At 40.1% G+C, this 144,179-nt stretch overlaps 1 protein-coding gene across 1 annotated transcript; it reads left to right on the top strand.

Annotated features, from left to right (window-relative positions):
- The first annotated feature begins 43,115 nt into the window (after positions 1-43,115).
- On the top strand, positions 43,116-139,094 carry C5H1orf87 (chromosome 5 C1orf87 homolog). The gene is given in 13 exon segments (XM_004663201.2): positions 43,116-43,231; positions 55,484-55,635; positions 55,638-55,717; positions 78,168-78,308; positions 78,871-79,134; positions 81,456-81,577; positions 86,072-86,237; positions 92,925-93,022; positions 102,226-102,287; positions 115,943-116,016; positions 121,507-121,643; positions 121,645-121,709; positions 138,934-139,094. Coding segments are annotated over 13 exon segments (1,629 nt in total). The 5' UTR covers positions 43,116-43,124.
- The last annotated feature ends 5,085 nt before the right edge of the window (positions 139,095-144,179 follow it).

The following is a 144,179-nucleotide window of genomic DNA, read 5'->3' as shown; positions in this document are numbered from 1 at the left end:
CTAGAAATTTTTTATGAAAACAAAACTTATACATTTAGAAGAAAAAAAGCAGAAAATGTAGCTAAGCATTTCACAGAAGCAGATACTGAAAGGACCAAGTAGCATATAAAACAATACTCAACTTCAAGAGGTATTAGAGAATTTCAGATTAAAATAACAACAGCAATGCCCACACAAGACCCTCATAATACGAGAAAAAGATGATGACATCAAATTAAAAAAGAAACTAGTGGACAGAGGGAGGGGATATGATGGAGAGCAGAGTTATGAAGGAGAAAGTGGTGGGGGGAAATACCATGGTTTGTTGACTGTAAGTGGGTATAGAAGTTGTCAATAAAAGTACATATATTTTAAAAAGAAACAAAAAAATAATAACAGCAATACCATACACAGCCTTCAGAATCAGTATAAGTGAAGATTCTGAAAATACCAATTCATGGTGAGATGTAGAGACACCAAATTCTTCATTTTTGCTGGTGAGAGTAAATTTTTTTTAACTACTCTGAAGAAACTGTCTGGTAGTAGCTATTGAAGCTGAGTATACCATACTCTGTGACAGGCAATTCTGTTCTGAGAACCACAGCCAGTAAACATGTTCTGGGGCTTTACCTTACTATCAAAACACAAGCTCAAGAATCCCTAACAAGCCCAGATGGAAAACAAACCCAGTGCCCTTAAACAGCAGAATGCCTCACAGCAATGAAAAACAAAGGGCTGCTATGTGAACCATCATGTAGAGATCTCACATACATGACTAAATGAAAGAAACCACACACAAAATTTGTATGATTCTATTAAATGAAGTTCAAAACAGCCCAAACCAGCCACACATAGTAATGCATGCCTGTAATCCCAGTACTTAGAAGGCTGAGGCAGAAGGATCAGGAGTTCAAAGCCAGCCTTGGCTTATAAAATTTGAGGCCAGTCTGAGCTACATGAGTCCCTGTGTCAAAAAAGAAAGTAAAATAATAAAATAAAAACATAAACAGTCAAAAAAATGAATGAAATCCAAACTGTTGGAACCTTGATACCATTGACTTTTTCATACCAGGAGTCAGTAGAGGAATGCAAGAGATGCTCAATAAACAAACATTTAAATATTTAATTGTTCAATTATGGGAACAGAATAGAAATTCAAAATAGATTTGATAAAGACAAAGGATGGAAGAAAGGAAGGGAAAGAGGGAGGAAAGGTGGAAGGAAGGGAGGATACAAGATACACTGCAATACAAAAATAAAAGGAGAAAGGGGCCTGGAGAGATGGCTTAGCAGTTAAGGTGCATGCTTGTGAAGCCTAAGGACCAAGGTTTGATTCTCCAGGTCCCACGTAAGCCAGATGCATAAGGTAGTGCATGTGTCTTGAGTTTGTTTGCAGTGGCTGGAGGCCCTGGCACCCCCATTCTCTCTCTCTCTCTGTGTGTGTGTGTGTGTGTGTGTGTGTGTGCGCGCGTGCATGCGCATGTGCACGCGCTCACATGCACCAATACAGACAAAAGGCAGACATGGCTAATACAGCCAGGGCTGGACACACCTTGTACAAACTGCCCTTGTGTTATATGATTCATCTCCATAACCTTACACAAAACATACACATCTACAGTAATGCAATGGCTCTGAAGTGTCAGCTTCATGGATTTTTCTTCAGTTTTGCCAGGTAGTTTATACCTATTATGTAGATGAATATAATGAGTTTTAGTCATGTTTGATAACTTCATGCAAAAATCATAAAATTAGAACAAACTGAAGCCGGGATTTGAATGTTTCTGTAACTTTCAGGCAATACTCTTCCCTATTGCCACTACTGTCTATCAAATAGGCTACAGTTATTCATTAAGATAGATTTTTGAAGACTAAATAAAAAACAATGCCAAAGGATCTCACATTTTCCAAACTTTTTCCTTCACTTATCTTTTCTCTGATGAAAAATGAAGATGTCACTTGACAAAGAAAAATAAAGAAATAAAACATAGCATCAACTTGATTTTCCCTCAGGCTATCTGCAGGTGGGTTCCCTGGAAGTGTTCAGAGTTTGTAAGTTTGTACTTGTAGGTACAAACACTGGGCTCTAAAATCCTATTGCTATGCAGTAAGGAGAAGTATTCCTCCTGCTTTCAATGCAGGTCATATTTCTTTCCAATATACAAGGGCTAGCGATGTAACTCAGATGTCTGAGTGCTTGCCTAGTTAGTATGCATGAGGGCCTGGGTTCAATATCCTCATTACCACAAGAAAAGAAGGAGGGAAAGAGGGAGAAAAAAAGGAGAGTAGGAGGGTGGAAGGGGGTGGGAAGATGCAAGATAAGAAAGAAAGAAGGAAAAAAATGAATCCATTAATAAGTAAAACTTTCTTATTCCCAATCTGGCATTGTCTAGCCTCAGGAAGTGCTAGTTTACATAGTACCAAAAACACAGAGAAAATCCTTCTGAGTAATGTCCTTATTTTTTTTTTTTCATATATGTTTCATACAGTTTTTACTCAGCTCCTTTTTCATACTTGACATTTTTCCTACTCCTCTGAAAATTATTTTAAGCATGCTCTTTATTTACCTACTGAATGATCTCATAGCCTTATCTCAATGACTAATCGTCACACACTCATGGGATGGATAATTTATTGAACTGAAAAATAATTTTTTGATCCAGGCATAGTGGCACACACCTTTAATCCTAGCACTCAGGAGGCAGAGGTAAGAGGACCACCATGAATTCAAAGCCACCCTAAGAACACACAGTGAATTCCAGGTCAGCCTGAACTAGAATGAAAGCCTATCTCGAAAAACCAAAATAATAATAATAATTTTAAGAAAAAAAGGAATTTATTGAAATAGATAAGCCACACCGCTCAGCACAATTCAGGAACTCCAGCTCTGCACACTTTAGGTTGAAATCTCAAACTCACCACACCTAAGATTTGCCCAGTGACACTGCCTCAGCCAGGTGTCTACAGATGCAAACTACAAACTAATAAAACACTGAATATACTGGGGGCATATATTCAAATGACCACAGATACCAAGCAGTACTTTCAATGTTTCTTCTAGGGGACACTCAGCAGTAAAATGGCTATGTATCTAGCACAGTGGGTTTGGTGAAAAACATCCCCAAAATGAAATGGCAGTACTCAGAACAGAAATCATTCTGCAGCCTTATGACCATGAGCCCCAGACATACTCACACACACATTCATTTAAAGTGCACTTTGTATATAGACTCTAGACAACCATTTCCCTTTCACATATTCATTCACTCATTTACTCAGAAGCTATGCATTCCCATCTTAAATAGAAACTTAAGATTTTATTTACAACTTCAGAGACTAAAATAAAAGCTTGTTACCAGGCAGGGTGTCAGGAGAGGCTGAGAAAGCTGGAGGAGCTGTTGATGGAAGGTCCTCTATGATGTCCAGATCAAAAGCAGAGGGTAAGAACGAGTGTGGGGGAGGGGTTGAGTGGAAGCACGTTCTTGACGCCTTGTGTAGAATGACCTGGTGAGAAGAGCAGGTAAAGCAGAGAGAAGGCCATGCATGCAGAGGGAAAAATGGGGTATTTCAGACCATTTGCCTGTACGTTAGCAGAAGGGTTGTTTTTTTTTTCTTAATCAGTGAGAATTTGGAAATCAAAAGTACTATTTTCAGGCCATATGGACCCATTGTCCAGCTTATATTATTACCATGCAGAGTTAAAGTGAAAGATAAGATGTTGTCCAAGAGTCCTAGAGGTTTTTATTCTTATGGAGACAGGGAAAGAGTAAAACAAGGATGAAAGAAAAATAAATCAGGGCTTAAGCTGGGTTTACACAGAACACCAATATGACCCCCTGACCTGTTAGGGTGAATGGGACCTGTGCCTCCCACATGGGCAGAGGCTGTACAGGTCACAACTGTCAGCTTTTTAGCCTGTTAGTGGGCAAGGAGGGCAACTGTGCTCCCAATGGTGAAAGCAGTTGGCTGTGGAAGATGAAAGTGGTTGGCAGTGGAAGATGAGAGCTCAGGAGGAAGAGGGAGAGGAGGGAGGGAAAGGGGGTGTCCCAAGATGTCAACAGAACCAAAAGGCCTTCCTTAGGGTATGGTAGAGCAGAGAGTAAGACCCAAGGTGTCAAGAGGGTGTCTTTCTCAAGACCTAGGGTTGGGGCCTAATAGCGGAGGGGTGTAGCCTGGAGTGCCAGCACAGCTTCCACAAGGAGGGTTGAAACCTGAGAGCAGACCAACCTGAGAGGGATGGAGAAGGAGGAAGGAGACAGAGAAGGGAAGAACAGTGAGGCTGAACAGTGGTGGGTGTGAGAGCCTGTATGAGGCAGAGATGGTCCAAAGCCTTCAGAAGGTCAGATGGTAGCTTGGTAGTCTGGTCAGGGGAAAAGGAGTTCTGGCCACTCAAGAGGGCAACAAGGATCCTCCTCCGAGTCATGAGCACCAGATGTAAGGTTTGAGAGTGACCAAGACCACTGAGACCACTCTTAGGCAAAGATGGAAGCCCTTATTTGTAAAAAAAAAAAAAAAAAAAAAAAAAAAGAACTGCCAGGACTGACTCTCAAGAATGGAGCACAGCCAACTTTGAGATTACAGATAGTATGCTATCTGTATGCTATATAGATCTCTTCAGTAGGGGGAAAGTGAAGAAGGGAAGGAACTCCTTTGCTCTTTACATTAGCCATAGGGTGTGAGGCCAGAAATGACCAGGTGGGAGATAAGGGGCAGGGAACCTAGACCTGGGGCATTGTTAGGCAAGGAAGAGATAACAACTGGGAAGTTTCTTGAGGAATGTGGATGACCCACTTCCTTGTGTTTGTTGCCATCCTGCTGTCTTTGGTGACTCCATTTTGTCCTGACTTAACACCAAGTTGTTGGTATAAGCAAAGACTGGGGAGTCACAGCACCTAGAATCAATGTCAAGGGCTTTGCTAGGTTTTCTAGTTGTAAACAAACATTCATAAAATTTTTGAGTCCAATGTTACTGAGAACATTTTGGATATCATATATAAAAACATACATTATATATATATGTGTGTGTGTTCATGTACCAAATCTCTGACTCAAATAAGCTTTGAAAATAATTATTGACTCCAGTGACTTGGAAGAGTGGGTTAGGCCTAGCCTATGAGCTACTGGCCTAGAAGGACACCATGGGATTGCTTCTTACCCTTGCCTTGGCTATTTTGTTGGCTTTACTTTTCATTCCTGTAAAACAGCATGGCAGCCACCCTGTAAACAGAGAAAGTGCTCCCAGTTTTGTGCAATGATTCTCATGGTGAAGCTTTTACCTCGACCTACCTTAGCATCAATTAACAGCATCAACTAGAATGAAAGACTTACTGTGTATGGTTAGGTCTGGCCACATTCATACTCTGGGGTCACATGAAGGTACACAGTCTTTGCAGCTTTATGAAACACTGCCTTATGTTCTGGGGAAGGGGTGACTTTTGAAAGTAGGAGGAACAGAGAAATGCATACTGGAGAGATGAAACATATAACTATAGAATGCACTACACTTGCTATGCCTAAAGCTAAGATTTGTGGATTTCTATAGGCTCCTCACTGAATCTAGCTATGTGATTTGACCTAAATATTCTTCTGTTCTGTGCCTTGTTTACCTCATGTATGAAATAAAGTACTGTGCAGGACCATTGTAAACATTAGGTGGATAAATATTCAACGTGTTTTGCAACTGGACTTAGACTTGCTCTTCAGGGAGTCTTTATTAGTTGCATTAATCTATGTCGCAAAGACTGGAGATCAGAGGCCCAGACAGGTTGTGACTAGCCCTTGGCCACATCTGTGAACTTCCCAAATGGAGTGATTACAACAAGTAGCAGAGCCTGAAGCCCTGAATGCTCCCTTACACTCTGGGAGCTATACAGATGACCCACGGAGGAAGACAGCCAGTCCTTAGAGACATATAAGCTCACTCTTATTTGTGTTTAGGGACAATCATAGAATAATTATATCTTGTGCTACATGGTACTTTATTTTTCAAAGTGTCTCCCATCAATTGCGTCATTTTATTTTTCAATATCCCTATGAGTCAGGGAAGACATTATCACCATTAGTTGTTGTTCTTATTATTGATTTTCTTAAATGTTCTTATTATGAGAAAATACAGTCATTCCAATTTGTAAACTCTCAAATATATTTTTTCATTGAATTCTAGTGCTTAGGTTTTTCTGACATGAACTGTTTTCTTCAAATTGAAAATGGCAAATTTACTTGACAAATGCAAAGCAAGATGGCTTCAGCAGAGATTCACTAAAGAGCTGGAAAATGTTGTTTTACGTGCAAACAAATGAAGCCCACATTTCAAAATCCTAGTCTTATGTAGCAGTTCAAGTCAGGAGGGTGAAGTGATCTGTAAACTACATGCTGGCATCTGTTCACATGGATGCCAGGAAGTTGCCAACCAAAAGTACTTCTCAGTATAAACATTACCAGTGGAAAATCTGGGCCTCATGAAATCTTTGAATCAGCCACAAGACTCCAGATGCATGAAAATGAATTCTTATACCCTTTTCTCATTATACAGAGTAGAATATGTGATGCTGAGTGAGAACCTTCATCTAGGTAATAATTACAAGTCCTAGTCTTACCACTGAGCTCTTCCCTGAACTCAGAGCTGGCAAGAAGGCTCAGTGGTTAAATGAGCTATCCTCTGTCTGAGGGGGACTGAGACTTGCCAAGTTAGAACCTCCAGAGCCTGAAGAAACAGCTGAGCATGGCCACAGACTCCTGTAACCCAGTCCTATGGAGAGCAGAGAATTGCTGGTGCTTGCAAACAGCAAGTTCTAGAACCAATAAGATACTCCATGCCATGCACTACATCAATACATACACATGTGCAAACCACAAACACAGTACATCACAAAGAAGAAAAGCAACTCACTTCTGTGAGTCTTTTGCTCTGGAGAATCAAAAGATCAGATCTGGATCTAAACTATTATACACAATTAAAATACATGCATACATATAAGTATATTGGGATATTTCTTAAAAATAAATACACTTGATGTTAATATACAAAATGAATTAGACTTTTATATTATATATTACTTAGATTTCTTAAATGAATATTGCCTCTTCAAAATGAGAATCACTGTGTAAAAGGAAGAGGGATAACTACTCTTCCTTCTCACACAGTTATCAAAGTTCTCTTGTGTGCCAAACAGTAACAGAGTCCAAGTGATCTCTGCCTGGAAATGCAGTGGAAGTTGACCTGCTCCACCCTGGAGAAAGTGCCCAGAGAGGATTTTTGAGAAACACAGAAGACCCACTCAACAGCTACACCAAGAGAAAGCAGGAATCCAAGGGTTGTGGGCGAAAGACAAAGCAGAGGAGCAGCAGACCTGCTGAATGTGAAGGACATTGCTTGCATCTGAGTTTTGAAGACTGGTAAGAAAAAAGCCATCAATGTTATAACTTAGGCAGCTACTGTATGATGAAGGAAGACCTTTCTCAGGAGCTCTCTCCTTGTGCATGTCTGCAAGGATAGTACAAGAAGCTCATCACACGCAGGGTTTCAAATGCTCTGGAGTGAATGGACATGAGCTGATCCGGCAGCCCATCACTGCCTGATTGGGAAGTCTGGCTGCACCATCTGCCGATGCCACCCACCAGTCACATGTCTTTGGACAAGTTACTTAATACCTGGGTCTCAGTTTTCCCAATGGCAAATGATGGCACTCACCAACCAGATCAGTCCTTTCTTTTACTTTTACTTTTTTTTTTTTTTTTTTTTGGGGGGGGGGAGCAGTTTGCCAGGTAGGATCTCACTCTAGGCCAAGCTGACTTGGGATTCACTATGTACTCTCTAAGGTTGGCCTGGAACTTACAACAATCCTCCTACCTCTGCCTACCAAGTGCTGGGATTAAAGGCATGCACCACCTTGACCAAGTCTTTTCTTTTTCTTTCTTTATTTTATTGACACCTTCCATACTTAGAAACAATAAATCATAATAATTCCATCCCCTCCCCCACATTTTCCTTCACAAATCCACTCTCCATCTTATCGTCTCCCTCCCTCCATTAGTCTTTCTTTTATTTTGATGTCATTATCTTTTCCTCCTATTATGAGGGTCTTGCAACGGTAGTACTATAGGCACTACAAGGTCATGGATATTGAGGCCAGTTTCTGTCTGGACAGTTTCATTTTAAGCAGTCTTACCCCTCCTTTGGCTCTTAAATTCTTTCTACCATCTCTACCACGAACCCTGTGCCTTAGAAGGCATGATAGCAATGTTTCAGTGCTGAACACTCCACTGTCACTTCTTCTCAGCACTTTGGTGCCTTTTGGGTCATCCCAGTTGTCACTGCCATCTGAAAAGAGAAGCTTCTCTTAATCAAAAGTAAGGGTAGCATTAATATATGGGTATGAACATTAGGTAAAGAGCTTATAGGGCAGTTTGGTGAGCACACTGTATTCATTTAGCCACATAAGAGCAGGTGTTACACTCCTAGGGCTCACAATATCTACCATCATATATGCTTTTGATTAGGTTTTCAGTACCAAGCATGTATTCCCTCCCATATAGTGGGCCTCTAGTCCAATTAGAGATCAGTTGGTTTCCCCTATAATGGACATGCCACTTATTGCAGCCATTTGGTGTTTAAGCCTGGCTGGCCAAACTTGAGGATTGCAGTGTCCACTGTTTTCACTGCTGATGACCTCTGTCTCCCATAGGGCTGTATGCAATGCAGTTTTTTTCCAGCTCTCTGTCAGCTAGTCTACATGAGGAGGTTTTCAGCTCAGCTTCAGATTGATATCTCAGTGACTTTGCTACCCAGGAATGGGGAGTCTTTAGCAATAGAATCTTACCATCTATTTCTGGTGGGAAACCAAGGGTGTTGGCAAAAGCCTATAATGTGTTGGGGGAGTCAGGGACCTCACTGGCCAACAACTCAATGGAAGGTATACCAACCCTCGCACTGAGATTTTTCTAGTAACAGATTTTGGCTTCTGGGTGTGCCATTATCCAAAAAAGTAAGTGTTCATATGGCTTATTCACAATATCTTGAGTTTTGATTAACCTTCCCATCACCCTTCTTTTACCCAATCTCTTGCCCTGAACTCTCTTAGGCCTTTCCATCCCCAGTAATCTGTTCATCTACTGACATATATACAATACCATCCCCCTAAGTCCTCCCCTCCCCAACCTTCCTTATATCCCCTTTCTAGCTTACTGGCCTCTGCTATAATTTTTGTTCCAACTCACACACAAGTCTAAATATTTGTAGCTAAAAATAGATTTACCATGTGATCCAGCTATGGCACTCCTAGGCATATATCCTAAGGACTTGTCTCACTACTTTAGAGATACTTGCTCAACCATGTTTATTGCTGCTCTGTTCACAATAGCTAGGAAATATAACCAACCTAGATATCCTTCAGCTGATGAGTGTATAGTGAAGATGTGGTATATTTACACAATGGAGTTCTATTCAGCAGCAAAGAAAAATGAAATTATGTAATTTGCATGGAAATGAATGGATCTGGCAAAGATTATACTTAGTGAAGTAACCTAGGCCCAAAAAGCCAAACATCACTCTTTCATATGTGGATCCTAGCTACAAATGTTTGGACTTCTGAGTGAGTTTGCATAAAACTCAGTAACAAAGGCAAGTAAACTAAAAGGAGGATATAAAGGCAATAGGAAGTGAGGGTGCAGGAGGGACTTAAGACAATGCTATTGTATGTAAGTAGAAGAACAGATTACTAAGGGTTGATAGGCCTAAGTGAGGTCAAGAAAAAAGATTGAGTTCAGGAAAGTTGTGGGGAGGGCTAGTCAAAATTTAAGAGGGTATGAATATTTCATATGGAAACCTACATTTTTGGACAGTGGCACAACTAGAAGGCAAAGATTGTTACTAGAAAATTTTCAGTGCCAGTGATGGGATAACTTCTAGTGAGTTGTTGGCCAGGGAGGTCCCTGATGCCCCCCAAAACACTACAGGCCATTTCCAAGGCTCTTGGTTCCCACTATAAATAGATGGCAACACCCTATTTCTGAAGATGGCACATACTTGGGCTACAAAGTCATTGAGAAATCCTAGTGGAACTGAGCTGAAAACATCCTCCATCTAGACCAACTGACAGAAAGCTGGAAAAAGCTATGCTGCATGTAGTTCCATGGGAGAGAGAGAAATCACCAGTGGAGATAAACAGCAGTGGACACTGAAAGCCTTAAATTTGGCCAGCCAGGACAAATTACCCAACAGGCACAATAGTTGCCTGTTACAGAGGAAACCAACCACCCTCTAATTGGACAAGAGGTCCACACCATGGGAGGGAATACATGCCTGATAATGAAAACTTATGATAGGAAAATTCATGAGCCCCAGGGGTATAATATCTGCTGGTGTCTGGCTAAATGTATATACTGTGCTCACCAAACTGCCTGGTAGGCACTTCTCTTAATGTTCATATCCATATACTAACACTACCCTCACTTTTGGTTAGAGAATCTTCTCTTTTCATATGGCAGTGGCCTTGGGATGGCTTAGAAGTTCACCATAGAGCTGAGAAGAAGTAACAGATGAGTGCTCAGCACTGAAATATCTCTATCACACCTTTGAAGGCTCAGGGTCCACTGCAGAAGAGGTGGTAGAAAGAATGTAAGAGCCAAAGTAATGGTAGAACTCCTTACAATGTGTTCTTCCAGACACAAAATGGCCTGGATAAACATGACCTCACAGTGCCTGATACTACACAAGATCATCATAATAAGGGAAAAAGATGATGACATCTAAATAAACAAGAGACTGAAGCCAGGCATGGTGGCACACACCTTTAATCCCAGCACTTGAGAAGCAGAGAGAGGTAAGAGGATCACTGTGAGTTTGAGGCCACCCTGAGGCTACATAGTGAATTCCAGGTCAGCCTGGGCCAGAATAAGACCCTACCTCAAACCCCCCCACCAAAAAAGAGAGAGAGAGAGACTAATTCAGAGGGTGTAGGGTTATGATGTAGAGTAGAGTTGCAAAGGGGAAAGTAGGGGGGGAGGGAATTACCATGCTTTATTATCTTATTGTCTATAATTATGGAACTTTTCAATTAAAAAGTAATTTTTTTAAAAAAAGCTTGGATGCTCTTGAGGCTTTTGGTGGTGGGCCTCTTCCTCTTTTCTGGCTCAGCATCTGAGGTTTTTGCCACAGGCAAGTTTTCTGCCTTCCTATCCTGGCAACTTGACTGTTGCCAAGGTGGGAAAGGATTTACATGGGCTCTTAGATGATGTGGATGATTGCACTCCTTACCCTTTGGTTCTAAGAGTCACCTCCCCTGCCACCCCCACCCCCACCCCTTTGATCTACAGACTCTCACTCACCCTTCCTGACCTTGTAAAATAAACATAGTAATTCAAAAAATTAAAAAGTAAAATAAGGAGTTATTATTGAAAGGTATGTATTTATTTTCACCATTCTTCTTGTTTTGTAGTGCTTCCTATTTTCCCTTTACTCTGTTGTATTAACTATTATTTTAGTATTGTTTTTTTTTCCCTGTTTCCTCATGTGCATGCTTTCCTTTCTCTTCAGCATTGAGGATCCCTTCAAGCACTTTCTGTAGAGTTGGCTTAGTTGTCATATAGTCCTTCAGCCTGTTTTTGTTGTGGAATGTCCTTATTTCTCCATCAATTTTCAGGGATAGCTTTGCTGGATAAAGTATTATTGGTTGACAATTGTTGTCTTTCAGAACTTGGAATACATCATTCCAAGCCCTTCTGGCTTTTCAAATTTGTGTTGAGTCATCTGCTGTTATCCTGATGGGTTTGCCTTTATAAGTAACTTGCTTTTTCTCTCTAATTGCTTTCATTATATTTTCTTTAGTTTTTGTCTTTGGTAATTTAACTATATTATGGCAAGGAGAGGCTCTTTTCAGGTTCTGTCTATTTGGTGTTCTAAAATCTTGTATCTACACTGTCATCTCTTTCCCAATTTGGGGGAAATTTTCTTCTATGATTTTTGAAAATGCCTACTAAGCCTTTGGAGTGAAATTCTTCTTCTACTATACCCTGAATTCTTGTTTGATCTTGTCATAGTGTCCCAAATATCTTGAAATTCCCATTTATGCCTTCCTAACAGCTTGTCTTTCTCTTTGATGAATTGTATTAGATCTGCCACTTGGTCTTCTAGTTTAGATATTTGTTCTCTCCTTCATCCATTCTATTGGTGAAGCTTTCTACAGAGTTTTTTATTTGACTTACTGTGTTTTCCATTGCTAGTATTTCTGATTTTTTTTCAGTCTTTCTATTTCCTTTCTCATGTCTTGTATTGTATTGCATTTATTTCATTAAATTGGTTTCCTGTGTTTTCTTTGATTCTTTTAAGCATAGTGATTCTTTCAAAATCTTTCTCAAGCATTTCATCTAAATCTGTCTCTCTGGAAGTCATTTCTGATGGATTCATAATTTTTGGTGGAATTAAATTGTCTTGACTTTTTGTGTTTCTTGTATTATAATGTAGAGATTATATTATGGCATCTTGGATTAATGTGATACTTGGGCTTTCTAGTTATCTGCAGTATTCTTAGATGTATAAATCTGATGTTATATATCTTCCAGGTAGGAGCTTAAGATGCTAGGTGTGGGTATTAAAAGACTCTCAAAGTAACAGCAAAAATGACCCTAGGTATTAGGTTTGCTTTATATGTGAGTATTCTACTTGCTAGGTGGAACAGAATACAGGCAAATTCAAAAATTCAACTAAAAAGTATACACATTCAATCAAAACCAGTGTAGAGTATTTATTACAAGAGTGGGGCTTAAAACAAACAGATCCTCTAAAAAGTGAAAGTCTCTAAGGATGTGTGTTAATCCTGTCAACTGGGAGGCTGAGATTTCTGTTACATAAAGGGTTCCAAGGTCAGCTTGTAGCCAAGTTGGACCCTGCCCCCACGAATGACAGAAAAGACAAAGACACTATAAATCAGGAAGCAACAAATGACAACCCCAAAATATAGTTTATTTAAGAATGGCAAGTCCAACCATCCGTCAGATTTAATATATAATCTACCCTGGTATGGAAGGTGCAATTAGCACTTCCAATGCCATTCCATACACCAGACTTGGTAGCAGATACTGGCTTAGTGTAAGTCCGTCCTATTTCCTTTTGGGATGGCTTTGGTCTCAGCTATGCTGTGTTTTGGTTAGGTCCCTCTATGCTGCACTGTGGGCTCAGGTAAGGTTGCTGGGTCAGCGGGTTACTGTTCTGATAGCCTGAGCTGGGTGCTGTGGAGGTAAACTCCCTTCCCCAGGCCTCTGGTGATTGCTGCCACTTATGCTAGTAGTTGGGAGAGGGGAGGTTGTGGAAAGTGCCTAAAATTGTACTACTAGTTCCCCTCAATCCTCTTCCTCACCAGCTGCTGTCTTCCCCTTCAGGTTTCCTGAGCTTGCAAGGAGGCTGTTATAAGTGGAAAATCCCTTCACCTGGCTTTTCCTGTTGCTCAGGCACAGCCTGGCAGCCCCAGATGCACAAACCTGTGCCACTGCTGGAGCTTCTTCTGCTGGCTTCTGTTGTCTCTATAAACTCTGAATCTCTCCCACTTCTCTGCTGAGGTTGATAATTTCTTACACACCTTCACTTTTCAGGAGAAAACTATATTTTGCTGTTTTATTTTGTTTGTTTGTTTTTGCTTATTTTCCCCCTATGCTGCTTTGGAGTGGCTCCTATGCCACCATATTACCTGGAAGTCTCTCCCTTTTGCTTTTGTAATTTGTGTACAAAATAATTGGTTTCATGATGATGTTGTCATAAAGGTTATGTACTTTGCTCTTGCCCCCACTCATTACTGTTCCTTTTCTACTGGTACTCTTCCTTTCCCCATGTAGTTTCCCTTTTTCTTTCATGCCACCTTTTCTTTTCTTATTTTTAATACTTTATTTATTTAAGTTATTTAGAGAGGGGGGGCATGATAGGGCCTCCAGCCACTGTAAATAGACTTCAGATGCATGTGCCACCTTGTACAGCTGGCTTACCTAGGTATTGGGGAATCAAACCTGGGTGTTTAGATTTCACAGGCAAGTGCCTTAACCACTAAGCAATACCTCTAGACTAGCCCTTTTTCTTAAATCTAGATTCTGTGTATGAGAGAAAATGTGACATATGTTTTTTTCTGCATCAGACTTATTTCCCTTAATATGACCCAGAGATGATATAATTTCTTTCTTCTTTATGGTTGAATAAAATTCTACTGTGTATATTGCTACATTTTTCTTATATTTAAATTTCTCACATTTTTCTTAGTTTTTCTTTCAAGTTAGGAACAAATGATTAATATTTTGAATAAAGGCATGCTGGATGACCCTGTCTGCCCTATGATTTCATATGTTTATCAACAAGCCCGATTTTATCATCAACCAATAACAGTTTATGAAATAAAATTTCCCACATAATGATACCCCATGGAAATAGAAGAAAATTGGAACTCACTCATAAAAATCAAGTAGCAAAATGATTTAGCTCTTGGTTAGCTCCAGCATGGGCTGTGCTTTGCACGTCAAATGAGCCCAGCTCGAATGCGGCAGATTATTCGTGTTTGGGTCGTGTTTCTAATTGCAGCATGTATATTTTCTCTCAATCACAGGGAAACAAATTGGCAGTGGCATATTGTTTTCATATTTCAACCATTTGCTGTATTTCCAGCCCTCTAAAATATCTTAAACAGAAGCATGAAGCATGAGGAGGCCAAACCAGAGAACCCAGCATTTATGAGCCTATTTGAGCCTTATAAAGATTTGATCAGCAAATATGCCAATTGATACACCATAATGTTTTACAACTGCACTTGTCTTGGTCTATAAAATGTATTACAATCCTGAGGGGATTGCTGCTTTCTTGCAGTCATTTCTGCTTTACTGCCATCCAGTGGTCTACATTAGAATTGGCAATCTTGTTGCTGAGTCTCAGAAGGAAGGTGTTTTTAAGTGCAAAATGCAAATAAATGATCTTAAAAAGCATCTTCATTTCCTGACAGATTCATCCTACCTGCTTCATCAAAATACTCCCTGTCCACTAATACCAGGATAAATACACGTGGTAACTGTAGCAGACAGCTTCAGGTTCATTGAGATAAACTTCCAGACCAGGCACAGTTATGGAGAAAGGGATATTTATTGAAGCTTACAGATCCAGGGGAAGTTCCATAATGGCAGAAGAAACTGGCTTACTTTCACAGGACTAAACACAGAGACAAAAGCACAAGCCAAAAGCCATATAGCACAGCACACTTTAGGATATCTTTAGGCATACTTTGCATATCTTTAGATTGAAATCTCAAACCACCACCACCCCTTAAGATCCAGCCAGTGACACTGCCTCCAGTCAGGTGGTTGCAGATGCAAACTACAAACTAATAAAACAGTGAACATACTGGGGGTCATCTATTCAAACTACCACATTCCACCCCTGGCTCCCCAGTAGTAAACAGACTCAGGTTTGCTGAGATGAGCTTCCAGACCAGGCACAGTTATGGAGGAAGGGATACTTATTGAAGCTTACAGATCCAAGGGAAGTTCCACTATGGCAGAAGAATCTGGCCTGCTTTCACAGGTCCAAGCAGAGAGAGAAAGAAGCACAAGCCAAAAATCAAAAGCCACATGGCACAGCACACTTCAGAAATTCCAGCTAAGCAAACTTAGCATATCTTTACATTGGAAGCTTAAGCCCACCACCACACCTTAAGATCCTCCCAGTGACACTGCCTCCAGCCAGGTGGCTGCAGATCCAAACTACAAACTAATAAAACACTGATATATTGGGGGCCATATATTCAAACTACCATAGACCCCAATAGATTCATAACGATTACACATTGTCAATTGTACTCAGTTAAATTTCAAAGTTCCCCACAGTCTTGACCAACTTAAGATAGTAAATTCTATAAAAACCAAATAAGTTAAATACTTCCAACATATAAAAGCACAGAGTAAACATTTTCAACTGGTATAATGTATAGTAAGAAGAGACTAAGACAATGTAAACTCAACCACCATCAAACAAACATCAAACTTCTGCAGTTTAAGTTTGATATAACAAGAGACTAAGAGTCTTCATATTTTTCAATTTTACCCCTCCAGCTTCACAGAGCAACCAAGGTACACTTTTATCCTAGGCCAACAGTGCACTCTATGGTAGTGCTTATATAGTTCTAGTATATCTTAAACATCTTCAGGTCTTCATGCAAACAATGATTCACCTTCCAAAGGCTCTTTTATCCTATCAGAGCATGAGGTGCTGCCTCATGCTGCATCTCAGCAGTGTCTTCTGGAACTGTGTACAATTTATGACCACTCCACACATTCTTCATGCTTCTAAAACTAATGCCAGGTGTGCAGGACACAGCCATATTCTTAATTCAGGGACAAAATAAATCATAACCTTGAAAAACAGGTTCCTTCTCCAGTCAACTCTAAAAGAGTTTACATATTTTTATGATAGTTTTTCCTCACGTGTCCTTTCCATTGTTTTAATGTAAAGCAGTTGGGCTATCTTCTTTAAGATTGCTAATGTGTTTGACAATATCAGGTTCAGTAACCTAAGACCAGTGTCAGTGCCTATAATTTTAACTTGCTTGAGGTTTTCCACCCTAAAAAATCTTAAATCTCTAAGTCGAATTATCTTTAACCAAGCATTTCAGTCCATTACAAATTTAACCTTGATTAAACTCTCTGGGCCTGGGAAGTAGAATGCAGCCAGCCCTTATGCCAGTAGCCCAATTCCAACAAAGTCCTCTTCAATCTTTCCTTCTCCCTTAGAAAGCTCATAAGCCAAGCCTCAAAGTTCAATACTGTCTGCACTTAGCATTCTCAAACTCTCATTAGAATAGTACACAAAACTAGGCTTACCACTCCAAAAGGCATCTTCAGTTGTAAGCACCAAGTCCAAGCCAATTCCTCTTAAACAAAGGTTCTAAAAGACCAACATCTACATGGTCAGGTTTATCTCACCCCACTCTCAGTACCAACACCCATAGCAGACAGCTTCAGGTTTGCTGAGATAAACTTCCAGGCCAGGCACAGTTATGGAAGAAGGGATTTATTGAAGCTTACAGATCCAGGGGAAGTTCCATAATGGCAGAAGAAGCTGGCCTGCTTTCACAGGACCAAACATAGAGACAAAAGCACAAGCCAAAAGCCACACAGCACAGCACTCTTGAGGAACTCCAGCTAGGCACACTTTGTATATCTTTAGCTTAAAATTTCAAACCCACCACCACACCTTAAGATCTTCCCAGTGACACTGCCTCCAGTCAGGTGGCTATACATGGAAACTATCAACTAATAAAACACTGAATATATTGGGGGCCATCTATTCAAACTACCAAAGTCACGTACATACACAAAGATACACACAGCCTTACATGCATATGAAATATTCCTACCATTATAAGGACCTAGCATGGATTACAGCCTATAACATCAGTGAACCATTTTATCCTTGAACAATTCAGCTTCTCAAGGTGCCTGTTTTCTTCTCTTAAGGAAAATTGTGTTTTTGTCTTTGTTTTTGAGACAGGGTCTCACCATGCATCCCAGGCGGACTTCATGCTCTCAATCCTCTTCCTCAACCTCCCAATCTGTAAAGAGACTGTCAAACAGTATAAGGTTCCTTTTAGGTCTGATGATGTTTCCCCATCTATTCACTATGTGGTACCTCTAATATTTTATTGTTACTACATAATAGGAACTGAATTATGTCCTTCAAATATGGCTAAGCCCCAAGTGCTTAGAGGCAAGAACTTAAGATGAGTGGATAAATTAACATGAGGCCACCAGGTAGATCCTGATTCAATGTGACTGGTATCATTTTAAGAAGAGGATGTGGAAACACAGGTGCTTCAGAGATATGAGCATACAGAAGAAAGATATGAGGACACAGTGAGGATGTGACAACCCCCAGGCCAAAGAGAGAGGCCTGGGAAGAAATAAAATCTGTCAACATCTTAAACATAGAATTCCAGCTTCCAGAACTATGAAGAAATTATTTAAGTGACATGAACTGTGGGACATTGTTATGGCAGTCTTGAGAAAATAATGCACCATTTAAAACAAATTCATTATAAGTAAAGTACATACATTGAAGTAAGCAATAGGTACCTTATTGAAGAGTCTATGTCATGGAGCCACATGAACCTCCAATCCTAAGAGGCCCAAACTGAGGATGATTGAAAATTAAAAGCACTAGGCTGAGGAGATGGCTCACCAGTTGGGTGTTTGCTTACAAAGCCTGTTGGCCCAGGTTCAATTCCTCGGTATCCACATAAAGCCAGATGTGCAAAGTGGTGCACACATCTGGAATTCTGTTCCAGTGGTAAGATGCCCTGTAGTACCTATAATCCATCTATCTTCCCCTATCTCTCTCTCCCTTTCTTTCTGAGTGTCTCTCTCTTAAGTAAATGAATATTTTAAAAAAGAAAATGAAAAGCATTATCTGTGTAGCTAGCCATATGAATTCATATTTATATTTACTTGCAACATATACAGGTATTCATATTTGTATGTGGACACATGTAAATGCACATCCATATTCAATACACACACTAGACTTGAGAGTGAGGCCAAGCCAGGTTCAAATCAAGGCATCATCACTTATTAGCTAGGTGGCCTAGGCAAGATACCTACTGTGAAACTCCATGATTTTATTTTACAATGATAATGCAGAAAATACCAAGTATGATGGTATGGTGAAGCAATGTATGAAGTGTTAAAGGGCATAACCCATTTTGTTTCAATCCATATTAACCACGGAAGAAAGGATTCTTATCTCTTCCTATTTCTGAAAGAGCCACATTCTCACACAGGGATCAGTTAATGTTACTCAGGAAATCTGGTATGATAGTTAACATTGATTGTCTAATTGATAGGATCTAGAATCTCCTAGGTAGGAATCAAACCTCTGCAATTGTCTTGGAAGGATTTTCTAAAGCATGTTAATTGAGTTGGGAAGCCATACCCTAAATGTGAGCTACACCATTCCTTGGCCTGTGGTACCGGGCTGAGGAAAAGGAGAAAGCTGAGCACCAGCCCTCATCTTCTCTTGCTTCCGCATTTTAGATGCAATATGATCTATGTCCTCCTGTGGCCATGCCTTCCTCACCATGATAGGTTATACACTCAAACAATGACACAAAAGAAACTCTTCTGCACTTCAGTTATTTTTGGCAGATATATTTTCATAGCAACAGGAAGTAGAGTAGTTATCATGATAAAACTGACACATGGTTCATATAGTTGATTGGGTGTTCAGCCATTATGCTAATAAAAAAGAGGTTGTCTAAGTGGTGAATGTGTTCATTCTTCATACCAGCAAAGAGAATAGCTTTCTGAGTAAACTCCCACAGGCCAGTAGGCTAGGTAGTAACTACAGCACCATCTATAAAGGTTGTGGGGATATCCCATTTGGGAAAAGTACTTGGGAGTTAAAGTGAGCTTCTTTTTTGTTGTTCTTGTTTATTTGTTTTAGACAGAGTCTCACTCTAGTCAAGGCTGACCTGGAATTCACTCTGTACTCCCAGGCTGGCCTGGAACTCACAGTAATCCTCCTACCTCTACCCCTGAATACTGGGATTAAAGGCATGTGCCACCATCCTTCATAACTAGAGTGAGTTTCTTTGTGTGTAGTTTCTGTCCTCTAATTCATGCCATGCCAAGAAATACAAATCCAGGTTGATGGGCTTTTCATTCTGGGAGGTTAGTATGAGCTGACGTACACATAATTTGTAGCTTTGCAATCACTGGCATGCAAATCAGGTTCATGCAAATAAGCACAGTCCAGGTTGAGCCAAGCTCAGTCCTAGGCAGTCAGATCACTGAGCACAAGACTTCAGCACTGAGGTGTCTGTTGACAGCATCCCAATGTGAGAAGTTTGGAATTCTAGACCAAGCTGATGAAAATTCCTTAAAAGGGACCAGCTTCACTTTCTGGTCTCTTTTTAATGGAATCCCTGCGCTAGTACCTTGGTCTTTGGAACTGATTTGTGGGAGGAATGTAGAAGAATTTGGAACTTCAGGCAGGAAAAAGCCCTAGAATGCTGTAAGCAGAGCTTAGAGTGTGGAAGAGCAAAACACAGAGAGAAATATGGACAGTGAAGGCTCTGTTCATGATGCTTCAGGGGAATAAGCACTCTACTGGGAACTGGGCTAGAAATCATTCATGTTATATGCTGGCTTCTTTCAGCCAGTATTCTGGGAATTTTAGCGAGGCTGAATTCAATAATAGTACACTAAATTTTCTCTTGGTGGGCACCTCATTCAGGCTGTGTCAAGATGTTACTTCTCACTACTTAACCACTTTGTATACTTGTCTGGTAAGAAACAGCTGCAAGTAAACAAAAAGATATGAAAAATATACTATTTTGTTTTGAAGGAGAGATAAAGGTTCAGACATGGAAGTGCAGAGAAAGCAGCTGTAATGGTTAAAGAAATCTGCACCATTGAAGAGAACCTCCTAAAGTGCACTGGGTCAATAAGTGAAGTGTCCTGTCTGCAAGACCTCACTCATGGTAGACTCCTTCTTGTTAGAAGAATGAAAAAAAAGTCATTTTAAAGGACATAACCTAAATAGAGAATGCCACTGAAGGGGTTTCCTCAAACAAAATGGTCTAAGAAAGTGTTTCCTCAAGATAAGCACAAAGAGGCCTACGCAATGGTGGTCCTAAACTGACAGCATCATCCACACAGTCCTGGGTGAAGAAAGATTGAGGTGAGTGTAGAATCTTGTGCCAAGGTCCCAGAGGGCAGATGAGGCCAGCCTCTGTGTAGCAGGATTTCAGCAAGGAGGCACCAACAGGTCATTGAGTAAACCTGTGAAAATGAAAAGCCTGAGGATTTATTTATTTGCATGTATTATTGGGGGCAGGGCAGAGTCTCTTACCACTGCAAATGAACACCAGATGCATGCACCACTGTGTGCATCTGCCTTTACATGGGTACTAGGGAATTGAAACTGTGCCAGCAGGCTTTGCAAGCAAGTGCCTTTAATCACTGAGCCATTGTCCCAGCCCCCAAAAGCTTAAGTTTCAATGGAGACTCCACAGTATTGGAAAGTTTAGCACTATGGGGCATCCACTGAGAAAAGCTTCAAGGAGAAGTGACAGCCCAAAAGAGAGGCTTTGTTGGCTGCAGGCAGCAGAGCTGGATAAGTAAGGACACTTACAGCTGTTGGAGCCAAGATGATTCCCTCATGAGCCCCTGTGAGTCATGTGGAGATGCAGGCTTTCATGTTTGACCTGTTGCATTTTTGGTACTCTTTCTTTGCTATGATCCCATTCCTTCTTTTTACATTGGAAATGTTTGTTCTCTGCTCTTCTATACTGGAAGTATCCAACTTGTCATTTTTTAATTTATTTTTTCAAGTTGGTACTATTGTTAGGCTTATCCATGTCCTACCCCCTCCCCCTGACCCCTTCTTGTTGAGGTATATGGGTTATGCATTGTAGACTTGTCATTTTTTAAATTTAATTTTCCTAAGAGGTTGCAGTTAAGAGATTGCCTGGATCTCTGAAGAGACTGCACTTATATGTGTGAGCAATGTGGGAATGTTAAAGATTATGGGGACTTTTGAAGTTGGATAGAACATATTTTATATTATAAACTGGCCATGAGCCTATGGGAGCAAGGGATAGAAGGTTATGGTTTAAAAGTCATATGCTTGGATGTGGAATTGACAAGAGGTGGACTTGTGATGATTAATATTGGCTGTCAAATTGACAGGATCCAGGATCATCTAAAGACAAATTTGGGGGTATATATGTCTGTGAGGGAGTTTTTCCTTTCTGTTAATTGAGGTAGGAAGACTCACCCTAAATGTGGGCAGCATGATTCCATAGGTTAGAGGACAAAACTGAGCTAAGTGCTAGCACCCACCTCTCTCCCTCTGTTTCCTGATTGCAAATACAATGTGACCAGTTGTCTCGTGCTCCTGCCCCCACAGCTTTCCTGCCATAAACTGTGCCTTCAAACTATGAGCCCAGATAAACCCTTCCTTCCTTCCTTGAGTTGTTTCTGTTAAGTACTATGTCACATCAATGACAAAAGTAACTAATACACTTGACAAATATCAAGCAAAGTGTGGATGAGGAGATAATGGCACATGAAAAAAAAATATCTTGTTTCAGCCTCATGTCCTACAGATGCCTTCATGTGTGAAGTGATAGATCTTGGCTGAGTACACATCTCAAGTATGCTCTATAAACCAAGGCAAGACTTAAACTCAGTTTGAGGGAAGTAGGAAGTATTCAAAATTGATTGTTATTGGGGTTCTGAGCTTTAATATTTGTTGAGTAGCAAATATTCAAGATGACATTTTGACTCCTAAATTCACTGCTTTGTTCCAGAATCTCCAGTAGTTGGAATCTAGTTGTCAGATGCTTGCAGGCTGCAATAGCAGAAACAGAAACATTGGTGGTGGTATTGAGGATCTAGGATCCATCCTTCAAGAGCATGCTTCTACCTGGAAGATTCTGTAGCACTCAACACTACAGAATAACTATATTGCTATCGATATCATTTTAAACATCACAAGGCAGTTAATCTATAGAGTTAGAATCCTAGCTCATTTGTTCCAACTTGGGAGCTCAGGCACTTTTTGCAAAAAAAAAAAAAAAAAATTGAGATAGTCACACTCTATCCCAGGCTCACTGTAATCCTCCTATCTCTGCCTCCGGAGTGCTAGGATTAAAGGCACTTTTATATAAACTATACATTCTACCTTATGGGAAAGTAAGGTTTATTGAAGTCACATAGCAAAATATCTGATACAAGAGACTACGTAAAAACGTGTGTGCACATATTATGTAGATGTGCTTCAGTCTCTAAGCATTGGTTTATCCTCCATTATGTTGTGACAGGGAAGTGAGATGATCATGGCTAAGACTGCTGCTTGCAGCTGAAGCCAAATGAGATGTCAGCTGTGTGTCAGCAAAATCTACATCACATGCACTGCACACCAATTTACATCACTCTAGAGATAATAACAGGCAGATTACAGAAATAAGAGGTATCTTTCTTTCAGTATGTGCTGGGGGTAGATAAACCATAAACAACATTTCCTACACATGAAAGTGGTAAATGCAACAGATGGAAAAATTCCTGTTAATAGCATATTATAAATCTTACATATTTATATTCTGTTTGTAAATACAAACATATTCTAAATCATAGCATATTTTATGCAAGTATGGGTGTGATAGATAGCATGAGGGCTTATTGTTAATCACTGTTGTCTTTTCAGACACATGGAAACAAGCCTTCCAACACCTCTTTTTGTTAGGGAGGGATAGTTTGGCTATGCTGGCCCATGGGCTATGAGCAACAGCAGCCCAAGTGTGATTTCTAAAACAAAGCATTTATTTCAAGGTAGTGAACCTTCTAGCATATTCTTCTCTCATCATAGATATCACATAAGCATGAGAACAAGTACTGTAGGATTCACTTGTACCACATACATGAGCCAATACCTCATAGTTGAATGTTATATGAATGAAAACCAGACTTCTGTTTTCTTTTTTAAACATATGTATGTATGTGTGTGTGTGTGTATATATATATATATATATATATATATATATATATATATATATGGAGAGAGAGAACTTCTATACTTACAGAAAACAAACTATGGTATTTGCCTCCCCTCCCCACTTTCTTCTTCATAACTCTGCTCACCATCATATCCCCTCCCTCTCTCCATTAGTCTCTCTTTTAATTTGATGTCATCATCTTTTTCTCCTATTGTGAGGGTCTTGCATGGGTATTGCGAGGCACTGCGAGGTCTTGGATATCAAGGCCAACTTCTGTCTGGACAGTTGAATGTAAGGAGTGGAGCCCTTCCTTTGGCTCTTATATTCGTCCTGCCACCTCTTCCGCAATGGACCATGAGCCTTGGAGGGTGTGAGATGTTTCAGTGCTGGACACTCCTCTGTCCCTTCTTCTCAGCACTATGTTGCCTTTTGGGTCATCCCAGTGGTCATTGCCATCTGAAAAGAGAAGCTTCTCCAACCAGAAGTAAGAGTAGCATTAATATATGAGTATGAACATTAAGTTTAGTGCTTTCAGACTTCCAGCCAAGATGGCAACTGCCTACCTGTGCTGCTAATCCTGGGGAAAGAAAGATAGATGTAGATCCTAAGGAGAGAGCTACCCCATCATACCTCAGAAGGGCCCCGGCTGAAACTAAGAAAAATTGGCGAAACAAGCAAGGGTGCTGTTTTCCTGATGAACCAGATACCAGCACAAGAGGGAAGGAGACCAACACAGAGAAAAATCAACTCCTACCAAATCAGAGAGCCAGAGCCCCAGAGGCCCCCAACACCTCATCACTGAAGCAGAACAAAAATGAAACCAACATGGCTCAGGGAAATTTTACGGAAGACGGGGCAGAAAGAATGTCAGAGCCAAATGTCGGGTCATGATATGCAGAGACATTTATCTTACCCATAACTGTGGGCTAACTCCACAATGAATGAGCATATACCTCAACAAGGAGGGGCCAATGGGGAGCGGGTAGGTCACGGATGAGCCTAATAATGGTACCAAACTGACTGTATTTGCTGAATACAAAACTAATTAATTTAAAAAATGTAGACTCAAAAAAATAAATTAAAAAAACCTCAAAAAAGAAGTCTGTTTTCATAATCCACTTAAATATAAGTAATACTCAAATATTCTTTTACTATATCTCACAATTTTGGAATTCTTCTGTCTCTAGTTATGTTATGCCCTCTACCTAAAATACTTTCTCTTCCCTTTTAACATGTCAACTGTTATATTTTTTAAAAAATATATTTTATTTTTAATTATTTGAGAGAAAGAGGCTCTGGCTTATGTGGGACCTGGGGAATTGAACCTGGGTCCTTTGGCTTTACAGGCAAGCATCTTAACCACTAAGCAATCTCACTAGCTTTTAACTAATATATTTTAAGGGGCAATTCTTATGCTAACTTGTAAAAAAAAATTTTCCTTACCTCCCTATGCTGAAATAATTTTTCTTGACTACATACAACCCTTTGATTCTTCTTTCTTTCTTCCTTTCTTTCTTTCTTTCTTTCTTTCTTTCTTTCTTTCTTTCTTTCCTTGTCTTTCAAGGTAGGGTTTCACACTAACCCAGGCTGACCAGGAATTTACTATGTATTGTCAGGGTGGCCTCGAACACAGTGATCCTCTGACCTCTGCCTCCTGAGTGCTGGGATTAAAGGTGTGCACCACCACACCTCGCTTCTTCTTTTATGTTCGGTATAGTTTCTACTCAAACACGTTTTATTTCTCCTGATGGCTCCTTGAGAGTAGCACTCAGTATTAATCATCATTGTGTCCTCAACAACTCACTATGGTGCCTTAAAATTCTGCTCACTAAGTCATTAATAGATTCTGATATGCAGAGTGACTTAGATACAGTGCATTTATCATAAAAACCATTTAGAGCACTTGAAGATATTCTTAGAGAAGCAATTCTTCTTAGGACTACTTTCTTCCTATTTCTCCAGATAAGAGTTAAGTTTATTAATAGGTGATAGGAATGGCAGAGTTGAAAAGTCCTGAGTCTGCACAGGTAAGCAGTATCAGGATAGAGCCATTTCCTTCCTTTACCACAAGCATCCAGGAACCAAGTTGCCGGCAGCACTGAAAGAAGAAGCTTGGAGCTGACTGAGAGGGAGTCAGGTAGCTAGCTGTGTTAGGTAGTTTAGGGTGAGTGGGCATCAAATAAGGCAGGAATGTCTTCACAATTTCCACTTTGCTAGAGATCAAAGAATGATCTGACTTCTCTTCTCTTGCCTAAAGAAATTCTCTAGACTTGTGTTGTTCCATAAATAACCTGAGCCCCTCCTGTGAGGGAGGTCCCTTTGCTAGAATTTAAATCTAATCCTGACATTGTGGTTGGTCAAGTTCAGCCCCCAGAACTTGGCATCACAGCTGGCCTCTTCCTCAGCCAGCTTCTAGCTCAGACCAATCAAACCTCACTCTGGCTCACCTGAGCCCACTACAATAAAGTTATAAATAGACCCTTACCAAGGGAAAGCTCTCTCTAGGCTTCCTGTTCATCACTCCTACACCTCCAGGTTCTGGTGAGTTTCCCCTCATCACAGCCCACTTAGGGGTGCGATGAGGGGAGAAACCCCCAGCCCCTACTACCACATTGGCTCTGTACTCCTGTCCTCCATCTAGCAGGAGTTCTTTGTTTTCTTTCCTCTCTAACTCCCTTTTCCTGTTTCTTCCAGGTCCACCACATGGGCTCTCAGACCACATAGGTACAGAATTCATTTTCCTTCCCTTGATTTTATGCTTTCCTCCATAAATGTGGTAATTTAATAGTTATTCTTCTCAGTCTTGTTTTATCTAATTCTTTGGTTAAAAGCAGATGTTAACTCAGGGGTTAGGATCTGAGGACTATTGCCTGAATTCCCAGAATACTCCATCATATGACCACTAGGTAGCAGTAGGAAGAGTAGTTACTGAGGACATGATGTTTGCCCAAACCCATGCTATGTGCTATGCATATGGTCTGCCACTCACTCTTCCCAGGAATGTTGGGGAGATGATCTCATGTGGTAGAGAATTAATAAGACATGTAGCATGGGTTCATATCCCCTCCCATTACAATCTTTGACAGTGTACTTAACTTTCTTCTTTCATGGTTCCTTCACCAAAAGGAGTGTGCCCTAACTCTAATGATGATGAATGTGTTGATGCATATAAAACACTTTGAGAGTGTCTTCACTTAATAAATACTTGGTTATAATTACTTACCTTGCTTTTCAAAAGAATAATGTAAGCCCAGGATGGTGGTGCATGTCTTTAATCCCAGAATTTGGGAGGCAAGCGTAAGAGAATTGCTTCAAGTTCAAGGCCAACCTAAAACTACATAGTGAATCCCAGGTCAGCCTCGGCTAAAATGAGACCCTACCTTGAAAAACACAATAAAACACACACGCACACACACACACACACATAAAATACCACACGCTTAGTGGTTTATAAACAAGGAAAGTTTATTTCTCAATGTTTCAGAAGTAGAAAGTGGAAGAGCAGGTTCAGTGTCTGAGGGTCTGTCTGTTCCTGGCTTGTATTTATGGATCTTCCTCCTGTCTTCTCTCCTGGGAGAAGATAAAGGGAGCTCTCTGGAAATTCTTGAATATGGACACTAATCTCATTCATGACGGTAGAGCCCTCCATGTCCTAACCTCCTTCCAGATCCCCGACTTTCTAGCATCGTCGCCTTCAAGATCAGGATCCCAACATGTAAACTGGAGGAGAGAGGAGGGATATGTTCAGTTTAAAGCACTGTGATTAGAACTTAAAAGCAAGTAGCACTCCTAATGATACCATCAGAAAGGCTGGAGAGATGGCTTAATGGTTAAGATATTTGTTTGCAAAGCCTAAGGACTCAGGTTTGATTCCTCAACACACACATAAGCCAGACACACAAGGTGCCACATGCATCTGGAATTTGTTTGCAGTGGCTGGAGGCCCCAGCATGCTCGCTCTCTCTCTCTCTCTCTCTCTCTCTCTCTCTCTCTCTCTCTCTCTTTCTCCTCAAATATTTTTTTACATGAATTTAAGATCCCATCAGAGCACACTGACTTCTGTTCTGAAGTCAAGATGTTATGTTTGGAAATTTTTACTATATGATCCCTAGCTCTTTTCTTTTAAACCTTGCAGCTTTAAAACAGAACATTCTGAGGAAGAAATATAATGCTGACAACCCAAAAATGTGAATTTGAATCACTGCTGTACCAAGTCTTTTCTGCAAGACTTTTGAGCAAGCTATTCAATCTCCCACCAGTTTTTTAAACTTGTAGCTTTCTGGCTAAAGACTCTGGCCAACAACATCATCCATTGTTCTTCTGCTATGAACCTTCTTCCAATGCAGCTATTGACTGGTGGTCCCTCAGCCAAACTGGACCACCATAACATTTTCCCTAGGAAGAGAAGCTAAGAAGTTCTATGTTTTCATGGTCCCTTTAATAGAAATAATCCTAATTCATACAGTATGATTAATAACTTTCTTTCACATTGTCTGTGAGACTGAAAAGCACAAACGCCTAAGAGAGAGAAGAATACACAAGGACAATACACAGAGAGGAGTGGACCCCAAAACCAGCCAAAGGGAGCTTCCTTTATGGTCTGACTCTCCAAAGGGCTAAGTCCATGTCTGCGCTTACATTCTGTGTGATGCCCCCCCCATACTAGCATGGGCTCTTGTGGACTGCTCACTATTATAGCCATGGACTTGGTTCATCCAGCATTCACAAAAGATTCCTCTTCACCAGAACAAGGAACATGATAGATGCTTTACTAAAGACCATTCCTAAATTCAATGAAGTGCTACAGATAAAATGCCTCCCACTATAGTTAGCACAAAACAAACCTTAAATAAATAGCACTTCTGTGCTTGGTTACATCATGTTTCCTGGTTATTACCATTATTAAGGTATGACAAGTCATCTACTGTGCTTATTTTCTTTCATGCATTCATATACATTTGTGATCATAGACTGTGCATCAATACCACAAATAGAAAGGGTGATATGGTAAACAGATCATAATGCTTATCGTTACCCAAAGCCTCTGAGTGGGAAAGAAAGATATTGAGTCAGTAATTATAACTGAAAGAGGAGATCATTAAAATTAGGGGTTTTCTGATGAAAGTGAATCATGTGATTGGAGACATTGGCAATGCATCTTCACAGAACCAATCAAATATGACTTAATCCTACAAGTCAGGAACTGAGCCAGGAGGAAGCTTTGCTGTTTTTCAAGCAAACTGACAGAAACTGCAAAGACAAACTGGGATAGAAACTCAAAGAAGGTTTGAGGAATGCGCAGGCCACTACAGCTGCTGCTGATTGCCTGGGAAGACAGAGAACAGTGGCACTGGAGAAGCAGCCAAGGACCCAACCAGAGGCCATAATCCAGAAAAGTAAGGGTGTAACATTAATAGCAGCAAGCTCTTGTGTGCATCCAACACTTCTGTAATGTCTGTTAACCCATTTTGTCTATACTTTTAGGCATGTATTGGTACTACCCAGGAAGACATAAAACTGTGGGAAGGCAATATAGTTTGTATGAGGTAGTTCTAAATTAAAGGTTGAATTGTTTGCCACTAAATTTATATAGTGAAGTTGTAAGCCTAACCTTCAGTGTCTCACAATGTGACATTCTATAGAACACAGGCTGATGGCAGGAATAATTAGTTAACATCATACAGAAAGATGGAAGCCTAGTCCAGTATCATTTAGGACCATGTAAAGAGAGGAATTTGGACCCAGATACACACAAAAGGAGAATACTACATGAATAGAAAGTCTGTCTACAAGCCAAGCAATATGCCTGAAGCTAGGGGAGAGGCATGGGGTATACTTTCTCTCCTCTGAAGGAACCAGCATAGACAACATGGAAAGCTTAGTTTGCTGCTCTCCAGAACTATGAGAGCATATGTACCTGTTGCTGGATGTACCTATTCAATGGAACTTTATTGCAGCAGTCTTAGGGAACCTACCACAGAGCCCAAAATGTACCCTTCTAGTCAGTGTGCCACCATCTTTAAGGAGGAAGGAGATTGGCCATATGTGCATTCTACTCTAAAACCAGCCTGCCCTTGGTTGTCATTTCACCTGAAGTCCTCATTAGTCACAAAGATCATTAGCATGGGTTGTTTACAAAACAAAGCATAAAAAAAAGAAACATTACATGACCCAAATATTCTGTTTAGATAGGGAGTTTACTGCAAATGCTTCATTTGTACAGCTCTGTGATTAACCTGCTCAAAGGAACACATCTATATTGCTTCCTGTTTGTACCCTCATTCTACTTTGAATTTTAAAGGCCAAAGCAAAGTATTCCTCTTTTTTCTTTCTATCTCTGCTTCATGGTGAATGGAAAGTCCTGAAGTTTTGGGGAGGGGGTGTTCTTTGGTTGCTACTCATCTCTGTTTGGAGAGAGGAGAGTACAGACTCTTTTGGATGGAGATGATTCTATGGAATCTTTCTCTGGTGTCTCATAATCGAAAGCTGTTGAATTCAAGGAAGGCAGTTTTAACCACAGTATTTAATCTTATGGAGACATTTATTGCATAGCTTTTTGTTTTGCCTTGTTTAATATAAACCATGGGAGAGATGTTTCTTAGTTATGTCATTTTATAAAGCAGAGTGTGAGATGAAAATCCCATATGTTGCATCAGGATGGTCATAGACTTTATTCAGTGGAGGCTCCAAACCCCATCTACAAAACGCTAACACTAATAATCATCATAGCAATGGCTAACAAACACCCACAGAGGAACTATGAAGTAAGGGCTGAGTACTTCTGGTTTTGGTCACACCTGGATTTTTATTATGGTTCTGATTTTCTGGCTACATTACCATGAGCAAGTTGTCTTTGCTAATCTCAGATTCCTCTTCTCTACCATGGGAGGAAATGGTCCTTATTTCATGAGCTGTTGTTAATATTACATGGGATATTGAGTGCACAGCTCTTAGCACAGTATCAGCATATAGTAAATATTCACTGAGTGCCCACTGCACTGTTACAAACAAGAGTATTACTTATTACTACTCGTTCAAGGGTCTCCAAGCACCTGATCTATAACACTGAAAGACTCTACTAGGACAACCATTATCTCCACCTTACAGATAAACATAATTACATGACATGTTCAAGATCATTTGGTTAGGAAGTGCCCAACAGAAGGTCCTTTGGGTCTGAAAGCATATCAAATTTCATCTGAATACTTTCAGTTTGATAGATAGAAGGATCCAACACATTCTTGTAGCATCATTATTTCAAACTGGCCTTTGTAAAACCTATAAAGTCAAGATAAAGTTAAAGGATGCTCTTTACATAAAGAACTAATTGAATCAAAAATTTTGTGTTGTTCCTCCTTGCTTCACACAAGTGTACAGTGAAACTTCAAAATGCTCCATATATAAACTTGAACAACCTGGTGTTTAAGTGGGTATTAGGGACTTGGTTCAGTGATTAGAGGCACCCTACCTAGATTCAATTCTCCTGTACCCACATAAATCCAGATGCAAAAACTGGCTTACATACCTGGAGTTCATTTGCAGTGGCAAAAGGACCTAGCACACTCACAAATACACATAAGCAAATTAATAATAAATTAATTAGATTAAATTATTGAATATTAATAATGTATTTTGGGTAGAAACTTATGAAGCACATTTCAAAATATCTTCAATAAAAAATAAATTAAGTGTTCCTGTGCAAGAGAATAAAAATTCCAAGTTAGACACAACTGAATCCAGGCTCTCTGCTTTCCTCTTTCTCCCCACCCACTCTGTTCTCAGCTCTGCTTCTCTCTGATTGCTGACTTCACCCTCCTCTCTGAAGGAAGGCAGAATGTATTGATGTATCTGCCAAAAATCTGTTATCCATCCTCCCCCCCCGGCAACCCCACCAGAGAGCACCTTGATACCCATTATCCCCCACCCCAGACTTGCAGCTCCACCAGACAGCTGGCTACTTTGCTGCCAATACTTGTCTACTGGTCTGATGTGTTAAGCCAATAGCCTAATCAGCTCTATGAAGACATGGCATAGAAGGGACACTGACTAACATGCCACAAAGACCACTTGGAACGGGGAGAGTTTCCTAATGAAATGTTTCTATTCACAGGAAGGCAGGATGGGAAAGTGTTCTAAGTCAAGCAAGCTCTGATGAATACTATGTTGAGTAGAGGCCTTTTCAAACAAAAATTTGAAAGTTCAGTCCTAGAAAGAATAGCGGGAGACCAAGCTGGAGATCTAACTTGAGACCAGAGTATTGGAATCATGGACATCCTCCAGGGTTGATGACACCTTGGCTATATGAGAAGTGAGGGATCCTGTTAGAGCTGGGCCTTGGAAGACCAACGTGAAGCTTAATCTCCGTTGTCAACTTGACAGGATTTAAAATACTTTATGTATTTTTTGTTTAATTTGAGAGAGATAAGAGGCAGAGGAAGAGAGAGAAAATGGGTACATCAGGGCCTCTAGCCACTCACTGCAAATGAACTCCAGGTGCCTGCACCACCTTGTGCATGTGGCTCATGTGGGTACTGGGGAATCAAAGTCAGGTCCTTAGGCTTTGCAGTCAAGCACCTTAACTGCTGAGCCATCTCTTCATCCCCTTGACAGGATTTAGAATCACCTTGGAAACAAATCGATGGGCATGTCTAGGAAGGATTTCTAGAATAGCTTATTTGAGGCGAGAAGACCCACCCAAATGTAGCTTGCACCATTTCACGGACAGAGAGCACTGGGCTGTAGAAAAAGGAGAAAGCAAGCTACCAGTATTAACCTCTCCCTCTTCTTCACCACTGTGGGTTGAACATGACCAGTTGTCTCCTCCTCCTGCTGCCATGCCTTCCCTGCCACTGTGTACATCTCCTCGAACTATAAACTACAACAAACCCTTCCCCTGAGATCCTTCTGTCAGGTATTTTGCTGCACAGCCTGACAGTGACTAATAGAACTCAGGCAGCCATATGAACGCAGGGTTCCAGGAGCAACACAGAGCTGCTCCTGTGCTATGGTGTGTCATGGAAGTGTCTAAAGAGTAAAGCCCTGAAGTGTTTCATCCATCTGCCAGTGCCTAGAGAAGATGCAGGAAGCTGCAGGCTGCGTGGTCAGGGGCTGCAGGTGGGAGCATGGATGCTGCTGGGGCTGATGCAGGCATGCAATACCATTTTGGAGTCAATTTAAAGTGACTTCACACACATTTACAGCTTTTCAACACAATACAAGAGCTCAAAAATTTGGAATATGCAGAACTATACTAAAATCTTGGTTTTGTCCCTTGCTTCTTCGGGGCCCTTGGCAGTTTTTCAATACTTCTGCCTCCACCAGTGCAGCTATGACCTGTTAGGGTTGACTCAAGGTTAGAAGGAAAAAAAGACAGACACAATTAATAGAGTGAACACTGGGTTCGGATCTTCTGCATGCTTTGCTGGAGACACTGCAGCACTGCCTAACCAGTGTTGGTTTAATTTATACACAAGCAGAAAAGCTTTTGCAACAACTTCCTTTTATCAAATATAGAAAAAGCATGGGAACAGGTTACAAGGTCAGATGCTGAAGGAATGAGGCAGCTGCACACTAATTTTCTCCACATACTGTCTTCTGCACAAAGTCAGGCCCATAAAACAGTCCAAAAGGAGGAATTAAGGAGGAGCTGCTCTGATCAGTGTCCTGCTCCTCTCTAGTTCAGCTGGAGGGAGGCGTGGCTGTGCCTATGTCAATGGCTCCTATTGGTTGTGGCTCTCTACATACCTCAAGCCCCATTTTCTTGCCCTTTAAAACAAAAATAAAATTGTTTTATTGGCAATTGTTAATTTACAAGGTAATACTTATCCCACTCAAATAAGGGACCTGATATTCAGAATTATGTTCTTATTTAGTGTCACCAACTCATCGTTTGCCTCACTTTACAGAGAGAAAACAAGGCAAAGGAGGGATTTATGAAAACCCATGTCTTAGGAAGTGTTGATTAGGTTGAGGATCCTACCTAGGAGACCCTTCACAAAGGGGAAAGTCTGCGGGGTAAGGAGGGGTGGGCAAGCGCCACTCCACAGCTCAGATGGCTCCTGGGTTCCCTCAGATTTGCAGACGCTAACTTGAGACACCCCCCTAGGCTGGCTGTCTCCTCTGGTCCTGGGAAACCTGGTCCCCGTCCAGCAACAGCCTCTGCGTCTTTAGCGACCAGGGCGGGCCCTGTGATTGGCTAAAATTCCTTGTCTGTCTCTACTCAGGGGCCGCACTGATCGCGCACCTCTGAGCAACTAGGGTATAGAAGCTCTACGTTAGCGGTAAGGGTACCCTTCCAGTTAAATCTCTGGGGTGGTCTCCAGGCTGATGTCCCACTGCGAGGCACACTGGAAACTTGATAGTTAAATTCCAGGCTTTGAAGTTACCACACAGCTTGAAGGGCTGGTTTTCCCCTGACAAGCTTTAGTGCTGCTCTACACTCAGTGAAACCAGGTCTCTGGTTCTTCACTCTGGGTGATATAGGTGAGCCACACCCTTTCTGGCCTAGGTTTTCCAATCTGTAAAGCCAGTGTTTGGATTAGAATAAGTTCTCAAGACCTTTGGAACTCTAGAAGGTTATAAAAGCAATGGTCAGCCTGAAGCCAGGGTTGCCCCAGCATCAAATCTGTTAAAATGCTCAGGTTTTATCTGGAGGAGAATCTCGAGTTCAGACTCTGCATGGTTGCTGGAACAAAGAGGCATAACAAATCCCTTTCATATTTACAAAGATCTTTAAACCACTTTATCTTCTGCATTCATCCGAGTCCCTGAGAGCAAAGCTCTCGAATTATACTGATTTCACAGTGGGGAAGAGAGCATGAGAGCTGAGTACTGATTCTTCATTTGTCCTAGTATGTCCTTACTTCTTCCCTGACCTCAGAAGAATCCTATCTCATGTCCACTAGTACAGGAAGGTAGTCACCTAACATCTCAATTAGACTTGCTTTGCAGGCCTATTAGTGAGAGTCCCAGCTCTGGGAATGACTATAGAGGTCACAATGAAAAAGTCACATCTCAACATATACCTACCTGCTCCCTCAATTTAGAGCCAGAATGGAAATGGTAATTACCTCACATTTCATTAGGAGTGTTAAGAGAAACAGCATAGGTGTAGGGGTGGTGCCCCTCAGCCTTCAATCTCTTAGGTCCTCAATATGACACCAGTAAATTAACAGGAGGAAATAATAAACATCTCTGTTTTTAATTTATTAATTTATCTATTTGAGAGAGAGAAAATGGGCACTCCAGGACATCCAGCCACTTTAAACAAACTCCAAACACATGTGTCACCTTGTGCATCTAGCTTATGTGGGTCCTGGGGATTCCAACTGAGGTCCTTTTGCTTTACAGGCAAATGCCTTAACCACTAAACCATGTCTCCAGCCCAGAATAGACATTTCCTTAAGACAAGCCTTCAATGGCATTAAAAGTACCTCTTAAGAAATGAAGGCTTCCAAAAGTACTAGAATATGTTACATTCTGCATTGGACAAAAAACAAACTCATAATAAAGCAGCGGAATTATTCAGAGAGGCTTAACAGGAAAGAGCTGTTTTTAACAAGGTCTTTATAGAATTCTCGTAGCATGGCTTCTAATTCTTGGCATATTGTCTCCTGTTTTTAAACAACCTCATGGATCATTCTGTACTTGGGGCGAGCCCCCTGTCCTGCAGGAGAAGAACGACCACCAGACGAAGATCCTTCTTGATCACACTTTATTGGAGAGCCTCTTGGTTAACAGGAAAGCTGATGGCGAGGGGCGAGGGGCGCAGGAGTGTAGCTGCTTTTATAGGGCAAAATACTATGGGGCGCCTGCTGATTGGCTGCCATAGGCTCACCCACCCACAGGAGCCACGGGATAGGCTTGGGACAAGGTGCGTCAAGTGCATGCACAACCTCAAACAAGGTTGGCGCCAAGGCGCTGCCTAAATAAGGAATTGTTTACCTCAAGACTGGCAGGAAGCCAGCGCCATCTTGTAATGGCGTCTGCATTAGCTCCCTACAGTTCCCCCTTTTTTTATTAACTTATGGCATAGCTCAGGAAAAATAGCCACCTTCCCGATCAGGTTCGCACCTCATGATGTGTTGACCGATCAAGGGAAGAAGTTCAACCTCCCCTTCCTCAGTGCAATGGGACAGATCCCCTGAGAGTGCAAAGGCGGCGGTCAAATGAAAGCTACCAGATCCCTGCCCATCCTCGTGCAATGGGTACTCTGAGACCCTGAGGGTGCAAGGACCAGGGGAGCTATTTGCCTTTTAAAGCTGACAGCCAAATTTGGGGGAAGGAACCACTTTCCAAGGCAGTGAACGCTTGAGAAATGACCATTTTGTCTTTCTTGGTCTGGGTTCGCAGGCAGCAAATCAACCAGAGGCAAAGTACGCATCCTCCCAGGCAGCACACCAGGAACATTCCCACTCCTACCCATTCCTTAACATAAGAGAACACTCTTTAGATGGGAATTTAGGGCTGTCTGAGTCTCCAGGGCCACGGTAGTGGAGGAGGCCAAACTATTCAAAGTTTCAGCAGTCTGTACCGAAGTGGCCATGGCCACACCAGCTGCTGTGGCAGCAGCTGCTATTGCGGCCACAGCTGCTATCACCGCTGCCGTGATACCAAAATCTCTTTTTTGTCTGAATAGCGATAGCGTGCTGGGGGCCTCTACAGGCATGGGGACCCACACTGGGGCACCCTAAGGACCATAGCATTCTTGAATACCTTGGCATTCCAGCATTGAGACAAGTAACAGGAAGCATTGGTATAATTACTGAAAGAGAAGTTACTAAGAACGAACAGAAACGGTGGATGAACACACGCCAGCGTAGGGGCAAAGGAAGTATTCCTCCCACAGCCATGTCCAATGTCATTAACACCCCCAGATGTACTGAGGCGCTTCCAAAACACCCCTTCATCTTGTGTCTCTTCCTCTTCCACTTGATTCTCCTTATGGAGGGTCCCGGACACATTATTGCAAGCTACAAGTCCTCCTTGTAACAGTACAAAGGGTGTAAAGTCCGTGCAGCTGCCATTTGTCCCACATAAAATCCACTTTGAAAATGGAGTTGTAAAGAAGCGAGGGAAGACCGTGGCAGAATGGAGCACCGGCATAGGTTTGGGAAAGGTTGACAGAATACCCCAACGTGGCTCTCCTTTAATGGATTCCAGGCACAGGAGGAAGATTATCCACAAGACCTTTATCATCTCCGCCCTGATGGACCTTACTGTCTTCTGGACCCTCCTCCGGAGATCGCTTGACTGTCCTCACCAGCCAGGCTGGAACCCAATGAGGGGAATCCTGTTCCTGTGGAAAAACACAAACAGCTCCCCTGGATCTTATTACAACAAGATCCGGTCCTTTCCATTTATTATCTAAGACATCCTTCCACATCACCATCTCACTAGATGACTGGACCCTATGTTGACTGTGCCTGTCAGCTGCAGATTTATCATTGTTGTCTAAAATTAAAAAATTAAGGGTAAAAAGGGCTAAGGAAACTCTCTCCTTGGGGGTCGCATTTTCTGCTATCCTCCTTTTTTGTTTAAATAAGAGAGCTTTCAAACTTTTATTTGCTCTTTCTACTATACCTTGACCTTGTGGGTTGTAAGGAAGGCCAGTGGTATGAGCGACCTGCATTTGTGCGCAGAAGGCTCAGAAACCAGTAGATGTGTATGCTGGGCCATTATCAGTTTTTAAATGGCGCGGCTTTCCCCAAGCAGCCCAGGCCTCCAAACAATGAGTCTTGACATGAGAGACCTTTTCACCTGCCAATGGAGAGGCGAAAATAACGCCTGAACAAGTGTCCACTGAGACATGTAGGTATTTTAATCTTCCAAACTCTGGAAGATGTGTCACATCCATTTGCCAAAGGTCTCCAGGACGTAGGCCCCGGGGGTTAATGCCCACATGTGGGGAGGGCAAAAAGGTGACACAAGACCGACAAGATTTTACAATGTCTCGTGCTTCATTTCTGGAAATAGAAAATTTCTTTCTCAAGGTGTTTGCAGGAACATGATATAGTCTATGGAATTCAGTAGCTGAAGCTTTTGTATCTTCCAGAGAAATCATGGCGAGCCTAGTGGCCCGGTCCACGAGGTCATTAGCCTGTGATAAGGGGCCAGGCAGTAGTGAATGTGCCCGAATATTAGTTACATAGAAAGGGCAAGTTCGCTGCAAAATTAAAGACTGAAGTTGTAAAAGAATATTAGACACTAGACTAGTAGAGCGAACCGAAGCGGCAATCTCTAGGCCAGCAACCTCATTAGCTATATATAGGGAATCCGTGAACAAGTTAAAAGAAGTAGAGAATGTCGGAAAGACCTCCAAAACAATTAGGCATTCAACAATTTGAGGGGAATCGGGTCTAAACATTCTTACTATAGGCTCCGAGCCCTGTACCAAGTAGGCCCCATGACCAGACTTTGAACCATCAGTAAAGATGGCAGGGGCTGATGTAATAGGCTCCTGAACAGTGATTTTAGGAAAGTAAACCAGATTATTTTCAACAAAGGACAAAATAGGGCTCTTTGGATAATGATTATCTATGACATTTGGGAAAGCGCACATGAGAATGCTCCAGTCATCCACAGTGCCAGACAAGACCTCTACTTGTTCCTTAGTATAGGGAATGATAAGCTTGTCAGGCAACTTTGAAAAGTGTATTAAGCAATATTTAAGCCCCAAACAAGCCTGTCGGGCTACCAGCTGAGGAAAATATTGGAGAGTGCGGGCTCCCAAGGAGTTTCCATGAAGCCATAATAGAGGCCCCTCCTGCCAGATCACTCCTGTAGGGACATCTTTAGTTTTTAGGATGCATAAAAGAAGTGGTTTAGAAGGATCAAACCAATCAAGTTGTGTTTTACTAAGTGCCTCTTCAATCTTATTAAGTGCCTCATGGGCAGGTTGTGTAAGCGTGCGAGGAGACAAAACATCGGGGTTGCCTTCAAGGATGGAGAAGAGTGGCAACAACTCTGATAGAGGCACATGAAGGAATCCTCGCAACCAATTAATATTTCCCAGTAACTTTTGAAAATCATTGAGAGTATGTAAATAGGAGGTGCGAATGCACATCTTTTGTGGCCCCACAGAACACGGGCCAATGACAGACCCCAGAAAAGTGACGGAATCCGTCTGTTGAATCTTTTCAGGGGCAATTGTTAAGCCATGATTTTCTAATGCCTGAATGACCCTTTGGAAAGAGGTATGCAGAGTAGCCAACGTGGGGGCTGTTAACAAAATATCATCCATATAATGAATCATGCGGAGAGAAGGGAACTCCTGGCGGACAGAGGCCAGCGCAGTGTCCACAAATAGCTGACACATAGTAGGGCTGTTAGCCATTCCTTGTGGCAACACACACCACTGGAAACGAGCATCCGGCCTCTCATGATTGACTGAGGGAAGAGTGAAAGCAAAATGTTCCCTATCTTGAGGGCAAAGCGGTATCGAGAAAAAACAGTCCTTAATATCTAGGACCATCACTGGCCAACCCTTGGGCAAGGCAGAAAGTGCCGGCAGGCCTCTCTGAACAGGTCCTAGAATCTGCATTTGGGCATTAACCGCTCTCAGATCATGGAGCAATCTCCATTTGCCTGATTGTTTTTTGATCACAAATATTGGGGTGTTCCAAGGAGAAACAGAGGGCTCCAGATGACCAAGATCCAACTGTTCCTGGACTAGTCCTTTTGCTGCTTCCAGTTTTTCGTGTGATAGGGGCCACTGAGGAACCCATATGGCTTTGTTAGTCAACCAAGGAATGGGCACCTGGACTCTCTCGGAAGCAGCGTTTTCAACAGCCCCTAGGAAAAACCCAATCCACAACGGTCCAACTTTTCTTTTGGGATGATTGGGTCTGGACGCCCCTGGAGGAATTTTCCCAGTCCCTGTTCTGGGACAAAGCCTTGTATTTTCATCATATTTTTGCTAGCCTCCGAATAGTCATTAGTCGAATGGAGGCGCAACTGGGACTGAACATCCCTACCCCACAAATTAATTGGGACTGCCAATACAAAAGGCTGTATTTTTCCCTTTTTCCCCTCATCGGTACACCATGTTAGTTCTTTTGTGCTCATCTGGGGTGTCTCTGCATATCCCAGACCTTGTAGGGTCTGGGAAGATTTTTGAAGGGGCCAAGACTTAGGCCAAGAATTCATCTGAATAATGCTCCTATCTGCACCTGTGTCGACCAGGCCTGAAAATGTCCTACCCTCAATGGTCAACTGTAAGAGTGGTCTCTGATCCAGTTCTAGTGATAAACAAGCCAGGTCTATCCCAGTGGACCCAAAGCACCCATTTCCCCTCTCTCTCTGTTCAGCGGGGAATGTGGAATGAGTAGAAGGCAAAATCAGCAATTGAGCAATATGATCTCCTGGTGCAATAGACACAGCGACCAGGTTTTTGTTTTAATGAAGCGGCATGTGTCCCCAGGGGAGTTATAGGGTGGTGGCGCGGAAGGCTCTATCAACTGTAAAGGACCACACCCTTGGCCTTTAGGCCAAGAATCTTTATTGTGCCCATATAATCAGGATCAATGACTCCAGGGAAAACAAGCAGTCCTTTTAAAGTTGATGATGAACGTCCTAAGAGGAGGCCCACGGTATCCTTTTGTAAAGGTCTGCGGACATCAGTCTCTATGGCTAGTATGCCTATCTCAGGGGTCAGGACCAGTCCGGAGGTGGCACAGAGGTCCAGCCCTGCGGAGCCTGATGTGGCTCTTCTGAGTGGGAGGACGGCAGAGGGCCCAATGTTGGGACTGGAGCCTGGAGTGCCCCATAAATTTGTGGGCCCTGGGGACAGGGGCCCCTCATTCCATTTTTTGACTCCTGAGCACGTTGAAGGGGAGGTATAGGTAGACCATTAATATCTTTCACTGACCTACACTCATTAGCCCAATGTTTACCCTTCTTACATCTTGGGCAAGTACCAGGTAGTCGCTGCTTTGGTCCCTCCCTGACTAGGGGGGCAGATTCCCCGGTCTGAGGGCATTGACGCTTAAAATGCCCAAGCTGTCCACATTTAAAACATCCTTTTGAATTTTGAGTCTGTTGAGACTGCATTAGACAGTGGCCCGCCAATTTCACGACATGCTTTGATCCAGGCCTCAATTCCCTTTTTTCTGACTGGGTTTATAGCTCTCTGACATTCCTTTGTGCTTTGCTCATATATCAATTGGAGCACAAAGGGCATGGTATGATCTGTAGTACCTATAGTTTTCTCAGCAGCCTCCATCAATCTGACAGCGAAATCTGCAAAAGGTTCTGTTGAGCCTTGTATAATTTTTGTCAGGTTGCCAGCTACTTCCCCCTTTTTGGGGACATCTCTCCATGCTCAATAGTGAATGTCATTAACCTGTTGATATACCTCTATGGGAAAATTTACTTGGTCAGCCATGTGAGGGCCGAGCCCCAGGAGCATGTGGGCTGTCCATCCCAGATGGCCATTCTGGATATTTTGTCTAGCCTGTGTCTGAGCATTATCTGTAACCAAAGATTTCCACTCAAGGAACTGGCCTTTTGAAAGACAAGCCTTTGCCAACTCTGTCCAATCTGTAGGAGTCAAAGGAGCTGTAATGATCCTGCGTAACAGCGCAACGGAATAATCTGCACCTGGTCCAAAATCCTTGACAGCCTGAACCAAATCCTTTGGTTGTTTATAGGGAACTGGTTCATGTCTCCTTTGTTGAGTTACTGGGTCCTCAAAAACAGGAAAAGCAGAGGCCAGCTGCGACCAGGTTTTTGTTTTAATGAAGCAGCATGTGTCCCCAGGGGAGTTATGGGGTGGTGGCGCGGAAGGCTCTATCAACTGTAAAGGACCACACCCTTAGCCTTTAGGCCCCTTTGTCAACAGAGGGCGCCTAGGCGGGGACCTATATCGCTCCCTTTTATAACAGGCGGTGGCCTCCTTTAGTCTTTCCTCTTCCCCTTTAAATAATTTTTCTTCTTCCTCCTCTGCAGAATCGGAGCTAGCCTCCTCATCTGTGTCAAGTACATTTAAATGTGCAAGCTCCTCAATGGGAGGATAGAGCCTGTCAAAGGCTCCTTTGCCCCCCTCAAGGGGCGGGCAATCATAAGTTTCACCTATTTCTTTGAGCTCATCTTGTAAACTTTTATCTTTGTCTTGTCCTTGTGTTTCCTTTTTTTATTTCTCCCTTTCTTCTAGGCCTAGTCTGTGAATCCCCATTTGGATCTGACTCAGAAAGGCTATCCTGATGCCTTGCCAAAGCCTCCCGTCCCTTTCTAATAATGTCTATGTGGTTCCCTTTACTCAAGCAGGAGTGAATAAGCCGCCAGAATGGCAATGTACCCTTACCAATTCTGTCCTCTTGTTTTGCCGCTTCCAGGTCTCTACCTAGCTTCTCCCAAGTAGGGAGAGAGAAGTCCCCTGACACCACAAACCATGGCGCAATCTCGTCCAAATCTTTAACAATCTTTTTTATTGTTGCGGAGGAGACCTTAATGTCCCTTTGCTTAAGCAGTTCTTTTATTGGCTGGACGAAGTCAACGGGCGCAAAGTCCGCACCCTGAGAGTTGCCCATGTTGCGCTCACAGCAAATGACAAGGACAATAAACCACACAGGAATGAAAATAACAAGGATCAGGTAGGGGTCTAAGTGGAGAAGCATTATGACTGGGGATGACTTACCGACGTCTTCCTCTCTGTGTGTCAAGTTCTGGATCCTCTTCGGCCCCTTGCCCAGTGACCACAAAGCACCCGGCATCCCAGGTTTCGGCACCACTTTGGGGCGAGCCCCCTGTCCTGCAGGAGAAGAACGACCACCAGACGAAGATCCTTCTTGATCACACTTTATTGGAGAGCCTCTTGGTTAACAGGAAAGCTGATGGCGAGGGGCGAGGGGCGCAGGAGTGTAGCTGCTTTTATAGGGCAGAATACTACGGGGCGCCTGCTGATTGGCTGCCATAGGCTCACCCACCCATAGGAGCCACAGGATAGGCTTGGGACAAGGTGCGTCAAGCGCATGCGCAACCTCAAGCGAGGTTGGCGCCAAGGCGCTGCCTAAATAAGGAATTGTTTACCTCAAGACTGGCAGGAAGCCAGCGCCATCTTGTAATGGTGTCTGCATTAGCTCCCTACATGTACTTCCTATTTTTCAGGTGCCTTTAACTCAGTCAATATACTATAGTAGTCTGCTTTAATTTATGTTTTACATGTATATATGTATGTATATTTGTTCATATATATGTGAGTACACATGCATGGAGACCAGAGATTGACATTGGATATCTTCTTCCTTCACTCTGCTATGATTTACTGAGGCAGGTCTCTCACTTGAATGCAGGCCTCACTGGTTCAATTATTCTCACTAGATTGCCTTGAGGATTTTCTGATTCTGTCTCCCACATGCAAGGATGGCAGGCAGGCCAACAAGTCCACCTGGCATCTATGTTGTTGTTGGGGATCTGAGTTCAGGTCAACATGCTTGTGTGACAAGCACTTTATCCACTGAGCCATTTCCCCAGCCCTAGTAGTTTATTTTGATTCCTTCAAAGGAAAAATACCAGCAAGTTCAGCATTATTGTTTATATTATTGACAAGGATTCTGCAATTGCCTAGTGGAAAATCAAGAGGAATAACTGGTTTATTTTTTGCCCCTGAGGATCCAAGGAGATTAGAGAAGAATCATGCCTTCAGATTACAAGATGCCCCAAGGATCAGATGCAATGCCTGAAATCATAATAAAAATCATCGGAGGTAAACATTTTCAATACCTCGTGGAGAAGCCAAAGATGTGAGTTTCCTGTTTGAAAAATATCTGTGTTTCTTGGATGATAATGAAATTTTCTTTTTTTAAAGCAAGAAATTTACATTTTAAAAAGCCATCTGTGGAAAATTAAGTCATTAAGATGTAAAAGTAGAATTAAGACAGTGTTCATAATTCCCATGCACAGTTTTCCTGATATTTTTCATCTTTATAATTCCCCATTCTCCTTAATTACTTGGACTGATTTCCCAAATAGATAGGAAATATGAGCATAGCAACATTTATAAATATTAATGGTAAATTGCTACTTCTCATCAGATTTGTAATCTACTACATGTAGCAATTTAGTGTGGGGAGGGCTTTTAGTCGATTTGTTGTGAATTAAAGGAGTGGGATTAATATTGAATCACGAACTGTAAAGTTTTCACTTACTCTTTTTCCATTTGCTACTCCTCCAAGCCTGGGCTTCTCAGGGAAGAATAAACATATCTTTCTTCCCTTCCCACCTCACAGCCACATTTTAAAGGGGTAATTCCAATATTTCTAAAGCTAACTAGGTGCTTGACATGGAAGAGTATGACTGTCTCTTCCTCACAGAGTTGCGTTTTTTGTAAAAAGATAATGATTGGACCTGCCTTTTTTTTTTTAATTTTTTATTTATTTATTTATTTATCTGAGAGTGACAGACACAGAGAGAAAGACAGATAGAGGGAGAGAGAGAGAATGGGCGCGCCAGGGCTTCCAGCCTCTGCAAACGAGCTCCAGACGCATGCGCCCCCTTGTGCATCTGGCTAACGTGGGACCTGGGGAACCGAGCCTCGAACCGGGGTCCTTAGGCTTCACAGGCAAGCGCTTAACCACTAAGCAATCTCTCCAGCCCTGGACCTGCCTTTTTAAAGCAAGCATATCAGTAGCTAAGCATTCATTGTTTTTCTCTCCTAAGATGACTTCCATAGTTGTTCCCCCTGATATCGTTGAACATACATAAGGAAAGCAATCATTACTAAACTCATCATGAAAACTACCTGGAGCATACACGTGTTTCAAGCTCATTTATATGAATCAGACATCAAATTAAAAAGCCTCACCAACAGGCTCAGTTGGGTAGGAAGAGATCCACTTGGCTGGTGGACCCAAAAGCACCACTGACTCAGGAAGGGCACACCTGTAAGGCTAAGCTCAGGGATCTGAGGAAGAAGTAGGAAGCTATTCCTACTGAGGAGGGGGTAGGGGGCTATTGCTTGCAGCCATCTTGGATGAGATTGAATCAGACAGGAATTCTAATCCTGCTAGAAAAGGCAAAGTGACATCCATGTTTCTGCAGCCTGTCCCTAGCTGACTACCTATCAGGAAAAAAATGTTCCCTTGCTTTTAACCCATATCACTACTCTACTAATTCTTCCTAAGGCTGTTTGGCCTCACTCTATTCACTGCTTTTTCCAGGGATATCAACTGTAATATGTTTTTAAAAGAAAGAAAATAAGGGCCCCTGCTCTTTTAAAATAGAGGAAAATTCATTTCTGCTTATAAGAAAATGCTTTTTCCTCCTTTTTTTTAAACTACAGGAACCAGGAAATAAAATAATGCATTAAGTTGGCAAAATAAATTGTGAAGGAAAAACCACAGTTCTCTCATAAGACATTATATGTTGTTTTATATATAAGACTGGTTTTATATGAACTTGATGCTGCTGTTGGCAGGCTACCATAGGACAATTATTATGCTTTGCTAGAGTAATCATGTGACATTCAATAATAGACAGTTGCTAAAAGGCTTATTACTGAGGTCTATCACATCTTGTCATTCATGTCCCAGAGTGTCTCCTCCAGTTTCTACACTTAACTCAGGGGCCCTGAACCAGAAGAGGGTATTGTCTTTACACTGAACACATTGTGAAAATCTACATAAGAAGCATAAGTAAATAGCAAAGGTGGGGGGGGGGGGAGGCATCTCCAAAAGGAAAAGATGAATTAAAAGAAAATCACAAATCAATAATACTGAATGGAAAAGTGGCAGTCTCATTGGAAACACAATTAGCTCAGATTTCCTATAAAGGATGTTTGGAAGAGTGAATATTATATCAGACTTGAAGATGTAAAACAGTATATGAACATGTTATTAAACTGGGTGGTTTAGAGCCATAGAATTTGGCTGGGGGTTCAAAGCCAAAGTAAGTTTTGTGTTCCCCTGAGGTGCCAGAAAAGCTCTCAATGTGTTGAGTTTTCTAGGCTAATTCCTAATCTTGTAGTGTCGAATCACTTTCCCTATGTCTAAACTAGTGTTAAAACCCTCACTTTTAGCCTGGCATGGTGACACATGCCTTTAATCCCAACACTCAGGAGGCAGAGGTAGGAGGATCACCACCCTGAGACTACATAGTGAATTCCAGGTCAGTCTGAGCTAGAGCAAGACCTTACCTCAAAAAACCAAACTGAAAAAAAAAAAAAAATCTCATTTTTTGTAAGGACACTAGTTAGTTGAATTGGGGCCCTTTTATCCCAGTATGACCTCATCTGAAATCATTATATCCACCATAACTGGATTTAAAACAAAGTCTTATTGTAAGGCATGAGAATTAGGATTTCAACATAGTAATTTTTGTGAGGACATAATTTAACCCATATCAAATGATCACAGATGCCACAGATGACGTGAGGTAATTAAGGTCAGTGTCTTTAATGCAAGCTACTGAAGTTTTAGGCCAGGTATCAAGGACCAAGATGAGAATGGAGTTATCTCTTCCTCCTTCCTAAACTTAACCCGTACCCATAGTGTAGATAGATGAAAACACTCAACTTACATTTAATGCTTATTTTTCACAAATGAAATCAACCTATGGGCTTCAAAGAACGAGGTTAAGTATATGGTAGTTTGTCCCATAGTCTTTTTCCTTTTAGAATTCCAGGACAGTGGCTCAGCAGTTAAGGGTACTTGCTTGTAAAAAGTCTTACAGCCCGGATTTGGTTCCCCAGTGCTCACATAAAGCCATTTGCAAAGAGTCGCACATGTGTCTGGACTTCACTTTCAGTGAAAGGGCTCATCTTTTCTCTCTCTCACTCTCTTAACTAGCTAAATAAATAAATAAAAGTAGAATTCTAGAACAACTTTCCACATAATTTCCTTACGTCTAATTTATTATTTGCAAATATACTTTAAAGCATTACTCTGAAGGTATAATAAATTCACAGACCACCAGCTCTAACCTCCCTTGGGAATAGTTAGAAACAAAACCTCGGGCTCCCTCTTCAGATGTCTGACTTTTAGCTAGATTCTTAGGTGGCTTCTGTACACACTACTGGGTGAAAGGCCCCATTCTCAAGCATGCATGATCTTCCTAAAACTCAAATAGCAAATGGGTTGCACCTGGAAGCTCCTGTAACACCATTAGGAATTATTCTGTATTGACAATTTCTATATTTCTGTCTTCCCTCCCTTAACTACAAGCTCTGTGTTTACCATAAAGTACAAAGTCTTGTGCATATTGAAAGCTTAGTAAATGAATTAGAGCAAAACATTTGCCTAGAAAATAAAGTTCTAGAAAGACAACACTTGGTTGCTTTAAAGAATTTGAAGTCTAAAGTCAGGCTATTAACATAGCATGCAGATATTGCTCTGGATGTCCTGATGAATCTTTGATAGCTCACTGAAAGGAAAATAAGCCAGGTGACAGGAGACAATTTTTCTCATTCCCAAAAGAAGTAAGAGCACAGAATAATATCAAAGAGCCAGAGGCTAGTGGACACTTCCTAGAAAATTGTAGGTCATCTTCTGCTTTCCTGTGGGGGACTAAATGTGATCAGCTCGTGCCACCAAGCCTTCCCCACCACAACGGACTAAAACCCAAGTCCCTCTTCCTATAATCTGATCTTTGTCACCTACTTTGTCCCAGTAAGGAGAAAATCTGACTGCATTCTGACTTGGAACATGTTGACTAAAAGATTAGGTTGTTCTAGGCACAGATTGGAGTCCTGGAGGCACCCACTGGAATTTGTAGGTTCTTGAGTCCTGGAACAAAGAATTGCACCAGACATACATACATGGCAAGGTAATAGAGATAAGTTAAGAAAGAGAAAAGTACTCCCAAGATTGAGAGTAGGCTACTGACTGGGAAAAGACATACACTGAAAAGCACTGGGACCCAAATCTAATGACTAGCCTCCCCCTGTTTGTATATCCCAGGTTTTTCTTGCACATGATCTACTCTTACCTATAGGTCAGGTAAGGAAGAATATCCAGTTCTCAGCCAACTGGCTTCTTTCATATTTTAATCTGAATGCTTTTCTGTCCATGTCCCTACACTCCTGCCATGAGATTATACAAACTGTCCATTCCCTTTACTAATGAGGTAGATTATGTAGCCCAGATGAAAGGATGTTGTTGGTTTTGATGAGTCATCTTTGTCACAAAGTCCTGATACAAGGCAGAGAATTGTGCACTGGATGTTCTTAAGGTAGGTGGCATCCTGTAACAGTTCACTTTCTGTTTCTAACCACTACTACAAACCAGAGAGGTTCTGTGGAACACCAGATCATATTAGCAAATGATTCTCCAGCCCCAAGGTTGAGGTGCTGTATCTGATAATGGCTTTCATCCTGGCAGAATCCCAAGGTGGTACAGACATGAAATAACAGAGGCGGGATATATATGCGATTGCATGTGTGTACATCTCTTCTGTTCTCTCTTCTTTTACAGCTTAGAAGGATTTAGTCATGTGGCTGTACACTGGTAATGTGATCTAACCCTAATTGCTTTCTAAAAGCCCCATTTGTAAACACAATAGCCTGATTAAGTTGTCACCCTCTCAGTATTTCACATGGAGTAAACTCCAATGTGAATTTTGGAGGGGACAGACCATATTAAAGTTATAGCACACACCAACATGGCAGTAATTGAATCAATGATACAAACACAACCTGCTAGGGGTGGGGATGATATGTGTGCTTCACTTTTTAATCAAAGGAAGACAGATAATAAAAATAGGAAACATGTAGTTAGCAGGACACTAAGAGGCATTGGCAGGGAAATATGCTAAAACCAAGATCAAATCACTAGAGCTGCATGCAAAGTCTATCTTTAGATAAGTTTATGTGTTCACAGGTGTCTGGATTAAATGCTTCAGTTTTGTCTATGAGCTGAGTATGATGTAAGGTCATCCAAAGAAATATGAAGGCCCACCACACTCAGTACTCAACTGAGGACTGTGCTCTATTCTGGATTCCACATTTTAGGAGGGACCCTGTAACAGTAAAAGTAGGGGTGGCAAAGAGCACTATGGAAGATTTGTTATGGTAGGTCCATAACTGGTGAAATGTGCTCCACCTGGAACCCTGAGAGTCTAGGATTGACTTACTAAGTACAAGAGAAATGAGTTCATTTCAAGAACCCCTTGGGCTGGAGAGGTGGCTTAACAGTTAAGGTACTTGCCTGAAAAGCCTAAGAATGCAGATTAGATCCTCCAGAACCCATATAAGCCAGATGCACATATTGATGCATGCAACTAGAATTCCTTTGCTGTGGCTCGAGGCCCTGACATGCCCATTCTCTCTCTCTCTCTCTCTCTCTCTCTCTCTCTCTCTCTCTCTCTTTCTCATAAATAAGTAAATAAATAACTAAATATTAAAAGTTTAAAAAAAAAACCTTGTGAGAGGCATCCAGTAAATAAAGTTGACTATTACACTACCTTCTAATGTCAAGTCAGTGCCAAGGCACTATCTTCATTCTATAGATCCATTAGTTTCAGAAATCTGAGTTTACTAGGAATTTCTAAGTGAAATGAAATTTATAGATGGTGCAAGCTATATCAGAATGATGCAAGCAGTTGTGCATACCCGCCTGAGTATGCACCGGTAATATGGTCCTCAGATTGGGGATCTCTGCCATCTTCTCTGAGAGTCAGTTTCTCTTCTTTCTGGGATATTTCTCCCTCTCTCTCAACTGATGTCAATTATCTAATGGAGTCAGTTCCATCTTTCTTAAACTAGTTTGGCTTGAACTTCCACTATGGATTTAAATTATTTGTTTCCTTTATGTGTGTACATAGTGTGTGTAGTGTATGTGCGTGTATGTACCCATGTTGCACCCCATGGACTCACCTGGGATGGGGTGAACTCACCTGTGGTAGCCAGAGTGGAACATTGGGTATCCATTATTATTTGGGCCAGAGTTTCTCACTGATCTTGCTGTGTTTGTCAGGAGCCCCAGCAATTCTCAAGTCTCTGCTTCCCTATGGAACTGGGGTTACAAACACATATGGCCATGCCCAGCTGCTTATGTGGCTGCTGGGGTTGAACTTGAGTGGTCTCTAAAGCCTCCTTGGGTTCTCATGCCCATACAGGAAGTGCTTACAGCTATTGTGCCATCTCCAGCCCCCAGATTTGTTTTTAGATAGTTTCTTGTTTTTAATTGTCATACTCCAAGTTTCTGTTTAAATGTATTCTTCCCTTCTACTTGGCCAGAAGACTTTTGAAGAGTATATAGTCTGAATATGACGCATAGATTGGATGGATGTCCACCATACAGTCACCTAAGAAAGCAGTATTACATATATTCTAGATAGATATAAGAAACATCCGTGGTACAAACAGATCTATCACCATATAATTTCATGTAAGTAAAAGTAGGTTGTAAGAGAGTAGGTATATTGAAATACCATCTTTTATAATTTAAAAATAGATCACAGTGGGGCTGGAGAGATTGTTCAGCAGTTATAGGTGCTTGCTCGCACAGCCTGCTGGCTCAGGTTCCATTCCCCAGCACTCACATTAAGCTGGATCCAAAGTGACACATACATCTGTGATCCCAATCAGCCTACCACAACAGCAGATGTATCCAGGAGAGTCAGAGAATCACAATGCAGCTAGTCTGATGTTTCTTTGAAGTCTGGTTCTTCATTTGCAGTGGCCAAAGACCCTATTTCAACCTGTCTCAAAGATGATGGAGCACTGACACCTCAAAGTTGCCCTCTGACCTCTACAGGCATGCTGTGGCACAGGCACCCACCCACCCACCAACACACACACTCCACTAAAATAAATAATTTAAAAAAATATCATGACAAAGAACAGTTGCTGATTCTATATTCATAATTACCCTAATTTGAGAAATTTGCTATAGTCCCTAATATACTATGATACAAACATCTTGAAAATATAAACTCTGATTACATTTATTAATGTGAGAAGCTAGCTCAATATTATAAAGAGAGAAGTAAGCTGAATGACCATGTAGGTGTTTTATAGAGAGAAAGTTAGAAGACTAGATTAGTTTTCATTAAATTTTTGATTAATATTTTAAAAGACAAAGATAATTAAAACTTTGTTGCTTAATTACAGTTTGTAATTGTGGGTGTGAAATTGAACAAAGGTTTTGAAGTCATTCCAGACCTGGGTTCAGTTCCCTATTTAATAGCAAGGTAACCTTGGGCAGTTTACTTAATCTCTTTGTTCATCCACTTTTCTCATGTCTACAAGGATGATAATAATACCTTGCTCTGCAGACTATAAGGACAACATGAAAGAATTTATGTGACTTTATGTGTGGTGGCATGTAAGCATTTAGAACATATGATCTGGTATCACTATTAAGATGTGAAAGTTATCCAAGCAAAGGTATGGCAGCTGAGTTTATATATACATTTAATATCGTTCTGAAGACCAAATTTCTATTATTATACTACACTATATCTCTCCATGGCATAAAAACAAATGAAAAAGCACAAAAACTTTACTTCATACCTTTTCATAGGAATATTTGCTACATGCATTACCATAGACTTTACCATCCAATGTCCTATATTTGAAGGAGAAGAAAGAAGGGAAGGTAGAAAAGAAAGAGCATCTGGTGTATTGATCTCTTAGGACTTTAAGACTATGCTTCTGTTTACTAAAATTAGATCCCCGTTCTCCCCTGTGCTGGCACACTCTAAGCTATCTGCTCTAGAAGATAGTAACAGTTGGAAATTGATGGCATTGATGAGCTGTCAAGGATGACAGACCTTTAGGATGGCATCTGGTAACATTTGCTGAACAACAGGTTCCCCCATTTGAGATCTTATGTTCTTAGCAGGGGTTATCTGGTAAGGTGAAGTAACACGGGAGGAGCTGCTCCTAGCCCCTCATGTTTCTTTCTCCCTAGGAGGCTGAGTGCTAGTGAGGCAGGCACTGAAAGACTGTTTGCAACAGGAGTCCAGGTGGAGAAAGGGATCACTTGGACAGTTTCTCCTAATATACTGATTACTGTCATTATAATCCTCCCTACTTACTCGAGCTCTTCATGACACTAAGCATCCCAGCACCTCCAGGAACAGAAGTGCATGTGAGGCAGGGCCTGGCTTCCATGACTCTACTAATGTGTGTTTTCCCTTGCTTTTGAAACGATAACTTTCTACTTTCAGGCATGTAGGTAGCTAGCTCCCACTTAGAAGAGTGAGCTGTGAGTCTGTGAGCAATAGAACAAGTGTATTTGTGTCAAAGAACAGACACATGCCGTTTTTCAGCTGGAGAGTCATTTTCATGTTATTTTTTTAAAGCACTATGTATTTTTTAATAGCTTTTACTTGAAACAGACTTAACAAGTTATTTTTACATGTACTGTGCTTGTTTCTTTAAAAACAAAAAAAAAGAACACAGACAAATGCATTTCAGACTTTTCTCGGGCAGCTCTGTCCTGAGAGAAGGATTTTGAAGGTGAGTAAGCCGAGTGTATAGCTAGCTCACTTTCCTCCATCCAGAAGAGTTGATTCTGCTCCACAGTCATGGCTTCCTGCTTTACTTGCCTACTCCTCTATTTTCCACTCCTCATGTAATCCCAAACTTATAGGTTCTCCCATTATTCTACTGCCAACATGCTGTGAGATTGGTATTCAAATTGATTAATGTTTAATCATTAGGTCCACCACTGAAAGCAATGCAGATCTGGGCAAGTCACATAAAATTTCTCCACCTTCAATGAGAATGAAAATTTGCCTATGGAGTTGATCTGAGGGATAAATGTACTATGCTATGAGATATCAATAGCCACAGTGTGGCTATCATATAAATAAATGCTCAGTAATACAACTAAATGCTTAGTCCCCAGGTGGTAGAATTTGTGGGTGGAGCCTTGCTGGAGGAGGTACGCTTTTGGTGGCAGGCTTAGGGGTGTTATAGGCAGCTCCTCCTTGCTAGAGGTTGGCTCACTCTCTTGCTGCTGTTATCTGCCTGCTGTGGCAGAGGTGATATTCAGCCTCTGCCTATACCATGCTATTCTCTGCTCTCAGGGATCTTCCACTTGATAGTGTAGGCCAAAATAAAAACTTTTCTCCCATCAAATGCTTTTAGTAGGGTGCTTTGTCCCAGAACCAAGAAGGTAACTGCAATACCACCTGCCTGGCTACATCAATCCTTGAGGGTTCCTTCTTGTGTGGGTCCTCTCTATGCCATCACATCTCATGTTGACTGAATGTATTGCATCTCATCAATGACACCTCCTTTTTATCCAACTCAGCTGGCATCTCAAGGTGTTAAAAATCCTTGACATCTTTGAACATGGCTGTAACAAAGCCATATCTGAAAAGTCATTATTATGTAGCTGTAACCACTCTCTTGTTCCCATCACACACCACATTCTGTCAATAGTTTCTTGGTCCCATCTTTCCACTACCCACTTCCATTATCTCATTCATAGTCCCCTTGTCAAGGTTCCTGCTGAATATATAGACCTTATGCAGAGCTTATCTTTCTCATCAGCACTTGAAACTGTTGCCTATGCTCATTCATCCTGGTTTTATTGCTCAGGTCCCATTCCCCTGGGTGCCTGCTTGCCTTACTGCTAATTTCCTTTATATTAATTTTCAGGACTCCTTAATTCTAAAAGTGCAGGTGCTTACTGCATATGCTTTTGCTGCTGTGACCAAATACCTGACAAAAAAGAACCTTAAACATGGAAGGGTTTATTTCAGCTGACAGCTCAACATTATAGTCCCTCGTGATGGGGAAGGCACAGTGACAGGAGCTCAAGGCAACTGATCACATGCAGTCCATAGATAAGAAGTAGAGAACTATGAATGCTCAGCTAGCTCTCTCCTTTTTATTCCTTCAGGACCCTAGCCCATGGGATAGTACAACCCACAGTTAAGGTAGATCTTCCCACCTCAATTAATATGCTCAAGATCACCCCTCACAGGCATGCCCTGAGGCTCATTTCCTAGCTGATCCTAGGTCCTGTCAGGTTGGCAATCAATACAAGCCATCAAAAGTCTCCAAAAGAGTTCCTTTTTATACTTTCCTTTCATTCCAGCCCTGTAAAACTATGTGTATTCAAAGTTTGACTAATAGCTGGCTTTACTCACATGGACAAGGGTTGGAACAAGGACTTCATGCTCAGGCAGCACACTTTACTTTGAAGCAGTTATTTTGTGCAAATAACAAAAACTAGAGTGTATAGAGTACATTGGGCATAATTACATTCAAATTAACTTGTTCCAAATATAAAATAATATCATCTCACATAGAAATTGAGAATAATAACATTATAAGACATAGTGCAATGGCATACAATGTCACAGACATATGCCACAAGTTCTGTTAACCAGAGATATATACTGTTAGTTTCTGACCTTTTTCTAGACTTAATATGCCCTCATATTTGTAAATACATTTTGCATAGCTGAATTGGGCACAATTTTCACCTATTTTTATAGCTAGACATTTGTGGAATTGAAATTTTCACAATTATTTCATAAGTAAAGAAATTCTCCAGACATCCACCCACTATTAAATGTTTACAGGTTTTGAATTTCTTCATTTGAATTTATTTCTCTTGATATTCTTTCTTAAATCTTGTCTATTTCATCAAGATGCTTCAGGTTAAGATGTTTTTGAAGGTCACTCACATAAAGAGTTATATAGGGCTGGAGAGATGGCTTAGCGGTTAAGCGCTTGCCTGTGAAGCCTAAGGACCCCGGTTCGAGGCTCAGTTCCCCAGGTCCCACGTTAGCCAGATGCACAAGGGGCCGCACGCGTCTGGAGTTCGTTTGCAGAGGCTGGAAGCCCTGGCGTGCCCATTCTCTCTTTCTCTCCCTCTATCTGTCTTTCTGTGTCTGTCGCTCTCAAATAAATAAATAAAAAATTAAAAAAAAGAGTTATATATATGTTTCTGTGGGAATTAGCATTTGAATTTATTTTAAAGAAATTTTACATGTATCAAATGATGCTTTTTATTCTTATTCATATTCACTTATTAAATAATGTTGACCTTTCATTAATTTTGTTCATATTTTTAAAATATTCTTGCAGTTTTTCTTCTTTTTATTCTCTATTTAATACCACACTTAAGTACAGGACCACCAAGAGAAACAAAATAGTCTCCTGGTACATTAACTGAAGACAGAGAGACAGAGCAGGGTGGAATCTGACAAACTACTTCTTCCTTTTGTAGGTTAAAGTCTGAAACTACCTGCTAGATTTTTTTTATTTTTTTTATTGACAACTTCCATACATATTGACAATATACCATGACCATAATCCCTTCCCACCATCCTCCCTTTTCTCTTATCAAATCCCCACTATACTGAATCCCCTTTCCAACTAGTCTCTCTTCCACTTTGATGTAATCATTCTTTTTTCTTTTTCTTCCTATTCTGCAAGTCTTATGTAAGTAGTGTCAGTAAGCCACTGTGAGGTAATGAATAACACAGCGACTTTGTGCCTGGCAGATGATATTGCAAAGCACCGCTCCCCATCTTTTGGCTCTTAAATTCCTTCCACCACCTCTTCCATAATGGCACTTCAGCCTTGGGGGAAGGGGTGTAGTAGAGATGACTCACTTAGTACTGAAAGTTCCACTGTCATTTCTTCTCAACACTTTGGTGAGTTTTGAGTCACTTCAGAAGTCACCACCATCTGTAAAGACAATCCTTTCTAATCAAAGTGAGAATAGCATTAACACATATGGGCAGAAAATAAGTGTTTAGAAAGCAATTTGGTTACCTGTTAGATTTAGAAGTAAGCAATGTGACAAGCTTTAGAATTCGTGGTTTGCACTGTTCAGTACTTATGCTAAGGATTTTGGAGCAGATAGGAGGAACGTGAGTATGATGAAGGAGGTAGCATAAAGATAAGACATGCATGGGTTCTCTATGATAAATAGCCCACAGACAAACAGCCAACAGTCACATGTATATTCTACAGAGCTGACTCACCATTGCTCATGCAATCAGATTAACAGTTTCTGTTTCTCATGGAAATCTAGTGCATGAGAAGTATTTCCTGTGACTAACAGTGCAAAAATGTTTCTGCACAGTAAGCATAATGAGAGCTTGAGGACAGAAACTCAAACAGCACTCCAGAAACCCAGGGCTGATAATGCAAGTCAGATGAGCAGGGACTTGCCGGCTCCCACAGACCCCACTGATCAGCAAGCCAGTGATAACCCAGATGAAGAGGAAGAAAGCAAGGCCCCTACAGTGACTGAAAACCAGAAAACAGACAGAAGCTCCTAACAGATGCAGTCACCCACAGATTTCTGGATGGCAAAGTGAGTAACCAAAAAAATCCAGGTGTTTCTTGGTAATTTACTAGGAAAGTACACAGAAAAACACAACTTCACATCAACATATACATGTGTGAATGAAAAGTAATAGATTTTATATGAAGTAGAAACTAGGAACAATTCCTTTTCAAACTTAGGCTAAATTTCAGGCTCATTAAATATACTCCATCTTTGTTGACAACCAACTGAGTTGGTCAAGTATCCTGCCTGTAGCTCACTCTGTCACACTTGGTAATAAATACCAACTATGTCAGTATCCATGCTAAGGCCCAGCCTGGTGGGAAAGGAAGGGCTGTCTGCTTTTACATCATAGGGTGAAATCATATATTTTCAAAATCCAATGCAACCATGTCTAAATATCAAAAAATTATAGGTCCCAAAATGTCTTGATAGAAATTTGTACCACCACACTGTTAAGAATCAAGCAAACAATTCATTACAAATGGTCTCAATAGTGATGAATCTAAATGATTAGTAATTTGTAATTAAAAAGCAAGTAGAGCAGCAATTTAAAACTGGATCTAGATCAAGACAAAACTAATGATTCTCTGATAACAAAATACTGTTTCCAAAAATGGCTGAAATCGGAATGAAACAGATACACAGAAAAGGAGTTTTGCAACATTGCCAGGCATTAAGTGACAGCCGGATGTTTTAATAGAATACTGATTAGAGTATGCCAAACTCAAGCATAACTATTTTAGTTTATAATTTTAATAGCCTTTTTTAAATGGCTGAAAATTTAGCTAGTCTTCAGTCATCTGAGGAAACAAATACAAATGGATTTGTGATCTTTTGCACATAAGACCCAGGCAAAAGACCACAAGCTGGGAGTGATGAACACCTCACTAACTGACTTCTACCTTCTACAAGGTTACTAGCACTGAAGTCTAGTGATAAAAGTGGCCTGTCGAGGGTGTTAGTGGCATAGCCAGGGCTGGAACTCAGGCCTGCTAGTCTCCATTTAATATTTTTTGACTTTCTATGATGAGTCCTTAAATTTATAGTCTGTTTCGAGCAGGAGAGAATGAATCTATAGGGATAAAAATAATACATTATAAACTTCCAAAGACATCTAAGTTTTACTCTGACTTATCTGAATTGATATATTCCATATTTCTTATTGTTTTTGCTTTTACCAAAGATGGCATTTGTGATACTATAGTTTTTTGAAAACACTTTATTATGACCTGATTGGTTTCAGTAGAACAAATTTATTATTTGCTATTTGAAATTAATCCTGATATTATGATATTGTGATATTATGACATTTATTTCTAACACCATGTTATAGATGATAGACCTGAGATTTGGAAGTTAAAGTGAATCATAAGTGTGCAGATAAAATGCTTGTCTAGGTTTTGTTTCTTCTTTTTCTTCCTCCTCTTCTTCCTCTTCCTTGTCCTCATTCTCCTCTATTTTCTCCTCTTCCTCCTTTGTTCCTTCTCTATTTGGGGGGACAAGTTCTCATGTCTCATGTAGCCAAGGCTAGCCTGAAGCTCACTGTGTAGCTGAGAATGATCTTGAACTTCTGATCCTATTACCTCTACCTCCAGAGTTCTGGGATTATAAGCATGCACTACCACACCCAATTTATGTGGTGCTAAAGATCAAAAATATGGGACCTTGAGCATGCCAGGCAAGTACTCTGCCAACAGAGCTACATCCAGAGCCTTCCTCTTCTTTACGTATACTTTAATTGATAAATCAGAAAATATTACACATGCACAGTGAAATTTTGGCAAAAGTACAATATACTTTATTCAAGAATAAAATCCAATAATTAAAACTAGTAGTTTTCATTCCTTCTTTATTCTACACACTGGTATAGAATGAGAATCATTATGTGTATATTCTTTGCTATCTGAACAAACTCACTCCAAGTCTGGAATCTTGGACGGCTCTGTGATAACAGAGAGAAATAACTTGCCCCTCCCTACCTTGAATTAATTAGGGGCTTATAGGAGGCTCAATGAGCCTGACACCCACATCACTAAACACAGAAAGGTCTTATGGGATCCCTATGGGGACAACTGGCATCCCCAATGAGGAGGGTCTCTTCGGAGGGGGACGGACAGGGATGAGGATAAGGATGGTACCAACATGTGCCGTTTATACACTGAGTGTATATATAACTAATAAGAAAAAGTTTTTAAAAAAGGAAGGTCTTGTGGGACGGGTGGCAACTGATCAATTGGTTATCTCCGTCAGCAAACTTATGATGCTGGCCGCAGAGACTCTCATTACCACCTTGACTGGTCAGTGGAATACTACACAGTTGAGAAGTACATCAATCAGACCACCTCCTACATCCTTATTATTCACACACAGATAAGAATACACTGAGCTGCCTGGGACACCACAGGTGATCTGGGAGGCTGTATTTACTCCAACAGGGAAGTGGCCAGATCAAAGCTGAGATGGCATCAGGAGAATAGGCAAGTATTGGATAACAAATTATGGCCAGAGAGAATCCTTGGTAGAAAGTAAGTGAGGCTGAATATATTAGGAGGAGCCACTGTTTTATATATTTAAGAAAAGTTAGATAGCTTAGAAACCAACAGAAAGACCTTTGTTCACAAATGCAGAATGAGTGAATCAGAAAACTTTAATGATTTGTGAACATCTCACAAGAGAATTTGGCTCTTCTGCTCATTAGCCCTAGGATCTTTTTGTCTTTTCTTCCTTATGTGTAAACCTTAGAAATACACACACACACTTGTGTGCACACACATGTACACACACACACACACACACACACACACACACACAGTTTCTCAGAAACATGAGTTCTGCCTTCTCCCATAAAAACTAAAATGTGTGACTAGCAACAAACTCAGTAACAGTTTCAAAAATAAAATTCCAGTGAGTGCTAGCATCTGGCGGCATGAAAATAAGTGTCAGTGCTTTTATTTTAATAATGCTCACAGTTGATGGTAGGGTTTGCTTTTAAAGCCCTTTTGTATAGTTTTCTTGTACATTTCCCATAACTGCTTTGTGAAATTAGAGTACATGATGTGACCCTCTGGTAGAGCTGAGTAGATAGATGTCAAGGGTCTTCCTTGTACATTGCAGCTTTGGTTCAATGTGTTCAAGGAAGATTCATGGACCTTGCCCTTCTTCCTGGGAACTGCCTCACAGAATGGTCCACATTGCATTCTTCTAGTTGCCAGCAAGAAAGCTAATGTTTTCCTTCTTTCCTGAATTCTAACATCCAGCCATCATTGAGTTCTTCAAATAGTTCCCCTCATTGTCTCTCTGTTTCTTCTGTTATTGCCCCAGACAAAAAACTATTCTCTCTGACCAGGAGATTTGAATAGACTTCCCTGTTCTGAAGTTTGCATCTTTGTACTGTCCAGCTATTATAAGAAGTTCTGCTGTGTAACAAGTCCCTAATAATTAATAGTTCATGGTGATCACCATATATGCCCCCAGCTACAGTTGTGAAGTGGGGCAGTATTTACTGATCAAAGTTGGTTTTGTTGGGCTTAGCTCCAAACTGGTGATTTTTTTTTATGTGTTCTTGGATTTGATTGACAAGAATTTTATTGAGAATTTTTTTTCATTTATGTTCATTGGGGATATTGATCTATAATTTTCATTTCTTGTTGTAGCTCTGTTTGATTTTGATATTGGTATAATGCTAGCTTCATAAAATGAGGCAACTTTCCCTCCTTTTCACTTTTATGAAATAACTTCATAAGCAGTGGTTTTCTGTTCTTCTATAAAGGTTTGGGAGAATTCATCAGTGAATCCATTTGAGACAGGACACTTTGGAAGGAGGGTTTTTTCAATGTTTATTTATTATTATTATTATTATTATTATTATTATTATTATGAGGAGGAGGAGGAGGAGGAGGAGGAGGAGGAGGAGGAAGAGGAGGATGCTTCATCTGGATACATCATGTGTTAGTACCATCTTTTCCTTATCCCTGTCTTCATTCCACTGGGAAGGCTCCTCAGTAAGGTTGTAGGTATTCTTCATGGGGTTGTAGTTTATGCATTGTGGGAGCAGTAATCAGTTATTTTTTTGGAAGGGGAGGGAATACCTCTGGGCATGATGTCTTACCCTGTGGCTCTTATAATCTTTCTGCCTTCTCTTCTGCAAAATTCTCTGACCCATGGTGGGTGAGTTTTAAGTGTACTTCTGTGATGAGCTCTTAGGAGCCTCTGGTTCTCTACTTTGGTAGGTGTTGAGTATACTCAGGGTCTGTCTCCTATACTCTGGCACTGATTATCAGGAACAGAATGGAAGTGGCACTCTTGCTCATCTTGCCATTCCTCTGTGTATTCAGCTGTGACTTGGCTAAAGTGCAAGAGGTAATTTATCTCCTCCATATTGCTGCCCTCTGGAAAAGAACAGATTCTCCAATGGAGAGTGAAGTCAGTATAGTTTAAATGGCATACGCATTATTAATTTAAGAAGAATTTGATGTATATAATCCCTCTCTTAGCCCAAGACTAGTGAGATCTTGACACTGTAAAACATAATCTTTGTCTCCATAAGATTCTGATCTGGTTCCCAATTTCAGATATGGGTTCCTTGACACTGAGTGGATCTCTTAGCCAGTCAGAAAGCTATTGGTTACCCACGGAGGCTATGTGCCACTATTGCACTGGTCTTTACATCATGTCAGGGTATTTGCTTCTGAGTAGCTTAGACCTCTGGTTGCTTAGACCATTGTTGGCCATTTTCTTCCAGTAGCTCATGTTAACACTTTCCAGCACTAGACAGGCTGTCTTGGGACAAGCTTTCTTCTGAATTGCAGCCAGGTCTCTCTGTGCCCTGTGTCAGCAGCATATGGTATATTCAGCATTAGAGTCTTAGTTTTTGCCTCAAGCAGGTAATCAAGTGCATTGACAGAAAGCTGTCTTGATTTGGGGACCTTGCAGGTCTCTCTGATCAATAGCTCAATGTGGTAGCGACCAATCTCTGATATTGGGAGTTAAGGGTCAGAGACAGAAATAAAAATTTCTTTTAAGCTTAGGTTTCATTCCACCCTCATCAGAGCCCTACTTTTCAGGTGTTCCCCCTTACTCCTTTCAAGAGTTTATCTTTTATACTCTCTCCAAGGATAAATGTTTCTATGGTATCAGCTCATAGGTTTAATTATGTGTTTGTTTCCCACCCCTTCCCCTCCCATCTCCCCAGACACTTCCATCACTATTATTGAGGCCCTGAGTTGCCTATCAGGTATGTCAGCAGCTTGAGCAGGTCCAGGTCAGGAAGCGCAGATAAGTGACACCATGTGTTGTTTGACTTCCTGTGATTGTGTGATTTCGCTGAGTATGATCTATTCCAAGTCTGTTCATTTTTCTACACATTTCATTGTATCATCTCTTCTTACTGATGAGTAGAATTCCATTGTGTAAATGTACCACAACTCATTATCCATTCATCCAATGATGATCATCTGGGTTGATTCCAGTTCTTAGCTATATGAAATGGAGCAGCTATAAACATGGCTGAGTAAATGTCCCTGTATTCATGCATGAGGCATTTAGGACAAATACCCAGTAAGGGAATAACTGGGTCTGTTGGTAGCTCTATGTTCATCCTTTTCAAATCTCCAAACTGATTTCCATACTGGTTGTACAAGGTTACATTCCCACCAACAGTGGATAAGGTTCCTCTTTCCCCACATCCTTGCCAACATTTGTTATTGTTAGATTTTTAATGATTGTCATCCTTACTGGAGTAAGGTAGAAACTCATGGTTGTTTTTTGGGGTTTTTTTAATATTTTATTTATTTATTTGAGAGCCACAGAGACAGAGAGAAAGACAGATAGAGGGAGAGAGAGAGAGAATGGGCGCGCCAGGGCTTCCAGCCTCTGCAAACGAACTCCAGACGCGTGCGCCCCCTTGTGCATCTGGCTAACGTGGGACCTGGGGAACCGAGCCTCGAACCGGGGTCCTTAGGCTTCACAGGCGAGCGCTTAACCGCTAAGCCATCTCTCCAGCCCTCATGGTTGTTTTAATTTGCATTCCCCTAATGGTTAGGGATGTTGGACACTTTCCTAAGTGTGTGTTAGCCATTTGTATTTCTTCTGAGAACTCCCTATTCAGTTCTCTGCCCCGGTTTTAGAGTTGTTTTTTTTATTTTTTTTATTGTTTAGTGTTTTGAGGTTTTTGTAGATGTTAGATATTAGGCTTCTGACAGTGGCATAGCTGGCAAAGATTTTCTCCCATTCAGTGGGTAATCTATTGGCTTTACTTATGGTGTGTTTGTCTGTGCAAAAGCTTTTTATATTCATGAGATAACATTGGTTGAATGATTGCTTTATTTCCTGGGCTACTGGGTTTTGTTTATGAAGTCTTTCCTCATTCCTATATCATGGAGACTGCCTTCTATTTTTTTTCTTCCAGGAGATTTTCAGGTCATATATTGAGATCTTTAATCCATTTGGACTTGATTTTTGTATATGGAGAGATGAGTGGGTATAGTTTCATTTTTCTACATATGATCATCCAATTTGCCCAACACCATTTGTTGAAGATGCTGTCTTTTTGCCAGTCTACATTGTTGGCTCCTTTGTCAAAGATCAAGTAGCTGTAGCTACATGACCTAAGGTATGAGCCATTAATTCTGTTCCATTGGTCTATAATTCTGTTATTATACCATTTCCATGATGCTTTTGTTTCTATGGCTTTGTAATAGAGCTTTAGATCAGGTATGGTGATAACTTGAGAGGTTTTTTTTTTTTCTTTTTGTTTGTTTGTTTCTTTTTTGGGGGGGGGGGGCTGAGGATATGTCTGGATATCCAAGGCCTGCTGACATTCCATGTGAATTTTGAGATCCTTTTTTCAATCTCTGTGAAGAGTGATGCTGGTATTTTTATTGGTATTGCATTAAATATGTATATTGCTTTTGGTAGAACTGACATTTTCACAATATTAATTCTACCTATCCAGGAGCATGAGAGGTCTTTCCATCTTCTCAAGTCCTCCTTGATTTCTTTCTTGAGTTTATTTATGTTTTCATTCTATAGGTCTTTCACATCATTTGTTAGTGTTATTACAAGGTAATTAATTTTTTGTTGTTATTGAAAATGGGACAGCGTCCCTGATTTATTTCTCTGTATATTTGTCCTTTCCATATAGAAAGGCTACTGACCTTGGCACATTAATTTTGCATCCCAACACTTTACTGAAGGAATTAATCATCTTGAGAAGTTTTGAGATAGAGACTTTCAGGTCTCTTATGTACAGGATCATGTCATCTTCAAATAGGACTAACTTGACTTCTTCCTTTCCAATTTGAATGCCTTTTATTTCTTTCTCCTGTCTTGTTGCTTGAGCTAATACTTCTAATACTATGTTGAAGAGCATTGGTGAGAGTGGGCACCCCTGTCTTGTTCTTGATCTCAGTGGGAACTCCTTCAGACTTCCCCCCATTAAGTATTATTTGGGTCTTTATATTGTTGAGATACAAAACCTATGTGCCTATTCTTTCCAGCATTTTGATCATGAAGTGGTGTTGTATTTTGTCAAAGGCCTCTCTGCATCAATTGAGATGATCATATGGTTCTTATGATTAAGTTTATGTATGTGGTGTATTACATTGACTGATTTCCATATGTTGAAGCATCCCTGCATCTCTGGGATGAAGCCTACTTGATCAAGGTGGATAATGGTTTTGATGTATTGTTGAATTTGGTTTGTAAGGATTTTGTTCAGGATCTTTGCATGTAAATTCATCAGGGATATAGGTCTATAGTTTTCTTTCTTTGTTGCATCTCTGTCTAATTTTGGTATTAGGGTGATGCTAGCTTCAGAAAAGAAGTTGGGAAGGATTCCTTGGTCTTTGATTATGTGAAATAGTTTGAGAAAAATTGCTTTTAGTTCTTCAATGAAGGTTTGTATTCAGCTGAGAAACCATCAGGTCCTGAACTTTTCTTTTCAGGGAGGTTTTTTATTACCTTTCCAATCTCCATGGATATGATAGGATTTTAGGAGATTTTAGGAGATGCTCTGAGTTTAGTTTTGGCACATGGTATGTATCTAGCAATTGATCCATTTCCTCCAGATTAGCCAATTTTGTGTAGTAGAGAATTTGGAAGTGTGCCCTGATGATTCTTCCAATTTCACTGATGCCTGTTGTGACCTCTCCTTTTTCATTTCTGATTTTGTTAATTTGAGACTTCACTTTCTTGCTTGATCAAATTGGCCAGTGGTGTATCATTCTTGTTTATTTCAAAGAACCATCTCTTCATTTTATCTTTTTTTAAAAAATTCTTTTCTTAGTTTCCAAATTCATTAATATCTGCTCTGATCTTGGTTATTCCTTTCCATCTTGAGTTCTTAGGGTTGAATTCTTCTTGTTTTTCAGTGCCTTTATGTGGACACTTAGGTGATTAACTTGGAATCTCTCTTTTTTATGAAGTCATTTAGTGCTGAGAATTTTCCCCTTAGAACTGCCTTTATTATGTCCCATAGGTTTTGGTAGGTTGTGCTTTCATTATCAATCTATTCTATAAATTTTACAATTTCTTTTTTTATTTCTTCCTTGACTCATTCGCTGTTTAAATGTGTGTTGTTTAGTCTCCAGTAGCTGGTGGGGTTCTTGATGTGTCTCTTGTATAGCTTTAAAGCATTGTGATCTGATATAATGCAGGAAGTTACTTCAGTTTTCCTGAATTTATATGTGACATGACTTATGGACTAATGTATGATCTATTTTGGATAAGGTTCTGTGGGCTGTTGAGCAGAATGTGTATTCTGTAGAGGTGAGATGGAAAATTCTGTAGATGTCTGTTAGGTCTTTTTGATCTATGGTGTTGTTGAGACCTATTATATCCCTGTTGATTTTCTGCTTGGATGATCTGTCTGTTGATGATAGTGGACTATTGAAGTCTCTGACAATTATGGTGTGTCTTTCTGTTTTGTTGTCAAGTAGGTTTTGTTTTATGAACTGTGATGTTCCTGTGTTTGGCACATACTGATTTCTGATTGTTATGTTCTCGTGTTGGATCATCCCTTTGATGAGTATGAAGTGGCCGCCTTTGCCCTTTGTCATTACCTTTGGATTGAAGTCTATTTTATCAGATAATAATACAGAAACATCCACTTGTTTTTTATTTCCATTTTCTCATAATATCATTTTTTATCCTTTCATGCTGAGGAGGTATCTGTCTTTAATGTTGAAGTAAGTTTTTTGAAAACAGCAAATTGAACAGTCCTGTTTTTCGTCCACCCTGATAACCTGTGTCTTTTGATGAGTGAGTTAAAACCATTAATATTTAAGGTTTTTACTGTGAGGTTCAACTTAATTCCTACCATGATGAGATATTTTATGGGTTTTGGGTTTTGGTGCTTTCTTGTGTTTTGTCTTTTTTTGTTTGTTTGTTTGTTTTGGTTTTTTGAGGTAGGGTCTCACTCTGGTCCAGGCTGACCTGAAATTAACTATGTATCTCAAGGTTTCCTCTAAGTCATGGTGATCATCCTACCTCCGCCTCCTGAGTTTTGGGATTAAAGGTGTTCACCACCATAGCCAAGCATGTTTTTTGAGCCTAGTCTATTTTTCGTTATTGTGACATTCTTGTTGACTATTGACATTGGTTGTTTGACTGCTCTGTGTGATTCCCTGAAGTGTTCTCTGTAGGTTTGGCTTTGTGTTCATATATTCAAAGAGTCAACTTTTTTCATGGAAACTTTTCCTTTCACCATCTATTATGAGGGATACTTTTGCTGGGTAGAGTAGGTTGGGTTGTAAGCCATAGTATTTTAGACTTTGAAGTGTTCCATTCCAGGCCCTTCTGGCTTTCAGGGTTTCCACTGAGAAATCTGAGGTAATTCTGATGCGATTTCCTTTTATGTAGTCTGGTCTTTCTCTCTTGCTGCTTTGGTTAAGAGTTTTAACTGTGGTATGCCTTGGAGAGTTTCTTCTTAGGCCTTGTCTGTTTGGTGTTCTGTGGGCTTCTTTTATCTGGATGGGCCTCTCTTTGGAGAGATTGGGAAAAAAATTCTGCCTTAATTTTGTTGAATATATTCTCTATGCTTCTGACCTTGATTTCCACTCCTTCTGGTATACCCATGATCTGGATGTTTGCTCATTTTAGGGGACCCCACAGTTCTGGCATATTCTGTTCACATGATTTTTTGAACTTAGCAAGGTTTTAGGCTTCCCAATCAATTTCTCTGTCTTGTCTTCCAGATCAGAGGTTGTATCTTCCCCATGAATAACTCTGCTAGTGAGGGGTTCTAGAGAGGCTTTTATATGCTCTATTTGATTTTTGTGGGTTTTTTTTTTTTTTTTGCATCATGTATTTCTCCTTTTTGAGGTATGATTTCAGTTTGAGTTCTGATTTTCTTGATGGCTCCTGGAATTCATTCTTACATTTGATCAAGTCTTCATTAAGCTTAAGCAATCAGTTACTGATATCTTCCATTTATTGACTCACCTTCAATTTATTCATATCTCCTTTGAGGGTCCTAACATTTTTTTTTTAATCAAGTTAAATCTACTGTCAGAAGCTGAATGCTCTAAGAGAGAATTCTGTTCAATTTCATTCATATGATTTTTTGGTGGTTTGCTTCTAGTTGAGCAATTCTTTTGATCAAGGTCTCATTGGTTGTTGTGTTTTAATTTTGTGATTGAACTCCTGTTGATTTCTCTATGATTTCATTGGAGGATTCCATTGTGGGACTAGGTATCCCTTGGAGATCTCTCAATTTTCTGACTTTCATTGGCTTTTTTGGGTTATGGTCTACCCATCTTGGGGAGCCACTTTATTCTTTTGTAGAAGAAGCAAGTTTTGTCCTTGTAGAATCTTCAGAGCATGTTCTGTTTTAAACATGAACTAGATTGATATATTGGTGTACAATGGGATAATAACCACAGATGCACAGATTGTGGAGATTTCAGGTATATCAAAGTTACCTGGGAAAATGGGAACTCTGGCCTACTCACTCCATTTGCACAAACTCTTCCACACATGGTAATCTTGGGCTGGGGAACTAGGCACCAGGAAGTTGGAGAGCCAGAGGCAAGAGACCTCTTCCTATAGTAGCCTGTGTACCCTCTGACTCAGGGAAATAGGGATGTTGGTATTCAGGGGCATGTCAGGATACCAAAGCAAAAGGCCTGTTTCCACAGCCCCCCCCCCCCAGGGACCAGACACCCGAGCCAGGCACAGGGGGGCCTACAGGGACCAGTAAACTGGGAGAAGCCCCAGGGATCAGGCATCTGGTCTACTCACTCTGTGCCTGCTGCACAGAACCTCTAACACAGGATATCTGGGAATCTTTGGGGCAATTTTTAACTACTGTTTTAATCTCACTAGATCTTATAGCTCTATTTAGATTCTACCATCTGACTTTTATTTTGTTAGATTATATGTGTCAAATAATTCATCCATTTGGAGGAGTATATATTTTTGAAATACATCCTTATGATACTCCTAATTTCACTAAAATCTCTTATGATATCTCATTTTTATGACTAATTGTGTTGATTAGGGTCTTATCCCTCTTTTGGTTAATTTGGCTAGGAGGCTATCAATTTTGTTTAATTTTTTTCAGAGAACAGCTCTATGTTTCATCAATTTTTGAAGTGTTTGCCTCAATTCTAATTCATTAATTTGTACCCTGATCTTGATTATTTCTTTCCATCTGGTTTGGATTGTCCATGTTTTGCCAAAGCCTTCAGAAGGATAGTCAAGTTATTTATTTAAGGCCTCTCTGGTTATTATTATTATTATTATTATTGGCAATTTCTATACTTACAGACAATAAGCCATGGTAATTCCCTCCCCTTCTCCACCTTCCCCTTCACAACTGCACTCTCAATCATATCCCCTCCCTCTCTTCATTAGTCTCTCTTTTATTTTGATGTCATCATCTTTTTGTCCTATTATGAGGGTCTTGTGAAGGTATTGCTAGGTACTGTGAGGTCCCGGATATCGAGCCCAATTTCTGTCTGGACAGTTGCATTATGGACTGGTACTCTTCCTTTGGCTCTTACATTCTTTCTGCCACCTCTTCCACAATGGACCCTGAGCCTTGGAGGGTGTGATAGAGATGTTTCAGTTCTGCACATGCTTCTGTCACTTATTCTCAGTACTACGTTGCCTTTTGAGTCATCCCAGATGTCACTGCCATCCGGAAAGAGAATATTCTCTAAGCAAAAGTGAGAGTAGCATTAATATATGAATATGGACATTAAATATAGTGCTTACAGGGCAGTTTGATGAGAATAATATATGTATTTAGCCAGAAAAGGGCAGGTTTTATATCCCTAAGGCTCATGACCTCCCCTACCATAGGCTTTTGATTAGGTTTCCAGAACCAGGCATATATTCCCTCTCATAGAGCAAGCCTCCAGTCCAATTAAAGAGCAACACTGATCTCTGTGGCCAATAATTCACTTGAAGGTATACCATCCCTGACACAGAAAAATTTCTAATAACAATCTATGGCTTCTGTATGTGCCATTATCCCAAAAAAGCAGACTTTTATAGGTCTTATTCAGAATATCTTGAATTTTTCTTGACTTTCTCCCCAGCCTTATCTTACTCAACCTCTTCCCCTGGCCTCATTTAGGCCATTCCACTCCTTGTAATCTGTTCTTCTACTTACATATATACAATATCATCGCCTAAAGTCCTTCCTTCACCTCCCTACCTTATAGTCTTTTTCTAGCTTACTGGCCTCTGCTACTAATTTTTGGTTCCATCTCACACACAAGTCTAAACATTTGTATATAGGATCCACATATGAGAAAGAACATACAACATTTGGCTTTCTGAGCCTGGGTTACCTCACTTAGTATAATCCTTTCCAGATCCATCCATTTCTATGCAAATTTCATAATTTCATTTTTCTTTACCACTGAGTAGAACTCCATTATGTAAATGTACCACATACTTATTATCCATTCATCTGTTGCGGGGCATCTATGCTGGTTACATTTCCTACCTATTATGAATCGTGCAACAATAAACATGGTTGTGCAAGTATCTCTAAGATAGTGAGAAGAGTCATTAGGATATGTGCCTAGGAGTTCTATAGCTGGATCATATAGTAAATTGATTTTTCAATATCTCAAGAACATCCACACTGATTTCCACAGTAGCTGTACCAGACTGTATTCCCACCAACAATGTAGAAGGGTTCCTCTTTTTCTACATCCTCACCACCATTTATTGTAATTTGTTTTCTTGATGATAGCCATTCTGACAGGAGTGAGATGGAACCTCAAAGTAGTTTTAATTTGCACTTCCCTGATGGCTAGGATGTAGAACACTTTTTTCAATGCTTATATGTCACTGTATTCATTCCTTTGAGATCTCTATTCAGTTCCAAATCCCATTTTTTATTGGGTTGCTTGATTTCTTACTGTTTTGGTTTTAGAGTTCATTGTATAGTCTGGATATTAATCCTTTGTCAGATGTATATATGGCAAGGATTTTCTCCCATTCTGTAGGTTGTCGCTTTGCTTTATTCTCAGCGTCCTTTGCTGTGCAAAAGCTTTGTAATTTCATGAGATCCCAGTGGTGGTTAGTAGTTTTATTTCCTGAACAATTGAGGATATATTCAGAAAGTCATTGCCCATGCCAATATGTTGAAGGGTTTCATCTGCCTTTTACTCTAGCAGTTTTAGAGTTTCAAGTATGATATTAAGGTCCCTGATCCATTTGCACTTGATTCTTATGCATGGAAAAAGACAAGGATCTCTATTCAACCTTCTACATATAGATATCCAGTTTTCACAATGCCACTTGTTGAAGAATCTGTCTTTTCTCCAATGAATACTTTTGGCATTTTTGTGAAAAATCAAATGGCTGTAGCTGCCTTGAATTACATCTGGGTCCTCTATTTTGTTACATTTTATCTATGTGTCTGTCTTTGTGCAAGTACCATGCTGCTTTAGTTACTATGGCTTTATAATAGAGCTTAAAATCGGTTATGGTGATACCACCAGCCTTATTTTTGTTGCTCAAAATTATGTTGGCTATTTGAGATTGTTTTGTTTTGAGGTTATTGAGGATTTTTGTGCTTCCAAATGAATTTTAGGACCGCTTTTTCTATTTCTGTGAAGAATGCTACTGGAATTTTAATGGTGATTGCATTAATGTATAGATTGCTCTTGGTAAGATTGACATTTTCACAATATTGATTCTTCCAATCCAAGAACATGTGAAGTCTTTCAATTTCCTAGTGTCTCCTGTTGGAGTGTTCCTTTAATCAGTATAAAGTGACCTTCTTTATCTTTCCTCACTAATGTTGGGTTCAAGTCTATCCTGTCAGATATTAGGATAGCAACCCTTGCTTGTTTCCTAGGCCCATTTGCTTGAAATATCATTTTCCATCCTTTAATCCTAAGACAGTGTCTATCTGTTATTGAGAGAGGAGCTTCCTAGAGGCAAAACACAGGAAGATCCTGCATTTTAATCAAGTCTGTCTGCTTGTCTTTTGGTTGGGTCCTTAGGCCACTATACTAAGAGTTATTCTTGCCATTCTTGTTTTGTAGTGCTTCCTGTTTCCCTTTGCTCTCATGTTTTAACTGTTATTTGAGTGTGGTTTATTTATTTATTCATTTTTTTTTTTTTTGAGGTAGGGTCTCACTATACTCCAGGCTGACCTGGAATTCACAATGTAGTCTCAGGGTGGCCTTGAACTCACTGTGATTCACCTACCTCTGCCTCCTAAATGCTGAGATTAAAGTTATGCACCACCATGTCTGATGTATATGGTTTATTTTTTCCTGTTTCCTTATGTATGTGCTTTGCTTTCTCTTCAGGTTGAAGTATTTTCTGTAGAGCTGGCTTAGTTGTCATAAATTCCTTTAGTTTTTTTTTTTTTTATTTTATTTATTTATTTATTTATTTTGTAAAATGTGTTTATTTCTCCTTCCATTTGGATATATAGCTTTGAAGGATAAAATATTCTTGGTTGACAGTTGTTATCTTTCAGAAATTAGAATACAACATTCTAAGCCCTTCTGGCTTTTCAAGTTTGTGTTGAGTCATCTGCTGTGGTCCTGATGGGCTTGCCTTTGTAGGTGACTTGCTTTTTCTCTCTAACTGCTTTCAATATATTTTTTTGGTTTGTGTGTTTAGTAGTTTAATTATAACATGGTGAGGAGAGGTTCTTTCCCGGTTTTATCTTTTTGGTGGTCTACAAGCTTTTTGTATTTTACTGGCATTTCTTTCCCAATTTGGGGAAATTTTTCTTCTATGATTTTGTTGAAAATACCTACTAAGCCTCTGGATTGATTTTTCCTTCTGCTATTCCCTGAATTCTTATGTTTGATCTTTTCATAGTGTCCTGGATATCTTGAAATTCCCATTCATATTTCCTATTAGTTTGGGTCTTTGTCTTTGTTGGACTGTATTAGATCTGCCACCTGGTCTTCGAGTTTAGATATTCTATTCTCTTCTTCATCCATTCAACTGGTGAGATTTTCCAGAGTTTTTTATTTGCCTGACTGTGTTTTTCATTGCTAGAATTTCTGCCTGGTTTTCCTTTAGTATATTGATTTCCTTACTCATGTCTTGTAATGATGTCTTTATTTCATTTAGCTGGTTTCCTGTGCTCTCTTGGAATTTAATTCCTTTGTTTTCTTCTTTGATATCCTGATTTCTTATTTGATTTCTTTGAGTATAGATAAAATCATTTTTAAAAAATCTTTATCAGGCATTTCATCTAAATCAGTCTCATTGGAGGACATATCTGATGGATTTATAGTATTTGATGGGTTTGTATTCTCTTGATTCTTTGTATTTCTTGTATTATAATATTGCAATTTTTGCACCCAGAGTTTATTTGATACTTGGATTTTCTAATAATCTATGGTGCTTTTGGGTTTGGAAATCCAAGTTTATATATCTTCTGAGTAGAGGTTTATAAGGTGCCAAGTGTAGCTCTTGTACTCTAATCCTAAGTGTTGAGATTGCCTTCTATTCACGTATTCTAGCGAGCTGGGGAGAGCAATTTACTGGCAAATTCTAAAACTCAACTGAGTGATATACACATTCTCTAAAAACCAGAACAGAGTACCCAAGTGTGGAGATTGAAATAAACAGATAACCTTATAAGGTCAAAATCTCTAAGGGTGTGTGTTGGTCTACACCATTAATGCTATCAGTTGGGAGGTTAAGATTTCTGTTCTGAAATGGGCTACAGGTCAGCCTGGGTCTGAATCAGATACTGCTCCCAATAATGACAGAAGAAAAAGACTCTATAAATCTGAAAGCATCAAAGGCAACTATAGTAAATACTCAAATACAGCTTAAATAAGAATATGTAACCCATAACCTGCCTTGACATGGAAAGGGAGATTAGCACTTCCAGCACAGCCCTATATACCTGCTTGCTTGCTTGCTTGCTTGCTTGCTTGCTTTTGTTTTTTTTAATTTCTTGTTTTTTTTTTTTGTATTTTTTATTAGTTTTTTATTCAGCAAATACAGGCAGTTTGGTACCATTATTAGGCTTATGCGTGACCTAACCCCCCCCCCATTGGCCCCTCCTTGTTGAGGTATATGGGTCATGCATTGTGGAATTAGCCCACAGTTATTGGTATGATAAATGTCTCTGCATATCTTGACCCAAAATGTGGCTCTGACATTCTTTCTGCCTTGTCTTCCTCAAAATTTCCCAGAGCCATGTTGGGTTCATTTTTGGTCTGCTTCACTGATGAGGTATTGGGGGCCTCTGAGGCTCTGGCTCTCTGATTTGGTAGGAGCTGATTTTTCTTTGTGTTGGTCTCCTTTTCCCTTGTGCTGGTATCTGGTTCATCAGGAAATCAGCACCCTTGCTTGTTTTGCTAATTTTCCAGTTTCAGCCAGGGCCCTTTTGAGGTATGATGGGGTGGCTCTCTCCTTAGGACCTGCATCTATCTGAACAAGAGAAGCAGATTCACCAATGGAGAGTAAGTTAGTTCCAGGACAAATGAGATAACCCTTACTTTTTCTTTTATAGAGAGAGTTTAATAGGTGTAGGCCCTCTTGTAGCCCAAGATTGCTGGTAGCTTGATTTTGGAGAATGGGCTTATGTTTGGATATGATTCTGACTTGTTTCCCAGCTCCAGCTATGGGTCCCATACCACTGAGGGGATCAGTTAGCCAAATCAAGAGCAGTTTGTTCCCCACCATGGCTGTGTGCCACTATTGCACTTGTGTGGGCATCACAACAGGTTATTTGCTGCTAAGTAGGTTAGACCATGAGTTGCTTGGACATATACTAGTAATTTCCCCCAGTCGCCCATGTAGCACCTTCTGGCACTAGATATGCTGACTGTCTGGGGACTGATTCTCTCTTGGCTTCCAGCCATGTCATTCCATTTTACATGTCAGCTACATATGATGTCTTCAGCAATAGGGTCTTACCACTAACCTTTGGTGGGTCATCAAGTACTCTGACAAGAAATTTGTCATTCTTTTAGGAAACCTTATAGGTTTCTCTGATCAAAAGCTCATTGTGGATAATAGCCCCATTCTGGTACTGGGAGTTACAGGTCAGTGCCCACTAAGAAAATGCGGAAAAATATAACTAATATACAAGATTTAGAGGGAAGGGGGAGAGAGGGAGGGAGGAAAGATTTAGAAGGTTTAGGTTAGACTTGATCCTAAACTCTCCAGTGTCTTGTGGTTTAGGTGTTTCGTATAAGGGCCTGGTGAAGGTTCAACCATTGGTCTGCCTTTTAGGAAGTAGATTTTTATGGTACCTTTGCCATTTGGGTCTAGATTAGTGTTTCCCACCCTTTGTATGCCCTTTCTTCCCTCCCCATCCATCCTAGTGTCTAGTCCATGAGATGCTTGCTGGGTATGTAAGGTATCTTGGGTAGATTCAGGTTAGGTGCTGTAGATGAGTGAGAATATGTGGCAATTTTTTTTTCTGTGATTGGATAAGTTCACTGAGGATGATCTGTTCCAGGTTCAACCATTTTTCCTCAAATTTCTTTGTCATTTTTTCTTACTGCTGTGTAGAATTCCATTGTGTAGATACACCACATCTTAGTTATCCATTCTTCTAGTGATGGACATCTAGATTGATTCCAGCTCTTAGTTATTATGAATTGAGCCACTACAAACATGGTTGAGCAAATCTCTCTGGCCTATGGTTTGAAGGTTTTAGGGTAGATGCCCAGTAAGGGAATAATGGGTCTATTGGTATCTCTATAGTCAGCTTTTTCAGGAGTCCCCATATTGCTTTCCAAAATGGTTGTACCATCCTACATTCCCACCAACAGTGGATGAGTGTTCCTACTTCTCCACATCCTCACCAGCATTTATTTTCATTTGATTTTTTGATGTTTGCTATCTTTATTGGGGTAAAGTGGAATCTCATAGTTGTTTTAATTTGCAATTCTCTGATGATTAGGGATGATGAACATTTTCATAAGTGTGTGTTTGCCATTTGTGTTTCTTCCTCTGTGAACTGCCTGTTCAGTTCTTTGCCCCATTTTGTGAGTGGGGTGTTTGATTTCTTACTGTTTAGATTTTTGAGTTCTTTGTAGATTCTAGAGATTAGGCCTCTATCAACTGAATAACTTGCAAATATTTTCTCCCATTCTACATCACTTCATGATCAAAACATTGGTGAGAATTGGCATGGTTGGTTCATATCTTAACAAAATAAAGGCAATATACAAAGCTCCAAAGTCCCAAATAATACTTAATGAAGAGAGACTGGAGGAATTCCCATTAAGATCAGGAACAAGGCAGAGTTGCCTTCTCTCACCTCTACTTTTCAATATAGTACTGGAAGTCCTAGCTCAAGCAATAAGACAGGAGAAGGAAATAAAAGGGATACAATTTGGAAAGGAAGAAGTTAAGGTAGCTCTAATCACTGATGACATGATTGTATATGTAAGAGACCCGAGAGACTCCATCCCAAAACTCCTGAAGGTGATTAACTCCTATAGCAAAGTAGCAGGATACAAAAATCAATGCAAAAAAAATCAGTAGCATTTCTATATACAAATGACACAGATACAAAGAAAGAAATAAGGGACATAGTCCTATTTTCAATAGCAACAAAAAAAAATAAAATAAAATACCTTGGTATAACATTAACCAAGGAAGTGAAAGATCTAAATAATGAAAACATAAAAACACTCAAAAAAGAAATTGTGGAGGACTTGAGAAAATGTAAAGACCTCCAATGCTCCTGGATAGGCAGAATTATCATTGTGAAGATGACAATCCTACCAAAGGCAATATATAGATTTAATTCAATTCCAATTAAAATCCCTACATTGTTCTTCACAGAGATAGAAAAAAATGATCTCAAATTTCATATGGAAAGGCAGAAGGCCTCGCATATCCAAACATATCCTCAGCAAAAGAAATACCTCTGGTGGCATCACCATAGCTGATCTAAAGCTATATTACAAAGCCATAGTAATAAAAACAGCATGGTACTGGCATAAAAACAGGAGTATAGACCAATGGAATAGACGTGAGGACCCGGGCTTTGGGTCAAGCAACTATAGCTACTTGATATTCGACAAAGGCCCGAACAATATAGGCTGGAAAAAAGATAGCATCTTCAACAAATGGTGCTGGATAAACTGGATAACCATGTGCAGGAAAGTGAAACTTGATCCACACATTTCACCATGCACTACACTCAAATCCAAATGGATCAAAGACCTCAATATTAGACCAGAAACTTGAATACTACTGGAAGAAAATTTAGGAAGTACTTTCTATGATATAGGAATGGAAAAAGACTTCCTGAGCAAAACCCCAGTAGCTCATGATCTTAAACATTCACTCAACCAATGGGATCACATGAAGCTGAAGAGTTTCTTTGTACCTGCTTTTTTGTCAGTCAGCTTTGTTTCCTTTGTGGGGTGGCTTCAGATCCCACCAGTTCTAGGTGCCTACCTTGATCTCTCTGTGTTGTGCTATCAGTGCAGTGTTCTTTCTGATCAGCTGTGCTGATGCCCTGCCACCAGGAGCTGTATGTGCTCTCTGGAGGGTCGTGGTCCTATTGGTTGGGGAATGGGAGAGTGCAGGAAGCCTGGAGTTGTACTGGAACTGTTCAGCTGGTGCTGCCTGTGTCCCCTTCAGAGGCTCCTCTGCTGTCTCCCTTTCAGGTTTCCTGACTTTGGAAGAAGAGTGAGGAGGTTGGAAAATCCCCTTGTGTGGTCTATGTTCCTGGTCTAGGAGTCAGGTAGGTGTGTGTATACATGTGGGCCCATGTGGATGGGTTCTGGGTCCACAAGCACCTTGATGGGATTCTTGCCTGTTTCCTCCTTTATGACAGATCTTATTCTTTCCTGCTTCTCTGCTGTGGCCAATAAAAACCTATAGCTCTTCACTTTTTAGACCAAGAGTGTATTTTTGCTACAGTTTTGCTCAAATCCCTAGCCTGATTCGTGTGACCATTTTACCAGAAAGTCCCCTCCATCTCTCTGTTTTTATGATGTAGGCATTATAGGTATAAACTTCCCTCTTGAGACTGAAATCATTATGTCCAATTAGTTTGGTTATACTGTTTTTTATTTTCTTTCAGTTTTAGGAGTTTTAAAATATTTTAAGGAGGGAGAGAGAGAGAGAGAGACAGAATTGGCACACCAGGCTTTCAGCCACTGCAATCAAACTCCAGATGTTTATACCACCTAGTGAGCATGTGCTACCTTGCACTTGCCTCACTTTTGTGTGTCTGTCTTATGTGGGATTTGGAGAGTGGAACATGGGTCGTTAGGCTTCACAGACAAGTGCCTTGACCAGTAAGCCATCTCTCCAACCCAGTTTTAGGATTTTATTTTAAATTTCCTTCTTGATTTCTTCAACTATCCTATCACTATTCAATAGCATACTGTTCAATTTCCAGGAGTTTGTGTATTTTCTCTTATTGTTTTCTAGCTTCAATGCACTGTGGTCAGATATAATGCAAGGAATTTTGTCAATTTTGTTAAATTTGTGGAGACTTGCCTTGTGTTCTGATATATGGCCCATTTTAGAGAAGTTCCATGAGCTGCTAAGAAGAGTGTGCTTCTGCTGGGTTTGGGGTGAATATTCTGCAGATATCTGTTAAGTCCATTTGATCTATGTTGTCATTTAGATCCATTGTTTCTCTATTTTTTGTATAAACAATCTGTCTGTTAAAAATAGTGAGGTATTAAAGCTACTCACTATTATTGTGTTGGGATTAATGTCTGATTTAATGTCTAGTAGATTCTGCTTTATAAAACTCAGTGCACCTGTGTTTAGGACATATATGGTTAGAATTATAATATCCTCTTGTTTAATTGTTCCCTTGGTGAGTATAAATTGGCCCTCTTTATTTCTTTTGATTACTTTTGGTTTGAAATAAGTTTTTTCAGATATTAGTATGGCCACACCTGCTTGTTTCCTATTTCTGATTGCTTTCCCCTATTTCTCCTTCACTAGTACTGATTGATCTCCATTTTCATCTAAGATTTTGTTATAATCAGCTGTGATGATAAAGTGACTGTCATAAAGATTGACAGAAAATTATTACTCTCCCCAAGAAAGAAAAGAGGACTCCACCATTCCAGGAAGTGTCATGTGGGAGAGGGACACATTCTCCTGGGAATCAGATGAAGAAGAGAAAAACATAACACAGGGTTTTGATATGTTTTTAGGAGCACTGAAGCAGGGCAGTGTAAACAGCATAACACTGGCCAGTGTGAATAACTCCCCAGGCATTGGTTTCTGCTTGTCTGGAAGCTGGTCCTGGGTTGATGCAAGGTAGAAAAAATGCTAGTAGAAATTTAAAAATTACATGAAGGGGGTGGTTGGTGGTTTATACTGAGGATTGGTTAGTTTGCTTAAGAAAAGTGTGTTGAAAGGCTGAAAGGACATGTTTATGTCTAAAGAAACTAGCTAGGCCTGGGCAAATCAGTCTTCTCCAGAAATCCAAGTCCCCCACCTCACCCGAACATGTTAGCACATCATCAAATACAGAAAACTTTAGGAACATGTTTAAGACACCATTCTCTGTGGCAAAATTAAGTGGGTTTTAACCTTGGCCCTGATTGCATCATTATTTTTTAATAACTTTAATCACATTTTTGGAGAATGTAAAGTTCTTAATCTCTTTTACTCTTGGACAACCTCATGAATGCCATTGCTACCTTTTCTGAACAGCCCTAAAAAAATTCCTATATATGATAAGAACACTACTTTTACCTACAAGCACCTAATGTTATATGTATATTTTTGCCCATCAGAGACACCTTTCTTTTACAGATGAAATAATATTTAATCGTTAATATATTTGTTAAACATGTGTTAGCTGTATAATGCTGAGAGGAAAACTGTCTTTATTGGAAATTCAATAATAATAATGGGAGAAAAACTGTCTTCATTGGGAATTCAAAAGTAACAACTATCTGGCCCAAGTCCATGGAGAAAGGAATTGCATTGAAAAAAGCTCCTTGGCTTGCTCGCCTCCCCTTCCTTTTCTCTTCCCCACCCCACCTCTGCCCTTGCTTCCATTTGTCTTTGTTTCCTTAAGATTTCCCATGAGACAAAAGTCCACTGCAGCTCTGCACCCACTGGAGACCAGTCCTTATCCTATCTTCACAGCCTTCCCAGGAGAACACACAGAGACTGGTCCTGGGAACATGCCACAAGCACTGGCTCTGGTCAACCTGAGGTATATATACTGAGTCACTGAATTGTTTCATATGATAATGTGGGTCATGGGTAATATTTGCTGATATAAAGCAAATAATTAGAAAGCCTGAGGGTGGAGTGGTAGATATGAGATTCCACATGTCCACACAGCTCTGTGAGAATCTTTCTCAGTTCCCTTCTTTCCCAAGTACTCTTTGTTCACCCAAGCAGTATCTAGACTTCACCATTCATCTGTATTCCCAGCACTAAACTCCCTAATAAGTCTTCAAGATTTGTTATCCTCAGTTCTTATGCAATCATTACTTTGATTTTGATTGCCAGTCATAGATGATGGGTGTTAATGAGCCTGTGTGTACTTTGAAAAACCTTGTTTCCTTTTCTCCTAAAGGAAAGACCTGATGTAAACTAATGAAATGGCCCAGGTTGAATACCTGAAGTCAGGTGCTACCAGATCGCTCTTTCCCCGGCTAGGCCTGCAGGTGCATACTGTAATAAGAGCCCCAGTGATTTCTGCTTTCTTGCCTGTGTTTATCCATCAAGTTTCAGAGCTCTGCTCACTTTGCCCACCACTGTTGTATTAGGATGTTGTCCAGATGCCAAGTGGAATGACAAGAGAAGATTCTTTTCTACTTTCTGTGGTCAGAAGAGAACTCAAGTCACATCCTTTGAGCCCCAGCTTATTAGACAAACTTCAGAAAGAACTGAAGACCATGGACCCCATTTCTTCAGGGTTTCTCCTCCAGTCACAGCTAAGCTGCCTTCTCCTGAAGCATAACGTCCCTCTGCAGTTGCCAACAGTCAAGCTCCTTTGCCAAAGATTTTCTAGGAAGAGTTCTCCTGACATGGTATGGCATCTTGCTATTTTTATGGCCGTGCTTCTTTTGTGTCTCTTACTTTTACCCAATAGCGTAGAATTAAGACATTAGTTCCCTCTTAGAACATGATCTATCTTCTTATGGATCCCTAAACTTACATTCATATGTGGAAATTTCTAGTTAAAATATGCTGACATAGAAAGCGGAATTAGGGCTCTCGGCTCTGCTTAATTTCTCTTTAATTTTTGTATTACTATCTTAGCTTTCACTGTCTGCTCTAAATACCCTGAAGGCTGTTACATATTTAAGATGGCTGCCTATCAGAGTCTGTTCTTGACTCAGTGTGTAGGCATCACAAGGACAGAGACCTTGGTATGTTTTGTCTTTTCTTAGAAATAGGAGATATCTTTGAAGTATAGTATAATTTATCACCTGTCTGTCAAAGTAGGAGACTTAAAGCCTATGCTGTTGAGAAACTCCTTCAGGGAACCCAAGGATTCATGTGTGTCCTGGGTTGATACCAGAGTTCTCCAATAATAAGGCTGGAGTGTCTCAGTGCTGCCTATCGTTGGGCACTGAGCCTCAACTCAAGTCTGATTACAGTGTGGTCCAAATATGGTCAAATTGCAAGGCCACCAATTGAAGAGAAAGAAGAGAACTCCAGAGGGTTTCATATCAACAGTTTAATCCTGTACAAGAGCATTCATCACTTCTACTCACAATTCATTGATCAAAGCTGGCCACATGGTTCTTTCTCTGGTATTCTTAAAGTTTCTTCTTGTTGTTTTTTATCCATGATCACTTTTTGTCCAATACAATTTTACCTGCTCCTGAATATATGGGCATAAAAATTATTATACAAATCAAGCATTTACTATAACAAATCATATAGAAAGGTTTAAAAGCAGTTCTTTGGCATATAGATAATTTTACCATTTATTATAAAAGAAAGAAAATTGGTATGCTAATGGGTTGAAGGTTTTTATTTATTCTTATGTGAATAATTAAATATTTGGGTGAGAGACATGGCTCAGCAGTTAAGTCCACTTTCTGGGCAAGCGAGAGGTCCTGAGGGGCCTGAGACTACCTGAGCTTAAATCTTCAGATCCCACCTAAGCAGCTGGGTTTGACCACATGCATCTGTAACCTCAGTCTTGCAGAGTAGCAGAGGCGCCAATCATCAGAGCCCTGGAAGCTCTGAAATCAGTAGAGATTTGAATTCAAAACAAAGACTGGGCAGACACACACCTAAAAGAGAAGAAATAATTAAATCTTAGTTGAATCTTTGCTTTTATCAATGATAAGCATGCTACCTCACAGAAATCTGTAGTACAGAATGCACAAGTATGTTTACAGCCACTTCAGAAACTGTTGAAAAGCCTTAGTCCTAAGCCAAAACTCACTGAATTCATTTATGTTTATTTAGTCATTTGCAAACAGAATGATAGAAAGAGAGAGAGAAAAAAAGGATGGGTGCACCAGTGTTCCTTGCCACTGCAAATAAACTCCAGATGCATACTCCACTTTATGCATCTGGCTTTCCATGGCTACTGGGAAATTGAAACTGGGTTGTTAGGCTTTATAAGCAAGTGCCTTTAACCACAGAGTCATCTCTCCAGTCCAATTTTTTAAAAATGCAATTCAAGTTAACAATTCATAGTGCAACTTTTAAAATCAAACATTCTAACACAACACAATCCAAAGTATTCCAATTTGATACATGCTAAGGAATAATGGGAAGAAAATATTCTAAGATTTCTATAATCAAACCATCATGCTTTTATAAGAATAGAAAACTCCGTGTATATAGAAAAAATACAGTAGTATCATATCTGAGTTGGGATATTTTAGGTAGGTTGTTAGCAGTGTTTGGTGTGATCGACTGTGCATTGAAAAGTGAACATGTTGTATGTTCAGACCAAACCTACAGTAAAGCTCCATGATGCAACATGAGTAAGTGGTGCCAGAAACATCTTGGATTTATTATGCATTTGATTTTAAATTATTTTTTGGTCACTGAATGTTCAAAAGCCTTTTACTGCTGCCAATATTTTTCACGTACTCCATCTTTAGTTAGACAACCTTATATGGGGTCATAAGTCACAGTTTAAGATGTTACGCTCTACCCAATTGCCAGACAACTAGGAAATGCAATCTGTCCATAAGAAACAATAATAAGACAAATTGCCTTATACACATGACAAAACAATAATTATGATCCTATATTTTTAAATTGTATTTTTAAAACTAATTAAAGGCAAAAATATTCCCAAGCGCATTTTATTTTAGCAGGCCTTTTTCTCGTCAATGTAAATTAGGTGAGAATGTACTATCTTATATATAATTTTCAGGTCGATTTTGGAAAGCTTCTCTGGTTTTTAAAAGATATAACTTCAGGTGATTTACAGCAAAAGGAATCACTTGTGGACAACAACCCTCAGAAAACTCAGAGTCACAGCAATCATACACAAAGGTATTCCTGTTCTTTTTGTAAGCATTGTTTCTATATACTACAATCAGTTCAAGCTGCTATAAGAAAATGCTGTAGGCTGCCTGGCTTAAAAAAAAAAAAAGATATGTATTTTAAGATGATAGTGCCACAGTTCTGAGGTTCTGGTGAGGCTCTACTTTGGATTACCAGTGCCCACTCTTCCCTCTACCCTTACAAATTAATGGTGCCCTCATGGCCTAATCACCTCCACAGTTTCTATTCCCTAACACCATCATACTAGTATTACAGTCCCAACATTTAAGCTGCAGAGGGGCCATTGCACTAGAGGTTTAGAGCTGAAAGGTTTGAAGATGTTCACGCTAACATCTTACCCAGGACAGAACCACCTTGCACTTGGCTCTTCACCAACATTTGGCTTCTGCATATACTGCCTCTCACTCACTCTCTCTCTCTCTCTCTTTTTCTCTGCATAAGAAGTTGTTTGCAGCAATTACATGTTTGTTTGTTTGTTTGTTTTTAATTTTCTTGTGTGTTTTTATTTATTTGAGAGTGACAGAGAGAGAAAGAGAAAGAGGCAGATAAAGAGAGAGAGAGAATGGGCACGCCAGGGCCTCCAGCCACTACAAACAAACTCCAGATGCATGTGCACCCTTGTGCATCTGGCTAATGTGGGTCCTGGGGAACAGAGCCTTGAACGGGCATCCTTAGGCTTCGCAGGCATGCTCTTAACTGCTAATCCACCTCTCCAGCCCAACAATTACACGTTTTTAACACTAAAATATGTACCTTTTATTTTTGTGTGAAAATAAAAACTCTCATTGCAAAATAAGAACTGAGTGTGTAGGGCACAAAACCCATCTTAAAATTATAAATAAAGAAATCAGTTTGTTCAGTAAAACCTTGAGTTAAAATTGCTAACAAAATGTTTTTAGCACAAAAATCAGTATTTTTTTGTCTGATCTCAAGGGCAAGAAATGATTGAAGATATTTTTTAAAGATATGTGAGAAATATAATTAGTGATAAAATAGGGAGAAATGTGATATTTTTTATTTACTAAGTAAGAACAATAAGAATGTACAGTGGCTAGAAGCATGGATACCCAGTCAGAAAACAAGGTTCAACTTCTGTCTCTGCTGCTAAGTAGCTGTGTGGCCTTGGAATTCACCCATCTTTTCTGTTCTTCCAATGTCTAAATGGAATGGAATATGGAGTTTCAAATAGACTTCACTTTATTAATTTTTAAAAGACAATAAATGCAAAGATTGGGCTGAAGAGAAGATGGCTAAGTAGTTAAGGCACTTATCTGCAAAGCCTAACTACCCAAGTATGATTCCCATTGCCTATGTAAAGCCAAATACACAAGGTGGTGCATGCATCTGGAGTTCATTTGAAATGGCTAGAGGCCATGACATACCCGTTCTCTCTGTCTCTCTCCCCACTCTGTCTCCTTGCAAATAAATAAAATATTGAAATAAATAATAAATGTAAAGATTAATTCAAAAACACAAATATCATGTTTCTCTCATATGCAGAGCCTAGATTTAAAGGTATATGTTGTGTATGTTTGTACATGTATCTGTGTGTCTATATTTATGTATTAATGTGTGTGTTTAAGCTATGAAAGTAGAAACAGGATCATGAGAAGGGAAGAAGGGACCTCCAGGGAAGGAGGGACATAGAGAGTAATAGAATATATGTGACATGAAGGCAGAAGAGCTATGCAGGGAAGGAAAAGAACCTGCCTGAGGGCATCAGGGTGGGCAGTGGATAAGAATGAAGGAGAGCAAAGTGGCTGACACACATATATGAAAATGCCATAATGAACCGCACTCCTTTGTATGTAAACCCAAAAGTAATTTAAAAAGTAAGTAACAGAGGGAGGAGGATCACCATGTGTTGGCAAGCCTGGTCTACACCTCAAATTACAGGCCAGTGATGGCAACATGGTAAGACTATGTCTCAAAATAAAAATAATAAATACCAAGTTATTTAATATAGTGCTTGGTACATAGTAAGTGCTACATGAGTGTCTTTTTTATTATTTTTACACTATCCTTCCAGAGGTCTTCTTTTCAATTACAAATAATGTGACTTGGTTAAAGCTAAAGCATTGGGTTTAATTGCTTTATTCTAGGGAAAAAGATAAAGAGTATGTTGGACAGATATCCCTGGGCTAAGTATTGGAATTGATTCCTTCCTACAGATTTGCCTTTTCCCTGTCATCCTACATTTAACAAACATTTGCAGAGTAGCAGCTCATTGTCAGGTTCACTTTGCTGGCAGGTGCTGTCAATCCCCAGACTAGAAAGACCCAGTTACTCCCTTGGAGGCTCATAATCCAAAGAAAATTATATTACTATGTCGATATTCCAGCTCAATATGGCTTAGGGAGCAACTGTTCTTCTGGGAGCCATAGGCCCCAGAGAATTTTAATAATCACCAACTACCCTGCACATACTACAGATCATGAAATTATGACCCATAGTGATCAGAGACCACAAGTGTATCAGATAGCCTTCATTAGTACAGGTCTCATGAGAGCTAAACAGGAAGGCTCCCCCTTGCCCCAGGACTGGATTGCATCTCTTTATGACATGGTTCAGTGGCCCTTCCCTTTCATAACGGGCATTGCATGTGTAATTATTTATTTGACATTTGAGGTCAGGAGTGGTGTCTGTCCTGGCCAACTTTGTGTCTAGCTTAGTCCTACCATAGTTTCTGGCATGTAAGAAACATTCAGTGCACATCTACTGAATGTCACTGGCATCTTTGATTATTACTTGACTTGCAAGGATGCCTGGAAACCTCTGTATTAATAATTAAATAAAACATATAAGAGATCATTTGGGGGTGAAACCCAGAAGGTTCTGCTCATTTGTAGAAGGCAGGGCTGAAAGCTGCAATGAAGCCAGGCTCTTCGTTAATGACTACTTGGGAAGACGTCCTATCAGATATTTCTCTAGTGTTATTGTTATGATGTGGTGGCAAGCTGTAGTAAATGAACTCCACATACCTGCCCACACAGCCCTCAGTGTACTGAGGTAGGCCCAAAGTTTCATGACTCTCAACCCCCCTCTCATTCCCCAGGATCTTTTGTGGCAAGAAAAGAAGGAAAACTTCTGGTTCAAATCTAAGTCAGAGAAATCAGATTGGCAGCGTCTTCATCATGTGCTACAGCCAGAGGCCAGGATTGCAAATAGCTAGACTGTGTCTCTGCCAGAGTGGAGAAGACTGAATAGGGAGCGAGGGACCCTTGGCTCAAGGGAAAGGGTGCAAAGCTGCTGGCCAGAGCAAAGACAAGCCTGCTGGTCCGTCACTGGACACAACTGTTAGAAAGAATTCTGTTTTATTAAGTAGTTGAGAATAATGTAAGTTGAGGCAAAAGGTATATACATCTAAAACTAATTCTCAATTCTAAGAACTCCAAGGTCCCTGGGAAATAGTAAGGAACAAAACAGCCTTAACCCTGTGGAGCAGTCTGCCAGGGCAGTCACATTTGAGTGAGATGAAATTTGACAGAACAAGATGCTGTACAAGAGTATATGGAGCAGGTGAATCCTGCATCAGGGATCCTACAGTGCACACCCTTCCCACCTGCTCACTCGAAGACCTCATGCTGGCAGCTGGTGAGAGCACTCACACTAGAGAAATTGGTAATTGTGCAAATGATGTCTTCTCCTCAGATTATTAAGTGCTTATCAACACTCCACTGAAGGAATCTGACTTACATGAGGAACAATTGCAGGGTGTCATAGCCATTCTGAGTAAGTGTCATTTAAGTTCAGAAGTGTAGATCAATAAAAACTTCACATAGAAGATAATGATTAAGTGGATCTGGGGTGGGGCAAATGTAAATATTACAAAGTTGATAAAACAGAAACATAACATTTTATCATCCTTTAACCCTCTTCTACTATCTAAAGAAGCTATAGTCAGTTAGATAACCATCCTCATAATTATGTATTTGTACACTGTAATTATTTCCAAAATATGTCTGTGCTTTTCAGATATGAAGTGGACATTCAGGGATAATGCAGTATCTTTGCCTGGTCTAAGATTTTCTCCTATGTAGATCCCCCGGGTTACAGGGTCTGGCTTGCCTTTGCTTGTGACCATGAATACTTCAGAAATTTTGTTTGTCAGTAATTATCTATGCTCAAAGACAGTAGGAAGAAGCAGATTAAATGTACTGCTTACAGTTGTTGTTGTTGTTGTGTTCATTTGTTGCTATTTTCTTCCTGAGAAAAAAGTAGTAAGAAGATGGATTATGTATTTTTATTTAAGCTACAGTTCTGTTGATTGACACCTCCTGAGGAAGAGTTATAGAGCTCTTCCTAATAAAAGGGAGGTGTTTTAGCCTTTAGAAGTTTTCCATAATGTGGTCACAACATGTAGAAGGCCTAGGATCATAGGTGGATCCCAGTCAGTAGCAGAGCTGAGGGACAGGGCAGGAACAGATGCAGAGGCTTTGACTGGAGCATCTTTTCACAGCCTTCCTTTGTCTCTTCAATCAGTACCATACCTCAGGAGTCCAGCTCACAGGCCAAAGTTAACATGATCCTGCTGGAGGTTTTGAAGATGGTGCTAAGGACCACCAATGACAAACTCAGTTTAGAGAATCTTAGCCTGAGTTTCCGCAAAGAAGCTCATGCATTCTCGGGCTGCCTCCCCCCACCCAAGGTAAACAAAACTAGACCTCAGATTTGTTCAGTGTCCAAAGACTACTACAGAACACTGTGTGTGTAATAATAAGGTACTATTAGTATCTGTGCCCTATTTGTGTATGGCATTACACAATGGTTTGTTTTTGTGCTTTGGAGGAGAAAACAAAATAAAGATGGGATTATGAAATGTGCAGAGTTGATCCAGGAGTTAATTCCATTATGATGTTTTATGTTAGTAATAGAAAATATGACAATATATAAGCAATTTTCACAATGGAAAAACATATTTTTTCAAGGCCCAACTTATTTCTCACATCCTCCCCCAGATTCTAGTGGGATCCACATGTGGTGTCTTGTCACATGCCTTAGGAACATCCCATTTTAGGGATTCATGTAACTTATTGCTGTTAGGGGTTAGCATGCTGATTCAGACTGCCAGTTACCAGTGCAGATGTGTTCCATGAAAGAGGATAGGATCATATCAATCCATGCATCATCTGTAGCAAAATAAACTAATCACAAGGCTACTGTGGATCCAGGTAACATGATAATTGTTAACTACTATAATTACAATGATAGTTCCTCATCAACAGCACACTATTTAATTCTCACAAGGTGCTGAGAACTGTACTAAATGCTTTCCTTACATGACTTAATTTCATACTGACAAGTTATAGCCACTTAATACATGAAATAAAACCAAGTCCTAGGGAGGATAATTGAATCACCCCCAAGGCCTGTGGGTTAGAAGTGGCAAAATCAGGATTCAAAGTACAGGAGAATTTTGGAAATGCACAGCCAAAATAAGAATTCTGTTAGGTAGATGTTATCTATAAGTTTCTACTGAGACCAGTATGTAAAAGTTACAATTATACAGAAGGATTGTAACATACTTTTCATTCCAGGTATACATGGGTTAAAACTGAAGGAATTAGAGTATTTTTTTTTTAATGTTTCTGCAGACAGAGCATGGCAGGGTGGTCTATACGTCACAATTGACCTTTCCTGTGTTGTGAGAAGAATGAGAAAAACACAAGTAGCATTTCTTTGTTAGATAGGAAGTATGAGTCCTGAGTGCTCTCATGCAACACACATAGAATACAACATAAACAAGTTGAAAATTAAAATACATTTACTTAATCTCTTAGAGTCTCAGGTCTTGAGTCTCAGATTTTCATCTGATAAAACTGGATCCCAAATAGCTACCACCTGTGTGTATTGAGAGGATTAAGTGAGACAAAATGTGAAACTACTTGGTGTACCACCTGATAAAAAAAGGTCCTAAATAAATGCTCACTTCCTTTCCTGTGCGTGTCCCCCCAACCAAAAACAATAAAAAACCACTTTTCCAAAAGACTCATTCAAAATAACCTAAAGGGAAGGAGAATCTGTCCCATGGTAAAGTGATAGCTATGTTAACCACTGGCTGTCAAGGAGTCCTTAAGTGTCCTTCCCTATACTTGGCCTTAATTAACTTAACTTTATGGTAGAGATCTGAATGAAAGATACATTTTCTTTAAAGTTTGTCTGTCTTCAGTGAACCATCTGGTATCTCTTAAGACATCTGGAACCCACTCAAAGTATAATACAGTTTGGGAGGCATGAAAAATATAATTTTATTTCCCTGGAATGTGAGGCAAGTTGAAGTCCAAGGGACAATGGATACAGAAGCAGCCTAACTTCTTGCACCTGGACCCAAGATAATAGCGCAGCATGGGAAGGGCCATATCTGACCTGGAAGCATTTTTCCTTTGGATCACTGCTTCTTGTCCTTCTTAAAGAATACAAGAGAGAACCTCGGGTGTTCTTGGGTAGCACATGAAATCAATACAGCCCCTTCTCCCCAATAAAAGAAACAAAATGAAATGGAAGTAAGAGCATCCACTCAACCACTAGGTCAAAGGGCTCACAGACTCTGGGTGGCTTCTAACACTAATGACACTATAAAGAATCTATAGGCTTGGTCACTCAAATCAATGGAATTCTGATCATGCACAAACAGCAGAATGAAAAAAAAAAAATCCAGTATCTGCCATATTCACTCCACATTCACTCATTGTTTTGTCTTCCTCTCAGCGTCAGCCTTGGCAGGGCTGCAGGTACAATGTGTAACCACATGCGTATCTTTATTCACTATCCTGCCCATTGCCTGGGAGGACAGCTAAGGCTGCAAATCTCAGCTTCTAGGCATGCAGCCTCAGTTTAATCCTGTGGACATGATCCATGATCTTTTCCTTGAGAACTCATCCTTGTTTACCTAGTGAAGCAGTCCACTGGGATTCCTATAGTTGCCAACCCTGTTTTCCATATTTCATTTTTTTATATGTGTTCACTGTGCCATCTAACAAGTCACAAGATTTCCACTAATTTTGTCTCACTCTTCACCTCCAATGCAATAGCGATCTGATCAACATGGTATATTTAATCTACTCTTGTATTTGAAATATTAATTACTCAGTGTGTCCTAAGCACTGTGATTTCCACTGAGAACAACAAATTTTATTATTTCAATTTTTACTTCCAGAAGCTCATAGGAAAGGCAGTAAGCCATTCCCATTCTGTGGCAAAGGCAATGATAGCCATGTTTTTGAGTCCAGAAAGAATACCAGTGTAGCCTTAAGACTGTCCAGGGAGATGGTATCAACAGTAGATCCTGGTCAGTGTGAAGTTGGTAAGTACTAGGGATAAATGTGACAGGGACAGGAGAAGGTGATGGGAAAGATATTCTGGGTAAAATGACCAGTGTGGACCAGCTCAGGTGGGAGACTTCAGGGACAGCATGTTCAGTTTTGGGAACCCCACAAGTCCCTGACCAAGTCAAATCTGCAATAGGAGATAGTGTAGGAGGGCCTTTATAAGTAGTATGAATTTCATCCAAAAGGCCAAAGTAAACACTGAGGCATACTAAATAAGCAAGTGAGAACATCCAACTTGAACTTTCAGAGAAGAACATTCTGATAGGTGGGAGAACTGTTTCAAAGCAGGTAAAGCTGGAGGCAACTCTTCTAGGAGACTGGCTCAGCTATCCAGGTGATGAGGTTTAAACTGAAACACTAGCAGGCGGGATAGAGACAACAGAGACATCTGGGGAAAAGAAAAGCAGGTCTTGGTGTCTAGTTGAATGTGAGTCCTGAAGCAGAGTGACCCCCAAGGTTGTGTGTTGTCAAAGTGTTAGATGGCTCTGCCATTCTCTGAGAGAGGAAGCTGACCAGGAGGAATTTTGAGAAGAGGGGGAGTTGATTAAGTATTGAACATGTTCATCTGAGCAGGGAGACTAGACTTACATAATGATTTAAGACTCTTCAATGTAGAAGGGAAGTCATGGAAGTAGTTAAGGCTACTCAGGACATGAGTAGAAAGTGAGTCATGAAGAAGGTTAAGAAGGCATTCATTGTTAACGAGTAAGTAGACAAAGCAGAGGGGATATGGGAATTACTAAGAAAGCAAAAAATAAGAACATTTGAGGAGCATGGCACAACCACCTCATGCTGCAAACAGATCATCTTTTAATTAGGACTGGCAATTCATATGTTAAATGGAAACTCATGGAGATTCCTTATAAATTGAGGAAGGGAGTTAAATACAATGATGGGGAAAACACAAATAGATTTATGGGAATTTCAAGCAACATTTTAAGGAAATGAAGTCAGTATATGTTGTCACTTTCTAGATAACAGATTATTTGTTTATATCTGATAGAAAACTTTTTATTATTAAACAGAATAAGAGAAAACATTTCTTACTGAGGGTCATCATTATGAATATTCATGCAGTGAGGAATTTTGTAAAAATCCTGAGTAATGCTACATCAAAGCTGTTCTGGATGGTTCTGTCGCTCCTCAACAGCTGTCAGTCAGTTTTTAGCAGCCATCAGTCAGTCTGTGTCTAGGTACCATGATGCACTCTTTCTCATATGCTATTCGTTTTTGCCTATAGCTAAACTCAATATGGTCAGAAGTGATCTATTTTGAGAATGACCTCTTAATATCAGTGTTTAAAATGCACCAACATGCTCTTATCATGCAAATAGTACAATCCTTATGTTTGGGATAAAATGATAGAATGTAACCATTTCTTCATCTCTGTTTCTGTCAACCTCCACACCCACACTCCATTCTCCAATGACTTCAACTCATTAATTCATTCATTTCTTCATTGATCCATACATTCAACTGTTGACCCTTTATTTTTCCTGACTATGCTAGGCAGCGGTGATAAAGAAATGAATGAAGGACTGTCCCAATTGATTTGCATGGAAGTTCAGCAAGTAGCAGAATTTTCTACCCTACTAAGAGAGAGGTAAAAAGAGTGATAAAGTAGGTAATGTGAAAGCACATGCCTTTCTAAATAGTACCCAACTTCTTCTCACTCATTATCTACATTTGTTTTCCCTATGCCTAGAGTCATCCCCAACTCCTTATGCTTCTGATAAAGTCTATGAACATTTTATTTTAAAATATTTTTTCACTCCTAGAAGCATCTCTGACTTTCTTCTTTTACATTTAATAAGCATCATGCAAGTTTTAAATTCTGGTATGTTTTCCTTCACAAAGACAAGCAAATACGAGGGTTTGTTTGGTTTTTTGTCATTGCTTGTTCATTTATTTGTATGCCTGCTAGTCTTATACAGTGGTGGGGATGAACCTGCTTGCTATGCAAATGCTTTACATTGAGCTATACCCTGAGCCCTTGTCACTGTTTTGAAATGTAGTTTCCATCATTATTTATATATGCTAATATCACAAAATCAGGAGACAATTGCATGAGAAGATGGTTTGTTTCTCATGATTCCTAAGAAGAGGGGTCATGCCACACCATGCAGGGCTTCCCACCACTGTGGGTCAGGAGAAGCCATGAAAAGAAATGGTGGGCAAAGCCTTTATTTCAGTTTTCTGAGGAAGAAATGAATAAAGCAGAAATAGTAAGCAAGCAAACTGAGGACTGACCAGCATGAACACTTCCGAGGGTGCTGGGATGGACACTGGCGGCTGACGCTGCTGCCTGGTCCCTAGGTTGGGATGATTAGAGCAGAGGAGTATGGCACTTCAAAGTCCTCATGAAAAAGGGGTGGGCTTCAGATAATTTGGCTGGCTGACTTTAAAATGAGTTCTTTGCTCTCTCTTGAAATTAGCTAACCAAAGAAGGGCAAGCTCTATATTAGGATCAACAAGGTCCCAGTACCTTAAAGCATGAAAATAAAGAGGCATGTTTAAGCCAGCAGCAATATTAAACATCCTCTCAAATTAATAACAGCAAGTCATCATTTAGTTTGCACTGTTTATGTGCTATACAGCTTTTGGTCTCTGTAGGGGGAAAAAAACACATGAGAAAAACAGCTTATGAGAAATCCAAAGAACTTATTTTGACTTAGCATTTTGACTGCAGTGCACTATTGCTTGGCCCATCACTATGGAGCCTGGAGCAGGACTGCTTATCTCATGGTGGCTGGGAAGCAGAAAGAGCTGGATAAATGATTCAGGAACCCCAGTTTAATTCCTCTAACTACTTGCAACCTTCTGATCACCCATTCAGCCCACATTCCACCAATGAAGTCGATGCCCACATAATCCAATCACTTTTCAAAGCCCATTAGCTGGCAAACAATTCTTTGACATGTAAGTCTTTAGGGGAGGACAATTCCTTTCCAAGCCTCAATAATTTAGAAACTACTATTTAGTCCAAACACTAAATGAGACATTTCATTTCTTGCTCCTTTTCGTCATCTCCTTGGCTTCATGGATTCCTCCTTCTCCTTTCTCTCTGTTCCTCCCTTCTTCATTTCCTATATTTCCCCTCTCTCCCCATTCTTCTTTTTTTCTCCCCTGGTCACCTTTTATTTCTGACTGTGATTCATTTCAGAAAACATTATTCAAATGCCTACCAAGAGCTACTCACTATTCTAAATGCTTACTTTATCATGCAATCTTCACATAATCCTGGGAAGTAAGAAGTACTCTTCTCATTGAATAAATTGAGCTAGTTGAACACAGAAAAGTAAATGAATTTCTATAACACAGGCAATAGGTTTACTGTTCAATATAAGGTCAGTTTCCAAAATCTGATTAACCATTAATATAAATTTATAATGTACACTATCACATTCCTAAGAAAGGCGTATTCAAATGTCAGTGTCACCTGAGAATTAACCTAGCTTGTCAGCTAGATCTATAACATAGAAAGTACTTGGGAGACTACAGTGACCATGAAATCAACAAGTATTTATTGAACATTGGATATCTAAACTGTTTCATAATATAATAGCTATATGTTATTAAGAAAATACCTAGGCTCTCTAAATCTTAGTTTTCTTATATATAAAATGGAGACAGCAATATTAACTATGACTACAACTCGTTTGCTTTGAAAATCAAAGTATATGATGGAAAAGGTTTTACAGTTTATCTACATAAAGAACTCTAGCTAATTAATAGGTCTTGATCACTCATACCATGGCAACAAAAATATAAGATCAACATTTGAAAGTTAAAGTATGTCTTCTGAATAATAAAATATTCTGTGTCAACTAAGCAAAACTGTCATTGATAAGCATTCAGTTGGAGGACCTTGCCCTAAATGATATCCTATTGGTACAATGTGTACCTAGCATTCTTTGCCAAAAAAATCATATAGGCTATAGCTATGGGAAAGAAATTCAAACATTAATTGCATTTTACTAAAGTTTCAAATACTTTCTTATTTCTAGGTGAGGGCTATATGTGGGAAACATGGATTATATATAACATTAAGCCTGCTGGAAGCATTGCTTAGCCACCAAGGTTTGGGTTACCAAGGTGAAATAAAGTAAATTGACATTTGATGCTTGTACCTCCTCTCCCAAATTAACATGGTAAAATCCTTGTTTCAAATATGAAATTTTTAGGGGTTGAGGAATATGGAGGCAAGATTTAAATGACAGAATAAAGGTAGAGCTACCATGATGGAATTAATATCTTTATAGGAAGAGACACATGAGTTCTTCTCTCTGTCATGTAAAGAAATAGTAAGAAGGCAGAGGCCTTCCATAAGGAATGCCACCAAGAGTTAAACCTGTTTGCCATTCCACAACTGTGAAAACAAACATATGTCTATTATAAAAGATTGTTAACACCAGCTTGAGATTTATGTGACACTAAAACATCTTTTCCATCCCCTCTGTCTTTTCCTAGTACATCAAACACACAGATCTCTCTTTACAGTATGTTTCAAGTATTAACAATCAGTTTCAATCACTTAATAATTGACTTAAGGAAATGTTTGATTTATTAAGTCCAAAAGGTCTCTTTGGTCACAGAATAACAAAGCAAGAAACTTAGTATCTAGGAACCATCAAAAACATACTTGTCATTCCACCTTAAATAGGCAATAGGAAAAAAAAATATGAAATAATGTTTTGGGGGCCTGAGTATCAAGTATCACAGAACAATGAGATAGGCTTGACTTATTGCACAGGAAGAAGGGAATCCAAACAGACCTGTGCGTCTTCCCAGAGCTAACATGATAAAGGTTGGAGATCAGAAATATCAAGAAGGATAGATCATACCCTAAAAAGGAGAAGGCATGACATAAAATCCCAGGGACTTCTCTCTTCAAGAATTGCTTTTGAAATTTTACATGAGTACTAGTTTATATGTATAGTATAGGAAACTAGATAGCACAGGAGACAAAAACACTATAACTTCATAGGAGTACTAGTGTGTGGGCATATTGTAGGAAACAACCCAAGACAAGACACAGAAATACTAAATTGGAGAGGTAGAAAACTTCTTATGTCTCACATAATTTGGGGAATAGTTCATGTTTCCATCAGTGACTTGCACATCCTACCATAGCCTTATCATTACAGTTATAGATAGACTTATCATTATAGTTGGTTGAAATTTGTAGGCAAAGATGATAAAGGAAAACTACAAATATACTTAACATGATATATAATCTAGAAGAGCACATGAACATAATGAGGTATATAGAGATTTTTTTAATGCATATGGAATGTCTATCTTGTAAAAATGCAATGCTTTCTTCCCCAAAATAAATAACCCTATCACAATAAAAGGAACAAGTTAAACAAGTAGCAATGAAGGAATACTTCACTAGCACCTCAAAATTATCAAGGCCATTAAAAATAAGGAAAATTTGGGCTGGAGAGATGGCTTAGTGGTTAAGCGCTTGCCTGTGAAGCCTAAGGACCCTGGTTCAAGGCTCGATTCCCCAGGACCCACGTTAGCCAGATGCACAAGGGGGCGCATGTGTTCGTTTGCAGTGGCTGGAGGCCCTGGCGCGACCATCCTCCCTACCTCCTTCTGTCTCTCTCTCTCTCTCTCTCTCTCTCTCTCTCTCTCTCTCTCTCTCTTTCTCTCTCTGTCACTCTCAAATAAATAAATAAAAATGAACAAAAAAAATAAGGAAAATTTTACTTTCATGTCTTTTTTTTTTTTAGCCCATTGAATTAAATTAGGGGTACTTGCATGATCATGGGTGGAAAGTTATTTACTGTGAGATGGGCAACTTACTATGGTTTTAACACTGATGGTGGATAATAGAGGATAATTTGGAGTAATAATATAAAAATCAATTATGTGCATGTATGAAAATATCAAAAATGAAAAACAAGTAAACATTAAAAATAAGCAAAAAAGAAAAACCTCAGAAATTGTTATAGCCAACAAATACCTAAAAATACATAAAGAATAATTTTAGTACAATAAACAGGCTGGACTCTGGATCTGAAAAATAATATTAGGTAAAGACCAAAGATATTAGTATCAAATATGGACTTTATATTGTCATATTGCCCATTTAACTGAATGAGCACACCAGGGCCTCCGGCCACTACAAATGAACTCTAGACACATGCACTACTTTGTATATCTGGCTTTATGTGGGTATGGAGAAATGAACCCACATAGACAGGCTTAGCAAGCAAATACCTTTAACCACTGAGCAATCTCCCTCTAGCCTTGATTCAGGCGTTAACAGACTTCTACCAAGAACCAACTATATACCAACCACTGGAGTACAGATGACTGAAACAAAGCCCCTCTTCATGTATATTACAATCTGGAGAGAAAGAAAAATAAATTAATTAGGATGTATGGTATATCACATGGTCATATGAACAATTCAAAAAAACTATGGTGGGTAAAGAAGTGAAGGAGGTCAGGAATGCTAGCTTAGCCCATTTCCAGTGAACCAGCTTTAGACATAGGAGTTTCCCTAGAAATGATTAGACCAGAAAAGTACAAATGTGAGCAAAGATCTGAATCAAAAACCTGCAACTGATATTCCCACAGTGGCTACCAAGCTTCACATTATACCTAAGATATGGCAGAGACACAATCAATATTTGATTAAAATTAGACCCAGAACCAGTATTATAAGAATCAGGAATATTAGGATAACAGAGAATACAGGGAAGATCTTACACTGTTTTTTTCACAGGTCAGAGATCAAATAGATTTTTTTACTTGCTTTTATTTTATTTTAGCACACCTAAGTACATCAAAACCATCAGACTGAAAGAAGAATTGCATTTCTAGGAGATAAACATGTCTCATCCTTAAACTGTCATTGAATAAAGCTTCCTCTGCTGGATTACATCCATCCCGTTAAGGGCTTTGTATACAAACCTACATCCCCAAGAGATGAAAGATGCAATTTAGACACACATTTTGGGAGCTGAGTGCATGAATCATTATTTTAGTGCAGAGTGTCCATTAATCTGCTGTTCAATTGGAAACCCATTTGGAATGTGGCTGCTTTCTAATTAGCAGGATTCTGTGCCGAGCAGCTTCCTGATTAAATGTCCTTTAGAATCAATAAAACATCAGGAGGGATTATGGGGATGTGGGATTAGCCCCATCTAACCAAATGAAATGAGTTGCATTCTCTTCTTAAAGTGGCATTCTGCAAGAGCTTACTGGAGGAGCAATTCTGTGAGCCCATAACAGAGTTGTTGAATGTGGAGATTGTGTGCAGGTTTGCCATTTTCCTACCAATTAGTAGAGACATCAGTGACTGACTGCCAGGGTAAGGAGATTGTGAGAAAGACTTGATTATAATTTCTCATTTCTACTCAGAATCACCTTTATGCAAAATGAGTTCTGGTTATGTTGTATGAAAATTACCATCTCCATTCTTGGCCAGGGATATGTAAGTCAGAATTCACATGCAATGTTTCTGTGTGATTTTGTAATAAATGGCAATTAAGTGGGGTAGAGAGAGAACAGGAGGCAAACTAATACTCTAAAATTATATTGGCAAAATTAAATGCTTCAGACCACTTTAAAACACAGGCTCTCAAGTGAATGTGTGTTGGGGAGGGCAGTTAAATAATGAAGCCAGTATGGAAACATCATGAATAGAATGGAAGCAACGGACATAACCACAAGCAGGACTTATCACACACATCTGGCCCATGATTGAGAGCTCAATTAGGCTGAAAAGGACTTTTTTATAATCCCAGGAGCAACCAGAGGATTTTAGGAGATAAAGGGAACGGAGGTGTCAGAGTCAGCCATTATTTTTTAAAGGGAACAGGAAGATTGTGAGGCCTCAAAAGCTATCAGAGACATGTATTGTTGCCTATTGGATCAGCCTTCGAAATCAGACCTAGCTTTTCTCCTCCAAATAGCAATATGATAGAAAAATAATCATAAGTTGTTATTTCTTATGACCAGCATTTATATGGTACCTTAAATATTCCAAGCGATGGTCCAAGTTTTATTAAATAGTCTTTTAATCCTTGTACAGTGCCATGAAGTAGGCACTCTTCTATGAGATTTTTTTCCACTTTCCTACTAATAGCAGAAACATTAATGAATGACTGACAGGGTAAGGAGAGTGTGGAAATATTGATTACAATTTCTAATCTCCACTCTGAATCACTTACATGTAAAATGTGTTCTGGTTGTGTTAGATGGTGTTATATTTGGGGTTCACTGTCAGAGACCATGACCTGGCTGCCCTGGGACAAAATAAAAAGAGAACTAGCAGCCCTCGTGCAGCTCCTCCCCCGAGAACAAACAGCTGCTCAGAGAAATGTTACAAGATGTTACAATCCGAGAGAAGCCACAGGATGCTCCAGAAGATTACGGCCAGGTGGCCTTATCTCCTCCTTTCCTTGTGCCCCCCCTGCTTGATCCTCCTGCTTGCTGGTTGATTATAAAAGAGCTAAAAAATCCAACATTAAACGAGACCTTGACAAATCCTCCACTTGGTCTCCTTCTTCTTTCCCGCCCGTTCTTTCAGGTTGCAGCTCTCCTCAACCACCCCATGTTAGATTGGTCCCGCAGGTTGGGGGCAGTTCACCATGGTGGATCAATACAGACAGCTTCTTAGGCCCAGGGTTTTATTTAATATCAAGATAGACTAAGGTGATCCATAAAAAGAAGGAAAGCTTCCAATCAGGTGACTCAAAGAAAATTTCTTAGATCCAATACTTTATTGTAATGAAGGAGAGAGAGAAGGGAGACAGAAAGGGGGAAGAGAGAAAGAAAAAAGAGAGTGGAGAAAGAGAGAAAGGGGATACAAAGCTGGGCGTGGTGGTGCACGCCTTTAATCCCAGCACTCGGGAGGCAGAGGTAGGAGGATCACTGTGAGTTCAATGCTACCCTGAGACTACATAGTGAATTCCAGGTAAGCCTGGGCTAGAGCAAAATCTACCTTGACAAAAAATGGGGATACAAGAACCAGATAAAGAGAGAGAAAAGGGATAGAGTGGGGAGCAACAAAGGAATGCATGCACATGGAACATGAGAGCTGAACTAGAGATCTAGTGTATGCCAAGGAGGGCATTTTGTGGAGAGGAGAGAAACTGCTCTGTGATGGAGAAACCTTGGGTGGTGTGCAGAGATAAGGACTCAGGGGTGGTGGCCTTCCCTATTCTTAGTCCAGAAGTTTCCTCAAGTACCACACCGGGAGGCACTCCCAGACTTCCAGGATTAGCATGGCCAGGTAGTAGAGGAGAAAGGAGGAGATAGGTGGAGAACTTGGAGATGGAAATTATTATTCCCAGGAAACTGAGGCATGGAAAGGGAAAAACTTATATGTAATTAATAAATGAATTCATTAGTAAGGCTATCCAATGCAGGTTCATGGCTTTAATCTTGGTGTTTAGTCTCCATTCTGTGGTGATCTCCATGCTGGTCCTACTGAGAAGTTCCCATCTGGTTAGACATGGGGACTACAGACAAACTTCCTGTGTGCCAGAGCTGGCTTCACCTTAGGTTTGGTGTGGGATGGTTTAAGATTTGAGAAGTAGAGTTTCTTATTCCCTTTGCTGACACCTCAGTCTTGGGATTTTGGCCCAGGGTCTGTGGTACTCTGTCTTGACAACATGTCGTTATCTATCTATGTGTGTTTCTTAATAAACTACCATTGACTGAATGGCTTATGAGCAAGGTATTTTCTTATAGGCCAATTTTGTCACTGTGATTTCACCTGAGAGAAAGGATAAAGGGTTTTTAGGTCTTTTTTATAAGGAAACTAATCCTATTCATGGAGGCTCTGCCCTGGGACCTCAATACATTGTAGGAGATGATTTCACCACATGAATTTGGAGGAGACATAAATACTCAGGCTATACACAGCCCTAGACGACTAGCATAGTTCTTGGAAGCTAATAACTCCTTGGTACCCCACTTTCTAGCTACCTCCTTCTGGCATATTTGGTCTCCCTAAATGACAGCAGAGAATTATAGGATCTGAAGAAAATGGCTATATGGGATTAAACTCTTCAAACCATTTAACACCATTTCTAAAAATAAGAAACTTGGACAGTGCTGGATCATGTGAGCTGTGTCTCAGCTAAGCATGGTAGGATTTGAAGGCACAAACGTGCCATCCATGGTAAGATGTGGGAAAGCATTACAAAGATAAGACATGGGGTGGGCAAAGACACCAAGGCATGCTCCACATCTGGGTCACCATACATAGACTGGAACACACATTTTGGGAAGTAAAGAAAGGCAATGGGCTAGGGAGAGGAGCCAGCAGTCGGGCATAAGCCTGCATGACACCTCCAGAGGAAAGAGCCTCTTGGAGCTAGAATCATCAAAATTACAATTGTGTTTCAGTAAGAGTGTTTTAACTATTTCATATGTTTAGATTTGCTTTGTTTTGCATATAATGCTATTTGTATACAAAAGAATTTTTTAGTAGCCTCTGACTAAATGACCAAAAAAACAAAAATCACATGAAACTAATAAACACTTTAATGTCAGAATGAAAAGGAATTTCCACTAACCTCAAATTCATGGAATATGTAAAAATCAATGTGTTTTGCTTCCTTGTCTGTAAATAGCTTACAAGGAAGGAGGTATTTTGTCCCTTTGCATCTGCCTTCTTTTCGGTTTGTAGATCACAAACAGGTATATTTTAAAAATATTTATTTATTTATTTGCAAGCAGAAGTATGTTGGGGTACGGACACACACAGGGTCTGTAGCCACAAAGGAACTCCAGACACATGTGTCACTTTTTGCATCTGGCTCTATGCGAGCACCAAGGAATCAAGCTCTAGCTGTTAGGCTTGGCAGGCAAGTGCCTCAAGTGCTGAACCACCTCCCCAGCCCCACAAAACTTAGACCACCTCAAGATGTCATTGGTGCTACCTCTGGTAGCAGCCTGAGGACATTTCTCACCATCCCCTACCCCCAGGCTGTCCAAGGACACACACATGGGAACTTACCTATGGACCATTTTTCTGTACCAACTCAGAGAGCAAATGCTGAGTTGCACTGAGTGGGAGGGAACATACTCATGGAAGTTGAATACAGAGAAATAGCAACATAGAAGTCTCTTTAAAGAGACCACTGCAAACCTGAAAATTAATTTGAAAAGAAATCCAAAACTTACAAAAAGTAAAATAAGAGGTGGTTTGCAGAATATGGCAAGGGAAATAGAAACCTGGAGGCTGTTTCTACTCTGGACATTGAAACAATTTAGGAAGCCACTGTGGTTCTCTATAAGATATAAGAAGTTGTACCCTCTATTGATAAGAATTGGAAAGTAGCAAGCATAGTAAAACTAAAAAGTGATTAAAAATGAAGTTAAAAAAGTACAAAAGGTTAATATATGAAATTACAAAAAGGGAACTATGGATGACTGATTTCAAGAAAACCAGAACTGCTTAGGAAAAGTAAGAGGTAAGTAGGAATCAATAAAAAGCAAAAATAACACTAGAGAAAAAAATCTAATACATAATGTCAAAGTTAACAAGCCTCTCAAAAATTTACTAAGAAAAGTACTGAGAAAACAAGAGAGAAAAATAGACATAAAATAATTAAAATAGTTGGGCATGGTGGCACACACCTTTAATCCCAGTACTTGGGAGGCAGAGGCATGAGGATTTCTGTGTATTCAAGGCCAACCTGGGAAGAGTGTCAATTCCAGGTCAGCCTGGGGTAGAATGAGACCTTACTTTGAATAAACAAACCAACAAAAAAACTAAAAATGATTAAAACTAAGATGACTTAATATTGTAGGAAAAATATTAAGAAAAAAATAAAGAAGAATAAAAAAGTCCAACTATGGAAACCCAAATTCTGTTAATTAACAAAAAAAAATTCTGAATTATCTATGTTTTTAAAAGACTGCCTGTGTTCTAATCCCCAGAATCCACATGAACAGCAAATGTGACCGTGCATGTCTGTAGCCACAGTCCTGTTCTGGGAGCAGATACCAGAGGGTCACTGGGGCTTGTGAGCAGCTAGCTCTAGAATCATTTAGAGACTCAATCCCAGGAAAAAATAGGCAGATAAGTGATGGAAAGGACACTAGCTATTTTCCTCTGGCTGCCATAGCACATTGAAGGACACTGCATCAGCACATACATGTGTATGCATCACACACACACACACACACACACACACAACTACATACCACACCATACATACTATGCACATGACAAAAAGGGGAAGATTGATGCTAGGTAAGCAAATATAAGTGATTTTTACAACTAAAGTTTTGCTGAAGTATGTTAAAGCTTTAGATAATTGTCACATATGATATTGCACAGTATAATGTCTTCATGGGAAATTCACTAAATTTGTTTAAGTTCAGCACACTTATCTATTCATGTTCCATGTTTTTATCTGTGCTGTAATCCTTTCATACTTGTGAAGGCTGAAAATGACATGTCTAAAATCCCCTTGACAAGAAGATTCCAGAACTGATTTAACTTATGCTGCTGAGAGAAAATGCACAAGATTTTATATGAAGAAGCATAATGATGTGAAAGAGAGTTGATGTATTTATTAACTTTCCTACAATAATAACAACTCCAGAAACAGTATTTTGTTTTGTTTGGTTTGGTTTGGTTTGGTTTTTTCAAGATAGGGTTTCACTCAGGTCCAGGCTGACCTGGAATTAACTCTGTAGTCTCAGGGTGGCCTTGAACTCATGGCAATCCTCCTACATCTGCTTCCCGAGTGCTGGGATTAAAGGTGTGCTCCACCATGCCTGGTTTAGTATTATATTTTAAGTAGCCAGAAATGACCAATTTCATGGCAACTAGTATCTGAGACGTCAGTCGTAATTTCCCACAATCCCCTAATCTCTAGGTCACCTCAGCTGAGGACTGATCCTGAGCCTAATAGCATACAGCACTATCCAGTCTGCTGGCCTTGCAGCAATCTATTTGCTGTAGGAGATCTAACCCGAAGCCACTGAATGACATCATTGTCCCTAAACTTTTTCTAAGACAAAGTCTTACTATGCAGCCCAGATTAACCTCTAACTTCTGACTCTCCATCCTCCACTTTTCACATGCCTTCACCACAACACCTGACTCTAGCCATAATTTTGAGGGCACTTAAATGGCCTACCTCAAAGCCCTTTCTAATGGAAATACCTAAAGCAGTTTCTGTTTTCTGCACTGAACCCTGAATAATCAGATATCCAAATCTCTTTTTGTATCACCCCCAGCCCATACAGATGTGAGCTTGAATGCATTCTTCTAAGGCCAAGGGACCCATCACCAACATTGTATTTCCTTTTCTTAAACAGATGGCAGAAGTTTGTTGAGTTGCTGAACAGAGCTTCTGATTTGTTGTGTGACCTGCATGCAAGTGAATTCCATTATTTTTTAGCTCCTAAGAGACATTTGTCTTTCCCATTTCTTAGCACTGTTGTTAAATAGGATGAGGGGTTTATTTGCTCTGGATTTCACATCACCAGTCCTGGAAATGTTACCAATAAAGAATTACTTTAATAGCTATTGTTTTAGGTTAGTTGGATCATAAAAGGCATAATTATCCAAGTTTTATTTTATCACAAGACATTTTCCTAAGATAAACAATCTTAGCATGTGTTTGTAGTTTGTGCAGTTTATCACATAGGTGGTATGTGTACACTGTATCAACATATATGGGCAGATGTGTGTGAGCCTTATGTGAATGCATGTGGAGGGCAGAGGAGACATCCCTCATTGTTTCCTTGAGACAGAATCCCTCTCTCAATTTGGAGCTGCCATTTTATATCAAACTGGTTGAACAGTAAGCCCCAGCAGTTCTTGTCCTGGAATTACATGTGTGCATGTCTATGCCTGGATTTTTATGTGTATTCTAGGGATCAAACTCAAGTAACCTTAGACCATCGTAGGTCTCCAAGCACTTCAACCAGCTGCACCATCTCCCTAGCCCTGTGGTATCCTTTTAAGAAGAATTTGGCATTCTTACAAAAGAAGTTGGTATTATTTGCAAGAATTGTAGTCTCTTTGATTTGGGAATCCTTCAGCTAGGTACTTATTCTGATATATAACCAAATGTCATATGTGTATATTACAGAAAAAATATGTATGTAATGTTTGATATAAAATATTTTTTGACTGTTTTAAAAATGGAAGCAAACAATCTTTCAGGGGCTCTTTATTTAAAGTACAGTGAGACACACTCATAAAATGATGGCGTAGTTGCAAAATAACATGACTAGGCTTCTTCAGAATAACTTCTAAAACATATTATTAAGTGAAATTATGAAGATGAGCTGTGCAAAATATTTAGCAATTAGCCAGTTTTAAATGTGACAGGTGAAAAATATGCATTGATATTAATCTGTTGTTGTAATTTCTCTATTTATTGCATCCATCATGCATTTTGCATAATAATACAAGATACTGTATGTATGTGTATGTGTGTGTGCCTGTCCATGCATGTGCACACATGCACAACATGTTGTAGGTTGAATATATTAGCCTGTAGTAAGTGAACAAATAGAAATCTTATCAGGTATTTCAGAGTCCAGAATGCTATCCATTGCACCATGGAACCTCACCTTAGTACTTCAATCATAGAAGTCAGTATATGGAATTAGTTTATGAGAATCAAAAGGTAAAAAGGATAAAGAAGAGGATGGATAATGTATTCCTCTTTGATGCTCCTGTAACAGATTCCAAAGTCTTGGGACTTAACATAATTTTTATTTCCTTCACAGTTATGGTGTTTATAACTATGAAATCAAGATATCATCGGGAATATTTGTGCTAAAGCCTCTAAGGAAGGGTCACTTATGGCCTCTTCTATCCTCTAATTGCCTTAGGACTCCCTAAGCTATTACCGTGTCATCTCAGTCTCTGTTTTATCTTCTCATGGCCTCCTTCTGTTTCCCCTGTATCTCTGTATCCAGTATCTTCTCCTGTTTGTTACAGATTTTTCAAGTCATTTCACTTATACCATACCCTGATCTAAAATGGTCTCATCTTAATGACATCTGTAAAGGGTTTTTTACAAGTAAGAGTCAAGGTACTGGTGGATATGACTTGACAATACTACTTGGGTGTTCATTCTACTACAGTGAGGTAATCCAGACCTTGGTGATAAAAGCAGCAACTGTCCTTGAGGCTGTGGAAGGCATACTACACATAGGTATACTACTCCAGAGTCTAGGAGCTAGTGTTACTTTATGTAGTGAACATTTTACTCTCTAGATAGCAGTGGGGTTTGTGGGACAGTGATGTGTGGTGGTCTGCTGGTGACTGAAAACATTAATGTCTTAGTCTTTTCCAATGTCTGGATCATTGGACCTATGACTACTCGATGAGATATTTCATTCATCTGTTCTCTAGCCCCACAGACAAATATTATGAAAGGGAAGAAGGTTTGTTATATAGTAAATAATGCTAGTCATTTTGGGCATATATAATGTTATTTTTTATTTTATTTATTACAGAGAGGGAAAGGGAGAATGGGTGCACCAGGGACTCTAGCCACTGCAAACAAACTCCCGATGTATGTGCCACCATGTGCATCTGGTTTATGTGCGTACTGGGGAATAAAACCTAAATCCTTAGGCTTCCCAGGCAGGTGCCTTAACCACTAAGCAATCTCTCCAGCCTTGTACTTTATTTTATTATTTTTAGGGACACTTTTGACTCAAAGGTATTATAATGACTTGATTAAAATGACTCATCATTTTATACATACTGCCTTTTAAATAAACTTTATCTAATTTAAAATCATAAAAATTATATATATATACATATATATATATATATATATATATATCATATATATGGTTTTCACATAAATACTTAATAGCTGTGATGGGCACTAATGACATGGTGACTGAACTTCTTGGCAAGAGCAACTAGGATACTTGATAAAATACAAAAGAAAATTTCTTTGAAGGCTCTTCTTTGGAATTCAAATTAAACTACCAATAGGTATGAGGAAATGAGTGCTCTGTAGAAGAAAATAATATCATAAAAACATCTATGTTTTCCATATGAAATATCTACCATCTATTAATATCCAGGAATGATGCAAACAGTACATGGATTTTGAAATTACTATTATTAATATGTTGGAATCAGACAAAACAGATTATCCTCAGCTTATAATTTGAATCTACCAAAAGAAATCAAATGGAATAGTCAGACTGACAAAAAGAACAAAGTATGAAACCCTGATAGGTTTAATGGAAGTTTGGATGCAACGGCGGCTTCCAGGTGAGTGAAGTAGCAGCGCGTGTGAGGCGTGGAGAGCTACATCGCTGAAGCAGAGGTCCCAGAGCAGCTCTGCCACCACACCAAACCATCAACACCAATCCGTGACTAGGACACACTGACAAAGTAATTTCTCTCCATTATAACCTCCCTGCATAGGAACTCCAACGCTGCTCCCCCTGGAGGCACTCTGCAGAGAAGAGCCTTAACTGCCTCCCCCCATTAACTTTGAATTGAAACAACATCATCAGTGACTTTGACAACAAAGGAACAGCTGGCCACCGCTGCTGCAGGTCTACCTGAAGTATCCATGTCCAAGAGCCCCATGGTCATCTCCCAGCACATGGCCTGGGCTGTAGCTGCCTCCAGATGCCACAGCTATTCCCCAGGTGCTATAGACACCCTAGGCCTGCAGACACAGCAGCCCCAGATGGGCCAACACTGCTTCCAGAGTCCCACAGCTGTCCCAGGGCAATGCTGCCTCAGCCACCACACCTCATGGATGGCAGTGACTGTCACCAGAAATGAACTGCATGGTGAAGCAGCCTAAAGAACCTTGAAAGAAACTCCTGATGGGTGAAATGTGAAATGAGTGCAGATCTGAACAGACTAAGCACAAGGGAAGGATTACTCACTGAGGCCAGGACATCTGAGCAGGAATCTGGCAACCAGAGAAGCCATTCCTCCCCATCACTGTCTCAGGACAACCTAGTACTACAGGCAAACAAAGCAGTACATGGGACTTCTACATTCTTTCAGCATCTGAACCACAGAAGCCCTGGCCTGGCAGTGGAAGTTTTAATCCCATACTCACAAGGGACTGGCTGGCATCTGGCCTAGGAGGCAGGCTGTCCCAGCCCAGGAAAGCCTACCAGAAAGTTTTCATTTATGGAAGACTTTCTCCTCTGAAAGGTCTTCAAGCTTCATTTGACTGACCATCTCTAGGCAGAACGTCACCTGCTACCTCTGGAAACTCATATAAAACATAACGTAAGCCAGGCGTGGTGGCACACACCTTTAATCCCAGCACTCGGGCGGCAGAGGTAGGAGGATCGCTACGAGTTCGAGGCCACCCTGAGATTCCATAGTGAATTACAGGTCAGCATGGGCTAGAGTGAAACCCTACCTTGAAAAATCAAAAAAAAAAAAAAAAAAAAAAAAAACCATAATCTGAGAGGAGGGAAAAATCACATCATCACACTGAAGGAGAAAAAAACTTAGACCAGTACCTACTATATCAGGTAAACACCCATTTTGTTGTTGTTGCTTCTATTTTTGTTTGTCTGCTTGTAGCTTTTTGTTCTTTATTGTTTTGACTTTTGAAAACACAAGAAACCAACCGCAAATCTAGTAGATGGCAAAATAACAAAAGATTAGGGTGAAATCCATGAAATAGAGCCTAAAGGAAAAAATAAAACAAAGTTGATTATTTGAAAAAGTTGAAAAGATTGATAAGACCTTACTTGAATGGATGAAAATAAAAGAGAAGATCCAAGTTAACAAAATTAGGAACAATAAGAATATTGCTACAGCAGACTCCACTGAAATCCAGAGCATCATCAGAGAATGTTTCGCAAACTAATATTTCCAAAAGCTGAACATCTTTAAAAAAATGGATAAATTTCTAGATGCACATATGACTTACCAAAATTAAAGCAAGAAGTTATAAATAATTTAAACAGACCCATTATAAGCCATGACATTGAAGCTGTAATTAAAAGTCTTCCACAAATAAAACATAAGACCATATGGATTCACTATTGAATTTTATCATTTTTTTAAGGAAGACCTAATGCCAGCACTTTTCAAATTATTCCACAAAATAGAAAGTGAAGAAACAATACCAAGTTCATTCTATGAAGCCAGTATAGTCCTGATACCAAAAATGGATAAAGGCACAATTGTAAAAGAAAATTATAGCTCATTTTCCCTGATTATCATAGATGCAAACAAAATCTCAACCAGATACTCACAAACCAAATGCAAGAACATATTAAAAAGATCATACATCATGCCCAAGTGAGCTTCATCCAAGGAATGCAAGTTTGGTTTAATATATGCAAATCAATAAATACAATAGACTATATAAATAAACTTAGGATAAAAATCACATGATCATCTCCATAGATGCATATAAAAGGAATTTGACAAAATTCAACATGCTTTCATGATAAAAGTCATGATCAAATTAGGAATAGATTAAAAATATCCAAATATGGGCTGGAGAGGTGGCTTAACGGTTAAGCGCTTGCCTGTGAAGCCTAAGGACACTGGTTCGAGGCTCAATTCCCCAGGACCCACGTTAGCCAGATGCACAAGGGGGTGCATGTATCTGGAGTTCATTTGCAGTGTCTGGAAGTCCTGGCTTGCCCATTCTCTCTCTATCTCTATCTCTATCTCTATCTCTATCTGCCTCTCTCTCTCTCTCTCTCTCTCTCTCTCTCTCTCTCTCTCTCTCTCTCTGTCACTCTCAAATAAATAAATAAAAATAAACAAAAAAAATTAAAAACCAACTGCTCTTGATTTGGCTAACTGATCCCCTCAGTGGTACGAGACCCATAGCTGGAGCTGGGAAACAAATCAGAACCATACCCAAACATAAGCCCACTCCCCAATATCAAGCTACCGTCAATCATGGGCTACAAGAGGGCCTACACCTATCAAACTCTCTATCAAAAAAGTAATTGTTATCTCAATTTTCCAGGTGCTAATTTACTCTCCGTTGGAGAATCTGCTTCTCTTTTTCAGATAGATGCAGATCCTAAGGAGAGAGCTACCCCAACATACCTCAAAAGGGGCCCAACTGAAACTAAGGACAATTGGCGAAACAAGCAAGGGTGATGTTTTCCTGATGAACCGGATACCAGCACAAAGGGGAAGGAGACCAACACAGAGAAAAATCAACTCCTACCAAATCAGAGAGCCAGAGCCTCAGAGGCCCCCAACACCTCAGCACTGAAGCAGACCAAAAATGAACCCAACATGGCTCAGGGAAATTTTGCGGAAGAGGGGGCGGAAAGAATGTCAGAGTAACATGTTGGGTCATGATATGCAGAGATATTTATCGTACCAATAACTGTGGGCTAACTCCACAATGCACGACCCATTTGCATCAACAAGGAGGGTCCAACGGGAGGGGGTAGATCATGGATGAGCCTAAACAATGGTACCAAACTGCCTGTATTTGCTGAAAAGAAAACTAATAAATTAAATTTAAAAATAAAAATATCCAAATATATAAAAGCCCTATATTACAAGTCTATAGCCTGTAATATTCTAATTGGGGGGAACTCAAAGCATTTCCTCAAAAATCAGGGACCTGCAAGAATGTGCACTCTCTTCACTCTTATTAAATATAGTGCTCAGAATTTTGTCTTGAGCAATCAGACAAGAGAAAGACATAAAAGGGATAAAAGTGATAAGAAATGAGAAACTCAAACTATCCCTATCTGTAAATAACATGATGCTACACCAAAAATAGCCAATAGTCAACTAAGAAACTCTTAGATTTATTAACACTTTCCATAAAATTTCAAAAGACAAAGACAACATACAAAAATCAGTAGCCTTCCTATATACCAATAATGAACTTATAGAGAAAGAAATTAGGAAAAATATCCTACTCACAATAACTCCAAAAAATAAAGTACCCTAGAAATAACCTAGCATGAAAAGTGAAAGACTGCTACAATGAAAACATTAGAGGCTGGACACTAGATGGTGGGAAGACCTTCTATGCTGCTGAATTGGCAGAAGTGATACTGTGAAAATAGCTATATGACCAAAAGTAACCAACAGATTCAAAGTAATTCCCATCAGAATGCCAAAGACATTGCTCACAGAACTAGAAAAAAAAAAAAAAATCAAAGAATTCATATGGAAACACAAAAAGACCACAAGTAGCCAAAGGAATCCCTAAAGAGAAAGAACACAGCTAGAGGTGTCACAGTAGCGAACCTCAAAATACGCCACAGAGATCTAGTGACAATATGTACCTGGTACTAGCACAAAGACCTGCAGACATATAGAGGTCTGGGGAAATGGCTCAGTAGGTGAAGTAGTCAGTGATCTCGAAAGGAACAGAACCACTAGAATAAATTATATTAAAAATGGAATTTATTGGATTAGTTTACAGCAGTCCAAATAGCAGTTGCAGGCCTGAGAATCAAGGAACCTGGCAGCTGCTCAGTCCATGTGGTTAGATGCCTCAACAGTCCCAATCTGACACTGAAGGCCTGGAGGCGTCCTGAGGAGTCGCTGGTTTTCAATCCATGCAGGTCTTCAGTTGATGCTGGTCTTCAATCCATGCTGGAAGGCAGCAAGCAGCTCCTGCAGCCACGTGGAAGGAAGGAGCTCTTTCACCCAGAGCTTTCTTATATAAAGTCCCCCTCTGAAAGGCACCACCCACTCTGGAGGAAGGGCTCACTCTAGAGGAGGACTCCCTCCTTCAGTTAATCCTTCCTGGAAGCAACCTCAGAGACCTGCTAGAAAGGGATTTCTGTGGGTTACTAAACAGATACGTTGACAACACCTTAACTATCACAAGTCCACCCCTTGTCAACTTGGCACCAAACCATATCTTCTTACATCATACTTAATTTCCAAATGAAAACAGTAACAAGCTCATAATTCAGCCTAACATGGTATAACTATCCCACGTACAACGGGAAATGCACAATCTTTCCCACAATACAAAGTAAGATTCTTTGAGGAATGCTTAGTCTCTAACATAATATAAATTCAACAACAGTTAGCTACTGATGTAATCTTAGTATTGGTATAGATTTGTACAAACACTCGTATCAAGGGAGGACAGAAATAGCAATTACAGTCCTCGTTTTTTGTAACTGATCACATGGCCTTAGCTGGTATTTGTAACTGCCTTCTTCAACTACCCATTCTGTACTTCCTCTACCTTCAGCAAGCACCTCAGCAGGTCCTAGTTCTTCACCTGGAGGGGTGACCCATACCTTCATTCTTGAAGGATCTGGGCCATTTATCACACTACCTTGATTGGGTTGCTATAGCTATCCATTGACTTTGATACAGGTCACGGTAACACTAAGAGACATCCTAAAGGATCTCCTGCACTCCAGACATACTCTTCCTTGCCTCCATTGTGGAGGAGCAGTCCAATTTCCCCCTGGTAGTCTGGATCAATCATCCCTGCTATCACTGTAACTCCTTTCTCAGCCTGTTCACTCCAGGGCATCAGGAGCCCAAAGTGGCCAGGGGGAAGTCTTAGCTTCCAGTTCAATAGAATGTTCTTTTTGCCTCCTTGCAAAAGCACTCTCTCCTCTGGCACCAAGACTTCTGGGCCAGCAGAGTGTAAGGTTGCCAGAACAGGAAGCAAAAATTTAGCTAATGGGTCACTTGGGGTGATGGTAAGTGGCACCATTCCCATTTCCACCCTTTGATTCCTGAACCCATGAATATGGGCTATAAGAGAAACAGAAGCATATATATACTGTGAGTAGCCTAGCTGGAGGGGGAAACTGGAACTCCAGAGAGTTGTTGCTGGTTAGAATTATTGGACTTGGAGATTTGTCACTAACTAGAATTGCTGGACTTTGAGCTGCAGAATTTGATGTTTGCCCTGTTTAAATCTTGTATCGGTTGAATATCTGTCTGATATGCCCAATGCTATCTTTTGCAGTGTGAATGTTTATTCTATGCCATAATAGGTTTTGGGGATTTTTTTTTTTTTTTTTTTTGGTGTTATGGCTCAGTTAAAAGACCTTGGACCATGGGGATGTTTGAACGTAATTAGAATTGATAAAAAATATAGAGACTTTTAAAGTTGGACTGACTGCATTCCATGGGGAATGGGTTGGTTTGATTCAGGTGTCCCCCATAAACTTATGTGTTCTGAATGTTAGGTTCCCAGCTGATGGATATTTGGGAATTAATGCCTCCTGGAGGGAGTATATTGTTGGCTGTGGGCTTATGGGTTTATAGCCAGTTTCCTTTTGCCAGTCAGTGTTTGGCACACTCTCCTGTTGTTATTGTTCACCTGATGGTGGCCAGGAGGTGATGTTCACCTACTGTTCATGCCATCATTTTCCTCTGCCATCATGGAGCTTCCCCTGAGTCTGTAAGCCAAAATACTCCCGCCCCTTTGCTTTTTCTAAAAGCTGCTCTTGGTCAGGTGGTTTCTGCCAACAATGGGAACCTGACTGCAACAGTGGGTGAAACATAAGTACCTGAATTCAGATCCACAAAACATACATAAAGACAGATGTACCTACAATCCCAACATGCCAACAGCAACATGGGAAGCAGAGACAGGAGAATATTCTGGAAGGTGGCAGACTAGCTAGACTGGTGAATGCAGCAGTGAACAAGAAACTTTGCCTCAAATAAGGTGGAAAGTTTGAATTAACACCAAAAGTTGTTCTCTGACCTCCTCATGTCTATTCTATCACATGTGCACTCCAGATTATGTGCACCTGGACACACACACAAAGAGAGAGAGAAAGAGAGAGAGAGAGAGAGACTGACCACTGGAACAAATGTGAAAATCAAGGATTTGCTTTCTTCTGCTTCCACTTTGCTTTACCTGGTGTTGACATCATCACTGGGCTGTCTATGCCACCTCCTATTGCTTCAGGCACTCCTTGGACCATAGCAAAAAAACAGCAACAGCATCTATGGTCACTACATGTGCACAGTTGTTATGTATCCTGCCAAGGAGGGAGCTTTGCAATATAAGTAGCAAGTATTACCTCTCCTACCACAGGCTAAGCCTGAGTTTGATGTCCATCTTAGAACCAAGACAGGTGTTGGTATACTCAGAGACTTGGACCAACCAGAACAAGCTCTGAACTAGGGCTGGAGGTCAATCTAACCATGCCAGAATGCACTGGGTGAGACTAACAGGGTTCCCACTGAGGAAAACACGGTTGCTCTCTCTAGAAAAGAAGACTCCTCAGAAAAGGAAAGAGTGCTGGATGCTAAACAAACATTGACATCAATACCATACCACAACCAGGCTCCTTGTAGCTCCTTGAACCTTAATTTCTCTCCCCTTCTCCTTGTGCCTTGCTACCCTTTCCTCTCAGAAAATGAATATGCCAACCACCCCTGGTTAGAAACATGTACCCTCACCGTAACTTTTTTTGTGCTCATGATTTTACTTAACTGTCATGCTGCCTTGCAAATAGGACTAGTTTCTTCCTCACAGTTATTCCTTAGATTACATGGGAAATGCCTACCATTTATGAACATTTGACACATAAATTAGTATGGTTCTTATAAAAACTTCATTCACTAGGTAGGTCCTATGAGACCAGACGTTTTATTTCAATCTGATGTTCTCTACCCTGATTTCATTGTAGAATCACTTAGGGAATATTTTTCAAAGTACTAATCTGAGCCACCTTACCTGGGACTGGAGCAGATCCATGAGCCCTGGTAATTTGTATGGATCCCCAGGTGTGTCTCAGGGACAGCCAAAGACACCAAGTTCAAATCCACAGGGCAGACAGAAGCTTCGACTATTGTTTGTGTGATCTCCTGTCTGTGACTAGCAGGATCTGCTGGGAGCCTGGGAAAACCCAGCCCTTCCTACACCCAGAAACCTCTAGAAGCCAGAGTTGTTCATTTCCTCAAGCACAAAGCTTCAACTGGCAGACTAGACAGATGGCTTTTACTTAGCTTTCCTGCTGTGTCAGGAAAAACAGAGGAGGGGGAAATCTCTGCTTTGAGTCCTTCAAACAATGTTTACATATTCAAGCCATTACCTTTTACATGCCATTAGCTGGGAGGAAGGAAAAGGATAAACTTAACCAAAGAAAAATAGTTTGTAGTTCCTCCTCAGTGAAGACAGTGTGGAGGGACTGGACAGAGACAAGCCTAGGTTGTGGACCACATTCCAAACAATATAATGTATTGATCAGTACCTCCCCCCAAAAAATATCAGATACATCATAAGTAATTCTAGATCCTCTCCTGGGGACTATGAGATATGCTTAAGGTCATATAGAAAAACAATTTTGTACTAAGCATCTTCCATTGTTGAGTATTTTGCATACTTCATAATAGTACCAAAAATTGCTATAATTTCACAAATGAAAGAACTAATCCAAAAGCTTATTGTTGGTGAGGAAACAATCAGGACTGGTGTTGATGATTGTCTGAGACTCAAAAATCCACATTCCTGCCTTTATGCCCAATAAAGCTTCCAGGATTCTTCTAGCAGTCTGCAGGTATGATTCAGAGTAGTTTGAACCAGCATTGAACAGTAACTTTTCTTTCACATACTGGGTGAAATGAGCAAGTCCCAGAGCTACTAGGTATTGATAAGTTCCCATGGAAACAAATTTTCAATAGCGTAGGAACTACCTACACTTTCTGCTGTCATAACTCTCATTAAACATCCATGAAGGTTTGTTGTGACATCGGCTTAGGTGTGGGAGGATGAGGAAATGCAAAGACAAACCCTCAAATTCCTGCTCTCCAAGAGCTGGTAAAGGGCTTGGAGAAATGAACTATGTATCAGTCACTTTACTTTGTAAATATCAAGCCATTCATCTTTTCATCAAGCAGGCATTGAGCACCTATTTTAATGCTGGGTGCTAGGATTCAGACGTGAGTCTTCTCCAAATATAAATTGAAGAATAAGATTCCATAATAATGTGGGAGCAAAGTACTAAAACAGTCTGTAACCAACGCACTGTAAACCTGATATAGGAATTTATTTATGAAAACTCTTACAGACATAACACTGTTTAGTTCCCAGTATTTATTTGCTATACATTCTTTTTAGTTATTTAACCCTGACAATGCCACTGGCTTTCTTGAGTTCTGATCTTGTGACTCATGCAGAATGATGAGTGCAGACACAACAGGACAAGTGAAGAAAGATATGGTTTTGTCTGAGACACAAAGAGAGAGAGAGATGAGAGATGGAATGGGCATGCCAGGGCCTTCAACCATTGCAAACAAACTCCAGAAATATGTGCCACCCTATTCATCTGGCTTATGTGAGTTCTGGGGAATTGAACCTGGGTCCTTTGGCTTTGCAGAAGAGCACCTTAACCACTAAGCCATCCTTCTAGCTTGAGATATGGTTTTAGGAAAGAAAGTCCAGCAAGAAGCTCTGGAGTTTAGAGGGCTTCTGGGCAGATGCTTGGTGACTTGGGCCTGAGTTGCAAATTAGGTATCAAGTGGGGGTGGATTTGGTTGGTTATTTTGAATGTACACGGGGGCTCTTGATAGGTTGATGAGTTAGGCAAAGAAATGTGGGTCCCTGCTGGTGGGAAAATGATTCACTAAAAAGATAGAATCAGGAAGTTAAAATAAGAACAAAGGTAGCTGGACATGGTGGCTTTAATCCCAGCACTTGGGAGGCAGAGGAAGAAGGATCACTGTGAGTTTGAGGCAATCCTGAGACTATAAAGTGAATTCCAGGTCAGCCTGAGCTAGAAAGACCCTACCTCAAAAGAAAATAAAATAAAAATGACAAAGGCTTATGGTCAGCCAACACCTTGGTAAGGGTTCTTAGATCTTAGTTCCCTGATTCTGTCCTCTGGACTTCTCATTAGTAATAAACAATTCATTATCAATTCTCTGGGTTTATCAGCTCAGTCAGGACATGTAGACATTTGTTTATTCTTTTGGGGCCTGTAACCCTGGCTACCTACCTACAGAATGAGGACTTAACTCTTAATTCTTACCACAATAACCTATAGGTATTATTATCCCCATTTAACAGAAAGTTCCTGAGGCACAGAGAGATTGAGCAAGCTACTCAAAGTGAAGCATCTCATGAATTAGCCAGGGTCCAAATCCCACAGACTGAGTGTCAGAGCTGATGTCCTAACCACCATATCATATTGCTTCATGCCAATTTTGTTGATTGATTCATTAATGGTTATATTGAGAGAGTCAGAAGTAACACATTATTGGCATATTTAAATTATATACCAGCCCTGACACTGAGGCTCCCAGAAATTGGTGCTGTGTAGTCACCATAGGAATTTATAATATAAGTTATAAATTTATAATTATAATATGAAGTATATATGTAATATAAATATGTCACCTAGTCAGCTGACAGTGCTGAGTAGAAAGTGAATATCCTCACTGAACCTGAATTGAATGGAATCTCTTTGTCCATGAAGATAGCAGCATATGACAAGTCAGGCCAGCCTAGGAGGTTGCCCTGTATGGAGAGGTATTCACACCTGCCTCCATCCTGGAGCTGAGAAGGAGGAAAAGAAAGGCTTATGTCTGATTTTTCTGGTGCAGACTTGGTGAAAAGAGCAAAACAGCAGCCCAGTGCTTACTTCTTAGGAGGCCAGGTCATGGGAAGAGGCTGACTGTCCTACTAAAATAGTGTTCTTTCTTTATGCTTCAGAGCCTTCCATTAAGGCCAGGCTTGGGCTTAAATGATTGGAAACCATACATAAGCACCATAACCATGGTCTTTGCCCAAAAGATTCCTGCTCAGCTCTCAGAACATGAGGCTTTGTCACTTCCTCTAAGCAGTTTCTATTCCCCACCACTCTTGTCTATACCCCATAAATGTTTCCTGTTATCACATATTTTGTAATATGTATGGTAACTATGCTTAAATAATACTTTTGAGAAGCTATTTGTATCGCCTTCCCTGGTCTGAAATCCACAAGTTGGGAACCAGGTCTTTTATTCATCAATATATTCCATCACCTAACAGTATCAAACACACAGCAGGGTCTCGGAATTTTCTTTGGTTTGCATATATGTGTGTAATGAATGAGAAACCAACCTCAAATCCTTCCATTATTCTTTAATTTTTAGGGAAGAGTGAAGCCCCAGCCACCCCAGGGGAGCTTGACGTCCCAGAAACATCTCAAAGCAAAGCTGAACATGTGGTACGCACCTGGGCATGTAGACCTTCCAGAAGGTCCTCTTAGATCCTAAGCCTTCTTCTCTCCTCTCTTGCTGGCTGGAACCCTCCCCTGTTTTTTTTTGTTTTTTTTTTTCCACCCATTCCCTTGATGTCAGACTGTTTTTAGGACTTACCTCACAAAGGAAAAGGAGGCAGGGAATAAGCGCATGGGTCGGTTATTATCTAGCTGATGTACAAGAACCTCTTGCTAACACTGGTGATGTGTTTGCCATGTGCTCAAGAAATTGTGCTGGTAGTATGTGTACGTGTGAGCTTCCAAGGCCTGACACCACTCCATCAACTGCCATCAAAAAAATGGGTGGTCATAAGACTTATTTTAAAAATTTAAGTACACCTTCCAGAAACTAAGGGTGACTGTTCCCCAAACATCATTTTTTTAATGCAACGGGCTATGCTTTAAAAAGAAGAAAGGGAGGGAAGGAAGGGAGAGAGGGAGAGAGAAATAAATCTGGCAAGCAGTTAAACCACTTTTCATATCCCAGTACTTATCCAGGAGACATTATAGAATTAAAAACCACCCTGAAAAGCCAGGCATGGTGGTGCATGCTTTAAATCCCAGCATTGGGAAAGCAGAGGTAGGAGGATTGCCATAAGTTCAAGGCCACCCTGAGTAAATAGTGAATTCCAGGTCAGCCTGGGCTATAATGATACCCTACCTCAAAGAACCCAAAGGGGAGGGAAAACACCCTGAGTTTTTCTATTGTTGTTTTTTAAAATGTCTGGATTAGAACATAATTCATCTTAACATGATGGGAGGTCTCATCATGCACTTCACACATTGAAACATTTTAGAAAACACTATCATTTTGGCAAGCCTCTAGCAATGCAAGGAACAACAGCAAATGCTTCTTTCTTTGAGTGTTAAGTCTGTTGTGAATAAGATTAGAAAAAAGTACATTTTGCTCTTTTATTTCACTTCTTGTTGGAGGAATTTATTGCATTTTTATAAAAATCAACTCCATTTATCCCTGTATAAGCAGAATTTACTGGCCCACTTTTCAAAAAACTAAACTTGAAACGGATGGTTGATAAAAGTGATATTCCTATTGTTCCAGAGGGGAAAAAGCCATCCATCTATCTATCACATACTTATTCAAGTTGATCTCAAGAACTTACTTTGTGCCAGCCACTAACTACAAAAAATAGACCAGTAACTATATTATATGCCCTGCCTTCATGTCTCTGGGGAAGATACTAAGAAAGCTACAATTTCCAGTGATGTGTGTCTTGATAGACTAAGAATAAATTCTTACCCATCCTTGACTAAAAGGGAAGGCGTCACAAAAAAAAAAAAAAAAAAAAAAAAAAAAACCAGAAAGAATATGAAGAGCTAGGGAAACAGCTCAGTCTATAAAGTGTTTGCCTTGCAAGCATGAAGACTTGACTAGATCCCCAGTGTCCACATAAAATTATCAGACATGGTGGTGTACACCTCTAATCCCAGCACTGGGCAGGCATGGAAGGAGGACCCATGGGGCTCACTAGCCAGGCGAATGATGTTACACAACCCATTGCTATCCTCTGGCCTCTACATGTACACACACATGCACTTGCCTACACACCAGCATGTGTTTGAGACAGTTCTGAAAAGTAAAAGCCCAAGTGCCCAAGGCATGGGTGGCAAGAAGGAACAGCTTTATAAGGAAAGGCAGGGCTGGAGGGTTGTATTAGCAGTTAGGACATTTGCCTGTGTGATTCCCCAGTACCCATGTAAGCCAGATGCACAAGGTGGCACATGTACCTAGAGTTTGTTTGTAGTGGCTAGAGGCCCTGGTGCTCCTATTCTTTCTCTCTCTCTCATAAATGAATAAGTAAAAAAAAAATTAAAGAAACACATAAAATATCTCCAGTTTCAGATTGTATGCGTCTGGAGGACAAGAAAAGATTTATATGTAGAGCTGACAGGAGATAAGACGGTGAGATAAGAAAGAAAAAGAATATGAATATTCTATGTACAAGCAAAGAATTTGGCCTTCTCTTGACATAATAGGAGAAAAATGATGCAGAATGTGGTAGTTACTAGTTGCTTACTGATCCATCTCTGCTTCCCTTATCTTCTTTAATAGTTGGAGGCAAGGAGGGAGCGGCTTAAAGGGATGTGAACCTTAAAATCAGTTCTCAGATCCATGGCCATCTCTGACCTCTGGCATCATCTACCACAATGCACAATTGTTTGACTTAACCTGGACGGATTTTCTAAGGTTTTCTCCATTTGTACAATGGTCTGAAACGCTTTAAATGCATAAGAATCACTCCTCTACTTTTCTATGTGAAAACTTTCTGCTTTCTCCCCAAATTAATTTTATCCAAGCACAGTTGTTTTATATTCATCCATAAAATCTTACCAAGTGCTTGTCATTTATGTCAGAGCAGTTGTGTGTGCCATTCTAGAATTGTAAACAGCCACATTCTCACATTATCCTGGAGCAGCCTAACTTGTCTGTCACTGACCTCATAACCCACCCAGCTTCTATGGGAGTTTCAAGTCTTCAGGCTTTCACTGCTTATGTGAGAAGTTTGAGAAAGATTCAAAACTATAAAATGTCAGGCATTTGAAAGTTAGGTGAATGCAGATGGTGTAAATTAGAGGTATCATTTTATGGTTAATAAAGCATATTTGGATTGTATGATCAGAACTCAACCTTTGTTTATAGGAAGGATAAAAATGAGTCAATATTAACTAGGCAGAAATGAAACAATGAGTTAAAACCAGCGATTCAAAGAAAGTTAAGACTTCCTGTTTCTGACCTTCTATCTGATGGGAACTTCCTATTTTTCTGTTTCTCTAAAATTCATGGGCAATATATTTATTTACCTATTTTATACTAAATGCCTGTGCCTCAGCTATACACATTGCACATGACAGTACTCCCTACAGCCATTGTAGGACCCCCAAAACGGGGACCCCATGCTCTGCCCGGATATGGAGACACCCCAAATCACTCACAAGAAACAGTCTTGATGCAAACTGCAAGAAGATTTTATTCCACGTGCGCTGGGGCCCACAGTCGTACACCACGCAGTGGTAGAGGACCGCAGAGCCCCAAATGCAGGAACGGGACAGTTTTTATAGGATTTCTAACAAAGACTGTGCATTAAACCAATCATTTCTTAGCATCAGGAGCCCGCACGGTGCGAGCCAGTCAGTTTATGCCACTCCATAGTTTCTAAGCCAATTAGTTTAAATTGTTCAAGCCCCTGCTCCGTGGACTAATCAGTTTCCTATGACCTCGGTGGTCAGCATTTGCGTGGGTCCTTGGGTGGGGGTGACAAAGTGTGGTTTAAGGCAGGCTGCTAAGGCTTATGGTGCGGGCTACTAAGGCTTATGGTGCGGGCTATTAAGGCTTATGGTGCGGGCTATTTACAGAAACCAAATAAGCGGTTTACTCCATTATTCATTTCCCATCCTCAAGGGCTGTCTCACACCCTTTAACTTAGTTTTATATCAGGAGCGGGCTCTGACATAATGAGAAGAAGGATTTTTTTACTTACTTCCTAGCAGAGAGTAGGGCCTGGAATTTGAGGTATGTGGGGGCCCGCTAAAGCTCCTTTTGGAGCGTGATAGTATTTCTGGGCTTCCGGTTTCTTGGGCCTTTCACCATGAAAACTGTTAGCCATGGGAGATGAACTCCCTGGAAGAGTGGGGCTTTGTTGATCAGATCATAGACACCTGCCCTTCCTTCTCATGGAAGGTGGCAGCATGCTTTATGTGGCACTACTGGGATTCATTTGTCTATTTTATTGTACAAAGATCTCTGATTTGAACTAGGAATGAGGTTGGGATACAAGGGTGAATGAGATAATACCTCTATGCCCTGCTCATTGTTGGGAATATACCCTCAGGCCTGTGCAAACCTAGTGAATTGCTTACACATTCTGAGCCTCAGCTTGTTAAATTATAGGTAGACTGGACACACTTTAACATTCTTTAACATATATCACACACCTAAGGTAACATCACTGCTATTTCAGTTACTCTTTCATCACTGAGAAGGTGATAGCTTTGCTCTCAAGCCTGTTGGCTCTAGATTCTACCAGGACAGCTTGAAAACATCGGTAGTACCCATAGACAGGTACAAAGTCCTCTGCCTCATGAAAGTCACAAATTAAAATATGAAAATTGAGTAAAAGTGATTATGTCACCCTTCTCTAAAAATATGTTTCTACCCAACCCAGCCTTAGAAAACGCAACCACATGATACCAAATATTTGAAACCCTCCCTTACTTTCCACAGCCAGCCAGACCCTGCCATAAATCTTACTTATTGGCGTTAGGCAGGACCATGCTCAGAACAAAAGACCTAAGCAGATGGCCATGCCTTGCAATAACCTTATCACCCACAGTCCTGAGCATATTTGGGACCAGCAGTTTCAAGACTCCCCTGCTGGCCAACTGCTACCCACCTCCTCCCTAGTTGGAACCTTATAAGGAGACCTCTGATTTCCCCTTGAAATAGTTACTTTCCTCAGCCTGCCCTTGGTTTGTAGCTAACACATCATCTCTCCTATTATGAGCAAGTAAGGACCAGCATATGGTCCAGGGACAGTTTAGATAAATAAGTTTGTTTTTCTTTGTGTGTGAGAGTAAAATTGCAAAGTCAACCTTTGTAAGCAAAAATCTAAGAAAAAAACTGAGTACAATGACATAGTAAGAGATTACCAGAAGGTGTGTGCAACCCTAGATAAGTAGTGGAAAATACAAAAAACCCAGCTGCTTAGCAGCCGTTGTCCCAGTCCTCCCGACACTATGACTGACTGAACGGCTGCTCAGCGGTCCGGACTGAGACCTCCGCGAGACGCATCACTGATCCGAATTCATCTGCCCGACACGCTGTCCGAACGACCGAGACGACTGAGACTCGCCTTGAAAACTGCGAAACCGAGAGAAAGTCGGAGCACGGACCCTGCGTCGCCAGGTTGTGACGTCAGAAATCTCACAGACCGAGTCTCGCGTTGAGCCCAAGTCTCACGATATCAGGTTGTATACATTTTAGACTCACTAGAAATATTGTGTTAGTAGTGATGAATATAATTTGGATATATATTATATTAGCTATAATATTAGTTGTGATAGTTTGGACTTGCTTGTGTGTGACTTTCATCCCAGTAAACTCCTTTGCGAGTACACCAGCGTCTGAGTATTATTGACCTTCATGGGCGGAATCCTCTCAACCAATCACCTTTGAGAGTGCTCGCGACACTCTCCCCACCCTCCCCTTTAAAAGACCTATACCTTAGGTCCCAGATCGAGTTCCTTGGCCTCACATCTTGGGACCAGTGAACCTTGTGCAAGAGCCATGCCAATAAACCTGAACCAGCTTTACTGATCTGGTCTGATTTGGTTCCTTGTGTCAGTCAAGCCTTTCAATTGGGTAGCCGCATTTATGGATGAGTCTGGAGAAGCTCTGGGTGGTGAATGTGTGCCAATAAAGTGCTTATGTTGTTTTGGTAGAAAACTCCAGAAGAAATGCTGTGGCCAGAAAACCCTTCTGCTGAGACATCAGCCCCACAAGATGCTATGAGCTCTCTGAAAATCAGGCCAGTCTCCCAGCCTTTTGTAAGCCCAGCCATGAAGGATCCTGGACAACATGATATGGATAGACAAGTTCAGGAAGCTGGAGAAAGCCCTCTACTTGTGTGATCTCAGTAACACAGGTCTAGTATGAATTTCAAAGACCACATGCCTTTTACTGTGTTCTAGTCTAAACATGAATATCTTGCAGTCTTTTATTTCTTGAGCAACTAATACAGTGTGTATAAAACAAATTTGCTTGGCTCAATGCTGAGTACAACCAAGGAACAAAGACAAAGTGGACAGGAATCCCCAACTAAGTAGCTGACAATTTCATAGTGTCTCACATCCTTCCTCCACTCTGTTAACAGTCTAACCCATGGCCCAGACTTATAATTCCCCCAATTTAAAATACTCTAGGGGCTACCTTCTGTTCCTTCATTGAAGTCCAAACTCTTTAGCAAAACAAACTCTGATCCCTAACCACCAGACCTGTCTCTGCTATAGCTATCATTCTCTTAGCATTTCCCAACCAATCATAATGAATCCCCTGCCTGTGCTGGGATTAAAGGTGTATGACACCAAGTCTGGCTCCATGCCTTGCTTCAGGCATACCTGCCTTTCTCTCTTATGTGGGTATACCTGTCCTGGTCTAATATTTCCATCTACAAAACTTCTATGAACATCATACCCTTGTACACTTGGCTCATAAGTACCTAAGTATAGTTTATTTTGGAATTCAAACATTTGCTTTCAGGGTCTCCAGACAGACATAGGACAACTTGCATCGGGCTTCTCAGGGCTCTTTATGATATCATATTTTATATATTATAATGTTTGTTTTGTATGTGTGTTTATGTGTGTGACTGCAGACATGCTGATGCAACAGCATGTGTGGAGGTTAGTGGACAACCTCAGATGTTGGTCCTCACCTCCACCTTGTTAGAGAGAGGGACACTTTGTTGTTCTCTGTTATGTTAACCAGACTAACCGGCCCAACAGCTTCCAGGCAATTCCTTTTTCAACCACCCTTCTCAGATGGTCTCACTGGGATCACAGATTCTCATGCTAACAACATCTGGCTTTTTATGAGAATTCTAGTGTTCAGAATTCAGGTACTCACTTTAATGAAAGGCACTTTGTCCATTGACATGATGTGAACCATGTCTCCAGACCCAATATGTTGTGTTTTTATTTTATTGCTTATTAGAATAGTAGGTTGTATCCCCTCTTATCTCTGGTACCTGCACAATTCTGTCAAATACATACTTTTTAAAACTGGGAACAAATAAGTGGATGCATGTGTATAAGTAACTAAATTAAACATGGAAAGTGACAAATGCCATTAAAATGCATTATATGGAAGATTCAGGGAAGTCTATGTCAATGTTAAAATGTTTACTAAGGAATCAGTGTATTTCAGATCTAAAAGATTAAAATTGAGAGGATTTCCTGGCCAAGGTGAATGGTTGGCCAAACAGAATACTATGCATGACTGTAGTGGACAGCTTCAGGTCAGAGATGAACTTCCAAGCCAGGCATAATTATGGAGGAATGGATACTTATTGAACCTTACAGATCCAAGGGAAGTTCCTTAATGGCAAAATAAGTTGGCACACTTAAATAGGACTAAACACTGAGAGAATCACAAGCCAAAAGAAAGCCAGAAACCACTTTACACAGCACACTTGGCACACTTCAGGAACTCCAGCTAGGCACACTCTGCATATCTTTAGATTGGAATGTCAAACCGACCCACCAACACACCTGAGGGCTGGACCCTAAGATCCACCCAGTGGCACTGCTTCCAGACAGGTGGCTGCAGATCCAAACTACAAACTAATACAACACTGACTATTTTGGGAGCCATCTATTCAAACAACCACATTCTGCCCCAGCCCCAATAGATTTGAAACCATCACACATTGTAAATTGTATTCAGTCCAATTTCAGAGGACCCCCACAGTCTTGACCAAGTAAAGATAGTAAGTCCTATAAAATCAAACAAATTCAATACTTTCAACGTATAAAGGCACAGAGTAAACATTTTCAACTGGTGTAAGGCATAGCAAGGAGAAACTGAAACAATGTAAACTTTTGCAGTTCAAGTTCAATACAGTCAGAGACTGGCAGTCTCCAGATTTTCCAATTCTGCCCCTTTACTCAGGCAGAGTAGCCAGGGAACACTTCCATGCCAGCCTAACAGTGCACTCCATGGTAGCCCTTGCACAGTCCTGGTATATCCAAAACATACCCAGGTCTCCATGCAAACCATGGTCCATCTTCCAAAGGCTCTTTCAGCCTATCAGGGCATCAGGCTCTGCTTCATGCCACATCTCAGCAGTGGCTCCTGGAACTGTGTGCAATTCATGACACTCTTAGCAATTTTCATGCTTCAGAAACAAATACCCAAATACCAGGTGTGAGGACACAGCCATATTCTTAATTCAGAGATGTAGTAAATCCTAACCTTGAAAAGCAGGTTCCTTCTCTAGTCAACTCTTCCCAAAAGAGTTTACATTGCTATGGTAGTCTTTCCTCAGGCATCCTTTCCATTGTTTTAATGTAAAGCAGTTGAGCCATCTTCCTGAAGATTGCTAATGTGTTGACAGTAGCAGCTTCAGTAACCTAAAACCAGTCTCAGTGCCTGTAATTTTAAGTTGCTTGAGGTTTTCCAATTTAAAATGGTAAATCTTTCAGTTCAGCATCTTTAGCCAAACACACCAGTCCATTCCAAATTTAACTTTGACCAAACTCTCTGGGTCTGGGCAATAGGACATACCCAGCCCTTGTGCTGTAGGAAAAAACCCCCACAGGGGGTCCCCACGCTCTGCCTGGATAAGGCGACACCCCAAATCACTCACTCACGAGAAGCGGTCTTGATGCAAACTGCAAGAGGATTTTATTCCAAGCGCGCTGGGGCCCACAGTCGTACACCGCACAGGGGTAGAGGACTGCAGAGCCCTGAATGCAGGAACAGGACAGTTTTTATAGGGTTTCTAACAAAGCCTGTGCCTTAGACCAATCATTTTCTAATATTAGGAGCCCCGCAGGGTGTTAGCCAGTCAGTTGGTGCCACCCCATAGTTTCTAAGCCAATTAGTTTATGACCTTGGTGGTCAGCGTTTGCGCAGGTCCTTGGGTGGGAGTAGCAGAGTGTGGTATCAGTCTCCTGTGACCTTGGAGGTCAGCACTTGTGCAATTCCTTAGGTGGGGGTAACAGAGTATGGTATCAGCCTCCTATGACCTTGGTGGTCTGAGGCAGGCTGCTACAGCCTATGGTGCGAGTTACTAAGGCTTACAGTGTAGGCTACTAAGGCTTACAGTGTGGGCTATTAAGGCTTATGGTGCAGGCTATTTACAGAAACCAAATAAGTGGTTCACTTCATTACTCATTTCCCATCCTTGAGGGCTATCTCATGCCCTTTTACCTAGTTTTATATTAGGAGTGGGCTCTGATACAATGAGAAGAGGGATTCTTTACTTGCTTCTGACAGAGAGTAAAACCTGGAGTTTGAGGTATGCAGGTGGCCCGCTTAAGCTCCCTTTGGAGCGTGATAGTATTTCTGAGCTTCTGAATTCTTGGGCCTTTCAGTGCTAGCAGCCCAGTTCTAACAAAATCCTCTGCAATCTTTCCTTCCCCTTAGAAAGCTCATAAGACAAGCCTGAAACTTCAATATTGTCTATAAAACTTGGCTTACCACTCCAGAAGGTGTCTTGAGTTGCAAGCACCAAGTCCATGCCCATTCCTTCAAAACAAACATTCCAAAAGATCAAACTCCACATGTTCAGGTTTATCTCACCACACTTCTGGTACCAACTTCTGTAGCAGACAGCTTCAGGTTTGCTGAGATGAACTTCCAAACAAGGTATAGTTATGGAGGATGGGATATTTACTGAAGCTTACAGATCCAAGGGAAGTACCATGATGGCAGAAGAAGTTGGCCTGGTTTGACAGGACTAAACATATATAGAGAGAAGCATAAGCCAAAAAGCAAAAAACAAACAAATAAAAAAAGCCAAAAACCACACCACACAACACACTTCAGTAACTCCAGGTAGGCACACTTTGTATATCTTTAAGTTGGAATCTCAACCCACCCACTACCACACCTGCAAGCTGGACCCTAAGATCTATCCAGTGACAGTGCTTCCAACCACGTGGCTGCAGATCCAAACTACAAGCTAATAAGACACTGAATATATTGGGGGCCATCTATTCAAACTGCCATAGTGACACTGAAATGAGCTTAGTTAGAACAGTATGTAGGGCTGCTCAAAAGAGTACAAAGTGATAAGGATGAAGACGTAGAAGGGGAACATACATTGAAAGGATCTAAAGGCCAGACCCGGGCATTGCACATTGCAGTAACTCAAATAAAGTGATTAGCACTGGGCTCCTGGGCAGAGGAGTTACTTGGGGAAGATGTGCTTCAGATGTGGATATATGGGATGAAAGAGTGGAGAGAGAACAGCAGAACAGCAGCCATGGCAATGTCTAAGCAAGATAGAATGGAGCTTAGAACTAAGACTGAGGCACAGTAGAATGGAGATGAAGGAGAAGATTTGAAAGCATAGGAAGCTGTCATACCTCTTTGTACAGTGTCCCTCACGAAGAGCTAGACACTCTCTGGAAGCAAACAGGAACAATAGCAAGAGCTTCAATCTAAGTATGTGCTTCTCCCTCCTTATTATCTTTACTTCACAGGGCTAAAGTCCACATAACTTCACATACTACTCAAAGATTTTAAACAATTATACAAAAGAAATAAGGGTGCTGGGAAGACCACTCAGTGGTTAAAAACCTGCTTGCCAAGGCTCGATTCCACAATACCAACATAAAGCCACATTCACAAAGTGATATGTGCATCTGGAGCTTGTAGTAGCAAGAAATCCTGGTATGTCCATACTCATACTCTCTCTTCCTCCCTCTCTCTCTCCCCACTCCCTCTCTCCTACACAAACTAATTAAAAAATATTTTTTAAAAAAATAAAGAGGGGATGAGAGATGGCTTAGCAGTTACAGCACTTGCCTGCAAAGTCTAAGGACCCATTTCAACTCTCCAGATTTCAGGTAAGCCAGATGCACAAGGAGATATGAGCATACAAGATCATATGTGCACACAAGATAACACGCATCTGGAGTTTGGTTGCAATGGCTGGAGTCCTTGGCACACCAGTTCTTTCTTTCTCTTTCTCTCTCTCTCTTTTCTTCTCTCTCTCTCTCTCTTTCTCTCATTTGCTCTCTGTCTTTCATTTTTATTTATTTATTTATGTGTTTATTTGTTTATTTACTTATTTATTTTTCTCAAATGAAAAATAAAGAAGCAAGAAAGAAAAGCAAAAGAGAGATAAAATCTGAAAACTTATATTAAAGATTCACCTAAGTGGATTATTTGTTAAAATATTTGTTGTTAAAAATCTGCTCATGAAAGAAAAAAAGAAAGAGAGAGATAAATAAAGAAAAAAGAAGAGAAAGAAAGAAATAATAAAAGAAAGGAAGGGGGAGGGAAGGAAGGAAGGACACAAAGAGGGAAGGAGGGAAAGAGAGAGAAAGAAAGGAACAGGGAGGGAAGAGGAAAATAAAGGAAGGAAGGATATCATAATAGAAAAGTACTAAAATTGAAAACAAAATTGAGAGCTAGATAGTTTAAAGGAAAAGACAGAACTAAGTTACTGTGGGATAACAGAAAAGAGTTCCAATATATTACATATTTCAAAACAGCTAGAAGAAAGAAATTGAAATATTTTCACCATAAAGAAATGATAAATCATCAAGGAGATAGAAATGCTTACTCTAATTGAATTATACAACTTATACATTTATTCAGAAATTACATGGTATGGAAGCTGGGGAATGGCTTAACAATTAAAGATGCTAGTTTATAAGTGTTCCTACCTGAATTTGATCTTCACCAGTATCCATGGAAAGCTGGAGGTGAAGTGGCATGAGTTAGTAATCTCAAAGCACTTGTAACAATCAGGAAACAGAGCCTAGAGAATCCAAAGTTTTCAGGCCAGCTAGTCTGGCATTTGTTTGCAGTGGCAAAAGATCCTGTCTCAACAAAGGCAGAAGAACAGCACAGCAAGACACTTTTAAGTTATCTTCTGATCTTCACATTCATGCTGTGAGCATGTTTACTCATACACACACATATAAATTAATAAATAAATCAAACACATGGAGCAAGTACCAAGGTGGGAACCATCTTCACAGCTCAGTGTAAGCTTATATACTGTGTTGGGTCACTCCTGCTGTTAGTATTTTACTCTGTGAGTAATACAGAGGCCATAAGTGGCACCTTGTGTTCATAGACTGAGGCTATAACTTCTGAACTACATGCCTAAGAACAAAACTAATAAAATGAACAGAAAACACAAGCAGTGAATCAACTCAAGATATGAATATACCAATGTAATAATATGAAGCACACACACACAAATCAAAGCACAAAAACAATGACTCTCACAGTAATAGCCACCAGTGAGAGTGAATTAGATGAAATGCAGAGAATCAACAGAACAATTACATATTCAAAATAATCAAAGGTTAAATCAAAGAGGAAAACAGACTCCCAAAGGAATCCCAAGAGAGCATAGGAAATCAGCTAAACAAAATAAGGAGATCAATACAATATATGAATAAAGAAATATGAATACTGGAAATGAAAAATGAATTAAGTCAAAGTTTAAAAAATAAATCTCTGTAGAGAGCCCCATTAATAGAATGGATCAAGGGGAAGACAGACTATCTCAGCTTGAAAGAAAGGTGGAAAAATTGGAACATTTCAACAAGCAGAAAGATAAATTAACAAGAAAATACAAATGCTAAAGAAGTTCTACATGCAATGAAGAAATGATCTAAGAATTTTGGGCATAGAAGGAGAAGATATTCAGTATAAAGGCTAATGGAAAAAAAAATCTCATAATTAGGGAAAGAGATACCAATATAAATAGAGGAAGAATTTTGACCACCAAACAGAAAAGAACTCCACTTATCATATAATTGTTAAATGTACAGCCTAAAGAAAGGAGCAAGTAGTAAACTAGAAAGAGAAAAGCACCTATCTACTTGGAAAGGTAGATTCTTCAAAATAACAAGATTTCTCAACAGAAACTTTGTAACCCTAGAGAGCTTAGAGTGATATATTTCAAGTTCTAAAAGACAACAACTGCCAACCCAGACTACTATACCCAGGAAAACTATGTCATGATTGAAGGAAAAAGAAAAACTTTCTGTGACAAAAAATAGCTGAAAGAAACTTGTGACCACTGAGCCAATTCTACCAAAAGTATTTGAAAGAATCCTTCAGGCTAAAGAAAATGAAAAGCACATGAGGGTACAAAAGAAAAATAATAAAGCAAACTTGCATAATATCTAATGAAAGAAATAGAAAATTCAAAATACTGCAAAATCAACCAGAGTGACAATAATTAATACACACTTTTAAAGTATAACTTTGATTATAAATGTCTTCAATTCCGCAATCAAAAGACACAGAGTACCCGAATGGATGAAAATGCAGAAACCCTTTCTTCATTGCCGTCAAGAAACACACCTTAGGATGAGAGGACAGAAAATGTTATTTCAAGAAAGTGAAGGTAGGAAACAATCAGGAGTCAGTGTTCTGATATATAACAAAATAGACTTCAACATTAGTGAAGAGATAAAGATGGTCACATTATGCCAATGGAGGGAACAATACAATAAGAGGATATTACTTTTCTAAATGTTTATCACTGAGCACAGGTATATCCAATTTCATTAAACAAACATGGATGGATATAAAGTCACAGATTATCCCCAACACAATAGTAATGTACAACTTCAGTATCCCACTCTTTTGAACTGACAGGTCATCCTGGCAAAAAATAAATGAGTAGATAAGCATCTGGATCAAATGAGATCATAGGAAAAAATAACTGTCATTACAGAACATTCCATCCAATTGCTGAAGAATATACATTCTTTCGAATATACATTCTTTCTTGGACAATCACTAAATATATATTTTGATGCAGATCAAGTTTGAACAAATTTTAACAAATATAGGAAAATTGATATAGTTCCTTGTATTTTATATCTTTACAATGGGATGAAATTATTAACAGGAAGAAAGACTACAAACTTCTGGAAATTAACCAATACAGTATTTTTAAATTTTTATTTATTTATTTATTTGAGAGCGACAGACACAGAGAGAAAGACAGATAGAGGGAGAGAGAGAGAATGGGCGCGCCAGGGCTTCCAGCCTCTGCAAACGAACTCCAGACGCGTGCGCGCCCTTGTGCATCTGGCTAACATGGGACGTGGGGAACCGAGCCTCGAACCGGGGTCCTTAGGCTTCACAGGCAAGCGCTTAACCGCCAAGCCATCTCTCCAGCCCAACCAATACAGTATTACATGATGAATGGGTCTTTGGAAAAATCAAAAAATAAATCAAAAAAGCTTCTAAAAGCAAATGAAAATGAAAGCACAACATAGCAAAACCTATGGCATAAAATAAAAGCAGTACTCAGAAAGAAATTTATAGTTTTAAGTACCTATTTTAAGAAATAATTTAATGATGTAACAGAGGGCCTTGGGAAAAGAAGAACAAGCCAAAATAAAAATCAGTATATTTAAAACAAATTAAGATCAGGACAGAAATTAATGAAATATAAACAGAAAGTACAATAGATCAGTGAAACAGAGTCTACTAAAATCAGGAACAAAGACAAAGGTGTCCACTTTCTCAAATCTTACTCAATATAGAACTGGAACTCTTAGCTAGAGCAAAACAAAAGACACAAATAAAAGGGATACAAATAAAAAAGGAAAGAGTCAAATTATCTCTATTTTCACATGATATGCCATATATATCAGTCCCTAACCTCCCACCCCCCAAAAGAACTATCAGAGCTGCTATACACTTTAAACTAAGGAACAGGATACAAAATTAACACACAGAAACACACAGTAGCCTCCTTATATACAAACATGCTGAGAACAAAATCAGGGAAGCAATCCCATTCACAATTGCCTCATTAAAAAAATACTTTATAATAAACCTAACCAAGGAAGTGAAAGATCTCTACATTGAAAGCTTTAAAACACTCAGAAAGAAATTGATGAAAATGCCTAGAAAATGGAAAGGCATCCCACACTAATAGATTAAAAGATTCAATATTGTAAAAATGGCTGTCTTACCCAAAACAATCTACAAATGTATTGCAAACTCCATGTGGGGGTTTGAATATAAAATGTCTCCCATAGACTCATGTGTTTTGTAGTCAATACTCAGTGCCACTGTTCAGGAAGGTGATGGAAAGGTGGAGTCTTTCTGGAGAAAGTGTGTCACTGAAGGCAAGCCTTGATGATGTAATACTGGCATCCGGCTCCTGCCATGCTTGCTCTGCCATGACAGACTACTTTCTTGAACTGTAAGTGGAAATGAACTCTTTTCTTCCCTAAGTTGCTACTGGTCAGGTATTTGGTTCCAGTAATGAAAAAATAAATGATGCAGAAAATTGGTGCCAACAAGTAGCACTATTGCTGCAAGAAACCTGACCATGTGGTTCTTAGTCTTTTGAAACTGGCTTGTGGGAGGAACATGGAAGGATTTAGAACTGTGAGCTAGACAAGCCTTAAAATGCTCTAAACAGAACTCAATGGACCATTCTGGTGGCAGTTTTGAAGATCAAAGGCTGAGAGAAATGTGGACTATAAAGACTTAGCTCATGAAATTTCAGAAGGGGATAAAGACCCTACTGGGACCTGGGCTAGGGGCACTCATGTGATATTCTGCTAAAGAAGCTAGCTGCATTCTTCATGTGTCCTGAGAACTTGAGTGAGGTTGAATTTAAAAGTAATGGACTAATGTGTTTGGCAGAGGAAATTTCAAGGCAGAAAACCATTGAGTCTGTAAAGTGTTTTCTCTTTGCTTCCCTTATTAAGATCTATAATGACAAAGAGGAAAATACAGAGCAGAAAGATATGAAAAATATAGTTTGACAGAGAAAGAATTATAAGCAAATTTAAAATCCTTATGCTCAGAAACTGCATCTACTTCAGCTATAATTGCTAAAGAGATTACCACCATTAGAGGGAGATCTACTACTCTGTCCTGGGACAATAGGAAAGATGTCCTGAAGGTAAGATCAAACAAATTGAAGGTCATGATAGGAAGTATGCAAATTCTTTGGAAAGGAAAAGTCCTAAAATGTACAGAGTGGTCTCTGCTCCCCAGGGTCAGAATACAGAGGCTGCCACAGCCATTGTTCCATGGGTACCAGGTTTCATATCAATATGATGGGAGAACATGGCAGTATTATTCATGTGGTAGTGGGTTTAGAATGTAAGATGCAAGATGTTGGATAGGGGTCATGGAACATTTCCCCATGGTTCCAGAGAGCCATGGAGAGTAAGCAGTGTGAGGCCAAGTCAGAGTTCCTGCATAGAGGCTATGAAAGACCACAGATTAAAGCTGTGAAGAGGAACCATGAGTTGCAATGGAGAACCAGAATGCTAGAGATGCCAGGATCATGGGACATCTGCTAAGAAAAGGTATAGGCCAGGGGCAGATATAGCCCCTGAGAAAGGCTACAGACTGCTAATGCTGTCTTGCCAAGCACCTATCTTGTAAGCTAATGTAAGAAATTTCCTTTGTAATATGATCCATCCATTCTGTTGGTTCTGTTCCTCTAAAGAATCCTGATTGATCTATCACAACAAAATTCCAACACTATTCTTCATAGAAATAAAAAGAGGCCATCCTAAAATTAATTTGGAATCACAAAGGCTTCATATAGCCAAAAAATATCTGAGCAAAAATAAATAAATAAATAATGCTATAGGTGTATCACTATAGCTTACTTCAAGGTATATTATGAGACCATAGTAACCAAAACAGCACAGTACTTGCACAAAACTAGACATGTACATAAATGGAATAGAAGGTTCAGATACAAATCTGTTCTGTAACAGCCATCTGATTTTGGGGGAAAATACAAAAATGTTAAAAATACTCACTGGTGTAAAGATGAGTTCTTTAACAAATGGTGCTGGGAAAACTGGATATATATATGTAAAAGACCAGGTCCTTAACTCCCTTAACAATCATGGATCCAAGATTTAACAATAAGACCTAAAACTCTGGAAAAAAAAAAGCAAGCATTTCAAGATATAGGCTTATATAAGGACTTTATGAATAGGACTTTAGTTGCCCAGTAAATAAGACCAATAATTAACAAACAGAACTTCATAAAAATAAAAAGGGTTTGTACACAAAAGGAAATAGTTAATTTAGTGAAGAAGTAGCTTATACAATGGGAGAAATCTCTTTCAGCTATTATAGAGGATTAATAGGCTCTTCAAAGAACTCAAAAACTAACAAATAGGGAATCAAATCACCCAACCAAAGCATGGTCTATGGAACTAAACAGAAAGGTATTAAAAGAAGAAATACAAATAACTAACACTTATTTTTAAATATTAAACATCCTTAGCCTCAAGGAAATAAATGCAGTTTAAAACTATTTTGAGATGCCATCACATTCTACTCAGAATTGCTATCAAAAAATTATTTGACAACAAATGCTGGTGAAGGTGTGGAGAAAGAGAAACCTATTCACTGTTGGTCCCAGTATGAAGTTGTGAAGCCATTATAGAAACTAGTGTGGAGATTTTTCTAAACCCTAAAAATACATCTACCATATTCCTCTCCTGGGTATATACCCTAATGACTATCAGTTATATACCTAATGACTTCACTTGCTCAACCATGTTTACTGCTTCTCTGTTAACAATAACTTGATGCCCATCAACTGATGAATGGATAATGAAGATGAAATACATTTTCCCAATGGAGTATTTGGCTTTAAAGAAAATGAAATTATGAAAGTTACAGGAAAAGTAATGAATCTAGAAAATATACTAACTGAGGTAACCCAAGCTCACAAAGACAAATCTCACACATTCTCTTTTATATACTTATCCAAACTTCTAGAATTTAGATTTCTATGTAAGTTGGAATAAATATTAATAGAGGCCATGAAGATAAAAAGGGACCATGTGGGCTGGAGAGATGGCTTAGCAGTTAAGCGCTTGCCTGTGAAGCCTAAGGACCCCGGTTCGAGGCTCGGTTCCCCAGGTCCCACGTTAGCCAGATGCACAGGGGGGCGCACGCGTCTGGAGTTCGTTTGCAGAGGCTGGAAGCCCTGGCGCGCCCATTCTCTCTCTCTCCCTCTACCTGTCTTTCTCTCTGTGTCTGTCGCTCTCAAATAAATAAATAAATAATTAAAAAAAAAAGGGACCATGTGAAAATAGAATGGAGGGTTTAAGGGAAGTGACAGCAAACAGAAGTAAAGGGTCAAAATATGGGCAATGGAAAGATTTAAAGGGGGGTTATTTTAATCTTTTAAAGAAAAAAATCTTTAAAAGTGGTATTCTATAAACTTGTACACTTTACATATAAAATCATAACTTTAAGAAGGAAAGAGACAAATTTTCTGATGGAAAACTCAATGTATGCTGAGGAACCTCAGTGTATGAGCTGAGGTATCTGTGCAGGTGCTAGAGACAGAGCTGGAGCTGAGACAGGCTGTGAGGAGGACTTCTGGAGCCTGAACTGGTGATTCTAAGTGTGAAACAAACTTCTGCAGAGGTGAGGAGTTGGGATTGAGCATAATGGAGAAGGCAACTTTGAACAAAACAGACCTAGAGGTTCATATTAAGTTGTGATATAGCTTATCAAAGTTGAGACCCTACTGTGAACCCTGCTTCTCTGTCCAGAAGCCACCAAAAATTCAATCACAGGACATCATGAAATCTAAGATGGATTATTTAGAGAAGATTATGGGGGAAATGGAGAGATGGCTTAGCAGTGAAGCGCTTGCCTGTGAAGCCTAAGGACCCCGGTTAGAGGCTCAACTCCCCAGGACCCATGTTAGCTAGATGCACAAGGGGGCACACACGTCTGGAGTTCATTTGCAGTGGCTCAAGGCCCTGGGATTCCCATTCTCTCTCCCTCTCTCTGTCTGCCTCTTTCTCTCTCTGTCTGTCACTCTCAAATAAATAAATAAAAATAACATTTTTTTTAAATAACCTTGAATCTATGTATTCACTGAGCAGATAGAGTCCAAATGTGAAGTCATAGTCATAGATTTTAAACTTACTTGCTAAGAGACTCCCCAAAAGTTGGAACTTTTCTCATAGGAACAGAACAGTCTATGGGAACATGTTGTTGACTTTGGAGACAGGTTACAATAGATTTCAGATGCCTCCCTCATGGCCCCTTCAATATGCATGACTATTTTCTCTGTTTCAATGAAATCTGCTCATTCCTCAACAATTAAAGAATGTGTCAGCCAGATCCAGGAACATCTACAACTGTCTTTAATGAGGAACAAGGATTAGCTGAAGTCAGCCTGTTGGTTCATTAGCCACAGTATTTCACAGACCATGTAGGCCCTTTGCTAGATGTGGAACAGATGACACCTCCTCTGCCCACAGATGAATCACTGTGCTTTATTATGTCAAGGAAATATGTAAGCCAGCACATTCCTCCTCCAAGAATGCAGGGTGAAGGGAAAGCATCCATCAAGTCAGTGTTTCTGGGAACCTGCGGCTCTTATTCTCTAATGGAGACTGTCAAGAAAATTGCCTTGAGAGTGAACAAGGAATTACTTCATCATCATTCTGATTCCATAACTGGTTCATGTTTTCTAAAGAAAGAAGAGTTGTTGGGACAAATTTCTGAGAAAATTATGCACTTGGAATTTGTCCAGGGAACCAAAAGTTACACAAAAAATACCTTTAAATCCAAAGAGGCATAATGCCTTAAAGAACATTCTCTACATGGATCTGAACTTTGCATTCTATCTCTAAGTTCTCACATCAGCCAGGTACAGAATGACTTAATACCCTTATTTCAGGGAAGGAACTCGAGTTCAGTGATAATATAATGGCCAATGGGAAGTTGAGCCTTAATACAAACCAGCTCCACTTGGTTTCCTACTGCAGCCAGCTCTCGTGACACACTGGAAAGAACATGAGGTTTTGCTTATTCTTTTTAAATAGAAGATATAGATTCAAGTCCCTGTTGTCAGAATTGCTAAGGTCACAGCCTGGGTCCTAGCAGTCCTAACAAGCCAGACTCAGCCATCCATTCTCATCAGGCCAATTAGAAAAGTAAAACAGAAAGCAGAAAAAGATTTATTTTTTCAATGTGACCACTGAAGAACAAAGAGGTCCAGTGACCCTCCAAGTATGACTTTGGGGTTCTGACCTGAGGGTTAGGCTTAAGAAGAAGACAAATGGTATGCATGACTAAGCCATCTTGTCAACATGTCACCCATCATTGACACATCATTACTTTGGCTGGACTCTCCTGCAAGGTGGTTTGACAAATTCCCAGAACCAGGTGAAATCTCTTTCCTAGCGACAAGTTCTTTCTCTAGCTGCTACCAGGCTTCAGCATTTTCCTTCTCCCAGCATAAGACTCCCAGAGAAATTCCAATTTCTCAAGGACCATTGTTTTAGTAGTCTGGGAGGGGTACAATTATCTCTGCAGAATATCTACCCTTCTGCCTGAGTGGTTATATCTGTACTGCACCAGTTGTTAAGCCAGGAAAGCTAGTCACATGTATTCTGTGAACCGGTTTCCTCATCTATAAATTAGGACTAATAATAATAAAGTATACTTCCTATAGTTGAGAAATAATTTAAAAAGATAAAATATTTGAAAGTTCCTTATAAACTGTAAAAAATGGCATGTGTGTTATGGTTTTTCTTTTTAATTCTTCATTTTGGTTCTATCTGGAAGAAGTCAGGGTTTCCAACATTAAGATGCACTGTAAGGAGTATTTATGGAGCTGCTCCTTCCATCCCACAGTGAAGTGTAAATTGGATCAATGCAAGTTTCAGTGATCAGGATTTTGTTTGACAGTAGAAAATAGAACTATGATTCCCAAATGAAGTTTTAATTAAAATGCCAACTAAATGCTATGCATTTTTAACATTTTCTTCATACTAAAATTTACGTACTTTAAACAATATAAATAAATGATATATTATTACAATTATCTATAATAGTAAGCATTAATCAGTGTTTACTAGTACTGGAAACTATACTAAGTACTTACTATTTCACTTATTTATCAAAATTTAATTGTCCCTATAATTTTATAATTGAGGAAAGACTAAGGTTCAAAAAGTTTAAGTCTGGGCTAGAGTGATGGCTCAACAGTTGAAAATATTTCCTGTGCAAGCATGAAGGCCCAAGAAGGCCTGAGAGACTCTTGAGTTCAATTCCCAGGACCCAGAATGTGGGCATATATGTCTGTAACTCCAGTCCTATGGAGAGCAGGGAATTGACGATTGTCAAAGCTTGTGGGGAAAAAAAAAAAAAAAAAAAACAAGCAGCTCTAGGACCAGTAAAAGTCTCCAGCCCAAGTAAGAATAGGCAGAAGAGCAATGAGGGGACACTCAATGTTTCCCTTTAGCCACCTGAGACAAGTTCAGCCCCACCACAGGCAAGGGCAGTGGGCATTGCATGGTCACACATCCATGTATATGCCACAGTACACACACACATTCACACACACACACACACACACACACACACACACATCCATGCACACACCATATTATACACACACACGAAAAAAATACCACTTCCCCAAGTTCTTACAACCATAAACTAATTCCACAGTCCATTAAGGGCATAGGGAAATGCCAGGAGCAAGCCAACCCAGGCAAGACTGAGCAGCTATGCAACCAAGAGTATTTTACAGATCTATTTGGCCTAGCAGCACACATACAAAGTTGATTTGGTAGAAAGGCAGGGAATTATAATAGAAAAATAAATTACAGTCAACTAACTTAAGGAGAATAGAATAAGATATTATGGAAGGAGACAGAACAGGATAAGATGGGATGGGATAGGGCAGGATAATAGAACAAAAATCACATGAAGACTCCATATCTCTACACTTTCTGCCCAAAACAAAGCCTCAGTCACTCGGAGGAGTGCATCTGCTATTGTGATGGCATATGTAAATATAAACATTCTTTGGCAGTTTAAATGTGGGTAACAGGTACCCAACACCATCCAGTTCCAATGGACTAGTCACTAAGATGATCAAGGTATCATCTGTAGATTCTCAAAAAATGACCTTCTTAACCACTCTCATCATTTCCACAGGTAAAGGAGAGTAGAACAACCATAGTCAAGGGATGCCGCTTCTATCCATATACAATAATGAAAAGCTTTTCATTGACATCTGTGGTATAAATCTTTACAATTCATGGAACATATTTATCAGACAATCTGTCCCACACTTAATCTCTTCCCTCTCATTTCATGATGTGGTATAGTGGTCAATTTTGAGCAACCTTAGACAAGAGACTTAGCAATTCTTGGCTTCAGTTTCTCCCATTATAACTCAATTATAATGAATATAAAATGACTTAATATTATAAAATGCTTGAAGCAATGTTTGATACATAGAAAATTTTATAGGTAAATATTAGTCACCTTTGTATTTATTACACTGTAGTTATTTTTGCATAATTTACCTTCCCAGTGGATTGGAAAACTTCCATAGATCACTTCTCTAAATTCACTATATTTCCAGTCAGAGCATCTGACACATCTAAGCTCAAAATCCAGGTTTATGAATGTTACTGACCTGTGGTTATGTTGTGATTCACACTTGCAGTCCTCTCCATAGCCATCAAGCCATCTAGCCTTAATGCAGAAAGCACGTTAACATTGGCATTGATATATACCATGTGTGGGTACCAGAGTATTCCCTGTGCATCCCCAGCAACTATCAAACCACCCAACCTTAGCACAGAATGCATGTTGACATTGGCTTTGACAAATCCAACATGTGAGTACCAGACGGCTCCTTGTGCACCCCAGCACCCACACACAGGTCCTGACCCTGATTCTTGAGAAGCTAGCTACAGAAAGTCACAGAAAATGCATGTCCAGAACTTAAAAGTTGTTGTTTAAACCTTTTGTGTTCAGGAATGACCATGGTAAGATAAAAATAAAACAGAAAGTTTAGGATTCATTTTTGCAGGTATCCCACCTCTTTCAAAAATTGACTTTTAAAAGTTGTATGGCTACAAAGAACAACCTTAAATACTTTAAAATGTATCTGTGGCTTTTCCTGGATTCCTTCTCCTTCTTTCTGTCCCCAGGTTATTTAAAAACCTGTCCTGAAATCTAAATCATTTTAAGGTGTCACTTACTTTTAAGAAACTTAAATTCTTAAAAATAATAGTATTTGGTGTCTACATATAACTCGTGTAAGTGTGTGTGCTTTTCTTGATTCCCCCTTCTTGAAAAAAAAAAAAATCTGCATCCACCCATTACAGGAGTTCTGGAGAAGGAACGAGCCAGATGCCTCATTCATAACTACAATCTCATTTACAACCTGTCCCTGAGTCCTCGGAAAATAGACCAGGCCTTGCGGAGATTCCGTTTGGGAGAAAATATGCTCTTGGAGCCAGCGCTGTGGTACTTAAAGGAGCTATGATAACAAGGCCATATTGTGAGAACAGATGTTACTCTGATCTTCCTTGTTATCCAGACCCACTGTTCTCCCCAGCCTGAGTGTTGTGGGTGAGACTGTATCAGGGAAGCCATGCAACTATTCCAGATTCTTTGAATGGACTTGTTATCTGGATATGACTCTTGTATATAAGCAGTTCAAAATGATCAGAAACCAGATTTTCTCTTCTGATATGACAAGAACCCAATTACTTATAGTGCTCTTCTATTCTAATAAAGTTAATAATAATATATATGTATTTGACATTTTTCTATGTTGCTAACAACCTGCTTTTTGAAAACTCTATGAAGTCATGTAGCAGAAAATATGCTAGAAGCTGTTAACTCCCCATAATGCCTGGTTCATAATAGACCTCATTACATCCTCTGTTTTGTCTTGCCTTATCTTCTTTTGTTTTGTTTTTTAGAGTAAGGTTCACTGTGTAGCCCAGGTTTTCCCCAGATGATTCCCTTGCCTCAGATTCCTGAATGCTTCAATCCATCATTTCTTATGTGGGCACATAAGTCCTTCCCCTACTCACTATTCTAGGGAGAATTTCTAGTATAAGAGAAAGGAAAGTATGAACATTATCTTAATACAGAATAATAATTCCAAGTGAAGTTTTCGGGTAAGTCCAGTTCTCCAGTGAAAAATTAGACAGTGCAACAGTTTCACCAGAACTATTTCTCAAAGTCCTGGTTAAAAGCATAAGAAGGAAGGACATCTGGGGCAAAAGTCTCTAGGAATGGGTAAGCTGTGTTGTTTCACACCAGGCAGGAAAACCAGCTGAAACTTTCCATCAATCCCTACAGCTCTATCCAAAACACCCCCGTCATTTCTGTCCCTCTCATACAACACAGTTGCATATACATAACCATAGGTTGTCCAAAGAAATCAGGCTTCAAGTCTTCAAAACCAAGGTCTTCCCAGCTCTGTCACTGATGCTGAGCAGCCTTGACATTGGTCTTCAACTACTAAAGAGCAACAAGGTGGAGTTGTCAGGGAACAGTCACACAGAACCACCTCTGCATGCATGTGTTAGTGTCCCATTTTATATTGTGATGTCTCATGAAATCTCATAAACAGACTTTCAAGAGAAAAACCATTTGGATCCACTCAGACAAAAGCTTTCATTTTTACAAGTTTGAGTTGCCCACAAACATGTCTCTTGACCGCCTCCTTTATTTCTGTAACTCCTGGACCTGCTCACCACCTTGTAGGCCAGAAAGGTGAAAATAGATATTGCTTTTTTAGCCTATCAAAATCCTCAGTGAGGAAAATTGGAATATTAGATCTAACAATATACATCTAGCAACTACTCAATGCCAAAGGTGTGATGCAGTTTATTTCATCCAACTCTGACAACTCATTAAGACAGGTTTTATGGGTCTACTTCACAGAAGCGGAAACAGGCTCAGAGAGTCAAAGAATAAAAGCCTTTGGTTGTGTCCACATAATAAATAATTTTCCAGGGGGAGAGGGCTTTCCTTGGTCAAAGAAGGCCTCAGCAGAACCTGAAACACCCTCCCTTGTGAGCAAGTAGGTTGGAGAGGCAGATAGGATAGAGGATTTAATCCTGAAGTTAAGGTAAATATACTAAGTCATGGACCCCTCAACAGTAAGGACTTTCCCTTGTCCAATCATTATGTCAGACACCCAGAGAGTGGCTAACACATGGTCGAGTTTCCACCAATTTATGTAATGAAGGGACTCATTTACAGAGAGCATCCCCAGAGCTGTATGACTACAGGTGAGGCATGACCTGTGCCCCATAGTGTTGGCTAAATGAGCACTTCCTTATGCAGGGAAATCATGGCTAGATCATGGCCCGTACACTCCACTCCACCCTCTAGACTCCATTAAGAATAGAAGAGCAGGTTATAAAACAGTCCCAATCCAGCAAGTACATGTAGCAGACAGTGAACTTGACAGTAGCTTATCCTCCCTGAACCTCCATTTCTTCATCTATAATAATAAGACCCACTTGCAGGAGTGTTGTAAATACTGAAGGCAATTCTATTTGGACAGTTCTTCATGTCAAATATAGCTAAAATCACAGGAAGCTTCAAACAACTAAGGAACAGTCTTTATGGAATGGTAGGTGAGGTCAGGCTGCTACCATGCCATGCCAAGACAAACTATGAAATATATTTTGGTCTTCAAGGTCCATATGACATATGCTCTTACCTGCTCCTCTCCAGAATTCTCCCTGTCCCCTCTCTCTCATGTGTGTGTTTGTGTGTCAAAGGACTTGTGCCATAGGGCAGATATGTTAGACTCAATTCCACTATGACAAGGGAAAGTAGGAATTTATAGTCAATGAGCATCAGGGAAGAGGACTGAGAGTATAGAAAATTACTAAGAGACATTAAAGGTAAAGGGTTCTGACTAAAGCTACCTAGTAGAATTCAGACTAAGTCAGGCCAGGTGGCAGATATTGTCTGAGGGATGGAAGAGTAGTTAGAATTTGGGAAAGAAGAGAATTTTGGGGGTCTGTTTGTATTCATTTGCAAGACTCTCATGTGTTTGAGGTACTCAGTTTTTCTCTAAGAAAACATTAAAAGAAACAAATTTTAACTTGTCAGATAAAAGCTTATATCTCAGGACGGCAATGTGACAATAGAGATCACCTGAGGCCTGGCTATGAGAAAACAATGGGACACACATAGGGACATGATATAAAGTCATGATGTTTCTAGATATCATTGTGACCTCTCCCTGAGACTTCATGGTATGCTCATGCAGTCTCCTCTTTTTTTCTCAGAGAAGTGGCACATTACAGTAAGCACTGTGCAAGCTTCTGTTAAAAACTGAGAAGTATGGCCAGGTGTCTATGGCCTTGATGAGCTCCCTCCAGCAGAACCTTCCTAAAAGGGTGGCTTCATGCAGTGGGCTTTCTTAGAGTTAATTTGGAATATGTAAGCCAACAGTCCAAAAGCCACATACCTTAAAAATTGAGAAGGGACAAGGTCATTATATTCCCATGAACAGACTCTTTCCCAGCTGTGGAACCTTGAGAAATTTGCTCCCACCAAGAAAGTCCCATTGGTATCAGATAATCAGATATCTCCTGGTACCTTCAGACTATTCCTGACACACAGAGAAACTCCATGGAGAAATGAATACATTTATTCTTATGTAGTCATAGTCAGCTCCACATTGCTGGAATAAACATCCACACCAGACATGGTTGACAGGAGGAAGGGATTGATTTCAAGTACAGTTCCAGGGGAAGGTCCATCAAGTAGTAGAAGAAGCTGGCCACCATTCATAAATCCAAGCAGAGAGTCTGCACCAAGCAGCCAGCACCACAAGCAAGCACAGCCAGAGCTCAAAGCCTCTCTACATGACGTACGTTCAAACTACCACAACAGTGCTTCACTCTACTAGAGTCCTCCTCATCCAATGGGCCAAATCATTCAGTGTGCTTTCCAGGATAGACACCTTCCAAGCCCACAGAGGACTTATTCACCCTGTTCTATATAGCAGAGACTGTACTCCACATGCCTCTTTCTCACTTTTCCACATTGACTTGTTCCTTTTCGTAAACAAACTGGGTTGACATTTCTGTGCCCGTCCTACAGATAAGAAACTGAGGCTCAGGACAATTTTGTACTTGTATCAGTTCTAATTGCTAATGAGTGAGACTGGCTGAGCCAGGTCACAGTTAAAGTAAATGACCCACAGGACACTCTTCAAAGTGAATGGCCCTTCCCACCAACAATACTGGAGTGGCAGTAAATGCAAGCCAGAACCAAGATCTTCCTCGCCTTTGTCATGGATGCCAAGCCTGATCATCAAGTGAGCCCCTGGTAAGCACCTAGTGCATAGAGACCCTTCTCTCATGATAATGTTTAAACCCACATGCATTTGCCCAGCTCCACCCTAGCCTTGGCAGGCTGAAATAGGGAGCATTTTCAGGCCACTTGGAGGAGGTGGTATGTTCATACAACCCAAAGCACAACGGAAGAGATGGCACAGTCCAGAATTTGCTAAGTGCCTGCTGCATCTTCAGAGGAATTTCCCATCATTAAGAGAAACAATAATGGAGAGAAGGCAGATGGAGGCGGGGGGGGGGGGTGGTGGTGACAACTTTGGAGCTGGCCACAGAACTGTGAAGCTCTTAAAACAAATGCAAGCCTTTCTCCCCTCTCTCTCCTTACTTCCCCTCTTTGTGAGCCTTTCAGCTACAGTTCCAATACTCCGTAGCAACAAAGGCAGGGTTCCCAGAGCCTGGGTGCTTCAGGAATGCCAGCCATTCCCCTCATTAACATTGAGAGGCCCTGATCTGCCTGCACAGTTGGCTAAGGACTGTGCAAAAGGCAAAGTGGCTTGGGAGAAGCCCAGCATTCAGCACAAAGTGTTGGGAAGCGGTAAGCCTTCACAAAAGTTTCCAAACAAAAGGCATCAATATTATTTGTGGAGGCATCAGGCTGCCTGGGGTACAGTATGGTTCTGGCTTGGCCACATGCTCTCTCTCCAGGTTCTGGGAAAAGACTTAGGCTTCCCCAGACACATCTTGGCTTCAAATACCACCACATTGCAATGAGGCCCTCCTCCTTCCTCTTTCTTGTCTCATGCCTCTTCAGACTCAGTTTTTCCAAGGTGGGCAATGGGTGGACTCCAGCTGGCAGTGAGGGTGGCCAGAGGAGGGCAGTTGACAAAGAGTAAGTGGTCAGATGGTAGGACAGTCATGAGCAGATGGTGCTGCTGGGAATGGATTTCAGACAAACTCACAGATTGAGCTCTGACAAAAGCCAAGGGAAATTTATCTCATGAAGAGTATTTGGCACTAGGTACCAAACCCTAAAACACACACAACACTCTCCAACACTATCTTCTGCACTTGCATTACAGAGCTGTATACCCTGATTCTGTCTCACTAGAATTCCAAAAAAAAACTGTCCAGTGGACCAGTTCCCTTCTCACAGGACCAACCCTAAGCAGAGCTCCCTTCAGCTTCCCTGTGCTTGGATAATGTCAGGCACATGGACCTTACTAGTCATCTTGTCCTCCCTAGACAGCTCCAACTTATCCCAAAATCATTCTCTTCCCTGTTGCTGACTGATG

Source organism: Jaculus jaculus, chromosome 5 (assembly GCF_020740685.1).
Source record: "Jaculus jaculus isolate mJacJac1 chromosome 5, mJacJac1.mat.Y.cur, whole genome shotgun sequence".
Classification (NCBI taxonomy): domain Eukaryota; kingdom Metazoa; phylum Chordata; class Mammalia; order Rodentia; family Dipodidae; genus Jaculus; species Jaculus jaculus.
The sequence above is the reverse complement of the archived record's forward strand: the minus strand, read 5'-3'. Positions and strand labels throughout refer to the sequence as shown.